This window comes from Melanerpes formicivorus, unplaced genomic scaffold, assembly GCF_026170545.1.
Source record: "Melanerpes formicivorus ecotype bairdi unplaced genomic scaffold, bMelFor1.0.p_v2 SCAF_20, whole genome shotgun sequence".
Lineage (NCBI taxonomy): Eukaryota > Metazoa > Chordata > Aves > Piciformes > Picidae > Melanerpes > Melanerpes formicivorus.
In genome coordinates this window covers 9,900,532-10,039,242 of record NW_027142372.1, presented here as the reverse complement: position 1 = coordinate 10,039,242, position 138,711 = coordinate 9,900,532, and the positions used below count along the sequence as shown (strand labels likewise).

Below are 138,711 nucleotides of genomic sequence, written 5' to 3'. Positions count from 1 at the left end.
CACAGCTGACACCACCTCCTGAGCCAGACTGGGTGGGTTGTAGGGTGGGCCGTGAAGGACATGCATGGAAAGGTGACTGTCTCTCTGGGTGGGGAAGTCCACCCAGGGACCACCATGCAGGTCTAGGGGAGCTTCTCCACTTGAAGTGCTGCTCTTGGAGGCTGGCAACAGCCCCAGGGAGCAGGCTCCTCCTCCTCTTCCTCCAGAACCCTGCCTGCCATCATGCAGGCTGGTTGGCCTCCTCCTTTTCCTCCCAGGGCCCTGTTGCCATCATGCAGGCCAGTTGGCCTCCTCCTCTTCCTCCTCCAGGATCCTGCTTGCTCTTGTGCAGGCCAGTTGGCCTTTGCTGCTGGCAGGAGGTAGCCCTGTTTCCAGGGAGGAGAGTTTTAACCCATCCCAAAAGATGGAGGGGGAATGCAGAGAGCTGGGGTGCAAGGCTGGGCTATCAGCCATGCTGCAGCGGGGGAGCTGGAGTTTGAGGGGAGCTCGAGTTCAAAAGGAGCTTAATTTGGGCAGTCTGGCAGGCACACTCATGCCTCAGGAGAGCTTGCAGCAAGCTTCTGTTTCTGCTGCTTGGGACAAAACCCAACCAAAACCTTCCTGCTGCCTGGAAGCCACCCCTCCAGAGCCTTGTCTCTACAAGCAAATTACATCAACAGTTGCTCAGCGAAGGCACCGTCCCCACGTTCCCTGATGTCACCCCTTGGCCCTGCAAGCAGCCAGCTCTGGCACTGGCAGGGCTAATGCTTCCACAGCTGCTTTCCACAGCTCTCTGGAGTGGAACAGATTTTATTTTTTTCCCTTCCTCTACCTCACAGCAGAGACCTTCTCGTGCCAAGAATGCGCTGAGGCGCTGCCTGCCTTGGCTGTGAAAAAGCAGTGCCCTGGGGTAAGGTGCTCCTGGGGGAATAGTGGCACTCAGCACAAAGTGAGCAGCCACCAAAGTGGCTTTTCAGGAAATGATGATAAAAAAAGAGCTGTAATGGCCCTTGAAAAAGGGGTAAAGCCAGGGTCTGTGACCTGAGCTCTGTGGAGGCTTGGTTTGTGCTCCCACCTGTGCTGGGCACTCCACTGCAACCCAGCAGCTCCAGTTAGGGTGCCCCCCTCAAGCTTGAGGTTGGGATCAGGCATGGAGAAAAGATACCTGAACTGTGCCATCCTGGCAAGATACTCCTTCCAAACATATGGGGTAGCAAGGTGGAGGGGCTCAAATCACAGCCTCAGCCTGCACTGAGAGCCTGGGTTTGGAGGAAAGCTTTCACAAGGGTCATGGGCAGCTTCAGCTCCTCCTGCAAGAACAGCTCGGAGACTGTTTAGGAAAAATAAAAAGAAGTCAAGATTTATTTTATCAGCAAGTTCAGCCCCTGCTGGGAGAAGGATACTGGCCCTGATGTTCTCAGGCATGTGGAAGCTTTGGCACATCAGGTTTTAACTACTCACAGAATCAGTTTGGTTGGGAATGACCTTTAAGATCATCCAGTCCAACCACCGTCTAACTCTGCCAAGCCTGGTACTAAACCCTGTCCCTCAGCACCAAAGCAAACCATGCTCCAAGGTTCCTTCCAACCCAAGGCATTCCATGATTCTGTGCTCTAGGGAACATCTTCAAGCCCTATCTCATCCAGCACACAACCTGAGTGAGCTCCCAGGAGCTCAGCTGCAAGCAGAACATCTGTTTCTTTCCTGACACCTTTCCTTTCCCTTACCTGACACCAAACCTACCAACGAAACCAGCCTCCAAGCTGGCATTGTCCATTCAATGCCCCAGGAAGAACCCAGCAGAGGGGTGCCAGCAGCATAAGGAATTGGATTGTGTAAGAGATGGAGAATTTGTGCTGAAGAAAAGCTGCCAGCACTGGCTGGAGCTGCAGGTGGTGGGAGCTGCCAGTGCTGCTGGGCAGAAGGCAGAACAGTCCTGAGCATGGTATGGCCTCCTTCTTCACTGCTTGTCACTCATGTTGTTGATTGCCTCTAGTGCTGCAAAATCTACTGCTAAGATCCATCCTGGACCAAGGGAAGACAGATGGTTTCCTACAAGAGACCTTCAGCCTCCTGCAGTCCCAAGGGAAGGAGACCACAAGCCAAGTTGACATGGTGCCTGAACTCATCAAGCAGCAATCCCTCTTGTGCTGGCAGCCTCCTCCTATTTCAGGTCATGGAGCTGGGAAGATGTTTAGCTCTCCTTAACGAGCACAACCTTAACAAAAGAACACTTACTCTGGTGTGAGTGACAGCAGAGAGCGGCCTGACCACCCTCTGAGGTCAAACACAGAGGAGTTTATCAACTGTCCCCCACAACCAAAGCTATTAGGCCTCTTCTGCCTCAGCATTTTCACAGACTGCACTGGATTGGAAGGGACCCTCCAAGGCCATCTCATCCAACCCCCTTTGGTCTCCTAAAAAAACCCCACTCAGTGAAGCTGCATCTTTGGTCTCCATCCCCAAACCCAGTCAGGTTCCTTCTTCCCAAAAGACAGACCTCAAAAAGGATCTTTAGATCCCCCACCCACCTTAATCTGTGGCTTGGGAAACAAAACAGAATTTACAGTTGTCCAGCATGGATCAAAATTGTAGGGTCCCCACCCCTGCCCAGCCCCTCATGACATCAGAAATCACTGAATAAAGCCCCAGATTAGTACATTTCCCCCCTTCTGGCTCCTTCTCAGTCGTACTGCAGCAGAGAGTAGAAAGGGATGGGCTTGAGCTTCTCTGAGCCTTTCAAGGATTTTAGCTCTATGACCACCAGGCACTCCAAAATTTCAGCCTTCAGCCTCTTCAGCAGCTCACAGGCTGCACACATGGTACCTGCATGACAGAGGTGGAGCAGAAACATCATCAGCTTCAACCCTCACAGCCACTCCTGCTGCTCCCCATACATGTGTAGGTGGCTCACACCACCTGCTTCTCTCACCTCCAGTTGCAAGCAAGTCATCTACAATAACTACTTTTTGTCCCTCTTCCACAGCATCACTCTGGATTTCAAGCTCAGCCTGCAAGGTGGAGAGAGGAGCTTGATTTTAGTCTTGCCTCAGAGAGAAACACATCAAGCACCAGGAAGATGTGGTGGAATGCAGGCAAGTCTCCAGCAAGATCAACACTCAGCACCTAAACCACAGACTCCAGCTCCAGGGGAATGCCATGGGAACATGAGCAGGTTAGGTGATTGCTGGGCCAACCCTCTGGCACATCAAGATCCTTAATGTCCAGTGTGGTCCCACCATGAAAACTTATCCCAGAGCACTTCTCCAGTCAGGAGAACCTGTAACGCAGCAGGGCTGGAGCGCGGCGCCGCCAAGGCACATCCCAACCATCACAAGGCAACAGCTTGTGTCAGATGGAGCTTGTCCCACAGAGGGGTTGGCCCAAACAACCCTGACAGCTACCCCCGAGGTCAGGTGGCTCTACAGTTGTTAGGTGCCAGCAGCAGCATGTTGTTAGCTCACCCCACAGGCCCTGTCAGGGGGAGGCTGTGGAGTCCCGAGGCGAGCTGAAGCCATGCAACAAAGGAGCGCTTGGAGCACTTACTGGAAGAGTGAGGAACACACTCCATGTTCATGCCCCTGAATTCAAGCCAGAGAAAGCTATTTAGCACCAAGTCTTATCATCCTCCAACCAATGCCCCCCACTCCAAAACAAAAAAAGTCACCATGCAGCTCACCAACACAAACCATGTGTCTGTGGCTTGGGGCAGGAGCTGCCATGCTTGGTGAAGCTCAGCACCGCTCCCAAAGCTTGTGCCCTGCCAGAATCCTCCTGGCTGCAAGACCCAGCTTGGGCACCACCCCCCCAAGCTGCTTTTATCACGCCAGTCCCTTGCTGACACCCCCTCAGCCCTGCCTCAACCATTCTGGAAACCTCCTCCTCCTCCTCCCCAGGCTTTACCTTGCCATACTCAAGGCTGTAGGAGACAGACTCGGTGGGGCCAGGAAGTTTCCCCTTCTTCCGTATGGGCACGAAGCCAATCCCCAGCCTCTGAGCAAGGGGAGGGCCTATGAGGAAGCCACGAGAGTCCAGGCCTGGGGGAGGAAGCAAAGCAGACAAAAACTCAGAACACAGAATCAACTTGGCTGGAAAAGACCTTTAAGATCATCAAGTCCAACCAGTGACCCAACACCACCGTGCCCACTAAACCATTTCCCCTTGTTCCAGGTCTGCACATTTTCTGAACCTCTCCAGGACGGTGACTCCACCACCTCCCTGCAGCCTGTTCCAATGCCTGACCACTCTTTCAGTAAAGAAATTGTTCCATATGTCCAACCTAAACCTCTCCTGGGGCAACTTGAGGCTGTTTATTTCCTTTTGTCCTGTTGCTTGTTCCCTGGGGAAGAGACCAACCCCCACCTGGCTCCAACCTCCTTTCAGGGAGTTGTAGAGAGCCAGAAGGTCTCCCCTCAGCAGCCTCCTTCTCTCCAGGCTGAACAACCCCAGTTCCCTCAGCTGCTCCTCACAAGATCTGTACTCTAGGCCCTTCATCAGCTTTGTTGCCTTTCTCTGGGCCTGCTCCAGCACCTCAATGTCCTTCTTCAAGTGAGGGACTCAAAACTGAACACAGGATTGGAGGTGTGGCCTCATCAGTGCTGAATACAGGAGGACAGTCACTTCCCTGGTCCTGCTGGCCACAATATTCCTGCAAGCCAGGATGCTGGTAGCCTTCTTGGCCACCTGGGCACACGCTGGCTCATCTTCAGCTGCTGTCAACCAACATCCACAGATCCTTTTCCACCGAGCAGCTTTCCAGCCGCCCTGCCCCAAGCCTGGAGCATTCATGGGGTTGTGACAGAACTGCAGGATCTGGCACTTGGCCTTATTGAACCTCATCCTTCTGACCTCAGCCCATCAGTCCAGCCTGGCCAGACCCCTCTGCAGAGCCTTCCTACCTCCAAGCAGATCAACAGAACCACTCAACTTTGGACAATGCCCCAGGCTGATCCTCCCATGGTCAGCGAGAAGTCTAGAAGCAATTTGCTCTTAGAGAGTCACTTCTGTGGGTTGCAATCACTAACAATGCTTCTGCACTGCCTGTGCTCACCAAGATGTGCTGCTGACAAGCTTTGGGGCACCCCTTGAGCCCCCCATCAGCCAGTTTTGCCTCTCCTTTAGCTCTCCTTCTTAGAGATAAGCTCAGCCGAGCCCCGCTATCAGTTTGGTCACACAGCCAAGGGACTTTGCACCAACTTCAGTTATCACAAGGCACTTGGACAAGATCTAGTCTGGACTCCTTGAACTCTGGGCTATGGCCCAGGCCAAGCAGCACCTTCCTAAGCACTCTCAGCCTCTTCCATAAGTGTGCTGCAATGTGCTGTCAGCACAAAGCCTGGTTCTGTTGGCTTGAAAAGGCCTCCTCAGAAGGATGACATGCTGGAACATGGTCTGCCTGCCCTGGGGACTCTGCAAGACCTTACAGGCTGGCTTGACATCAGGCTTTCACTCCTCCCTGCCTGCCTTTTTTAATGATGAAAGCAATGACTTAGGAAATTGGCAGCAAAGCATCATCAGATGGAATGTGCCACATCCAAACCCACGATTTCAGGAAGCTACAGGAGTAGGTTAAGGGTATAACTTGTCTTGGTGTTACCATATGGACAGAGGTCGACATTTGGGTGATTAGAATGTTCAAGGGCTACAGCATTTGCTGGCCCATTAGCAGAGGAACCTCCTCATGCCTCCTGTCCAGGCAGCCCAAGGACACGATGCTCTGTGCTGGCCCCAGAGAGGCTTCAACGCCACTCACCTGCAATAAAGTCAATTTTGGGGAAAGATGCCTTCAAATGGTCTTCCAGAAGATCAATCAAAGCCTTGAAAGCTACAGGGTCCTTCAGCAAAGGGCTGATATCACTGCAAAGAGAAAGCAGAGCAGTTAAAAGGAGTTAAAAGGAGAGCAGTGAGTTACCTCTAGGAGCTGCTCTGGCTCACAACCAAGCTCCTATACCCAGGGGCACCGGATTCAGGAGCAGGGATGCGGAAGGATGGGCAGCAGAAGAGGGGCTGGACAGCAAGGCTCCATTCCGGCTCCATCCTCCCCCATCCATGCTCCAGCCCGCTGCATCCCTGCTCCAGCCCCGTAGCCTGCTCCATGCCCAGCCCGCCCGTACCGGAACAGCACGCCGGGCTGCGGGAAGTCGGGGAAGGGCCGGACCCGGTCCTGGACCCGCTGCAGCCGTCCGTCGCTCATGGCGGCGCCGCTGTGCGCAGCCGCGGGGCGGGCGGGGTTTGGCTGCTGGGGGAGCGGCCCGGGGCCGCCCGCGCTACCGGCAGCGCTGCCCGTGCCGGGAACGGGTAGCCCGGGGCAAGGAGCACCAGGCCCCCCCGGTACACGGAGCCCCCAGTGCACGAAGGTTTGGCAGCCCCGGAGCTCTGACCTCCCGGTGCACGGAGCTCTGGCGTCCCCGGTGCGTGGAATTCTGGCACCCTGAAGCACGGAGCCCCGAGTTCCCGGCGCATGGAGCTCTGGTACCCCGCGGTGGATGCAGCTCTGGTACCCCGAAGTCTCTTCCCCAAAGCGCTTGGAGCTTTGGTACCGCAGAGCATAGGGCCCTGACTGTGGTTCATGGAGCTCTGGTAACCTGGAGAACACAGCAGCAGCTGCCCCGGTGCATGGAGCTCTGATACCCCAGAGCTGCCACTCCTGCCAGTGCTTGGACAGCTGGTAACCTGAGCTATGGAGCATCAATCCCCCTGGTGCACGGAGCTCTGGCACCCCCATGAGCAGAGCTCTGATCCCCACAGTGCTTGGGAGCTCCAGTTCCCCAGTGCACAGAGCCCTGGGGCCCTAGAATCAGAGAGTCATAGAATCATTTTGGTTGGAAAAGATCATTAAGATCATTGAGTCCAACCTTTATCAAACACTACCAAGCCTGGTGCTAACTGTGGTGCAGTGGTTCCTCGGTGTCTTTCAAACAACCACAGGGATGGGGATTCAACCACCCCCCTCAGGAGCCTATTCCAGGGTTTGAGAACCCTTTCAGTGAAGAAATTGCTTCTAATATCCAACCTAAACCTTCCCTGGTGCAAGTTGAGGCCCTTTGGAGTACCCTGCCTTGCCCCAGCCACTTTTGGAAAAGGGATCTCGTGGCCAGGAGTTACACTTCCACCTCTTGCACCCCTTCCCAGCTTCTTGAAAATTCACTGGGACTAAACTGTCTCCCCCTTTTCTGTCCCCCCTCACCTCTTGTGAACCCCTGGAAGGGCATTTTGTGTTTCTTGAAGCCGTTGGTTTGGATCACACCCATGGGGGGGTGATAACAGACCTGCTCTGCTTGCCCTCATCTGCTTGCTCAGGAGCTCTTGGTGTCAGGGCACCCTCACACAGCTCCTATCTCCTGTCTACCAATGGGCCAACAGCCATTTGCCCATGCAAAATCCACTGTGGGCAGGAGATGTAGTGGTGGATTAGTGCAGATCTCCTCTTACATGAGCAAACATGGCTTGGAGCTGCCCCAAATGCAGCTGGGGACAAGCTGCTGCAGAAAGCAAAGGCAGTTCTGGCATGCAGCACCCCTGACCAAGCTTGGTGCTTGCTGCTGACAGCTGTGATGGAACCAGCTTCAGCTCCACACCCTCTGGACAGCCATTTGGGTCTTTGAGGTGTGTGACAATCAGCCAGCAGCTCTTCTACAGTGATTTGGTGTGGGCCTTGGGCTGGAGCTGCAGCACCTTGGTAATGAATGCTGAGCTGCTGCCTCCCCCTCTTCCTTTCTAGCTAGTCCTGGCTTCCAACAGCCCTGTGGGTCCTCTTGCACAGGAGTTGCAGTCTAGTCCAACTCAGCCAGGGCAGGCTCATGTGCACAGCATGACTTATGATCCACCTGACTCCACCCACACCCCAGCACCCAGTATGTCCTGGGTCATTGTGCAGCTCTCAGTGCTTGCTGCAAGCCCTCAGCAATTATTTTCTGCACCCTGAACCCCCACTGCTCCATTTCCTTCCAAATTCATCTAGAGACAGCAAAAGGCACCTGTTCAATCACACAGAATCCCCACATCCCAGCCTGGTGGGGATTGGAAGGGACCTCTGGGATCATCTAGTCCAATGCCCCTGCTAAAGCAGGGACACCCATAGCAGAGAAGGAGACTCCACAACCTCTCTGGGCAGCCTGCTAGCAGGCCTCCAGCACCCTCACAACAAAGAAGTTTCTCCTCCTGTTCATATGGAACCTTCTGGGTTCCAGGTTGTGCCTCTTGCCCCTTGTCCTGTCACTGAGCACCACTGACAACAGTCTGGCCCCATCCTCTTGTCCTCATCCTCTTGTCCCCACCTTTTAGCTCTTGCTGAGCAATGAGCAGATTCCCTCTCAGGCTGCTCTTCTCCAGGCTAAACAGCCCCAGGTCTCTCAGTTTTTCCTCCTCACAGAGATGCTCCAGGCCCCTCAGCATCTTTGTAGCCATCACTGGACTCTTTTTAGTAGTTCCCTGTTTCTCTTGAACTGGGGAGCCCAGAACTGGACCCAGTAGTCCAGATGTGGCCTTGACAGGATAGAGTAGAGGGGCAGGTTAACCTCCTTTAACCTGCTGGCCACCCTCTTCTTCAGGCACACAAATGGATGGCTGAAGTGTAAAGACAGGAGCTGCAGGCCAGGACAAAGGCTGCTCTTTTTCTCTTAGGCTCCATAGGGAGCCTCCTCCACATGCCTCCTCCTTTCACAACTGTTCCCTTACAGACTCAGATTTTCCCTGAGGTCAGATTATCTCTTTGGCAGCAGAAAAATTCCTCTCCAGGAGCTGTTCCAATGAAGCAAACAGAGGGGAAGCACAGAGCCTTCCACTGGAACAGGGGCTTCACACCACCACGCTCCCTGGGATGAGCTGGAAGGGTTTCTCCTGTAACCTTACCAACCACGAGACTGGACAATGAGCTTCTCCAGCAACTCCTCTTCTTCCTGGCAGAGGGAAGGGATGGAATTTATCTGCCTACGCATGGAAATCAGCACAAGCTGGGAAAGGGCTCTTTTGCAGCCTGCAGGACAAACACCAGGCACCCCTTGTGTCTTCTGAGCTCTCAGATGGGGGCTTCATCATGCTTTTCTTGTGGCCCTCCTACACAACCACCACTATTACTAGCAGAGGACACCACCACATTTTTCTTGAGGTTCCTAGGTCCCTCATGGCAACCTATCCCAGCACCAACCTGTGGCTCTCACCAGAAGAAGGTGCCAAAGGCTTTCACAGGTGCCTTCATGTCCAGCAGCCAGGTGGAGCAGCAGCTGTCCTCCTCTCTTGTGGGATCAGGCCTCTGTGACACCATCGGTTTGGCCAGGAGAAGCATAAAGGTTACACCAAATCAGACCTTCAGTGATTCATGCCCTGTGCTAGCTCAGGCTTAAAACCCAACACCTCTCAGGTCTCTGAGCTTCAGAACTTCACCTCATTAATCTTCCGTGGCACCAGAGGAGGTTTAGGGTGGACATCAGAAGAAACTTCTTCACTGAGGCGGTTCTCAACCTCTGGAATAGGGCTGCCCAGTGAGGTGGCTGAATCTCCATCCCCGAGCTGTTTAAATGACACAGAGATGTGGTGCTGAGGGACCACCACATTTAGCCCCAGACTTGGTAGTTAGATCAGGGTTGGCCTCAATAATCTTAAAAGGTCTTTTCCAACCAAAATGATTCCATGATTCCCTGATTTCAAAGGACATGAATTGCACCTATCAGCACGGACTAGTTCTGAATGCCCAAAGTAAATTACTTTTCCCTGTCCCTGTTCAAGCTTCCCCACAACAGTGCTGACTGCAATTTCCATCCCCTAAGAACTTTCCTAGGGCCATCTTCCAAATGTGATGTCAAAGGGCTCTGAATATCACCGTGGAAGTGTCTCCACATCCACTCGTGGCTTGGAGAGGTTTAGGGCTGCTCTGTGCCTGGCTGAGGAACCACCACCTCAGATCTGGACCCCCCCCCAGTGGATGCTGTGGCAGGGGGACACTGACTTTGCCTCTCTTTTGGACACAGGGGTTTAAAAATCATGTTTTAAGTCATGGTTTAGCAGTGGGCTTGGGTTAATGCTTGGACTCGATGCTCTTAAAGGCCTTTTCCAGCCTAAATGATTCTGTGATTCTATGCTTTGAGGTCCTGAGAAGAGAGATGTTACCAGATGGTGAACACAGAGATTGGGGTATAAAAAGCTTGAGAGCCAGCCTGTGATCAGCCTCATCAGGCAATTAGAAGAGCTCTACTGAGGATGGAAGTTTCTGTTCCTCTTAAGGACTTTAAAGCTTCACTATGAAGCGGAATAAAATGCCCCAAATTTCAACAGGCCCCACAAGGGAAAAGACTGAAAATTTCCTTTCAAATCTGCTGGAACATTTCAATTCCAGCTTGACAAACAGTTGCTCTTTAAACCTTTTTTCTTTTTTTTTTAACAGATTTGCAATCTCTTATTTCAGCAGAAGAATGCAGCTCCCCAGCCAGCTCCCCAGGCTCGGGACTGAAGCGTCCTCACTGAACAACAAGCAAGTTTTCTCTGCCCCCTCGAACTGGGGAAAGCCTTGTGAACCCACTCTGCCCTTCCACAACATCCTTGTTGGGCCACAGCCCAGCCCAGCACCTCCTGCCTGCTGCAGGAGAAGACACAACCCCTCTTTTTGCCTCCTCTGGTTGAGCCAAGAAGGGATTTTGAGCCTGATCCAGAGCTAATGGATTTGGCATACATTCCTTGCTGCTGGTGAGGGGGCCAATGGGCTTTTCATCCCTGACCCCTTTCAGATGGGAATCATGCTACCAACCTACATGTCACCCAGGAGGGTATTAAGTGACTCCAGGAGGGACAGAGGCAGAATGAGCTGCCAGACTGGCTCTCAGGAAAAGTTGGATGGTGGCAGAGGGTTTTTCACACTCCTAAGTGACCCCAGGCTTTTGGCTCGGGATCCACCTTTGGGATTTATACCACCCCAGTTAGACTCTGAGTGACAGCTAAACATTAACCAGTGGAAGGGGATGCAAAGGCAACAGGCCCATGGAGTCATTCCTTCAACCAGCCAGGTTCTAAAGGCAAAAAGAACCTAAAATGGGACTTTAGTTCTTCCCTTACTCTTAAAAACTAACAGTTTCCTTCAGGAGGCACCACCAATGTCCCCTCCTGGTGACACACCACCAATGTCCCCTCCTGGTAACACACCACCAATGTCCCCTCCTGGTAACACACCAAGGACTCACATCACATACTATCAGAAAACAAACCCAAAAGTCCACTTCCAAGTGTTGGAACTGTTAAGAGAAGTGGACCCCAAGCCACCGTAGCTGCAAAAGAGTTATTTGGAGAGCAAATAGCTCTTAGGAGTGTAAAGGCACTTGTAGCTTGTAAAGTTTCCCAGTGCTGAGGACAACAGCAAGATCCCTGGGGAGAGATATCTCCTCTAGCCATGAAGAGGCTGCTGGCAACCCTGCAGACAAAGAGCTGCCTCCCAGCACTGCCTTCCCCCTGACCCCCACCCATAGTTCAAACCATTCTTACCTTCAAAATGCCTTTCTCCAGCTGAAATGATTTTCTGTGGTGTGAAGGTGTCCTCATGGAACAAAGAGTTTTCTCCAACTGTGGGGAGATCTCCATCTTGTCTGCTTGACTTTACACAACCCCAGGAAGCTGTTCATCACCTCTGGGAAAGGCTTAACTCTGACAGTACCAAGTTCTGCTTGTTTCCATGTAGCAATCAGTGTCCCAAGTTCAACAGCCTCTTCTCAGAGATAGCATTTCCAGGTCCTTTAGTAAGAGTCCACTGGGGAGGTTTAGGCTGGATATTAGGAAGAAGTTCTCCACAGAAAGAGTGATTGGCCATTGGAATGTGCTGCCCAGGGAGGTGGTGGAGTCACCATCACTGGAGGTGTTTAGGAAGAGACTGGCTGGGGTGCTTGGTGCCATGGTTTAGTTGATTAGATGGGGTTGGGTGATAGGTTGGACTCAATGATCTCAAAGGTCTTTTCCAACCTGGTTAATTCTATTCTATTCTAACCCCAAAGCTCACCCAGAATTCAGTCCCCAAACACCATGTGCCATTTTATTACAAAATGTGGATATCACTCACTCTGGTTTTGGTCTGAACCTCGCAGAATCACAGAACTTTAGGTGTTGGAAGGGCCCTCAAAAGATCATCCAGTCCAACTCCCCTGTCAGAGCAGAATCATCTAGGGTAGGTCACACAGGAACCTGCCCAGGCAGGTTTTGAATGTCTCCAGAGAAGGAGACTCCACAGCCTCTCTGGGCAGCCTGTTCCAGTGTTTTGTCACCCTCACAGTTCACAAGGAACCTCCTCTGCTCCAGCTTGCACCCACTGAACCTTGTCCTGTATCACTGAACCTGGCCTGTATCAGGAACAGTGTGGCCAGCAGGAGCAGGGAGGTCATTCTGCCCCTGTACACTGCACTGCTTAGGCCACACCTTGAGTCCTGTGTCCAGTTCTGGGCTCCTCAGTTTAGGAAGGAGGTTGACTTGCTGGAAGGTGTCCAGAGAAGGGCAACAAAGCTGGGGAGGGGTTTGGAACACAAGCCCTATGAGGAGAGACTGAGGGAGCTGGGGTTGCTTAGCCTGGAGAAGAGGAGGCTCAGGGGAGACCTTCTTGCTCTCTACAGCTACCTGAAGGGAGGTTGTGGCCAGGTGGGGGCTGGTCTCTTCTCCCAGGCAACCAGCACCAGAACAAGAGGACACAGTCTCAAGCTGCACCAGGGGAAGTTTAGGCTGGAGGTTAAGAAGAAACTCTATTCATAGAGAGAGTGATTGCCCATTGGAATGGGCTGCCCAGGGAGGTGGTGAAGTCACCATCCCTGGAGGTGTTCAGGAAGAGACTTGATGGGGTGCTTGGTGCCATGGTTTAGTTGATTAGGTGGTGTTGGATGATAGGTTGGACTCGATGATCTCGAAGTTCTCTTCCAACCTGGTTTATTCTATTCTATTCTTGGACATCACTGAGCAGAGCTTGGCTCTGTTCTCCTGACACTTGCCCTTCACCTATTTCTAAACATTAATAAAGTCACCTCTCAGTCTCCTCTTCTCCAAGCTATAGAGACCCAGCTGCCTCAGCCTCTCCTCATAAGGGAGATGTTCCACTCCTGCCCATTTCCACTTCTGACACTGCTGCTCAGCCTCCCCTTGCACGCGCAGAGGCGAGTTATCTGCCATCGCCGCACTCAGTAGGGTTTGTGGGGCATTAACCTCAGCTCTAAGTGTTTGGAATTGATCTTCTGGTTTCCAGTTCCAGTGTTCACATCCCCAGATTGCTCCTGGGTGGCAGAGACTCATTTTGTCACCGAAATAATCCATTTGTCACTGCGGGATTTTAAATCAAGGCTCCATTTTCACAGCCACTGACTGGAAACGCAGGAGACTCCTTTTTTTCCCCATGATTATTAGTTACATCAATTTCAGAAGCTTCTCTGCATGGAGGGTCAGATGATAACACAGCCCTGGGGGCAGAGCTGGGAACTGGAGAGGCTCAGCTAATTGGAAATTAAAGGCAAGGAAGAAATTGCTTGGTTCTCAGCCCAAGCAGATGCAAGGCTTCTAGCGTTCAGCAGATGGATTTAAATATCAAGGAAGGAGAAGTTCACCAAGGGCAAGTGTAGGGTCCTGCACCTGGGGAGGAATAACTCCCTGCACCAGTACAGGTGAGGGGCTGACCTGCTGGAAGGCAGCTCTGAGGAGAAGGAGCTGGTGGACAAGAAGTTGCCCATGAGACAGCAATGTGCCCTCGTGGCAAAGAAAGCCAACGGTCTCCTCGAGTGCACGTGGCCGGCAGGTCGAGGGGAGATTTCCTCACCCTCTGCTCTGCCCTGGAGAGTCACACCTGGAGGTTGCTGTCCAGTTCTGGGATCCCCAGCTCAAGAGAGACAGAGAACTACTGGATAGAGTCCAGTGGAGGCTACCGACATGCTGAGGGGCCTGGAGCATCTCTGTGAGGAGAAAAATCTGAGAGACCTGGGGCTGTTGAGCCTGGAGAAGAGCAGCCTGAGAGGGGATCTGCTCAATGCTCAGCAAGAGCTAAAGGGTAGGGGCAAGAGGCTGGGGCCAGACTCTTCTGAGTGGTGCAAACAAAAGGACAACAGGCACAAACTGTAACCTAGGAGGTTCCATCTGAAGAGGAGGAGGAACTTCTTTGCTGTGAGGGTGCTGGAGCCCTGGAGCAGGCTGCCCAGAGAGGTTGTGCAGTCTTCTTCTCTGGAGAGATTCCAAACCCAGCTGTGGACATTGTGATCCTGGACAACCTGCTGTGGGTGTTGGATTAGGTGATCTCCAAAGGTCCCTTCCAACCCCCACCAGTCTGGGATTCTGTGAACATCACATAAAAACAATCTTAGACACCATCTTTCCTTTACCTTTTATGCCTTGCAGCTGGAGAAGGCACCAACACCCCAGCTCCACTGCTGCAGGTCCCCAGTCAGCCAGCAAACCCCACCAGACCCACCCCTCTTGCACACACAACCCCAGGCAGGTCCCACAGGCAGCTCCATCACCTGCCCCAGTACATACAGCTCCCCAAACTGGGCAACTATCACATGGCATGACCTCAGAGCAGTGGCTGAGGATAGTTTTTGGGGCAGAGGCACCTGCTGGCAGCTTTGTGACCTGGGGTGTGTGCTTCTGAGCTGCCCCACACCAACTGTGCAGGTGAGCACCTTGAGCCTCTGTCCATGGACAGCCCTGCTTCCTGCAGCAGCCTCTGAACTGTGCTTGGGCAGCTGTGTGGGCTGGGACATTGATCCAGGCTGAAAATAATACAGGGAAACCAAAACAAGCTATTTTTACCCCAGGTCACTCCCGTCATCTGGAAGGCATCTCCATGAGCCTGAGGTGCATAAAAGCAAATCATAGGCTGCATTTCTGACAAGTTAGTTTGTTTTCATTCATTAGCTCCTCATCTCACACCTTTACAATGGGCACAGCTTTGGGAAAGGCACTGGTCTGCAATTCTCCCCAGCTCTCCAGATAGCAGACCAGGATTCCTAGCTACATTTAAAGCAGCAGCTTCTTCACCTCAAGCTTTGACCTTTGCCAACAGGCATGCCACAAAGCAGATCATAAGCAGCAATCAGCTTTCCAGTGCAAAGCCTGGAGAAGAGGAGGCTGAGGGGAGACCTGGCTCTCTACAACTCCCTGAAAGGACATTTGAGCCAGGTGGGGGTCAGCCTCTTCTCTCAAGGAACAAGCAACAGGAAAAGACAAGAGGAAATGGCCTCAAGCTGCACTAGTGGAGGTTTTGGTTGAACATGAGGAACAATTTCTTCTCTTTGAGGGCTGTCAAGGCCTAGCCTAGGCTGCCCAGGGCAGGAGGAGAGTCTCCATCCCTGGAGGGGTTTCAAAGGCATGAAGAGGTGGTGCTGAGTGACATAGTTTAGTGGTGACCTGGCAGTGCTGGGTTAATTTCTGATGAACTTTTATAGCTGCCTTCCAGTACCTGAAGGGATCCTACAGGAAGGCTGGAGAAGGGTGTCCAGCAACAGGACAAGGGGAATGGTTTTAAGCTGAGGGACAGTAGGTTCAAACTTGATCTTAGGAAGAAGTTCTTCAGTAGGAGGATGGTGAGACTCTGGAATGGGCTGCCCAGGGATGCTGTGGATGCCTCTTCCCTGAAGGTATCCAAGGCCAGGTTGGATGAGGCTTTGAGCAGCTGAGTCTAGAGCTGAGAGGCATCCCTGTCCATGGTGGGGAGTTTGAAGTACATGGTCTCTGAGGCCCCTTTCAACCTAAGCCATCCTGTGACTCCAACCAAACTGATTCCGTGCACTGAGAGATTATTTCAAGGAGGAATGAGGACTTTGTGTGAGGTAAGCAGACAAACACAGGGTGTGCTGAGAACAGGGTGGCTTGTCCAAGCAAGTTACACAGACATGGGAAATGCAGAGTTCCCTTCTGCAAGCTGGGAAAGGGCAAAGAGCGAAGCAGCAGCCGGGCAGGCAGGGGACAGGAGGTAGCAGGCATGCAGCACACTCACAGAGTGCATACTGCAAATGCTGAGAAAGGAGAAACATGCCTGGGCTGGTGCTGAGATGATGAGCTGTGATCCTGTGATGTGATCTCTTCATCAGCAGCATGAAGGAGGACAAAGCACTGTCACAGTTCACAGCAGATACCTTCAGAGCTATTCGCTTTTCAGGGAGTCGCAGTGACAGACTCCCTCCTCTGGTGGTATCTTAATCTGCTGATAACAACGAGCTGCAGGCTCCTCAACACTTCTGGCTGATGGAGGCACTAGAACTGAGGTGGACAGCACCCAGAAAATGGGAAGTTACTGGTTTTGTCTGGTCTCCTGTGCTGCTGGCTGCACACAAGTGCTGCAGGTTCTCCTCCCAGTCCTCACTCAGCGGCACTGGTGAACAGGCTGATTGGAGTCTCTCAAGGCTTGAGCTATCCCCAGGGTATCAAAACAAGGGAGAAATGTTATGGAGAAACTGGAAATGCTTTGATCTACTTGAAGAACAGTTAGGAAGCCCATAAGCAGCTAAGACATTTGGACTATAAACAAATGCCATTTGCAGCTGTGCAAAAGAAGACAATTCAGAGGCTCTGACAGCCACTGGAGGGTTGCCTGAGACTCCTCCTAGGTGGAAGAGTTAAGAGCTGCCTCAAGTGCTGTTCTTATGACAGTCTTAGAGGATAATTCAGCTTCATGAGATATCCAGCAGGAATCATCACAGAGGTGGGGGTTACAGGTAGCACAAACCATGGGAACAGAGAGAACAAGTCTTTGGGATCAGAGGCAGGGTGAGAACATGCAGCTGAGAAGCTTGTAGCAGGCACTAGAACTGAAGCAGAGTTCTCAATTCATCTCAAGCCATCCCCAAGCTTACTTGGGAAGGAAAGTGATTAGAGGGCTGAAGAAAACACTGAGGGGACTGGAGCATCTGTGAGGAGGAAAGGTTAAGAGGTCTGGGGCTATTGAGCCTGGAGAAGAGCAGCTTGAGGGGAGATTTTCTCAATACTCAGCAAGAGCTAAAGGGTTGGGGCAAGAAAATGGGAACAGACTCTCATCAGTGATGCCAAAGGTGGACAAGGGGCAATAGCAACAAACTGGAACCCAGGAGGCTGCCCAGAGAGGTTGTGGAGTTTCCTTTTCTGGAGAGATTCCAAACCCACCTGGACATTGTGATCCTGAGCAATCTGCTGTGGGTGGTCCTGCTTCAGCAGGGAGGTTGGACTGGATGATTCCCCAGAGGTCCCTTCCAACCAGCACTGTGCTGGGATTCTGGGACTGTGTGAAATGGGGCTGTTTGCAGGCACAGAATACCCTGATTTTCCCCAGGGCAGCATGAGACCATATGGGGAGGACATGGTGCTGCATAAAACCACTGAAGGTGTGACATGAAGCTGCTGGTGGTGCAACCAGCATGTTTGGGTTGCTTGTTCCCTTCTCCCCTCCTCCTTTTAGCTACTCCCCTGAAGCCCTAGAATAGCCTGGCTCAGTTTTGTTCAGGACACATTTACTAGCAACAGCAGAGGGTGTGAAGCAGGCTCCAAGTCAGCTGAGACACTGTGTGAAGGCTCAGCTTTTACCATGAACTCTGTTCAGAGAAGAACTACACCCAGGCTATGGAAAGCACAAAAATTCCTCAGAGAGGGCAGGCTGGAAACAGGGTCAAGAGTTAACAGCTGATGTAAATGGGCACTTCTGAGCCTGTAAGTTGCCTGGGTCCAGATCATGAGACCAGAAGGGTGCCTTAAACCATATTTGGACCCAGATTTTGGGAAACAAGGGAAACCTCTGAATGAAGAGCAGACCCTCCAGCTCCCCAGGAGCACCCTGTGCAGCATCAATAAGGCAATACTTACACAAATACCGTCTTCAAATGTCTTTATGTCATTCCATGAGGAATGTTTGCAGCTACAGATGGGGAGAAAAAAGGCAGGCAGACTGTTTTCCCCTCACTTGGGAACAGGAGGGAGCACTTTTGTGCAACCAGCAGCAGTCTGGTACCCAGCACTCACCAGTTTAGTAAGAAAGGAAAAACAAGTTGGTGTCCAAAGAGTTCACAATGGAAATTCCAAGGTTAAAACAACAAGTTACAGGCAAACCAAACAAGAGCAGCTTGGGCTGGGATCTCTGGCAGCTGTAAGCTTCCTGAGCCAGCCCCCCATGGCTGCTGCTCTTGGGGCGTCCGAGTGAGCAGTGGTTCGGGAGAGCAGGGTGGGTGGAAGGAGCAAGAGGAAAGGGGCATCCAAGGCTTTGCTGGGCTGATGGCAGGGTTGGGGCTGTCCAGAGAGCTCTCACAGCTGAAATGGTCTTCCCTGAGAAGTTACCATTTACGGGAACAACTGTACCACCAGCAGGGCACAGGCTAAACCCTGAGCTCCAGCAATATAAACACTGGCCCTTTTGGAAGAGCAAATGATGATATCATGCGTCCATCACACCCTTCCTGTGTAAACAGGAGTGCCAACATGAGAAGACATGCTTTGTAAACTCTCTGTCCAGCAGCTTGGAGGTTGGGTGTTTTTGTGTGCAGCTCTTGAGGGCTGCAGAGAAGATCAATGAGGCCAAAAGCACTTCTTAGGATCAGATTTGGGGGGTTTCAGGCATTTCCCCAGCTTCTCACAGCCTGGAGGAGACCAATTCTGTTAAAAACACACACAAAAAGATACAGAAAGGTGATTCATACCAAGTGTCTGCTAAGCCTTGTGCCCTAACCAAGCCCTTTTGATCCTCACAAAGACACTTTTATGTCCTGCTTGCAAAACTGAAACTTCTTTTGCTAGAGGAGTTTCATGGGCTCAACAAGTTCCCCACTCCAACCACTACCTAAAAAAAGCTTTAGGAAAGGCTGTGAATCCTTCTTGAGCAAATGATTCCCTCTGCTGGGATACAGTGGTCTCTACTGCACAGACAACAGCCTGCTGGCACTCTGGTGACCACCTTCTCTTCCTTGAAGCATGGCAGAGTAAGGTGACCATGAGGTGAAAACCTGATTTTCCATGAGAGAATTCTCATTCCTGGCACTAAGATATTCACACACTTCCTTGAGGAAGCATGCAAAAAAAGCAACAGGAGGCCAAAGGTATGGGAGAGAAAAGAAGGATGGGATTTTAATGAGCATTTTGATGGATGAAGTCAGGAACAGATGGAGCAGGAGGCATTTAGGAGACAACTACTCCAGTGTATGCAGACCCAAACTATTTGCCTCCCTCATTTCTGTGTTTCTGTAACTACCTTTTCTCCAGCTTATGTGCAAGGAAGCCCACTGCAAAGCTCAGCTTCCAAAGGGATCAAGGACAGAAGAAATTAGGACAAAGGAACCTTCCCAGCTTTCATTGGGGTTTTGTCATTTACCATTCAGGCTGCAGGTTACAGTTCCCATTCTGCATTCAGAAACCTTCAGGGTTCGTTTTTTATGTCCCTCACTCTCTCAAGGTCTGCCCATACATGGGAGATTCCTGCTGTTGCCTGCTAAAGGTCTGATCTCCTGCCTTTCATTTCACTTACTACTTCTTCACTGAATCACAGAATTATTTTTGTTGGAAAATACCTTCACAGACTCCAACCATTAACCAGGTCACCACTAAATCCTGTCCCTCAGCACCACATCTGTATGGCTTTGAAACCCTTCCAGGGATGGAGACTTCACCACTACCTTGGGCAACCTGGGCCAGGCCTTGACAACCCCCAAGAGGAAGAAATTGTTCCTCATGTGCAAGCTAAACCTAAAGTTGTAACTTGAGGCTGTTTCCTCTTGTTCCTTGGGAGAAAAGGCTGACCCCTGCCTGGCTCCAACCTCCTTTCAGGGAGTTGTAGAGAGCCAGAAGGTCTCCCCTCCAGGCTGAACAACCCCAGCTCCCTCAGCTGCTCCTGACATGACTTATGCTTTAGGCCCTTCACCAACTTCATTTCCCATCATTTATGTTTTCTTGTAATTAAAGCTTATCCCCAGAAAAAAAAAAAAGGAGCAGGTTTCTATTCCATCCAGCTGACAACAGATGGCAGTGAGACACCAGCTATGTCTGGAAGGAGGAGACCACAGAGGGGAGCTTTGGTGGGAGGCACCTCGCTGCAGGAAGGGTTTCGGAGCCATTAATGCTGGTTTCAAATCCCTTTCTCAGTTTTAAAGCCCACAGCCACCACTGCAGATTTGAGATGCTGGACCACTCTGCAGAAAACAACAGAAATGCAAGCAAAGTCTTTGTTTCTTTTGTCAAAACCCAAATCTTGTCAGCGTCAGCCTGGCAGCCCCAGTTGGCTTTCCTGGATCCGTGCTGGAAGCGCTGAGAACCCCGAGGACAGACACCATGTGTGCTGCAAGTCAAACCTGCAGCCAGCCAGCACGACTCCACTGCTCCAAGCAACTTCTCTTGCACTTCCAAAGGAGGAGAACGTGGCAGAACTGGCTCAGCAGGAGCTTCATCTGCACTGCTGGTGGAATACACCACAGATGGACCAGCAAACACCTCCCCGGCTCAGGAGGGCTGTGCTTACAGCAAGCCTGAGACTGCAGCAGCTACAAAATGATCCATCTGCTTTGCTTGTGGATAAGTAAAGACAATTCTCCTCCTCTGCCCCAGAAAGGATGTTAAAAGCTCCTCTCAAATAAATGGGTGACAGAATGTAGAAGACAGTGCTGGGGACAGTATTAGCAGGTGATATTTACCTCCCAAAGAGAGACTCGGGGCTCAATCAACCCCAGCTGTACCAACACCCCCAAAAGATTTGCTTATCTTCATTTCTGGCCTCAAAGGGCAAGAATTTGGTGCCTATTTATTTTAGTTTTGTGACTCTCTTCTCCCAAGGAAGAAGTGACAGAACAAGAAGAAACAGCCTCAAGCTGTACCAGGGGAGGTTGAGGTTGGACACGAGGAACCATTTTTTCCCCTCTTGAGGGTTGTCAAGACCTCAACCAGGCTGCCCAGGGCACTGGTCCCCATCCCTGGAAGGGTTTCAAAGCCATGCAGGTATGGTGCTAAGGGACATGTTTTAGTGGTGACCTGGCAGTGCTGGATTCATGACCTTAAAGGTCTTCTCCAGCCTAAACAGTTCTGTGATTTGATGATTCTGTGATCAGCTGCCTCTGCTTACAGACTAGAGAGGGGGTATAACTGGGCTTAGCCAAGCCATGGGCATTGCCACAGCCAAGGAGGAGTCTATGCTCTGCAAAACTTCTACCCAACTGAGAGAGAACAAGGTATGAGTGACTCAGTAGCCCCAAGGAGAGAGCTGGGATACAGCATGAAGTAGAGGGCCTCCAGGCCAGCATATTATGCAGCCCAAAGACACTGTCTGGTGCCAAACAGGGACACCAGATGTTTTCACAGCACCTAAACACCCTGCAGCAGGGTAGCTGCAGAGCAGTGGAGCATGCCTACCATGGATGAACCAGAAGAAATGCCTTCCCAGTGCAGGTCTCTCTGGAGAGAGTGCCTGACCCCAAACAGTCCCAGAGGAGGTCAGAACAGTGTTTACCAAGGGAAGGGTTGACTAACGAAAGAAAACAACCCAGAAACAATGGTCCTTCAAATCTTTTTCCTGCTTCACATCCAAAAATAAAGAGATGTGACAAAGCTAAAAAAGATCTTTGCCTCCTCACTAAGGAGAGACAGCTCCACATTTTATACTTCTCCTTCTGGCTGGAGACAAGCCACAAGTACTGACTGTTCGCTTCAGAGCATGATTTCAGCATCAGAAAGATTTTGCCTGTTACTATTTTGTGTCAGTCTACAGGCACAGCCCCTCAGACTACACACACTCCTGTCATCTGACAACTTTGCCTCCTACAATCCATCCAGTTTCTCTCCCAGGTTCTCACCAAACCCAGCAGCATTTGACAGGAAAGCCAAACTGTAACTTGCCAACGTGCAGCTCCAAGAAGAAAACAGAATGGGAAATGTTTGTCACGCTACAAGCCATAAAGACTTGGAGGAAGTCAGGCATGGGTGGAATTGGAGGAGACCAAGCAAGGGCAAAGGTGTTTACACACATCACTGAGGAAGTGCCACAGTCCCAGCCCCACCCCTTAAAACAGAAGACAGGATGAGAGGAAATGGCCTCAAGTTGCACCTGGGGAGGTTTAGGTTGGACATTAGGAGACACTTCTTCACTGAAAGGTTTCTGTAACTGTGGAAGAGGCTCCCCAAGGAGGTGGTTGAATCCTCATCCTTGGAGGTGTTTAAAGGAAGCAGAGATATGGTGCTGAGGGATGTGGTTTAGCACCAGCCTTGGTAGTGTTAGAGAATGGTTGGACTCGAATAGAATAGAATGGAATAGACTAGGAAAGGAATAGACTAGACTAGAATAGACTAGAAATAGAATAGAATAGGAATAGAATAGAAAAGGAATGGAATAGAAAATGAATAGAATAGAATATTGTGATCTTAAAGGGTCTTTTCCAACCAAATCAGTTCTATGATTCCATGCCTATGCAACATTTTACAAAGCCTTTACAAACTCTATTCTGAGCTAAGGATTCTCATATGCATTGATGCTTCAACCACTCACCATGACAGCCTTGTCACACACGTTCAGTTGTGGCACCCCTGGCAACATGGTGGCTTTGTGCTGCTGGACGACCCCAGATATCTGCTCCATAGCCTTCTGGTATTCATCACTGGCAAAACTAGAAGGTGGAAAAAAAACCACAGCTGTTGTTAGTGGGGCTTCATACAGGGCATCATGACAGCATCTGCATTGCTAAGAAATCTTTTCCTAGACCATAGCAAAGGAGAAGGACACAAAAACATGAAGTCAACACTATCAGTCCACAGGAACAGGCTGCTCAGGGCAGTGTTGGAGTCTTTATCCCTGGAGGGGTTCCAAAACTGTGGAGATGTGGGGCTGAGGGACATGGTTTAGTGGTCAGCTGGCAGTGTTGGGTTAACAGCTGGACTCCATGATCTTAAAGGTCTTTTCCAACCTAAATGATTCTGCGAGGTCCACATGGGAAGAAGACATGTGAGCTGAAGGAGTCCATCCAGCCTGGCTGGGCCTGGAGGTTGTGGTTCTCAGATACTCTATTTAGGGCAGCAGGGCAGCAGATGACCTGCTCTCCTCAGCAAGCCAGCACCTGGCTCCTGGCAGATCACCTCTCAGTGTGGGGTTTCAGCTTTCAAGTCTTGCTAGTGCCTGTGGCTCTAAACTTGATAGCTGAGCAGATATGCTGCCATCTCACGTTGATCCCCAAGGAGAAAGGTGGCATGAACAAAGAAAGGGGCTTGTGGGGTAGTCCTCAAGCTGGGCCTTGACTGACTATCATTGGAAGCTTCCTAGACACAGGACAAACACCTTGCCAGATGTGTTAGCACATAAACAAGTCTGCTGAGGTGATCTTGCCAATGTGTCACCCAAGAGGCCACCCAGCTCTCCGCACATTCACCCTCTACTCTCACAATTGCTTCTCCACACCATGTGCCTCATGCAGAGGCCTTTGTTTTAAGGGCAAAAAGGACAATATCAACATCTTGTTTTTCAAGAGTGTTTTTGAGCTGAGAGTTTCAAACACCACACCACTGCTGCCGGCCAGCAAAACTTCACCATCACCAAGACAGACGAACTAACATTATGCAAACAGGAAGATGGAGAAGAAGAATAGAAGTGACTTGGCCAAGACAAGAATACCTCCTCTGTTTTGTAACATCCACCCTGGGGTTCTACCCCATCTACATTCTTCCATTAGAGCTTTATTAGTCCAAGCTGGGTCCCATCAGTCACGCTCCAAGCCCTCCCACAGGGCTAGAAGTTCCCAGCTTTTCCTCCACCCGCTGACTCCAGCAGGTACTTGTTGAATACTCAGGGTGTGCTTCACTACTGCCTCAAGTGTTTCTAAAATGGAGGCCTGCTACTCAATGATCTCATTTTGTCCATCACGTTAAGAGTCACTTCACAAACAATCCACAGAGCAGCAAATTGCTTCTGAAGATAAAAGAAACAATGCGGCTCGGTCCTGACCTCGGGCTCCCTCTGCTTGCAGTCCAAGCTGGCCACCAGCCCCACACTCCAGCTAATTTCCTTCTCTGAAAAACAATCACATTTTGAAGCCCAGTAATGTGCCAACAGTTTCCAGTAAGCCCTATAAATAATCACATCTCGGCAGCCATCCAGAGAGAAGCTGATTGTGGGGATGGGCCTGAGCTGTGCTGATAGAGAACCGGAAGGCAGTGGGAAAGGACGAGACGCAGCGAACTCGGCTGATGCTCTCACACCCAGCAGGCTGCATCCCTGTGGAGAGGCTGCCACTGGGACTGGGATTCTCTATGGACCACCCCAAAATTCAGCCTGCTTCTTGTGTGCAGTTTTGGACCTGTGGCTCCCCAGGAAGGATACTGAGGTGCTGGAGTGGGTCCAGAGAAGGGCAGCAAAGCAGGTGAGGGGTCTAGAGCACAAGTGTTGTGAGGAGCAGCTGAGTGAACTGGGGTTGTTCAGTCTGGAGAAAAGAATGCTGAGGGAAGATCTCCTGACTCTCTACAGCTCCCTGAAAGGAGGTTGGAGCCAGGTGGGGGTCAGTCTCCTGCCCCTGGGAGCAAGTGATAGGAGGAGAGAAAATGGCTTGAAGTTGCAATAGGGAAGATTTAGGTTGGGCAGTAGAAGAAACTTCTCCCTGAAAGGAGGTTGGAGCCAGGAGGGAGTTGTCTCTTCTCTCAAAGAGCAAGTGACAGGACAAGAGGAAACAGCCTCAAGTTGCCTCCAGGGAGGTTTAGGTTGGATATAAGGAAGAATTTCCCCAAAAGCATTGTTAAGGCCTGGACCAGACTGCCCAGAGCAATGGTGAGTCCCCATCCCTGGAGGGATTTTAAAGTAGTAAAGATGTGGTGCTGAGGGACATGGTTTAGTGGTGCCCTGGCAGTGCTGGGTTAATGGTTGGACTCCGTGACCTTAAAGATCTTTTCTAACCCAAACAATTCTATGACAGCTCCCCAGCTTGCTTGCTCCTCTCCTCATGCATCCTGCCTTAGCTCTTACACAGCCACTGTCCCAAAGACTGCTGAAAACAGAAGGCCAGACAGAAGTTTGGAGCTGCCACAGGCCATCCACAACTCACTGCTGAGGACACTGAAGGCAGCCATCTCTTGGCTCAGCCACTCTCACACCCCAGTGACACAAAAGCCTTTCAGTTTGGTGCGAGCACTTCTGGCCATGTTTCAAGCCGTGCAGGATTGCCAGCCCGGCAGCATGCTTGAGAAAACCAAAGCAGGTTTCTAGAGGAGGCAGAGAGGGTTTAACAGTAACCTGTGCTGACAGGCAGAGGCTGAGAGAGCTACACATGGAGACAAAAGCTGCAGAGACAAACATCCAGGCTGCCTAAAACTGCCAGTGGGCAGCAGGGATGCACGCAGCATGCCACGGAACCACGGGATCGGCTAGACTGGAGAGGAGCTTTAAGATCATCAAGTTCAACCATTAACCCAACACCAGCATGACCACCAAACCATGTCCCTCAGCTCCACATCTGCATGGCTTTAAAAGCCCTCCAGGCATTAGGATGTCCACCAGCTCCCTAGGCAGCTTGGCCCAATGCCTGACCATGCTTTCAGTAAAGAAATTGTTCCTCATCTCCAACCTAAACCTTCCCTGGGGCAACTTGAGGCTGTTTCCTCTTGTCCTGTCACTTGTTCATTGGGAGGAGAGACCAGCCTGGACTTGCCTCCAATCTCCTTGCAGGGAGTTGTAGAGAGTCAGAAGGTCTTCCCTCAGCCTCCTCCTCTCCAGGGTGAACAATCTCAGGACCCTCAACTGCTCCTCACAAGACTTGTGCTCTAGACCCTTCACCAGCTTCACTGCCCTTCTCTCAACCTGCTCCAGCATCTCAATGTCCTTCTTGGAGTGAAGGCCCAAAACTGAATCCAGTGTTCAAGGTGTGGCCTCACCAATAATGACCAGAGCAGAACAACTTGTGTCCTGGTGGCCACACTATTGTTGATCCAAGCTATGATGCTCTTGGCCTTTGTGGCTACCTGGGCACACACTGGCTCATCTTCAGCCACTGCTGACCAACACCTGCAGGTCCTTTTCTACCAGACAGTTTTCAGCCACTCTGCCCCCAGCTTGAAGCACTCATGGGGTTGTCATGATGCAAGTGCAGGACCTGGCACTTAGGTCCACATTTTGGACAGGGGAGCTGGAAAGTGGATGATACAGTGGAGCCAGACACATTTTAAAGCCTCCATGCTCTGGGGGATGGAAATGGAGATGACCTGCAGCTCAGGGAGACACAAATGTTTCAGAGGTTTCTACTGCACCTATTGTGCCAGGATTAAAGCTCTTCCAAACTCGAGCTTAATCACACTTTATTAAGCTCCTCATATGAAGGATTAACATGAATTAATACACATTTTAATCAATGGTTGGGGGCTAGCAGATACTCCAATTTAATGCCTCCTCCTGCTGCTCTTGGAGCCATCTCCTGCATCTATTTCAGTCACACACTTGTGTCACCCCTCCAGCATGCAAGATCTCCTTTTTGGAAGTGGACTCCTTAAGATAAAACGTTGCTGCTCACTAATTAAGCTCCACAAATATTGAAGTGATAAAGAGACAGCCCAATTTCATCCAGCAAGATTGTTTTGCATGCAGAGGCTCCCAAATCAGCAAAAATCTGGACGGAGCAGTGGAAAACACAGCTGTGCTCTGGCTGAAAGAGAAACAATATGTTGTCACCACTGCTGCTTTTTGCTCCAAATCTGCCAGTCCTTGTAGAAGTGAGGGGAAAAAAAACCCCCACCCTTCTTTCCTCCCCCCACCCCCCTTCTTTTGCTCTAATCTTAACTGCTGCATTTATCCCCAGCCTTGTTGCTCATTAGCAACCTAAGACACGTGAATGCCGCAGTATAACAAAGTAGGCTCGAGTCATTTAAATCATCTTCTTGCCTTAATTCCCATGTTCAGGACACTCCTGGCTTTTTCAGTAGCTCAGCAGTGACAGGAAATCTTGGCCTAACCTCAGCTCCTGGTGTTTCTCAACTGCTCTCCCCTGCGGCGGCGACGCTTTTAGATTATTTCAGCTTTTAGCGGAGGCTGAATGACTTCCCCAAAGCATGAGAGGAACGGCTTGGCCCCCACAAAGGACTCACACTTCACACATAAAGCTGGCTCAAGCTGAAGAACACGTATAGATTAGGCTCCAAGTCATACTGCTAACCTCTAAACCTTGTCTCAGTAGGGCTTAGCATGCTCTTAAGCTGGCTAAACCTGTTGATGCTGGCTTAAAAAGTATCCGATGGCAGCTGTCTTCCTCTTGTTGACGTGCATGACAGTGATGCACCCCAAGCACTCTAAGGTGTCATTCAATACTGGAAGATCACCACAGATCTTCTTCAGATGCCTCAATTAAACACATGAACTGTCTTCCTCATTCAGGCATGTATCAAGTCTCCAAGCAGGGGGCTGCAGTGTGGCAGTGGTGACAGGTTCGACTTGATGATCTTTGAGGTCTCTTCCAACCTGGGTGATACTGTGATACCAGCCCTGGGACTGGACTTGGAGTCACACTGGTGTGGGGGTAGGTTTCCACAGAATCTCAGAATGGTGAGGCTTAGAAGAGGACCTCTGGAGATCATCTAGTCCAACCCCCCTGCTAGAGCAGGGTCACCCACAGCATATTGTCTAGGATCATGATAGTATCATAGTATCATTCAGGGTTGGAAGGGACCACAAGGATCATCTAGTTTGGAATCTCTCCAGAGAAGGAGATTCCACAACCTCTCCAGGCAGCCTGCTCCAGGGCTCCAGCACCCTCTTCTTTTCAGATGGAACCTCCTGGGTTCCAGTTTGTCCCTATTGCTCCTTGTCCACCTTTTGCATCACTGAGAAGAGTCTGGCCCCATCCTCTTGTCCCCACCCTTTAGCTCTTGCTGAGCATTGAGCAGATCCCTTCTCCAGACTAAACAGCCCCACTCTCTCAGCCTTTCCTCCTCTCAGCCTTGTTCCAGTCCCCTTAGCATCTTCACAGCTGTGCCTTGGCCCTATGGAAATCCACATTCCTCCCTTTGATCAGCTCAGGTTTTGCTCCCCAGCCCTGTTTAGCTGCACAAAGCTCACCAAGACCCAATATCCAGGCAGTGATCTGTAGAGCATTTACTGACTGCATACAGCGCAGGAGTTAAAACTCTCTCCAGCCCTATGCAAGACGTGCATTTGGAGACAAAATCTGCCTTTAACCCACATGTAAGATGGGGATAGTTACATCATGGTAATCAATCCCACTTGTCAGTGGAGCTGGGAACCTCTCTTACATGGAGTCCCCTCATTCCCCTGATTCAGGACTGGGCTGTGAGGGCAGCGTTCCCTGTTCCAAACCCGGCTGCTATGATCTGCACAGGTGTCTGGGCATTGTTGTCTGCAGGAAGATCCAGCCCTGGCTGCCTCCAGGGCATGCTGCATTTTGTATTCCAGTTCAACACTCCTGAAGGAGGAGAGCTGGGAATAGCTCTGGAAGAGGGAGGGGGTGAGCAGGTGGTGTTGTGAGGAGTCTGCAAGAAGAGATCCCCCAGCGCACCAGGAATTATTCGGCGCTGGGAATGAGCGGAGGGAGTGGACAAGGTCCAGGGTCGTTACACTAATTGACACTTTACCTCCGGGAAGTCCCTAGAGATCCAATCAGGGCTGGATTGTGAGCACAGGGTCCCAGGCACAGGTGTGGTCTGGGCTTCCTTCATTTAGTGTAATTGTGCCTTTGCAAGCTGTTCCCATCTCCTCCCTCACCAAACATCTCCAGCAGAACCTGCTCTGCTGTTAACCCCACAGTGCCCTGCGCTGAAATTCACGGCTGGAGGTGGCAGGGTTTATCTCTCAGTGCTGGAGCTTCAGTCATACAAAAACTAGAATCCAAGTGTGTATGGGGTTGGATGGGAGCGCTAGAGATCATCTAGTCCTGATCCCTGCTAAAGCAGGGTCACCCACAGCAGCTTGCCCAGGATTATAATGTCCAGGTGGGTTTGCAATCTTTCCAGAGAAGGAGACTCCACCATCTCTCTGGGAAACCTGCTTCAGGGCTCTGGCACTCTCACAGCAAAGAAGTTTCTGCTCCTGTTCAGATGGAACCTCCTGGGTTCCAGGTTGTCCTGTCCTGTTGCTGGGTACCACTGAAAAGAGTCTGGCCCCATCCTCTTGCCCCCTGCCCTTTAGCTCTTGCTGAGCTTTGATCAGATACCCTCTCAGGCTGCTCTTCTCCAGGCTAACCAGCCCCAGGTCTCTCAGCCTTTCCTCCTCAGAGATACTCCAGGCCCCTCAGCATCTTTGTAGCATCTGGACTGGACTCTTTCTAGTAGTTCCCTGTCTCTCTTGAACTGAGGAGCCCAGAACTGGCTACAATACTTCAGCTGTGGCCTCACTAGTGCAGGGCAGGTATTTTCTTAGCTGTACTTTAAACTGTGCCAGCTTTTGCCCTCTATAATCCCTTGTGTTCTTCCTGCCTAGCAACGAAGTCTTTCAGCAAAGGCCTTGCGTGAACTTCTCTGTGGCTCAGGTCATAAAAGATGTTACCAACAGATAATGTCACTGAATTTGCCACCTACAGTTTGAATGGAGAAACAAGTCAGTTGCCTGTGTGGTACTGAGCAGACAAATGTCACCCCCCACAGAAGAGACTCCAGTAAAGCAGCAGCCCTATCAGATCTTTTAGTTCTGCATTCGGATACATTTGGTACGAAGGGCACCCCACAGCCTGAGGAAGCAAACCCCTCTGCACCCAGTAACTGCATCTGGGCAGGAAATCGAGTACTAAAGACTCAGAACTGCTTCTGCTTTGTGCCTCTGCTGCTTAACACATCATCTTATTGGTATTTTAAAGCTGAGAGCTATAAAAAAAAGAGACATCTTCTATGCCACAGCCGACAGGGATCTGTAGACAATCTCCTGCATGACAAAAGACACCAACGGTTCACTCCACAAGGACCACATAAGAAGGTGACACTTCTCTAACTGCAGTTACACCACTGTTTTTGGCAAAGAGAAGAAAGATTATTTACCAGTAAGTACACTCCTCTGAAGCATTTTGTCCATCTATACCCTGGTATTGCAGGTCCACCCCTACAGATGCCAGTTTTGACTCATCGCTACCTACAGGCATGCTCGTGCCCCACCTCACCCTGCAGCCATGCAGGTGTTGAGCTGGTCCTGTGGTGCCAAGCTTCACTCAGAAGACCCTAGGGACCTGCAGTTCTCAGGAGGGTCCTCCTTCCAGGAGAGAAGGGATAAGAACTGGGTTGTAAATGTACCTGATGCCAGCACTGAGTACGTCCATCCTCAAGGGTCAGCTACAGGAGAGGGATCTTGCTCCCTCCAGGCTGTTGATGTCATGATGTAAGTAACATGGACTCACAGAATGGTTTGGGCTGGAAGGGACTCTTCAATGTCATCCAGTCCAAGCACCCTGCAGTCAGGGACATCTGCAACTGGAGCAGGTTGCTCAGAGCCCCAAACAACCTGACCTGCAATGGTTCCAAGGATGAGGCATCTCCCACCTCCATGGGCAACCTGGGCCAGGGTCTCACCACTTTCAGTGGAAAACATTTCCCACTTCTATCCAGTCCAAATCCTCCTCTTTTAGTTTAAACCCTCACCCCCTCTCCTGTCACAACAGGCCCAGCTCAAAAGCCTGTGCCCAGCTTTCTGATTGGCCCCTTGAAGCACTGAAAGGCCACCAGAAAGTGTCCTCAGAGCTCTCTCTCCTCCAGGTTAAACAACCCCAACTTTCTCAGCCTGTCCTTACAGCAGAGAGGTTCCAGCACTTGCAGCATTGTGACCTCCTCTGGACCTGTGGACTGCAAAGCTGGACCCAGCACTGCAGGTGAGGCCTCAGCAGAGCAGAGGGGCAGAATCCCCTCCCTCCACCTGCCCACACTGCTGGGGGGGCAGCAACGTGAGAACTCAACGTGCATTTGGCACTGCTATGAAAAATGCAAACAAAATGCAAAGTCTGTGGGGCTGTTGGATTGCTGTGGTGAAGTTCCAGCCCAGAAGTATCAATAATTATCTTTCAAAGCAAATTGGCAAACACAACTGTGTCCCTTGGCAGCAGCTGGGGTGCTGGAGGCAGTCCAGCCAAAACCAGAGGGGCAATAGCAGGAGGAAACAGTCACAACCCTGTGGGGAGGGTCTGTTCCACGAGTCAGACATGGGTAGGGATGCATGCACAGCCTTACATGAAGAGAACATAAGTGCAGGGTGCCATATGGCTCAGAACTGCCAGACTGTCCTCAACATGATGACAGGACCTGCCTGTAATTGCCTGACCAGTTTTTCCACTGCCTGAAAAGTGCTCCTGTGGGAAAGAGGCTTTTGCTGGTATTGTTTGCAGGCAAGCTCCAGGAAGTGCAGCGAGCTGTGACAGGAAGGGGAAGAACTTCTCCTGCTTCACCATGAAACCAATGGAACTGAACACTTTATGTGCTGCCTCTAGATCTTGAATGACTTGTATCTTCAGTGACCCCTTCAGCATCCAGCTGTCCAGTGCAGACTGAAAAGGCTAACCCCCATATTATGAGATGAACTGAAACCATGGCCTTGGAGAAGTCTCTTGGTGTCATGCAGGACCTTGTGTGCAGTGTCACAACCCAAAGACATTTCACATGAGGGTTAACCACCCTGCAAGTCAAGAGTGCTGCTGCTGCTGACTGAGCTGACTGATTTCTAGGATTCCCTGGCTCTGAGATCCCTTACCATAGAATCACAAAAATTGTTTTGGTTGGAAAAGAGCTCCAAGATCCTAGGCTCCAATCACCAACCCAGCACTGCCAGGTCACCACTAAGCCATGACCCTCAGCACCACATCTCCAGAGATTTGAAAACCCTCCTGGGATGGGGACTCCACCATTGCTCTGGGCAGTCTGGTTGAAGCCTTGCCAATCCTCAAGAGGGAAGAAATTGTTACTCATGTCCAATCTAAACTTTCCCTGGTGCACCTTGAGGCTGCTTCCTCTTGTCCCATTGCTTATTCCTTGGGAGAAGTGACCAACCCCCACCTGGTTCCAAGCTACTTTCAGGGAGCTGTAAAGAGCCAGAAGGTCTTCCCCAAGCTTCCCTTAGGATCCCAAAGGGAGGCCAACCATCTAAGCAGGAAATCCCTCTGGAGGTGTGTGTGTGATGCCTGACCCTCATAAAGCAATGAAGCCTCTTCCTGGTGATTTTGCAAATGACCTCACTCCAAACTAATGCAAATGAAGAGATATGACTGGTTATTAAAATCATGCCATGGAGAAGAACAGGCTGCATGGAATAAGGAATAAAGGAAGGAAAAGATGAGGGTGTGGGGGTGCCATGCTGCTCCTGCACAGCAGGAAAACCAGTAAAATCCAATCTAATTTAACAAAGCAAAGTGGTAAATGACACAAAAGATGGAAAAGTACCCATAAATCAGGGGTGCAACGTGCATTCCTCTAAGTGTTTTGGCAACATGATGATGAACCAGAGGAGCTGAGCTGGGGAAAGGGCTCCATGATACACCCTGATCCTCTCAGGCTGCAGGAGGGTGAAAGGAGGGGCATAGCCAGCATGGGCTGTGGACACACTCAGACCTTGAGGCTAGAAAAGAAGTGTTCTAGAGAGTAAGTCTTATGAGAAGCAGCTGAAGGAACTGGGGTTGTTCAGCCTGGAGAAGAGGAGGCTGAGGGGAGACCTTCTGGCGCTCCACAGCTCCCTGAAAGGAGGTTAGAGGCAGGTGGGGGTTGGTCCCCTTTCCCTATGAGCAAGTGATAGGATGAGAGGAAACAGCCTCAAGTTGCACTAAGGAAGATTTAGGCTGGACATTAGAAGAAACCTCTTCAGTGAAAGTGTTCTCAAACCCTGGAACAGGCTGCTCAGGGAGGTGGTTGAATGCCCATCCCTGAAGGTGTTTAAAAGATGTGGTGCTGAGGGCCACGTGATGATCTTGAAGGTCTCTTCCAACCTGGTCTATTCTATTCTATTCTGGTTTAGCAGCAGACTTGGTAGAGCTAGAGAACGGTTGGACTCCATGATCTTAAAGGTCTTTTCCAAGTGCAATGATTCTCTGCTTGCATACCACAAGCCCAGGCAGCGTGCATGGACAGACAGATGCATGCTTGGAGGAGGAGGAGAATGCTGGATTCCCTTCTGAGAAGCATTAGTGTCGGGACTCCCACCGGGCTGTCTGCCAAGGGGGATAATTAAGCTAAATAAAAATAGACAACACTAACAGCTCCACAAATGAGGATAATTTAATTACCTCACTCAATATAGGAGACCCACTTCCCCTGAGTCTTCCATTGTGACCAGGGAGGAGACAATAGCGGCAGAACATGCTGCAGAAAGGGAGATTTACTAAAAAGAGGCTCTTTTTTTTTCCCCCCTCCCTATCAGGGGCTGCATATTAAACAACATCACAGCTTTCCATAATCATGTCATAATCTTGCCATAAAATTCAATCAAAGCAACAGCTTGTGAACATCCAAAAATCAATGGGACCATATGAGAAACGACTGCAGATGTACCACTGGAATTCATTTCAGGGCTCGATCCATGGGGGTGGTAAGGAACAGCAGAGTAACAGGGAAAGTGGGGTGCTGCAAACAGGGACAGGGAAGAGCTGCTCTCCCTCAAATTCAGAGGGTAAACTACAGCTAATAGAACAGAACAGAACAGAATAGAATAGAATAGAATAGAACAGAACAGAACAGGGACCAGAACACACCAGGGACCAAACCACACCAGGGACCAAAACAGGTCATTTCATAGAATCACAGAATGCTTTAGGTTGCAAGGGACCTTTAAAGGCCATCTAGTCCAACCCCTCTGCAGTCAGCAGGGACATCTGCAACTAGCTCATACTGCTCACAGCCCCAAACAACCTGACCCAGAATGGTTCCAGTGTTGGGGCATCTACTACCTCTCTGGGAAACCTGGGGCAGGGTCTCACCACCCACAGTGGAAAACATTCCTTCCTTCTCTCCAGTCTAAATCTCCCTCCTTTTAGTTCAAACCGATCACTCCTTGTCCTGTCACAACAGGCTCTGCTAAATGCCTATCCCCAGCTTTCTTATAAGCCCTTTGATTCCTGCAAGGCCACAAGAAGGTCTCCCTGTAGCCTTCTCTTCTCCAGGCTGAACCACCCAAACCCCCTCAGCCATTTCTATCCAGCCACCTTCCTAAAATCAAGCCAGTTGTTAAACCAAACACGGCACAGTCTCGTCTGGAATCCCAGCTCAGCAGCCTGCCTTCGCTGAGCCAAATTTAAAACACAAGAGCTGCAGGTTTGCTGGATTCATTAGTGCTGAAATGTGAGAGAAAGCAAGAGCTGAAGAGCTTCCCACCCTGCATAACACACCTCTAGGGTCCTCAGCTGTTAAGTGAGAGAGAAGTGGAAATAGTTTCCCTCCCCTTCTCCCTCTAGTGAAAACACTTAGCGGACAGCAGAGGCTCAGTCCTTTTGTAAGTAATGGAGCGAGTGTAGCCACTCAATTATTTAAAACAGTTGAGTAATTGCAGTGCTGTCAGCTCAGGAAACATCCCTCTGGTAAAGCTGCTGCACAAACCCATTTCTGGGCTGCCAGCTACAGCAGCACTAAGTTTCCTCTTTATTTATTTCCACGTTTTCCAGGTTGAAGCCACCGCGCTGCCTGCCCCCATTTGCAGCTGGCTGTGCTGCAGGGTGAAACTCAGTCAGGAGAAGGGAAGAGGGAGGTGGGGACACCTTGGGAGCTTCTTTTGGAGGTGGGAAGTTGATAGGTGGGCTGTGCTGGCTGATGACTACATCAATCCTTACAGAAATCTCTCTGGGCATGGTGTGTACTGGAGATAACTGTTACAAGAGCAGGCTTATAGGAAAACGGATTCAGCCAGCCAGGAGAGTTCAAGGATGGAAGAGGATTGAGCAGAAAGTCCTCTTGCTACAGAGCCTTTGGAGAAGCCCCTTTAGCAGAGGGGAAGGGATGGGAAGGTTACCATGTTTGCTTTCCCCAGATTCCAGCACAAGGAGGAGAAGCTCTGCAAAGACCACATGATGTTTCTTCCCTGCCCCCAAGACACAGAGAGAGTCACAGCTCCACCACATACACTCACCAGCACCACTCTTTTGTTCCACAGTTGCCCTGCACTCTGTCCTGTCCTGCCTAAAAGCATTTTGCCTCCTTTGTCAGGGGTTGTAGGACACAGAACAAAGAGTCAAGCCATGGCCACCTGTACATTCATCTAATCCGACTATTTAAAAGGGAAGTTTGCTCCTTTCTTTTCGCTACTTTCACCACTAACGGCTTTCTGGCCTGGTTTGCAAGAAACAGGCCAAAGGATTCCACAAAGCTGAGAGGTAACTGGCTCACCCTAGTGGGTATTTCTCTCCAGGGTCCCTTCCCAGGTGGAAAAGCAGCGGCAGGGTTGTGTGCTCCTCCTTTGTGTGTGTTGTCACTCCAGAGACATTCTGGCCAGGACAGAAATTGATGCCCTGTAGTGAAGAGAAGAAAGGTCATTAAGGGGGAAGCAGGGAAGCAGCAACATTTCAGTTGATGGCACAAGCCCTATGAGGAGATGCTGAGGGAGCTGGGATTGTTCAGCCTGGAGAAGAGGAGGCTCAGGGGAGACCTTATTGCTCTCTACAACTACCTAAAGGGAGGTTGTAGCCAGGAGGGGGTTGGTCTCTTCTCCCAGGCAACCAGCACCAGAACAAGAGGACACAGTCTCAAGCTGCACCAGGGGAAGTTGAGGCTCAAGGTAGGGAGAAAGTTCTCCACAGAGAGAGTTGATAGCTGTTGGAATGTGCTGCCCAGGGAGGTGGTGGAGTCACCATCCCTGGAGGTGTTCAAGAGGGGATTGGACATGGCACTTGGTGCCATGGTTTAGGAGTCATGAGGTGTTGGGTGACAGGTTAGACTTGATGATCTTTGAGGTCTTTTCCAAGCTTATTGATTCTATGATTCATCTGCATCTTGTTCCACTGTAGCCACAAACCCCAGGACCATTTCAAACCAAGAGTCCACTTCAGTCTGCAAAATAGATTCTGATCTCAGGGGGTAAAATAAGGTGACAATGTTGGCAGTGCTCTGAAATCAGGCTGAAGCAGGCCTTACATTCCTGCCTTATAAAAAAGTAATCCCTATAAAATATTCATTCTAATGAAATAGCAAAACAAAAGACAAAGAGGTGAAACCATTTATTCAAAAAAACCCAACCAGCCATGTGGAAAGTATCTTCTCCTTTTAGTTTCTATGGCTCTGAAATACACAGAGAGGATCAGATAAGTTGGCAGTTCTGACTCAAAAAGCAACAGTTCCAAGGGGATGGTCTAGCCAAACCAGGAGGCACCACCCTGAAAGGCAAAGGGTACCTGGTAGCCTCCCTGAAAACTCAGCTTGGCAGCCCAACTCCAGGTCTGAAGGATGTTTCACTGAAGAATGAAGCAAACTTGGGGAAATTTGAAGAAGCCTGGTGAGTTGGGCAGATGGGAACCTCATGAACTTCAACAAGGGCAAGTGTAGAGCCCTGCACCTGAGGAGGAGTAACCCTGTGCAGCAGTACAGATGAAGGGCTGACCTGCTGGAAAGCAGCTCTCAGGAGAAAGACCTGGGACTGCTGGGGGACAAGCAGCTCTCTATAAGCCAGCAATGTGCCCTCATGGCCAAGAGTCTCCTGGGGTACATGAAGAAGAATGTGGCCAGCAGGTTGGGCTCTCCAGTTCAAGACAGAGAGGGAACTACTAGGAAGAGCCCAGTGGAGGCTACGAAGATGCTGAGGAGCCTGAATCATCTCTGTGAGGAGGAAAGGCTGAGAGACCTGGGGCTGTTAGGCCTAGAGAAGAGCAGCCTGAGAGGGAATCCTCTCAATGCTCAGCAAGAGACAAAGAATGGGGGGCAAGAGGATGGGGCCAGACTGTTACCAGTGGCGCCCAGCAACAGGACAAGAAGCACCAGGCACAAACTGGAAGCCAGGAGGTTCCACGTGAACAGAAGACGACAATTCTTTGGTGTGAGGGTGCTGGAGTCCTGGAGTAGGTTTCCCAGAGTGGTTGTAGAGTCTCCTTCTCTGGAGAGATTCCAAACCCACCTGGACATTGTGATCCTGGGCAACCTGCTGTGGGTGACCCTGCTTTAGTGGGGGAGAGTGCAACTAGAGGTCCCTTCCAGCCACCAGCATGCTGGGAGTCTGTGAAAGGAGTGCATTTCTTGACCTGATTCACAGCAAGCTAGTATTGGGGCATTCACTTGGGAATGGCAGGGGGGCTGAAAGGACTGAATTTAGTTTGGAGACATTCTTGTCACTAACAGCCAGGTCTGTGGGGTCAGAAACTGGGATCTTCCTAGCAGTGGACACTGGAACAAGCAGCTCAGGGGGGTTGTGGAGTCTCCTTCTCTGGAGATATTCAAAACTCACCTGGATGTATTCCTGTGTGATCTGTTCTAGATGACCCTACTCTGGCAGGGGGGTTGGACTAGATGAGGCTGAGGGAGCTGGGGTTGCTTAGCCTGAAGAAGAGGAGACTCAGGGGTGACCTTATTGCTCTCTACAACTACCTGAAGGGGGGTAGACAGTTGGTCTCTTCTCCCAGGCACCCAGCACCAGAACAAGAGGACACAGTCTCAGGCTGCACCAGGGGAGGTTCAGGCTGGAGGTCAGGAGGAAGTTTTACACAGAGAGAGTGACTGCCCATTGGAATGGGCTGCCTGGGGAGGTGGTGGAGTTGCCATCACTGGAGATGTTTAGGAGGAGGCTTGACAGGGTGCTTGGTTGCATAGTTTAGTTGATTAGGTGGTGTTGGCTGATAGGTTGGACACAATGATCCTGAAGGTCTCTTCCAACCTGGTCTGGTCTGGTCTATTCTATTCTATTCTATGATCCCTTCCAACCACTAATATTCTGTGTGATTCAGTGGTCATGAAGGGCACAAGCACTGGGACTCTCCCTGGCTAGCAGCAATGGGTTAATGAACTCATTGGCCACTGAGGGCCAGAGTGAGCTGCCTGCTCACAGGTCCAGAGCAGCAAGCTCTCTGCATCTGCCCTCGCACACTGTGCCAGGCTGCCGCTCCCAAAGCCCAGCCGATTATTAGCCAGGTCACCTAGAGCCTGGCCTGCCGACCTGAGGGCTGACAGAACCCATTTAAACCCTGGGAATAGCAAAACATGCAAAGCACCAAAAGGAGTGAGGAGCCAATAAAGCAGGGAGCCCCGCAGACTAGCCCCAAATGGACTTGTTAAAGCTGGGGTTTAGAATCCCAGCTCCCACGCTGCGCTCCTCACAATAGCTCCCGACGCCCCGAGACTCGGGCAGAGACATGGCGAGCAGGTAAATGGGAGCACTTCAATGGAGGTGGGAAAAGCAGCTTTTGGATTTGCTTATAAAGCAAGCTGAGTGAAAGGGCTCTCCCTACAGATGTTGGTAGGGCTTGATTGGCAAACAATTTGCTAAAAATATCCCCCTCGATTCTAATGGACAGCTGGTCAGTGGAGCAGTTAATATTCTGCTTTTCAATAAAGCCACAAGTTTAGAAGCCCATGAAATCCCATTTATCTGCACCCAGCTATGGATTCCCGAGTCACTGACTGGAAAAATAAGAGAGTGGCTTGATAGGTTGTAGTGACCTCCCAATAATGGCCTCTAAATGGATACAGAAACGATTGACCTTGCCGCCTTGGGATGCCAAAGGCCTCCCAAACACACGGTGGAACATAAAAACACAGAAAGAAAAGGAGGAAGAAAAAAAGCATTTGTCTTGGTTTTTCCTCACCCCCCCTTCCTCAAAAAGGACCAGCTAATGAAAAGGTATCAAAGCCAACATAACATCCAAATTAGAATTTGGATGCAAATCAAACAAGCAATTTAATTAAGAGCCTGCTAATTGCCACGACGCTCCTCAGTTGCAAGCGCTTCAGCGTGAGGGGAGATTTAAGGCTGGTGGGTATTTGTTCAGATGCTGCTCTGCTGACAGTCTAGCTTTTGTTTCTTGTAAAATCCTTGTAGCTGAGGCTTCAGCCCAGAGAATCCAAGGGGGGAAAAAAACCCAACAACAACAACAACACAAAACAAAGATGCTGGGACAACTTGCCTGATGCCACCAGCCACCAGCTGTCTGTCTAATCTAAGCACTCAAGGCCCTCTTCAGAAGTAGGCTGCTGGAGGAAGAATGAAATAAATATAAACATCCAGCATTGTGTTCAGTGACATTGATAAATAACTCTCTCCTAAAAACAGGGCTGAAACCACCCTGTCAGTTTCTAAGCCCTTTCAACTTTATCTCCACAAATAAACCCAGTATTATTTTTGTGACTGCACATATTCATCCTACAGGGAGAGCTTCAACTATTCGCTACCTGCTCATCCACAAAGGAGGTAAAATTCCCCACCCTCAGCCCCCTGACTGAGGCATTGTCCTGCACCAGGTGACAGACAGCTCGAGGAGATTTCTGTCCCTTTGCCAGAGAGGAATACTAGAATAGAACAGAATAGGGATAGGATAGGATAGGATAGGATAGGATAGGATAGGATAGGATAGGATAGGATAGGATAGGATAGGATAGGATAGGATAGGATAGGATAGGATAGGATAGGATAGGATAGGATAGGATAGGATAGACCAGGTTGGAAGAGACCTTCAAGATCATTCAGTCCAACCTATCAGCCAACACCATCTAATTACTAAACCATACAACCAAGCACCCTGTCAAGTCTCCTCCTGAACACCTCCAGTGATGGTGACTCCACCACCCCCCCAGGCAGCCCATTCCAATGGGCAATCAATCTCTCTGTGTAAAACTTCCTCCTGACCTCCAGCCTGAACCTCCCCTAGTGCAGCCTGAGACTGTGTCCTCTCGTTCTGGTGCTGGTTGCCTGGAAAAAGAGACCAACCTCTGCCTGTCTACAACCTCCCTTCAGGTAGTTGTAGAGAGCAATAAGGTCACCCCTGAGCCTCCTCTTCTCCAGGCTAAGCAACCCCAGCTCCCTCAGCCTCTCCTCATAGGGCTTGTGTTAGAATAGACCTTCAAGATCATCACGTCCAACACCATCTAATCAACTAAACCATGGCACCAAGCACCCCATCCAGTCTCCTCCTAAACACCTCCAGTGATGAGGACTCCACCACCTCCCCAGGCAGCCCATTCCAATGGCCAATCACTCTCTCTATTGAACTTACCCTCCACGACTCTGCTTCATTCTGCTCTGGAAGTTCAAACCATTTTAACTCCTCAGGATGAAAAAAAAGCCCAAAGAAAAGCCACTCAAATCAGCTCTGCCAGGGAACTGAAACTTTGGAATCTCCAAGTCTGGCTTGCTTTGCTTTGCTGGAGCAAACCCAGTGTTGATTACATCTGCTTGAGATTTGAGAGGTATTAAAGAAAAGACAAACCATACAGGTTGGAGCATCTGGATGATGCCTCTGGTGGCTTGGAAAAAGGGAAAATTTTGTCATGGGCAATACTGGAGCTGGGGCAGATGAATGTGCCAGAGCTCCTTGGGCAGGTCAGGGATAGGAGAGCAGAAGCTGCCCTCCAGTTCTGCTACCCAAGCAGAATCATCTTGAATCATGTCACCATTTTGGACCACTTCTTGCCCTTCATTAAACACAACTCCTTTTTTCTTGCAAAGGCTTCAGTTGAGTACATGTTCCACACACCCCATGGACACTTCAGGCTTTAATAAATTACCTGATGATCTGAAAGGTCTCTTCCAACTAAAACAGTCCTGGGATTCTAAATGCAGATGTGCCAGGTTCTCAGCTGGAGCAAAAGCCACATCATTCTGGGGGCTGTAGTGGAGCTTTCCCCAGTTCTGTTGCCAGGAACCAGCTTCAGCTCTCTGGCATTGCCAACAAGATGGCAACTTCACCCCAAAATACAGCTGTGCTATCACAGAATAGTAGGGGTTGGAAAGGGCCTCTAGAGACCCTTGCTGGACACCTACATCAGCTTGCACAGGTGGGTTTTGAAAGTCTCCAGAGAAAAGAGTCCACAATCTCTCTGGGCAGTTTGCTCCAGGGCTCTGGTACCCTTACATCAAAGAAGTTTCCTCTTAAGTTCAAGTGAAATCTCCTGTGCTCTGTACCCATTGCCCCTTGTTCTGTAATTGGACACCACTGAGCAAAATCACAGAAGGGTTTGGGTGGGAAAGGACCTTTCAAGGTCATCCAGTCCAACCCCACTGCAGCCAGCAGGGACATCTGCAACTAGAGCAGATTGTTTAGAACCCCAAACAACCTGACCTGCAATGGTTCCAGTGTTGGGGCATCTCCCACCTCTCTGGGCAACCTGGGCCAGGGTCTCACTACTCTCAGTGGAAAACATTTCTTCCTTCTACCCAGTCTAAATCTTCCTCTTTCAGTTCAAACTGTTACCCCTTGTCAGTCACAACAGGCCCTGCTCAAAAGCCTGTCCCCAGCTTTCTGATCACCCCCTGCAAGTACTGAAAGGCCACAAGGAGGTCTCCCTGCAGCTATCTCTTCCCCAGGCTGAACCACTCTCTCATCCTGTCCTCACAGCAGAGAGGTTCCAGCCCTTGGACCATTGCTGTGGCCTCCTCTGACTCCACTCCAACAGGTCCATGTCTCTCCTGTGCTGTGGATTCCAGAGCTGGACCCAGCACTGCAGGCAGGGAAGAGGAAAGAAGTAGTTCTGCCTGCTCCCTCTGCCAGGACAACAAACCCCAAATCAACTACCACTTCAACTGCCATTATTTCCTTTAAGCTATTTACTTGTCACACTGCTAATAACAATACTCAGGGGATCAATAGCCAGTTAAAGCATGTGCAGACTATTTGACCCTGTGCTGCTATCTGAGGGGATTTGCATGTTTAAAAGCAATCCTGATCAAAGTAGAAAGGTCACTCCCTGTGTTTAAGCAAATTCTGGGAGCTTTACCCCTCAGTTACAGAAGCATGAAAATCAGCTCTGTCCCTTCTAATGGAGCCCATCAAAGAGCATCAGATGGCAACCAGAGATAGCTCAGCTCCTGCACCCAGCCTCTTGCACCAGCTCAGCATTTGCAACACTGCACAGACCTGGCTACTGCATGAGAAATTCCTAGAACCATAGGATGGCTTGAGTTGGAAAGAAGCTTTACAGATGAAGTTCAACCCCCCCTGCCATAGGCAGAGACACCTCTCACTAGACCAGGTTGCTCAAAGCCTCATCTTGGTCTTAAGCACTTCTAGGGTTGAGGTGCCCACAACTTCTTTGGGCAACCCATTCCAGTGCCTCACTGTTCTCATAGTAAAGAGCTTCTTCCTAATGCCCAATCTGAATCTACCCTGCTCTAGGTTAAAACCATTGCTCCTTGTCCTGTCACCACATATGCTTATGAGAAGTCCCTCTCCAGCTCTCCTGGTGCCCCCTTCAGGTATGGAAAGCTGCTATAAGGTCTCCACACACCCTTCTCTTCTCCAGGCTGAACAGCCCAACTCCCTCAGCATGTCCTCATAGGAGAGGTGGCTCTGGCCCTCTGATCATATTGGTGGCCTTCCTCTGGACCCTCTCCAAGAGATCCATGTCCTTCTTGTGTTGAGGGCTCCAGAGCTGGATGCAGTACTCCAGGGGTATGTGTGTGTCATCTCTCTTGACCCATGCATCTTCTGATATAGTCCAGGACACAGTCATCCTCTGTTTTTCTTTCCAGCAATCCTTCTTTTTTTCCCTTCATAACCCCACTGAGGAAACCCTTCAAGCAAGCACATCTTTCTGCCCTGCTCCCCAGCAAGCGCGTAGCTTGGATTGTTTTTCCCTTCTGAAGAGCTGGTGGTTGTTGGTTGCACAGCTTATGCTTTAATTTCCAGAGCAAATGGACCACAGATGCTCTGTCAATAGAGACATGAGACAAATACAGTTGGTTGTCAGTTTGGGCTCTGTGCCAGGTGATGGAATCACCACTCGTGTTAACGTGAGCCCTCTGGCAATTCGTCACCCTGGCGCCAGCCCAGAGCCTTCCTTCCGCCCTGAACAACTGCCTGCAGATTTTGGTAGTGGTGCAGCAACTCTGGGCTCTGTCTCCTGCTCATGTCTCCTCCTTCCACTACACAAAAGCCAGAGAAGCAAAACTGGATTGATGTTGGAAGGAGAAAAAGAACAGCAGTTGGTTAAAGCCAGGAATGTTGCTCCTTGCTGCTTGCCACGGCACCAGTAAGTGGCCGTTCCTCATCTCCTGGCCAGCCAAAGCTTCCCAAACTGAAGCTCTGAGTCAGAGAATCATGGAATCCCAGACTGGTTTGGGTTGGAAGGGACCTTAAATATCTTGTAGTTCCAAGCCCTCTGCCACAGACAGCAACACCTTCTGCTAGACCAGGTTGCTCAAGGTCCCATCCAACCTGCCTTTGAATACTTCCAGGCTTGGAGCCTCCACAGCTTCTCTGGGGCAACCTGTTCCAGTGCCTCACCACCCTCATGGGGAAGAATTTCTTCCTAATGTCTAGTCTAAATCCAGCTGCTTCCAGTTCTTCACCCCTCATCCTGTTACTCCATGCCTTTGTAATGAGTGCTTCTCCAGCTCTCCTGGAGGCCCCTTCAAATACACTGGAAGGCTGCTCTGAGGTCTCCCTGGAGCCTTCTCCAGACTGAGCAAGCCCAAACTCTCTCAGCCTGTCCTCACAGCAGAGGACTTCCACCCCTTGGATCACCTTCATGGCCTTCCTCTGAATGGACAGACACCTGGAAGTGTGACTTTGCAAGCTTCAACCTCCCTGCACACCAAAATTGCTTCTAATGTGTTAACTGTCTGGAAGAGCCCCCAGAAGATGGGCAGAGCAGCCAGCCTCCAGCAGCTCTCAAGCAGAAGCGATCAATGGCTACCTCATATGCTCAGAGGACCACAATCAAATGCCATTATTTGCAAGGTTCTACTTGGCTTCACATCCCCCCTTCACAGCAGAGGCTTTATCGATCTCCTCCTGTGGAGGAGAAGGGCAATCAGACAGGAATAACCCCTTTGGCATTTCACACTAAAACAATAGGGGCTGCTGGCAGGCACCCACAGCAATCATTTAAAGACACAGGAGCTCTCAGGGAAAGCCACTGAAGACCACTCACAGGATACTCAGCTGACAGCAGCAAGGTTGATGTTATCAGCCCCTCTCCAACCAAAGGGTGCATTCCACATTTTCCTCCTAATTATTTTTCCCCTTCTTGCCTCACTGCTCTCAGAGGGCACAAGAACTATTCTCTGTGGCAGGCAAAGAGAAAGGAATGTAATTTCTCCTGCTAGCTCATACTCCTGCCTCCTCCACAAACCATTACATAAGCCAGCTCCTGAAGGATCAAGGCCAAGTGCAGGGTCCTGAACTTGGGTCACACCAACCCTAGGAATGCTGCAGGCTCGAGGCAGAGTGGCTGGAAACCACCTGCTGGAAAAGGACCTGGGGAAGTTCATCAACAGTCAGCGTGTGTCCAGGTGGACCTGAAGACCACCAGCTGATCCTGGCCTGGATCAGCAATTGTGTGACCAGCAGGACCAGGGCAGGGATCATTCCCCCCGCACCAGGCACTGGAGAGGCCACACCTCTAATACTGGGTATGGCTTTGGGCCCCTCACTCCAAGAAAGGTACTGAGGTGCTGGAGCAGGTCCAGAGAAGGGCAAGGAAGCTGGTGGTGGGTCCAGAGCACAAGTGTTGTGAGAAGCAGCTGAGGGAACTGGGGGTGCTCAGCCTGGAGTAAAGGAGGCTGAGGGGAGACCTTCTGGCTCTCCACAACTCCCTGAACAGAGGCTGAAGCCAGATGGATGTCAGTCTCTTCTCCCAAGGAACAAGCTATAAGACAAGAGGAAACAGCCTCAAATTGCCCCAGGAGAACATGAGGAACAATTTCTTCCCCTTGAGGGTTGTCAAGGCCTGGCCTGGGCTATCCAGGGCAGTGGTGGAGGTGCTATTCCCAGAGGGGTATCAAAGCCATGTAGAAGTGGTGCTGAGAAACATGGTTTAGAGGGGACCTGGCAGTGCTGGGTTAACAGTTGGATGAGTTGATCTTTTCCAGCCTAAAGAGTTCTGTGCTTCTATGTCCTGCTGGCTACTCAGATAAATCCACAGAGAGCAGCCATTCCCCGCCCCCCCCCCCCCCCTTTCAGTGCTCTCCTTTTGAACAAGGAAGATGAAATGTGGACAAAATCCAATGGTCAAACCAACTCCTAACACTGCAGACTCCAGGGGTTTGTACTTGAGGAATGAGAAGCAGCACATCCAGCACTGTGGCTGTGGGCAGCAGTAGGAATACAGCAGAAACATCCCATTTACCTCAGCTGTTTGCCATGCACTGTGCAACCAGCTCCAATTTGGTTAAAATCAGGTCAAATCTGGCAACATAAACACACAGCTTACAGGCTGAGAGTATGGTGAGAGCAACAAGAACAGCATTTTGCAAGAGACTTCCAGCAGAAGTCCTGCATGGTTTATGCTATACAGGACAGCTCCCCACTTCTTATCTGTGCTCCACCACACATGTGGCTGTTTTCATCACTGCTGATTTTCACAGCAGAGGAAAGGTGATGAGTGATGGTGGAAGAGCTTCAGTGCTGACACCCACCGGTCCCAGAGCAGCAGGGGCTCAGGTCTGGTGCAGGGTGGAGATTCCTCTCCCTCCACCAAACTGCTTTCAAATCTTTTAGCATGTAAAAAAAGTCTTTTTCTTCAGGTCAGGTTTCCTTTCACCTACCTCTGTCCCATTGAGCACCTCTAGAGATGAACAGATTTAGACTGGATGTTAGGAACAAGAGTGGTGCACCACTGGAACAGGCTGCCCATGAAGGTAGCTGAGGCCCCTTCCCTGGAGATACTCAAGGTGAGGCTCAACAGGGCTCTTGGCAACCTGATCTAGCAGAGGGTGTCCCTGCTGACTGCAGAGGGGGTTGGAGTGGATGACCCAAACCATTCTATGATTCTCTTGAATGCCAAACTACCTAAACATGAGCCACCTGTATGAAAGGAGATGGAAGCCAGGCAAACAGACCCAAATAGAGCAATCTGTATCATAGTATCAGTCAGGGTTGGAAGGGACCACAAGGATCATCTAGTTCCAACCCCCCTGCCATGGGCAGGGACACCCCACACTAGATCAACCTGGCCAGAGCCTCATCCAGCCTGGGCTTAAACACCTCCAGGGATGGGGCCCCAACCACCTCCCTGGACAACCCATTCCAGGGCTTCACCACTCTCATGGGGAAGAACTTCCTCCTCACCTCCAGCCTGAATCTCCCCACCTCCAGCTTCATTCCATTCCCCCTAGTCCTATCACTACCTGAGATCCTGAGCAGTCCCTCCCCAGCCTTCTTGTAGACCCCCTTCAGATACTGGAAGGCCACAATGAGGTCACCTGGGAGCCTTCTCTTCTGCAGACTGAACAGCCCCAACTCCTTCTGGAGGCAAAATATCCCACAGAAAGCTTCCTGCCACTTCAGTGAGCCTTCCCTTTATGTTTCCAAGAGACTAACCCTTCAAGAACGTGAGTTACCTCAGTAATCAAGTCAAGCCAGCAGAAAAAGGCAGCACCAAGGTATCCTCCAGCATTACAGGAGTTTATTGGAGGAGTCAGACTAGAAAAAAAATTGCTTGGGGGCTAAAAACCAAACAAAGAACCTGGAATAAAAAAAAAGAAAGGGCAGGAAGAAGAGAACAGCACACTTCATCTCTGTGAAAGATGACACATTTTAATCCCAGGCCATAAGGTGGGGGCTGCAAGCCAATAAGGGCATGCTAATGTCCTGGGAGCCTAAGATGACTGTAAACCTGTGTGCTGCCTGTGTGGGATCTTTCCAGGGTAAATATTCCAAGTGCCATATGGAGAGGAGCATTCAGATCCCTGCCCTGCTTTCCCAGGCTTTGCTTTCTGGAAGCTGCTTCTCTCAGGTACATTTTTATTTGTCTGTACACAGTTTCATTACTTAATGAACTTAGACCACATTCAAAGGCAGAACTTTGCAGGTTGGAGGCCCCAAATTGCCCACATTCTCCAAAGGTCATTTAGTCCAGCCCCCTCTGCAGTTAGCAGGGGCACCCTCAACTAGATTAGGTTGCCAAAAGCCCTGTTGAGCCTCACCTTGAATATCTCCAGCAGTGAGGCCCCAACCACCTCCCTGGGCAACTTGTTCCAGTTTTGCACCACCCTCATGCTAAAGAACTTGTCCCTGACATCCAGTCTAAATCTGCTCTTCTCTAGTTTGAAGCCATTGCCTCTCATCCTACCACTGCAGGCCTTTGTGAACAGTCCCTCTCCATCCTTCCTGTAGCCCCCTTCAGGTATGGGCAGGGCCACTAAAAGGTCTCCCCAGCCCCTTCTCTTCTCCAGGCTGAACAGCCCCAGCTCCCTCAGCCTGTCATTGTAGCAGAGGTGTTCCAACCCCCTGATCATTTTCATAGCCCTCCTCTGGACTGACTCCATCAGGTCCCTGTCCTTCCTGTATGGAGGGCTCCAGAGCTGGACACAGGACTCCAGATTCTCACCCTAAACAAAGCCAGGACATGCATCAGTCTCCCATTTTCCAGTATCAGCATGAAAACACAGGTCTGGCTGCTTTAGTGCAATAATCTCATCTAAAAGTCAAACAAAAAATGCAAAGCATGGATTAAAAGCAGAGCAAGTTTTCTGTATCAATGAGTTCCCATGCTGCTAATTAATGAGGGAATTCTGGAAGCAGGAGGAGATTTGGCTAAAATATGCCACAGATCTGTCAAAATCACACTCAGCTGCCCAGAAAACAAACCTCTTACAAATCTGCAGCCAGCTCTTTTGGCACACCAAGCCAAGTTCAGACCTCTTTCCAATGGGTGACATGCCAACCAGAGACATTTCTTCATTCCAGGTCTGTGTTTGGACCCCCAGAAAGAGACAGTTTTATATCTGAAGGTTTAATAAATCAGCACATTTGATTCACAAGGAGGTAAGGACCCAGAGAATAATGTAGGTCAGGAAAGACCTAAGTTCTAGAGGGTCTCCTCCCTCTCTGCTCTGTCCCAGGGAAGTCATATCTGGAGTACTCGATCCAGTTGTGGGCTCTCCAGTGCAAGAGAGACAAGGAACTACTAAAAAGAGTCCAGGGGAGGCTACAAAGATGTTGAGGGGCCTGGAGCATCTCTGTGATGAAGGAAAGGCTGAGAGACCTGGGGCTATTTAGCCTGCAGAAGAGCAGCCTGAGAGGGGATCTGCTCAATGCTCAGCAAGAGCTAAAGGGCTGGCAGCAGGAGTATGGATCCAGACTCTTCTCAGTGGTGCCCAGTGACAGAACAAGGAGGCACAAACTGGAACCCAGGAGGCTCCAGGTGGACAGGAGCAGAAGCTTCTTTGGTGTGAGGGTGCTGGAACCTTGGAACAGGCTGCCCAGAGAGGTTGTGCAGACTTCTTCTCTGGAGTGATTCCAAACCCACCTGGACATTGTGATCCTGGGCAAGCTGCTGTGGGTGACCCTGCTTTAGCAGAAGGATCATAGTATCATAGTATCAGTCAGGGTTGGAAGGGACCACAAGGATCATCTAGTTCCAACCCCCCTGCCATGGGCAGGGACACCCCAAACTAGATCAGCCTGGCCAGAGCCTCATCCAGCCTGGGCTTAAACACCTCCAGGGATAGCGCCCCAACCACCTCCCTGGACAACCCATTCCAGGGCTTCACCACTCTCATGGGGAAGAGCTTCCTCCTCACATCCAGCCTGAATCTCCCCACCTCCAGCTTCATTCCATTCCCCCTAATCCTATCACTACCTGAGATCCTGAGAAGTCTCTCCCCAGCCTTCCTGTAGGCCCCCTTCAGATACTGGAAGGCCACAATTAGGTCACCTCGGAGCCTTCTCTTCTGCAGACTGAACAGCCTCAACTCCTTCAGTCTGTCCTCATAGGAGAGGTGCTCCAGCCCTCTGCTCATCCTCCTGGCCCTTCTCTGGACACACTCCAGCACCTCCAGATCCCTCTTGTAATAGGGGCTCCAGAACTGGAGGCAGTACTCCAGGTGGGGTCTCACCAGAGCTGAAGATTGGACCTCATGATCGCCAGAGGTCCCTTCCACCCCTCACCATGCTGAGATTCTGTGATCTTTTAAGATCATCAAGTCCAATCCTGCTACAGGTCATACAATTAACAAGGCCCCATCAGCTGAAGTTCTAGCAGGAAGGCAAATCAAAGTTATTGAACAGCAAACCTGCCAGCAGCAGTCATAATTCCTAATACCACAGACCTGTGTCCCCTTCATTTTTCAAATGAGATTAGCAAACAAATTGGCCCTTTGGATTCCAATATCAACACAGCTGAGAACACCAGCCCCTGAAAGAGGTGACTGTATCACCAGCTGAGATTCCAGCACTCCTAAACCAAGCCTCACAGAGCAGTGGGACTGTCCTGCATTGATTTATTTCTTGTTTAAAACTAGCCAGGCTTGTCATTAAAGGCTTGAAGACATGAGGAGAATTGGAACAAGCCTCGGCCTCAGCTTCCTTGGCGTGCTGTTAATGGCTGCTGTGTCCACTACGGCGCTCCAGCTTTACCCACATCAACCAGATGGGATGTGTGTGGCAGGGAAGCCAGGGAATTTTTAATCACCCCTCTGATGTGCAGTGGAATTGCTGACTTTTATCAGCCAGTCCTTAAAGACACAGGGAGAAATAAATATGCCTTAATTGCAGCCCTGCCCTCGCTCACAGGAGGAGAGCCTTTGCCACAAGTATCTGGTGCCCATTATCGCTGCTACACACACACACTCAGACAGGTCCAAGTGACTTTAGATCAATGGTCAGCTTTACTTATTGCCCAGCTAGGTATTCAAGTGTGTGTCTCTGCCTGTGTGACAATGGTGTGGCAGGCTCTTCTATGTGCAGGCTGCTGAGCATGTTCCTGGAAGCCCATGTGTGTGTCCATGCCACATGCACCACGTGTCGTTCACACAGGGAAAATCTCCCTCACTGCAAGCCCAGGGCAGTGGTGGAGTCCCCCCTCCTGGAGAGGTTTCAAAGCCCATGTGGATGTGGTGCTGAGGGACATGGTTTTTAGTGGTGACCTGGCCATGGTTGGAGTCTATGATCTTGGGGGTCTTTTAGTGATAGTCTGACTCCATCTATGTGCACCTCTCAGGCTGAGAGAGCTGGGGCTGCAGCCTGGGGAAAACAAGGCTCTGTGGAGACCTTAGAGCAGCCTTCCAGTACCTGAAAAGGACCTAAGAGAAAGCTGGGGAGGGACTGTTTACAAGGGCATGTAGCAACAGGACAAGGGGCAATGGCTTTAAACTAGAGAAGGGTCGATTTAGATTGGACATTAGGAAGAAGCTCTTTACTATGAGGGTGGCAGAACACTAGAACAGGTTGCCCAGGGAGGTGGTGCAGGCTCCATCCCTGGAGACATTCAAGGTCAGGCTTGACTGCTGGGACTCTGAGCAGCCTCATCTAGTTGGAGATGTCCCTGCTTAACTGCAGGTGGGTTAGACTAGTTGATGTCTAGAGCTCCATTCCAACCCAGTGCATTCTACGAGACAGACCCATACTAACCTAGACAAATACAATGTCCCCTCTTAGCTGTGCAGAAGGAGCACTGAGACAGGGAGTGCACTTCCAGAGCTAACTTTCCTTTCCTTCTTCCTTGGTGCACAACAGAAACTTTGCCTCCTGGAGCGTTGCAGACTTCAAAAGCCGACTGCACACGTTCACAGCCCCGAATGCAAATGACTCCCTCGGAGCTGACGTTTCCCTTTCACCCCCCCAGGACATCCCAATGAAAGAAACTTAGGTACTTTTACATCCACAAATGTCACCAGCACTTACTTCTGCACCTGTGATGCCTTGAGGACCCACCATAAGTTAAAGAACAACAACAACAACAAAGGCATAATAAAAAATAGACTCATGCAAGCAATCCCTCCCCGCTGCCAGCCTGCTGTCACCACTGCTGAGAGCTGTGCCATAATGCATTTAGCTCCTGTCTGAAGGTATCATCAGCAAGGCACATGTGTGAACCTGCCATTCCAGGAAGGCCCCAGAGTCTAGTCCCCAAGTCTGAGGCAAGAAAGACACAAAAGAAGAAAAATAATAGTGCTTAACATCCAGTTGGGAGAAGACCAACCAGGAAATTACAACAGCTGTGCCTATTGGGCAAGTGGAATGTAAAATACAGAACCCCAGCAGGGTGGGGGTTGGAAGGGACTGCTAGAGATCATCCAGTCCAGCCCCCTCTGCTTTAGCAGGGTTACCCACAGGTTGCCCAGCAGCACAATAACCAGGTGGCTTTGAAATCTCTCCAGAGGAGATTCCACAGCCTCTGGGAGAAGGCTGCTTCAGGGCTCCAGCACCCTCATAGCAAAGAAGTTTCTCCTCCTGTTCAGATGGAACCTCCTGGCTTCCAGTTTGTGCCCACTTCCCTTTGTGCTATTGCTGGGCACCACTGAAAAATATCTCATAGTGCAATGCAGCCTCACAGAAGAGCTGACAGTAGATGAAACACACACACATGTCCCAGTGGAGGCCAGGGACAAGCGGAGTCCCTCAGGGATCAGTCCTGGGACCTGCCTTGTTCAACATCTTTGTGGGTGCCATGGACAGTGGCATTGAGTGCACCCTCAGCAAGTTTGCTGATGACACCAAGCTGTGTGGTGCAGCAGACAGCTGGAGGGAAGGGAGGCCATCCAGAGGGACCTTGACAGGCTGGAGAGGTGGGCACAGGCCAACCTCATAAGGTTCAACAAGAGCAAGTGCAGGGTCCTGCATCTGGGTAGAGGCAATCCCAGGCACAAATACAGGCTGGGCAGTGGGGAGATTCAGGCTGGAGGTGAGGAGGAAGTTCTTCCCCATGGGAGTGGTGAAGCCCTGGAATGGGTTGTCCAGGGAGGTGGTTGGGGCCCCGTCCCTGGAGGTGTTTAAGCCCAGGCTGGATGAGGCTCTGGCCAGGCTGATCTAGTTTGGGGTGTCCCTGCCCATGGCAGGGGGTAGGAACTAGATGATCCTTGTGGTCCCTTCCAACCCTGACTGATACTATGATACAGTCTACTGCTCCCAACAACTGTGCTATCCACTCTGAAGTTCCTATGGCTTTCCTTTTCCCTTTCAAGTTAAAAAGAAACCACAAGAGAACAACAAACCCATCCCTATTCCAGTGAAATCATTCAGGGCACTGTTTTGTTTTGGTTTTTACCAGAAATGGTGAGATCCGTGATCCATTTGACACCAGACTGCAAGCTTTGGAGGGGTACACATAAAAGCTCAGCACTCAGCAAGGAAATATAGTTAATATTAAAAGGCATTAAGTGCTGACTAAAGGGAGAAACCATCAGGACATCTGGAACTTTGCTCATTGTCCTCTGCTTGTCTCCAGATGGGGGTTGGAAGGGACCTTTAAAGGTCATCTAGTCAACCCCCCTACAGTCACAACAGGGCATCTGCAACCACAGCAGGTTGCTCAGAGCCCCAACCAACCTGATCTGGGAATGGTTCCAGAGATGAAGTATCTACCACCTCTCTGGGCAACCTGGGACAGAGTCTCAACTACCTCACTGGAAAACATTTCTTCCTTTTGTTTAGTCTAAATCTCCCTCTTTTAGCTTAGCCTCCAGCAGAGGGACACTGTGCCACCCCTTCCCTCACACTTTGCGGCAGACCTGGGAGCTCTGAAGCAGCAGTAACTAAGAGGCAGGCTTAGGAGGGCACAGTGACAGTCCCCAATGTCAAGCTCTCCTTAAAAGGGTTATTCTTCCCCAGAGGAATGAACAGGAGCAGGGGGCAGGCTGAGGTCCTGTTACCTTGCTGTACTCCTCCCAGGAGTTGCTCCAGGTCCAGTAGTGAGCCTTGTAAATGCCGACTCTCACTGCCATCATCTCGTTGCCACGATAATAGAATATGGGCCTGAGGAGAGCAAAGCCACATGAGTCTAGAGCACAAGTCTTGTGAGGAGTGGATGAGGGAACTGGGTTTCTTGAGCCTGGAGAAAAGAAAGCTCAGGGGAAACCTCCTGGCTCTCTACAACTCCCTGAAAAGAGGCTGGAGCCAGGTTAGGATCAGGCTCTTCTCCTAAAGAACAAGTGACAGGAGGAGAAGAAACAGCTTCAAATTACCTCAGGGGAGGTTTAGGTTGGACATGAGGAACAATTTCCCTCCCAAAAGGGCCGGCAAGGCTTGGATCAGACTGCCCAGGGGCAGTGGTGGAGTCCCCATCCCTGGAAGGGTTTCAAAGCCATGGAGATGTGGTGCTGAGGGATGTGGTTTAATGGTGACCTGACAGTGCTGGCTTAATGGTTGGACTTGATCTTGGAGGCCTTTTCCATCCTTAGTGATTCTCTGAGTGTATGAGACATGGCAGCATGCAGGGCTCAGGCAGCCACCACCAGAGCCACCTTGCTGATAAGGGAGACAAACACTTCAATGGCATCTGGCTTCCGATTGGGCTATCAGTCAGAAGCAGGCTGCCTCCTCGCAGCCTCCACTGCAAGGTTTTCAATTAACATTCTTTTCAAGTGTTCATCAAGTTGAGAGCTCACAGGGCACAAGAATGCAACATTATACAGCGTGGCTGCCAGTGATTGTTAATCCCTGAACTCGCAGCCCCTGTTATTTCCGAGGGAGCGTGCCGACTTAAACACCAAATGGCTCAGGAGGGTGTGAGCAGAGGGAGGGAAACAGGGATTCACAGACTCTCTGGTGCTTAACCTCCTCTCTAAGGCAGCACCAAGCTAAGTGCTGTTAGTGTCACAAGGACAGGGTGGCCAGGGAAGACACCAGCTGCTGGCCTGCTCTGGTTGACAGCTCAGAAAACCTCCATCTGGTAAAACCTGGCAGCCAGACAGGCTTTATTTTTAACTCTTGTCCATTTCATACTTGTTTTTGCCCAAATCTCCCTTTGCATCATGTAACATACCACTGAAAGCTGCAACATTTTCCCAGAGGTCTTCCTAATTAAAAACCCATTTGGGAAATGCCTTTTTTGTTGTTGTTTGCCATTGTGGGAGCATTTGTGACAGGATGAGGGGGGGGATGGCTTCAAACTGGAAGAAGCTGGAGTTAGATTAATCATTAGGAAGAAATTCTTCCCCATGAGGGGGGTGAGGCACTGGAACAGGTTGCCCCCAGAGAAGCTGTGGAGGCTTCCAAACCACCAAGTATTGAAAGCCAGGTTGGATGGGGCCTTGAGCAAGCTGGTCTAATAGGAGGTGTCGTTGTCTGTGGCAGGGGCTTGGAGCTAGATGATATTTTGACTTGCTGGAGCGTGTCCAGAGAAGGGCAACAAAGCTGGGGAGGGGTTTGGAACACAAGCCCTATGAGGAGAGGCTGAGGGAGCTGGGCTTTGCTTAGCCTGGAGAAGAGGAGACTCAGGGGTGACCTTATTGCTCTCTACAACTACCTGAAGGGAGGTTGTAGACAGGCAGAGGTTAGTCTCTTCTCCCAGGCAGCCAGCACCAGAACAAGAGGACACAGTCTCAGGCTGCACCAGGGGAGGTTCAGGCTGGAGGTCAGGAGGAAGTTTTACACAGAGAGAGTGATTGCCCATTGGAATGGGCTGCCTGGGGAGGTGGTGGAGTCACCATCATTGGAGGTGTTCAGGAGATGACTTGACAGGGTGCTTGGTTGCATGGTTTAGTTGATTAGGTGGGGTTGGATGATAGGCTGGACACGATGATCTTGAAGGTCTCTTCCAACCTGGTTTATTCTATTCTATTCTATTCAAGGTCCATTCTAACCCAAACCATCTTCTGACTCTGTGATTTGGACTGCCTCCATACACAGGCACAACCCTTTCCCTGGGCATCCCAGCAATGATCCTGCTCATTCTTCCAAGAGGACTCTCTTGGGTTCTGAGGGAGCAGGACAAAAGTTTACTGAAAGGGACAGTCTGCAGGGGGGAGGCTGGATTTGTTGGTGCAGCTCATGACACAAGACTTAGTCAGCTCTTCTCTCCAGTTGCTTCAAGTTGCTGACAGGGCAAGATGGTGAAGCTGTTTGTCACCCTCAGAAGAGTTCATACATCTTTGTCTTCTGCTCAGAGATGCCACTCAGCAAAACCTCCTCACTCTGGTGATGCCACCTTGAAAAAAACCCCAATCCCTAAATGCATGAAAAGATTAAAATAGCCATGGGGTGGCTTCAGATCTCTTCTGTTTTAAAATCATAGCCTTCACTGTGGTATCCTTGCACAAACAATGACTCTCTGTCCTTTTGTCACCAGGAACTGCCCTGAACAAAGGGGCAGAGCTGCTGCCAGCAGAGCCCCATCCTGCCCCTGAAACGCTGGTGAAATGAAAGTGGGTTGAGAGAGCTGCCGAAGGGCAGGATCTGATCCAAACCTGCCCCACTAACAACCCCTCAAACAAACATGTCACAAAGCACAGCAGTCACCTCTGTCCTTGCCATAAACTCTCATTATTTGATAAGGTCTCATGTGCCCCTTCGACTGAAGGTGTGGAAGGTAAATTCTTGCTTTTAAAAGAACAACCTTTTCCACATTTCAGGGAGGATTGCAGCTGTAAGTCACAGTGCTGCTGGCACCATTTTAAAAAGGGAAAAGGCAAAGGGGGAGAAAATCAAGTTTAAAAGAAGCCAATCACTGCATCTCCTGGAAAGCTTTTGGGAACTGTGGAATTTGGCCTGGTCAGGTCTAGGAAAAAAGAAGAAAAGGGGGGGGAAAGGAGAAGAAGAAAAGGGGGGGGGGGGAAAGGAGAAGAAGAAAAGGGGGGGGGGAAGGAGAAGAAGAAAAGGGGGGGAAAGGAGAAGAAGAAAAGGGGGGGGGAAAGGAGAAGAAGAAAAGGGGGGGAAGGAGAAGAAGAAAAGGGGGGGGGAAGGAGAAGAAGAAAAGGGGGGGGAAGGAGAAGAAGGAAAGGGGGGGGAAGGAGAAGAAGGAAAGGGGGGGGAAGGAGAAGAAGGAAAGGGGGGGGAAGGAGAAGAAGGAAAGGGGGGGGAAGGAGAAGAAGGAAAGGGGGGGGAAGGAGAAGAAGGAAAGGGGGGGGAAGGAGAAGAAGGAAAGGGGGGGGAAGGAGAAGAAGGAAAGGGGGGGGAAGGAGAAGAAGGAAAGGGGGGGGAAGGAGAAGAAGGAAAGGGGGGGGAAGGAGAAGAAGGAAAGGGGGGGGAAGGAGAAGAAGGAAAGGGGGGGGAAGGAGAAGAAGGAAAGGGGGGGGAAGGAGAAGAAGGAAAGGGGGGGGAAGGAGAAGAAGGAAAGGGGGGGGAAGGAGAAGAAGGAAAGGGGGGGGGAAGGAGAAGAAGGAAAGGGGGGGAGGAGAAGAAGAAAAGGGGGGGGGAAGGAGAAGAAGAAAAGGGGGGGAAGGAGAAGAAGAAAAGGGGGGGGAAGGAGAAGAAGGAAAGGGGGGGGAAGAAAAAAAGTTAAAAATAGAAAGTTAAAAAACATAAAAGAAGAAAAAAAAAAGAAAATAAAAAGGAGCCATAGAATCATTTTAGTTGGAAAAGGCTTTTAAGATCATCAAATCCAACTGTGAATCCAGCACTGCCAGGTCACCACTAAACCCTATCCCTCCTCACCATGGAGCATGGCAGCCAGCTCTGGAGCCCTCAGCACAGGAGAGGCTCAGACCTGTTGGGAGTGGAGCCAGAGGAGGGCGCAGCAATGATGTGAGGAAGCCCTCTGCTGTGAGGACAGGCTGAGAAAGTTTGGGTTGTTCAGCCTAGAAAAGAGAAGAGAGGCCACCAGGGAGACCTTCTGGTGGCCTTTCAGGACTTCTAGGGGCTGATCCAAGAGCTGGGGATGGACTTTTGAGCAGGGCCTGTTGTGACAGAACAAGGGGTGATGGTTTGAACTACAAGAGTGAGATTTTGACTGGATAGAAGGGAGAAATGTTTTCCACTGAGAATAGAGAGACCCTTGCCCATGTTGCCCACAGCAGCAGGAGATGCCCCATCCCTGGAACCATTCCAAGTCAGGCTGGGGCTCCAAGCAACCTGATGGAGTTGCAGATGTCCCTGTTGCCTGCAGGGGGTTGGACTAGATGTGCTTTACAGGTCTTTTGCATCCTAAAGCGTTCTGTGACTTCCATGAGGCACCCCAAGTGACTGCTGTGGGAAGACAAACAGCACCAGTCCCAAGTGGATGCTGACTGCCTTGAAACTCTCTTTTAAATCAACAAGGGATCATTATAAACTTTCCAAGATGAAGATGGGCCAGGCTTTGCATGAGGGACCTAAAGCTCTTTGTGTCAGCCACTGCCTGAGCTCTCAGGTAATCCTGTCCCCATGCTTCTTGCTTTAATGGGCACAATAGTAGTGTTACAGAACAAAGCTTTATGTCCAACACAGAACTCAAGCGTGTTTTCCATGTATATGTTTCCTCACTGTCTCACAGAGAAAGAATGTTTGCATTCAGATTTCCCAGGCTGCCAAGTTCCTCATCAAAATCACAACTACAAGACCTCCCTTGACCTCCCAATCCCTCCAACGAGGGCGCCAAGAGCGTTTGCTGCCAGATCTTGGCGCTTGTACCCACCAGCTGACAGCTCATAAAGATCCCAAGTGTTTAACCCACAAATCCACTCCTGCAACAGCAACCAAAGAATCAGGATGTGGGGAGGAGGTGGTCTCCCAGCTCGCTCACAGCAGCCCAGCCTCTGCCTTCAGCCTCTCTCAGGCTGGGGCTATCCAGACCCACCATGCTCTTGGGTGTTTTCCCACTCATAAATAATACATTCTTCCCTACCCAGGCTACAGTTCTCAGGCTTTTATCTCCTCTACTGCCATATGTTGTTGCAGGGATCCTTGCTAACCCCCTGACATTTTCCTCTGTCCCCAGACTCCACTGTATGGCAACATGCCACATATGTCAGGAAATCCCACCTCTGCTTGCTTCACCAGAAGATTAGCACAGAGAGCAAAGCGCTGGTGCTGCCTCACCTTGCTGAGCAGCAGCAAAGCAGCAGCAATTCAGTTAATAAAGTATTTCTGTAAACTTGATGGAAAAACTACAGCAGGATTTGGCATTGTTTCGCTTGGGAGGCAAGGGTGGGAGCACTGGGCTCATAACTAACCTGTCAATTAGCTTGCCCTGCAAGATGGCAGGTAAAAGGTCGATGCCATCAATCTGTCTGTCACTGGGAGGCTGCAGTCCCGCCAGGGAGAGGCTGGTGGTGAAGAGATCCATCACGTTCCCCAGCTGATGGCTGACCTGAAAAATCAACACAAATGCATTTGCAACAAGACCTTCAGTAAAAGCCCAAGCCTCTGTGTTTCCCCCAGAGCAGCAGGGTGGCTTCCTGACCCTCCTTCCCTGATAAGCAAACTGTGGTGGTGCTGGGCTGACGGTTGGACTCGATGATCTTTTCCAACTGAAACAATTCTGTGATGCTATGATATCTCTCTTCACAGTGCTGCAGTCCCAGAAAACCTCCTAACTAAATTAATAAGGGGAAGAGGATGATCCATATTGAGGGATGAACCATATTGGGTTCAGCTCTGGGCTCTCCAGTTCAAGAGAGACAGGGAGCTACTGGAGAGAGTCCAGTAAAGGCTACAAAGATGCTGAGGGGCCTGGAACATCTGTGTGAGGAGGAAAGGCTGAGAGACCTGGGGCTGTTGAGCCTGCAGAAGAGCAGCCTGAGAGGTGATCTGCTCAATGCTTAGCAACAGCTAAAGGGTGGGAAGCTGGGCTCTTCTCAGTGGTGCCCAGTTGACAGGAGGAAAGGCACCAGGCACAAACTGGAACCAGGAGGTTCCATCTGAACAGAAGGAGGACAACTTCTTTGCTGTGAGGGTGCTGGCATCCTGGAGCAGGCTGCCCAGAGAGGTTGTGGAGTCTCCTTCTCTGGAGAGATTCCAAGCCCACCTGGACATTGTGATCCTGGGCACCCTGCTGTGGGTGACTCTGCTTTAGGAGGGCAGGTTGGACTGGATGATCTCCAGATGTCCCTTCCAATCCCCACCACGCTGACATTCTCTGCTATTTCTTCACTTCCATGGAGCATTTGCATTTTGATTCTTCCATTGTCCTCTCTTTCTTCTCACTGCTCTATGCACTTACTTTACAGGAGCATGTTTTCAGAGAGTTCAACTTAATTTAGCAAATTCCAAGTAAAAAAACCCTAAAAATTCATCACTTAAACCAAGACAAAATAAAGTCCTTGATTTGTTCCCTCTCCAGGTCATTTCTGGAGTCCAGAATACCCTGAGAGAGTTCCCAGAAAGCACAGGGATGGATGGATAACAACAAAAAGAGCCTGATGACTTCATCTGCAAACCATTTCCAATGATTCAAGAACTGTAAAGCTGGAGTATTTTTAGTAGAAATTTTAATAAGGGAGAGAAACATCTGGGGCTGACTCCAATGGAGATGTGCAAGCTGCTTTTCCCCCCCTGCTCCCTCCTTGCCTCCCCCCCATCCCCCTTCCCTTAATTGGAAGCTATGGTTATCTCTCTGGTCTTAATTGTTTATATTTTAAACCCCTAAAAAAGTAGTCTCTGAGTCTTTGCTCCCCCCCTACCCTGCCTGTGGTGTGCTACAGTAGGATGCAGCCAGCAACACACTAAACTGAAGCAGATACATTCAAATCGAGAGCAAGACTGGTTTGCACCAAGATACCAGCACAAGAGGTGACATGAAAAGAGCCTTTCTAACTGCACCACTCATTTGGAGACAAGAAACCATCTGATCCAAGCCCACATCTATAAGTACAGCAGCATTTTCTGCCTGAAATCCCAGCCCCAGCAGCAGCCCTGTGAACATTACAATGCTGGGACTGTCAAAGACTTTCTCCTCTCTGAATCTTCTTTCTCCTCTCTGAATCTTCTTTCCCCTCACAAGCAGACCCTCAGCCCCTAAGCTGACACTAATTATTTAAGTGTGGCAGCAAATGATAACATGATAAATGAATTTGTGTGAGACTCTGGCTCCAGAGAAAACAGCTACAGGGGCAATGTTGGTTTTGCTGGGACCTGAAGCCTTTTATTAAGAGGCTGGGTTGAAAAAGTGAACACAAAAGAAGAATTAACAAGTTCTTGTTAGGGAAAAAAAAAGGGACTGCAGAAAACAACATGCAGGGGGACTCATGACAAGTTCAACATTACACTATCACACTGCTTGCTTGCAGTAACCACAGATTTTAATGCCTTGCATTCAACAAAAGGGGTTGGTGGGAAGACATAATAATAGAGCTGCACACAAAAACACTTCCACTACTCTGAGGAAGAATAGAATAGACTGGAATTAACCTGGTTGGAAGAAAGTCAAGTGCAAAGCTCTAAGCAAAAGAGAAAGGCTGAGCACAGAAGCCCTTGCCCAGGAAAGTTGTGGGATGGCTTGACCAAAATCAACAGGTCTTGCAGGAGGCCCTGGGTGTTTGAGGTTAAGCCTCTAAAGGTCCCTTCCAACACAAAATATTCTGGGATACTGAGACTCCTGGATGTTGCTGCTGCAGAGGTTGTGCTCAGCCTGTCCTTGCAAGCAGTTACAAATAGAGGTGAGCCCACAAACCCCTCACAGAAAGCAGATGTACACATAAAGTCCTCTCTCTGCATGGAGAAAAGGATGAGGATCTTCTGAGACAGAGCTGTGGAGCAGGAACAGCTGAGCCCTCAGATGGGTAACACTGCTTTTTGCTCTCCCTGGGGCCATCTGGGGAGAATTAAAGCTCTGTGGGATGGTGCTGCATGCTCATTGGGCTGTCCCCTTGCACAGGGTTTTTTTCTGGTCTTGGGGGTGCACTCAGAAAGGATCAACACATCAAAAAACAAACCTCCAAACCATCAGCTCCTCCCAGAGCTGGAGAGCTTGATGAGCTACCAGTGCTGGGAACACTGCGCTCTCTCTGAAGTCAAAGGAGGTTACAAGTGCTCAGCACCTCACCAGAGACGCTCAGTCCCTCATAGGCTCATCTGCCAGCTAATTTACCCCACACATGCCTTAGGAGAGCTGCAGGGTTAGCAGAGCACCATATGCAGAGCCCAGAATCTAATAAAGAGGAGATCTGGCCCACGCCTGCTCCCTGAGCGCTGCTATGACAGGAGCAGGTGGGCAGACTGGGTCTGAGCCCTTTTGTCATTGGACCTCTCACTATTTGCACAGCAAACCCAAAAAGCCACTTTTCTTCTCGTTGCTCTGCCGCCTCACCTCAATTCTTTTGATAACAGGCAGCAAGAGGCAGGCACTGACCTGAGCCTCGTGCCTCTCGCATCCTCTAATTTATACGCTGCCTTGCGACAATCCTGTGGGGCCACCATGGTTCTCCTTGTACTGGCCCTTATTAACCATAACCAGATGTAGATGACTCTCTTTAATCATCCAATTACATTTCTGCTCTCAGACAACATGGTTGGTTGTTGGGTTTTTTTTTTTTTACCTCCTCCACGAAGCAGAGAAAACTTCTTAAGGAAATTAAATGCCCGAGCCACAGCCACTTGGATTTATCTGTGCTCTGCAGCACCACATTGAAAGAGAGGGGAGGGGGAGGGAAAGGGTGGGGGTGGGGGGGGAAATAGAAAAGGTTAGTATTTATATAAAACTTTGAAGTATTTTCAGAGGAAAAGAGGGAAATTACCATTTTTCTCCTGTCCACAGCGCTCTTTCATTCTGGGGTTGCCTTTCCCACTTATTTTACTGGGGGGGGGGGCGGGGAAGGCATTGAAAAAAACCCCAGAAGGGGGAAGGGGAAGGAAAAAAAGAATTAAAAAAGAAAAAAAATCCAGAGAGGGGGCACCAGCCCAGAGAAAAATAAATAATATATAGAAAAAGAGTCAGATCAGATATTGCTGCTATCAGCCAGAAGCAGCCGGTATTACGCACGTTAAGAAGGGATTTTTTTCCACCCCCACCCCCTCCTCTCCTCCCCCTCCTCCTCCTCCTCCTCTCCCCTCTTTTCTTCCTTTTTTTTTTTTCTTTCCCTCCCTCCCTCCCCTCCTTTTTAATAAACTCTCAGTATACACATAATGTCTTTAAGAAAATGAAATCCTTTAGCTGTGGGCCCCGGCGCTGGCAGAGCTCGGCGGCGGCGGCGCCGTTATCAGCGCTCGCAAGCTCCGGCCGGGAATCAAAGGCGACAATTAATAAAGTCGTTCCCCCCCCCCTGCCAGGAGGAATGGGAAAGGAGGGAAGCTAAATATTTGAAACTGTTGGGGGGGGGGGGGGAAACAAATGTCAGGGTGGGTTTTGTTGTGTGGGGTTTCTGTTTTTTTAACTAGAAATCCTTTTACAGTTATCACAGCCAGCAGACCTGATATCCCTGTCTAATTCAATTTCAATTTGCGCCCCGTGGGAGATAGCGAAGAAAAGGTTGCAGCGCTGTCTTTGGGTTGATATGTTCTTTTCTCCTTCAGGAAGCAGGCACGAGAGAGGAAGGGGGAGGAGGGGTGAGGGAAGGAGAGGAGGAGGAGGAGGATTCAAATACCAACAGAATATGCTGCTTAGTGGCTGGGTTTGGCTTTTGATGGTTGTTTTTTGGTTGGGTTTGTTGTTTCCCCCCCCCCCCCCATTCCCCCCTCCCCCTTTTTCCTTTTTACCAGCTGGATCCTTCCAGAAGGCAGCTGCCTTGTGGGGGGATGTTGAAATGCTGATTTGTTGTGAATTCACCTGGAAAACCTAGCTGAGGAGGAAGCTGCAGAAAAGCTGTTTGTGTGTGAATAAATATTCCTGATGGGAGAGGGAGAATTAAGTGGATGTTGATGCCAAGAGCAACACACGCTCCTGAGGCATCCCTCTCCCCCAAAAATAACTTGCAAATCAGCCAACTGCACCAATTATCCTAACCTCCATCAACAGCCTGTCAAGCAGTCACCATCCTGTCCCCTAACTTCTCCTGCTGAAATACAAAGGTTCCCCTTTACTTCAGCAAAGCCATGCACCCATAATAGAAATGCCACCCCACAACCACCCCATCCATCAGCGAGACTGACGCGTCTCCAGCAGGGCCAGGCTGGAGAATCAGGCGCAGAACTACCTCACAAAGGGCAAGTGTAGGGTCCTGCACATGGGGAGGAATCACTCCCTGCACTGGTACAGCTCAGGGGTTGATGTGCTGCTGGAAAACAGCTCTGAGGAGAAGGACTTGGGAATGCTGGTAGACAGCAAGTTCCCTGTGAGCCAGCCGTGTGTCCTCATGGCCAAGAAGGCCGAAGGTCACCTGGGGTGCATTCAGAAGGTCAAAGGAGGTTATCCTCCCACTCTGCCCTAGTGAGGCAGCTGGGCAACTATGCTTGAGCTCTGGGCTCCCCAGTTCAAGAGGGGCAGGGAACTAGTGGAGAGAGTCCAGGAAAGGCTACAAAGATGTTGAGGGGCCTGGAGCATCTCTGTGAGGAGGAAAGGCTGAGAGACCTGGGGCCGGTTACCCTGCAGAAGAGCAGCCTGAGAGGGGATCTGATTAATGCTCAGCAAGAGCTAAAGGGCAGGGGGCAAGAGGATGGGGCCAGTTTCTTCTCAATGGAGCCTAGTGACAAAACAAGGGGCAACAGGCACAAAATGGAACCCAGGAAGCTCCATCTGAACAGAGAAAGAGAAAATTCTTTACTGTGAGGGTGCTGGAGTCCTGGAGCAGGCTGCCCAGTGAGATTGTGGAGTCTCCTTCTCTGGAGCGATTCTAAACCTGCCTGGACATTGTGATCCTGTGCACCCTGCTGTGGGTGACCCTGTTTTAGCAGGAGGGTTGGACATGATGATCCCCAGAGGTCCCTTCCAACCCCTCACCATGCTGGGATTCTGGGATTAATAAACTGCCAGATCCCTTCAGCAGAACGAGCCTCCCACCCAGTCACTGCATTTCATTGTCCACAGACACAAGCCTTGTTTCTCTGTCTGCATTTGGGTTTTGGCCCTTTGCCTGCCCCTCAAAACATCTTCAGCTGCAAAGGAACAATCACTGCAGCTGGAGCAAGCCCAGCACAGAAAGGAGGAGCTGACCCTTCAGCTTTGTGCTTGGCACTCCTGAGAAGCTCCTTGCTCCCCCCCTGGTTTGGGGCTCCCAAGCCTTTGTTTCCTTCAACTCTTTTGAACAGAAAGAGGGCTGAGAAGCTTTGAAGCAGTTTTCCAGCATCTTACAGATTCTTGGACTTCAGAGGACTTGGGCTGACTCATGTGAGCTCACAGTCCAGAAGATGTTGGAGCAACAGAGACTGTATCAGACAGAAACGCAGCCAAAAAATGCACCAGCAAACACATGTCTCTTCACTTGCTATGGCAATGAGGAAGCAACAACTACCTAGAGGGTGCCCTAGCCTGAGCTGTGTCACACAGAAGTGATGCCAAAGCTCTCACCTGCGGCCAGTGCTGCTGTGGGTACCAGTGCTGGAGCCTCGATGGCAGGAACACAAGCAGAAAAGACACATCAGTAGCTAGCACATGTTCAGAGATCATCATGCAGGGGGCTAATACAGGGCAAAGCAGCACATCCTGGGGACAGAACAGGCTATTCCAGCTGTCCAAGTGCAGTCCAGAGGACATCTGGAGTGTAACACCTGCCCATGCAGACATTTGGCCAGCACCATCAGGAACTGGAGCCCAGGATAGGATGGATATAAGGTTAAGCATGAGCTTAAGTGCCAAGGATGATACCAGCAGCAGTGGAGGAGGGGACTTTGGGGCACACACATGCCTCAGTAAGCCTTAAGCAGCTCACTGAGCATGCCTAGGTTCATGAGAGCACGGTGCTGGTCAGACCACCCATCTCTGCAAATAGGGTTCTGCACAGAAACCACTGCTCACAGGGATCCAAACAGCAGCTCCAGCTGCAGCCTCAAGCAGGAAGCCATGCATCACAGCAGGCTACCAAGAACACTGTGCACCACAAAGCTTCACCACTGCTCTACATGCAAAAGGCTACCTGTGAGAGAGGCAGCAGCCTGTCCCAGCTAGGAAAAAGCAGCACCATGATTTCTCTAGTCATGGTCTTAATTATCCTCAGAGTTACTACAATGGAAAGAATGTTTAGATTTGGTATTGACTTGTCCCCATTTTAAATGCATGTTTGCTTTTAGCACATTATTTAGCTTGGACACAGGAAACAAAACAGCTTCAGTTCCATGTTCCCCTATGCTAGCCCAGGGCTGTTTTACTTGGCTTGTGAAGGCTGCATGGAAAGGTTTAAATTTAAACTAAACAACAACAACAACAACAAACCCAAACCCCACACTGTTTTCACTTCAGACTAAAGAAATCATAAACCACCCCTCAAAGGTTTTGTGAAAAGATGAAGAAACTAAACTCTCTGCCCTGCCCTCGGCGAGCTGGTGGCTACCTCCCTCAGTGGGAATGATAAATTATCATTATCCTGACTCAATTAGAGCACCAAAAGGGATGCAACTTGGAGAAATGTTTTATTTATGAAGGGTTTCCTCTCTTAAGCACAGTGCCCAGTTAATGAAGTATTGCTTTCTTCAGGGATGAGAGATGCTCACAGAGGAGAGGGAGCTGGTATTATTTACTGTGAACCCTGCCTGCAGAAGAATTGATTGCATCCTCCGTTAATGAGGGCTGGGACAAGAGAGGCTGGGAGTGCCACTGGAGGATTATTTTGAAGTGATCCTATCTTGGGTTTGTGTAGAGGCAGGGAAGAGCACTAGGCTGGTATCTAGACCCCCTTGAGTGGAACTTTCATCAAACACCGAGGTGAGAGCTGTGAGGGTCAAATCACTCGATGCTTCAGGGCACAAAGAGGCTGTGAGGGCAACACACTCCTGCTCTCAAGTGGGACACACATTAGTGATGTGCCTTTATGCTTCCTTTTAAACACATAACCCACAAAGACACTGTGATTCAAGAGAGCTGAGGGTTTAAACAGAGCGGGAAGACAAAGCAGACTGCTTGGTGCTCACACAGACACTCTAGAATGCAAATCTGCAGTGACAAACAGGAATAGCTTCGTTCTCCAAGGACAGAATCCAGCTCCTTACCCAGACAAGCATCTGGGCTGATACACTGGGCATGTTGAAAGTCTCCTCTAAAGCCTACTGAACAAAGCAAGAACTACTCCATTCACTTCAGCCCACTTCAGTTATCAGAACTGTTCAAAGGAGCTACTCACCGCTCCTGCAGGTATATGTCCAGGCCACCAAGCAATAGCTGGCTCTCTCATGCCACCCTCAAAGGTGGTTTGTTTGCCACACAGAAAAGGACCATTGCTTCCTCCTAGAGAGAGAAAAGAAACCATGAAAGACATCCTAGAATCACAGAATGAGCTTGGTTAGAAGGCACCTTAAAAATCATCTAGTTCCAATGCCCTGCCACGGGCAGGGACACCACCTGCTAGAGCAGCTTGCTCAAGGTCTCATTCAGCCTGGCTTTGAACACTGCCAGGCTTGGAGCCTCCACAGCTTCTCAGGGCAACCTGTTCCAGTGCCTCACCACCCTTGAAGGGAAGAATTTCTTCCTCCTTCTATTTCAAAGGGATGCTGTCAACTAGGGCATTTTTAGGCTGGTTGTAAATGATCTTTCATTTCTGCATGGATGCTTCTTCAAATGACACATTCAGAGTAGCTTTGTTTAAGGGGGTTTGTGTTTGTTTGTTGTGTGTTGGACTCTCTTTTTCACTACAAGGAGCAAGTGACAGACACAACTTGCTGTCAACCAACCAAAGTGGGGAAAAAAACAAACCAACCCCCCCAAACAAACAGAAAATACTTCACTGGCATTTCCCTTCCCTCTAAGGATGTTAACTGCCGTTTGAAACTGAAGGAAATCTGATGCTTTCAGGCAGAAATAGTAATGTTTTCTCCTAATCCTTTTAAAGTACCAGAGCAGTGTCAGATGCAGATACAACAGTGAGAGACACCATCATGAATTCCCTGAACATTCACTCTGAGACAGCAAGCACTGTGCAGGAACGTCTCAGGGTTTTTAAGCCAGCCTTGTAGCTAAGTTTGCTGGAAGAACAAACAGGAAGGTCTTGTGACTGCTCCCAGGTCACAAAGTCAAACACAGTGGTTCAGCTGAAATCACAGCTCAGGATACTCCCTGCTCTGTGGTCCACTAACCACGAGACAGCCTGCCTCCAAACAGCAGAGAGTGGGTTAGAAAAATCAATCTGCAGTGACTCTGGTTGGAGAGAAATGATCATTTCAACAAAAGAAAAGCTGTGAAGTAACAAAAATGCTTTTTCTTCTTGTTATTTTTCATGAGAACTGAAGAAGGAGGGACTCAAACCCTCTGTGATTACTCAGAAAGCTCAAATATTTGGCAGATGGAGAGTAAACACCCTGCTAAGTTACTGTGCTTGGTCTTAATTTAAGATATTCACCCTGACAACAGAGCACAAAGTGGAAACACAAGCAGGTGAACAGCCACACTGGGTCAGGCCAAAAAAGACCCTTTAACCAAGACCACCACCTCCAACAGTGGCCAGAAGTGATGAGAAGAAGCAAACTCCAAACAGAAACACACTCTGCATGGAGGCTTCTCCTAACTGCAAGCAAGGAAACTCCAGGTAGAGGTTTCCTTCCCCTTCAGGCATAGAGATTTAAGCCTGGATTTCACAACCCCAGCTCAGGTTTGTCCACCTGGGACTCACCTTGGTTTGGAGCTGAAATGAGGGCAGCCCCATTGTCAGAGGTGAAGAACACAAAAGTGTTCTCACTGATGCCCAGCTTCTGAAGGTGCTTCAGGATCTTCCCAACGCTGTCGTCGATTTCTCGCACGGCGTCCCCATAGCTGAGGCAAAAGCAGATGAAAAACACTTAAAAAGCAGCCAAAAAAAACCCCAACTAAAGGCAAAGTGGCACAGAGCAGAATGCCCTGCAACCAGCCACAAAGCTTTTAGTGGGTGAATTTTATACCTGTGCAGCAGCAATACTTCTCTTCTGCATCAGGTAATAAAGCTTTCCGCTGTCACTGCCAAACCCACGTCTCCTACCTGCAGAGAGCAGCTTCCCTTGGGGGTTGAGTCAGAATTTGTTCAGACTGAGGCACTCTTGGCCAGGGACCAGCCACTAACACTAAGTTAGCCATAAAGTCCTCAAATGTAGGCAAAGCCCCTAGGCCACAGACTTGAAGCTAATAACCTGGTTGTGCTCATGGGTGCTGGTTTGAAGCTGCGCTCTCTGAAGCGAGGCTCCCAGCATCCACAGAGCTCTTTGCATCCTGTAAGTTGTGGGTTTCACTTGCTTGTCTACTTGCTGGTCTGATTTATTGGCTTTTGAAACAGGAACAAATCATACAAAAGGCTTCCAAAAAGTCATCTGTGCCACATACTCATTACTCACACAACTGGCAAAGGAGCTTAGACTCTCCCTTCTCCCCCATTTTAGTCACATGAGCTTCATTTCAGATTACAGCAAAAGTACTGAAGAATGACACAAACAGATTCCTCACTAACTAATGCACTTCAGCACAGAATCCCAGCATGGTGGGGGCTGGAAGGGTCCTCTGGGAATCATCTTGTCCAACCTCCTTGCTAAAGCAGGGTCACCCACAGCAGGCTCCCAGGATCACATCATCCAGGTGGGTTTGGAATCTCTCCAGAGAAGAAGACTCCACAACCTCTCTGGGCTGCCTGCTCCAGGGCTCCAGCACCAAACAGCAAAGAAGTTTTTCCTCCTGCTCAGGGAGAACCTCCTGGGTTCCAGTTTGTGCCCACTGCCCCTTCTCCTGTCAACTGGGCATCTCTGAAGAGTTTGGCCACATCATCTTGTTCCCCATACTTTATCTCTTGCTGAGCATTGAGCAGATCCCCTCTCAGGCTGCTCTAAACAGCCCCAGGTCTCTCAGCCTTTCCTCCTCACAGAGATGCAAAGATGCACTCAAGGCTTCCATTGGACTCTTTCCAGTAGTTCCCTGTCTCTCCTGAACTGGGGACCCAGAACTGGATCCAGTACTCCAACTGGGACCTCCCTAGGGCAGACTAGAGAGGGAGGGGAACCTCCCTCAACCTGCTGTTAACACTCTTCTTCATGCATCCCAAAAGACCACTGGCCTTCTTAGCCACAAGGGCACACTGCTGGCTCATGGACAATTTGTTGTTCCCCAGCACTCCCAGGTCCTGCTTCTCAGAGCTGCTTTCCAGCAGATCAGCCCTGTACCGGTACAGGGGAGTTTTCCTCCCCAGGTGCAGGACCCTAGACTTCCTCTTGCTGAACTTCATGAGGTTATCCTCTACCCAACTTTCTGTCCAGGTCTCACTGCATGACAGCACAGCCTGGTGGGGTGTCAGCCCCTCCTCCTAGATCTGTATCAGCAGTAGGCTAGCACACACACATACACCTTGGAGAACAGGTCTATATTCTTGGATCTATACAGAGTGCTTAGCTTTCCTGTTTCTGCAGCATGAAGTATTAATTAAAAGAAGAGAATAAAAGCAATGCCAGAATCCCAAGACTTACAGCCCTCTCTGACTGGTGCCCAGGAACTGTTTGGAGGCATAAACAGGAGCGTGGGTAGCATCAATTGCCCAGTATAAGAAGAAAGGCTTCTGGCTGGCCTGCTGCTTGCTAATGAAATCGAGAGCTTCCTGTAAACAACAAGGGGGGGAAAAAAGAAAAGGAATGTAATAGAATCATCCTCTGCCATCTGAAGCTCTCCAAATACAAAGCAGCACCAAGTCACTGTGGTTTTGAAACTGGTTTTAATAGAGACAGTACCTGCAGGTAGATCTGAGTCAAGTTGGCTTCACCTGTCTTCAGATCAATCCTGAAGTCTTCATAGTATCTGAAGATGAAGTGGAGAGAAACAAATCAATCCTTAAAAAAATGCACAACATTCAAAGGTCCCTCCCCTTCTTCACTGTGCAAGGAGGTGACAAACAGGTTGCAGCTGTCTCTCAGCAAATTCTTTTCAGATACTAAGAAGATATCACCATTTCCCCACCCCTCCCCCCTCCCCTGATTGGAAAAAAGCAGTGGAACAACAAGATCCAAATGAATGATGACTGAGTTTTGGAGAAAACTAAGCCCTGGACTTTTCACTGCTAAGCTATCAGAATAGGGGAAGAATAGGGGAAGAATAGGGGAAGAATAGGGGAAGAATAGGGGAAGAATAGGGGAAGAATAGGGGAAGAATAGGGGAAGAATAGGGGAAGAATAGGGGAAGAATAGGGGAAGAATAGGGGAAGAATAGGGGAAGAATAGGGGAAGAATAGGGGAAGAATAGGGGAAGAATAGGGGAAGAATAGGGGAAGAATAGGGGAAGAATAGGGGAAGAATAGGGGAAGAATAGGGGAAGAATAGGGGAAGAATAGGGGAAGAATAGGGGAAGAATAGGGGAAGAATAGGGGAAACCAGGTTGGAAGTGACCTTCAAGATCATTGAGTCCAACCTATCATCCAACACCACCTAATCAACTAAACCATGCAACCAAGCACCCCATCAAGTCTCCTCCTAAACACCTCCAATGATGCTTAAAGATCTCACATCCCTACCCTTCCAGAGAATCATTAAGAGACCTCTCAGTTTATGGAGCCCAATTGTTACCCAGCACCGCCAGGTCACCATTAATCCATGTCCCTCAGCACCACACCTACATAACTGAAACACCTCCAGGGTTAGGGATTCCACCACTGCCCTGACCCAGGCCTTGGGGAAAAACAACGTTCCTCAGGTCCAACCTAAACCTCCCCTGCTGCAACTTGAAGCTCTTTCCTCTTGTCCTGTTGCTTGTTCCTTAGGAGAAGAGACTCCCACCCAACCCCAACCTCCTTTCGGGGAGTTGCAGAGAGCCAGAAGGTCTCCCCTCAGCAGCCTCCTTTTCTCCAGGCTGAACAACCCCAGTTCCCTCAGATGTTCCTCACAAGACTTATGCTCTGCACTTTGTTGGCCTTCTCCAGACATGCTCCAGCACACCTCAGTATCTTTCTGGGAGTGAAGTGAAATAAGATAGATGAGGTAGCTCTCAAGAGAGCTGTTTGAAATGTGGGTAACACTGTCACAAGTACACCACAACATCCAGGGAGACAGAGCAATCCTGGAACCAAACCAGGATGCTTTGGAAACTTCACGTCAGAAGGATCTTTAGCCACCAATCAAGTAAAGGAGGACAAAGAGCAGTCCTCAGGAGAAGGAGTTAAAGAAGATATCAGACTCAAAAGTGAATGGAAAAGAATGGCAGAGACTGACTGTAGGCTTGGAGCATGGAACAGTGTTATGCAAACAGACAAAAGGTTATTCCAAACAGGAAGAAAAGGGATAAAAAAAGTCTTTCAGTAGAGAATGGAAGCAGCTTCCAAGAGAAGTAGCAGAGTGAAATCATCACAGGAAGCCTTTAGGATGGAATGGGAAAAGCAAATATCTCTGGGAGGGAGGCAGGTACAGATTCCATAAGTCCCAGCATGGTGGGGGTTGGAAGGGGCCTCTGGGGAATCATCTAGCTTAACCCCACTGCTAAAGCAGAGTCACCCACAGCAGCCTGCCCAGGATCACAATGCCCAGGTGGCAGCCTGCTTCAGGGCACTCTGTAGTCACTCCTCATGAGGAGCAGCTGAGGGAACTGGGGTTGTTCATCCTGAAGAAAAGGAGGCTGAGGAAAGGCCTTCTGGTTCTCTACAACTCCCTAAAAGGATACTGAAGCCAGGTGGGGGTCAGTCTCCTCTCCCAAGAAACAAGTGATAGGAACAAGAGGAAATTGCCTCAAGTTGCACCAGGGGAGGTTTAGGTTGGATATTAAGGAAAATTTCTTTACTGATAGAGTGGTCAGACATTGGAACAGGCTGCCCAGGGAGGTGGCAGAGTTGTCATCCCTGAAAGGGTTTCAAAGCCATGTAGATGTGGTGCTGAGGGACATGGTGGTGTTGGTTGACAGTTGGACTTGAAGATCTTGGAAGCCTTTTCCAACCTCAATGATTCCATTCTATGATTCTAGTCAGCCTTTCAGGTCACACATCAGGCAAGATAGCCCCAGTCCTTGACTGGCTGTAAAGGTCCTTTCCATGGGGTGAAGTATCTGCAGATCTGTGCAGATCTGCCCATCCAGCCAAGACTAACTCTGATTCTGCAGCTGAATTTGCCAACCCCTTCTCACTGAAATGGGTCTGCTATGCTGACACATCTTCCAGCACTGGAACATCAGAGGGACAGCAGAGAAAAGAACATTACCAAGCAAGCAGCTGAGTTACCTGCCAATCATCTCCCAGTCCCTATACACAGGGATATTGGGGAGCTCTCTGTTATCATAAGGTCCAAAATGGCAGTTTGGGGATCCAAACCATTCATCAAACCCATGCTTCAAGGGGTGGAATTGGGGCCTGTGACCCAGATGCCTAGGGAGAGAAGAAACAGAGGAGTTAACATTCTACTGCAAAGAAGCAAATAATCATCTCATCAGAATGGCATGTGAGCAAACAAGCTTTGCCTAAGAAGAAAGACTTCAAGCATTTTAATCAAATAAAGCCTGCAGAGCCTTGACTCCATGTTCTCAGGCTTGTGGCAAAGGCAGCCATGCAGCCTCATTCTAGCTCTCACATACATCCCAACTCACTGTCCAACCTTTGGTTTCCATTCTTTCCTTCTAATGGTGTCCTCTCCATCTGCACTGAGGGACTCCCCTGCCCAGAGGCACTGTGAAGATGCACACGAGCCTGGAATCATTAAGGTTGGAAGAGACCTTTAAGATCATCAAGTCCAACCTTTCACCCAGAACTGCCAGGTCACCACTAAACCATGTCCCTCTGCACCACATCTCCAGGGCTCTGATACCCCTCCAGGGATAAGGATTTTACCACTGCCCAGGACAGCCTGGTCCATGCCTTGACAACCCTCAAAAGGCAGAAACTGTTCTTCATGTCCAATCTAAACCTTCCCTGGCACAACTTGAGGCCATTTCCTCTTGTCCTGTCACTTGTTCCTTGGGAAAAGAGACCATTACCTATGTGGCTCCAGCTTCCTTTCAGGGAGGTGTTGAGTGCCAGAAGGTCTCCCCTCAGCCTCCATTTCTCCAGGCTGAACAACCCCAGTTCCCTCACCTGCTCCTCACAAGACTTGTTCTCCAGACCCTTCACCAATTTCGTTCCCCTTTTCCGGACATGCTCCAGCACCTCCATGCCCCTCCTGGACTGAGTGGCCCCAAACTGAACCCAGTATTGGAGATGTGGCCTTGCCAGTGGCCAGCACAGGGGGACAATCACTTCCTAAAACACAATGATGTTCTATTTAAGGATTCTGGTGTGTGACAAGTCACTTTTATACCCCTAAACTGCAAAGAGACAGGGTAAAGCTCATGAAATGTACCATTTTATCTGCATCCCCTTTATGGAGCATTCAAGCTGCTAGAATGGGAGAGAGAGAGCTGAATGTAAATGAGCTCTTCACATGCACACATGAACATAAACCATGTTTAGCTACTTCCAGTGACAACTCCATTCTGCTAAGCAGCTTGAAAATCCTCCATCCTTAACTTCAAGATGAAGCTCCTCTCCCATCTCCCAACTTCTCTACTGCAAACCCTACATGTCCTTCATTTATACTCTCTTGAAGATGCAGAAGCTCAGTCTCTAAAGGAGATCTTTGTAGCTAAATGCAGGTTTAATCACTCCAGCTTCCACTCACCAGCCTGCATCTGCAACCTGTCCAGTTGTGCCATCACCCTCTGCACAGTTGCTGAACATAAGGGGCATAAAAGGCAGGATGGGAGGTAAAATGATCCACAAGGTTATGCTGAGCTCTTCCAAAAGGAGTTTTAACAGAAAACAATCATCATGCCTGCTCTGATCACAAACTGGTGGTGTAACTACAACTGCAAGTCTGACCTGCAAAGTCTGATTCTATCCCTCCCTTTTCTACCCCCCAAACTTAATTCTGGCTGTTTCTACAACAGGGAACATGAAAAACAAATACATGAATCTTTAATTCTAAGAAAGTCCTAAGAGAACTTACAGAGAAAGAGGCTTGAGAATAGTATCAAATAATTACTGAGATGCAGATTATTCTCTCCATCTTATCAAATAATTATTGAGATGCAGATTAATCTCTCCCTCTCACAACACACACACAAAAAATGGGAGCTCGAGTGAGAGGCAGGAGATTCTTACATGGTCTGACCAGAACAGAGTAGGGTGGAGGATCAGAGAATCATTCTGCTTGAAAAAGACCTTTAAAATCATGCCCAACCATTCTCTAACTCTACCAAGTCTGGTGCTAAACCATGTCCCTCAGCACCACACCTCTCTACCCTCCAGCAGATCAACTCCTGCCCCAAGCTTGCGGGCGACAGGCTGGACAGATGGGCAGAGTCCAAGGGCAGGAGATTGAACACATCCAAGTGCTGGGTTCTGCACATTGGCCACAACAACCCCATGCAGTGCTACAGGCTGGGGTCAGAGTGGCTGGAGAGCAGCCAGGCAGAGGGACCTGAGGGTGCTGGTCAATGGTAGGCTGAACATGAGCCTGCAGTGTGCCCAGGCAGCCAGGAGGGCCAATGGCATCCTGGCCTGCATCAGGAACAGTGTGGCCAGCAGGAGCAGGGAGGTCATCCTGCCCCTCTACACTGCACTGGTTAGGCCACACCTCGAGTCCTGTGTCCAGTTCTGGGTCCCTCAGTTTAGGAAGGAGGTTGACTTGCTGGAACAAGTCCAGAGAAGGGCAACAAAGCTGGGGAGGGGTTGGGAGCACAGCCCTGTGAGGAGAGGCTGAGGGAGCTGGGGTTGCTTATCCTGGAGAAGAGGAGACTCAGGGGTGACCTTATTGCTCTCTACAACTACCTGAAGGGTGGTTGCAGACAGGCAGAGGTTGGTCTCTTCTCCCAGGCAGCCAGTACCAGAACAAGAGGACACAGTCTCAGGCTGCACCAGGGGAGGTTCAGGCTGGAGGTCAGGAGGAAGTTTACACAGAGAGAGTGATTGCCCATTGGAATGGGCTGCCCATGGAGATGGTGGACTCACCATCACTGGAGGTGTTCAGGAGGAGACTTGATAGGGTGCTTGGTTTCACAGTTTAGTTGGTTGGGTGGTGTTGGATAATAGGTTGGACGCGATGATCTTGAAGGTCTCTTCCAACCTGGTCTATTCTACTCTATTCTATCTCTCCTCCTACCCTGTGCATTTCTTTACACCTTGCCAGGAAGCAGGAGGTCTGCACAAATGCCAGAGGCTGCTGCTGTACAACATCACTCCCTGGTCCTGCCTGGGATAACCTTCTTGGGTGCACAACAGTGCTCTGCACATTCAGATTGACTCTGCCTTTTGCCAGCACCTGCAGGTCCTTCCAGCTCTGCTGGTTTCCACACAACTGCCTGGAACCAATCTGTGTTTGCCTTATTCCTTTTCCCTGGGTGTATGAATTTACATTTATTAGCACTGAACTGCATCTTATTGCCTTCAGCCCACTGAGCTGATTCTTCACAGGCACTCTGCTGCTGGGATTGGAGGGAATAAATAATTCCCTGTCTCAGGGTAGTCTGTTTGCTTTCCAATTTCAGCAGCACCAGTGAAGCTGACTACAAGTCAAACTCACTCCTAGCTCATTAACAGACCTGCTAAATCAATTGTATCCCAGCACTTTCCTAAACAGCACACCCCCCCAACCCCCCCAAGCACTACTCCTGTCTGAAGTCTCTTCATTAACATGGACTCTGTGAATCAAGCAGTGCTCCTCTGGCCTCTCTATAGTTTTGAAGTTGTTATTCACACATTTATTTATTACAGCTCCATTGCAAACTAGGAGTCCTCTCTTCAGTCTGCTCACAGTGCATAAGTGGCCAAGAAGGCAAATGTTCTCATGGGGTGCACGAAGAAGAGTGTGGCCAGCAGGTCATGGGAGGTTCTCCTGCCCCTCTGCTCCATCCTAGGGAAGACAACACGGAGTGTTGTGTCCAGTTCTGGGCTCCTCAGCTCAAGGGAGACAGGGAACTACTGGAGAGAGTCCAGGAGAGGATACAAGGACACTAAGGGATATGGAGCATCTCTGTGAGGAGGAAAGGCACAGGGGACACAGTCTCAAGCTGCACCAGGGGAAGTTTAGACTCGAGGTGAGGAAAAAGTTCTTCACAGAGTGTCATTAGTCATTGGAATGTGCTGCCCAGGGAGGTGGTGGAGTCACCATCCCTGGAGGTGTTCAAGAGGGGATTGGACGTGGCACTTGGTGCCATGGTCTAGTCATGAGGTCTGTGGTGACAGGTTGGACTCGATGATCTTTGAGGTCTCTTCCAGCCTTGGTGATACTGTGAAGGCTGAGAGACCTGGGGCTCCTTAGCCTGGAGAAGAGCAGCCTGAGAGGGAAACTACTCAGTGCTCAGCAAGAGCTAAAGGGCAAGGGGCAAAAGGATGGGGCCAGACTCTTCTCAGTAGTGCCCAGCAACCAGGCAAGGAGCAATGGGCACAAACTGGAACCCAGGAGTGTCCATCAGAACAGGAGGGAAAGCTTCCTAATGTCTGGTTCTTGAGGCTGCTTCCTCTCCTCCAATCACTTGCTCCTTGGGAAAGGAGACCAATACTCACCTGGCTCCAACCTCCTCTCAGGGAGTTGTAAAGAGCCAGAAGGTCTCCCCTAAGTCTCCTTTTCTCCAGGCTGAACAACCCCAGTTCCCTCAGCTGCTCCTCCCAACACTTGTGCTCTAGACCCTTCACCAGCATTGCTTTCCTGCTCTGGGCACACAAAACCTCCTTCAGCTCTTTGTATGCAGATAGATGTTTGTACTTGCAATGGCAACACTCCGTTCAGAAACTGATCACAGCAGGGGGGTGGGGGGGAAAAGATCCATCACAGATTTCACAAGTCAGACATCTGAGCTTCAAAACACGGTGTGATTTCCATCCCCACCTTGCAGTTCTGGCTGTTCTGCTGCTCCTCCACAACAAACACTCACAGACAGGCTGGAATCTCTGAGCAAGAGATCTGAAAATAAGTTTACCATTTGCCAACGATCTTATTGACGTAGCCAGCTTTCTTCAGCAGCTCTGGAAGCAGCAGTTCAGAATCTGGGATTCCTCCTACTATATCCTGTGGTGTGTATGCTGCATAAAACAAACAGAAAGGCCTTCCTGACTCTCACAAATACTAAAGGCAACAGCCCATGGCTACTCAGCAGTAGTAACCCAACTGTTACTGGCTCAGAAACAGCAGTCAGCTGCAAGTTCCAGCAACCTCACTCCTTGGAAGCCCTCCCAGGCCACAAGATGAGAACAAGTTGATTCATAGAGGTCAAAGGGAGATATCAAGCCCCTTGCACAGCAGTAATAAAGAGGCTGCCATCACAGATTAAAGGTGAGACCCTTGAAGAGGTGGAGGAGGTCATAAAGAAAGCAAGTGCTTTAGGAGTGCACAGAAGTTGGTTTTGCTCTCCAAAATTTGCTTTACATTTCCTAAAATATAGGCTTTATCCCCCCCTACAATCAAATGATTGATCAACTTCCTCAGACTGCAAGAGCTGAAAGAAATTTTCTCTCTCTGTGAAGCTGAGAGACCTGGGGCTGTTAGCCTGCAGAAGAGCAGCCTGAGAGGGGATCTGCTCATAACTCAGCAAGAGCTAAAGGGTGGGGAGCTGGGCTCTTCTCAGTGGTGCCCAGCAACAGGATAATGGACAGAGGGCACAAACTGGAACCCAGGAGGTTCCACCTGAGCAGAAGGAGAAGCCTCTTTGGTGTGAGGGTGCTGGAGCCCTGGAGCAGGCTGCCCAGAGAGGTTGTGGAGTCTCCTTCCTGGAGAGATTCCAAACCCACCTGGACATTGTGATCCTGGGCAAGCTGCTGTGGGTGACCCTGCAGGGAAGTGGGACTGGGCAACCTCCAGAGGTCCCTTCCAGTCCCCACCATGCTACAGCTCTGGGATATGTCTCCTACAGCTCACAGCTCTGTAGCCCTTGAGAATCTGAGGTGTGCCTTTGGTGAGGGTGGAGGTAGCCACAGGCTTGCTGACACACAGAATGAATCAGGATGGAACTGCTGCTTGCTTGCCAAGCACGTGGCATGCGTCACACTGGAAGTGATCATGGGAACAGAAACCAACCCAAGGATGTTATGAGTTGATAATCTTCCCTGGAAGCACCACAGGCACAACAGTGCTATCAAACAGCCAAGGCTGAGATGGTTGGGAAACTGGCTGCTGAATCATACCCTGAGCAGCTTGTTCTTTGCTCAGGGTGTTAACACAGACCCCCACGTGACTTTCTTTCACCAGACACCAATTAGCCTGCCCAGAGGAAACACTTCTCAGCCAGCAGAAGCAAATGGCTCCACCAGCCTTGTTTGGGTCTTTTAACCCGAGGAGGTTTTCCGCTCGATGAGGAGGAAGCAATAAATTTCACGCTCATTACCAGCGGGTAACGTGGTAATCTTTGTGTGCCACTCTGCGAGACCCATAGGGAAAGACCACTGAGCCAAACCTTTGTTCCAAGCAAAGCTTCCTACAAAGCCCAGAGGGGAGGGAGGAGAGGCAGGCGAGTCAGGATGCGGCCCGTACCGTTCCTGGCGTGCGCGTTGGTGGTGTAAAATCCGTTCCTGACGGGGAGGCGGCCGCTCAGCAGCGCTGCCCTCGCTGCAAGGCACAAAGAAGGGGTTACTGGGCAGCCACTCTCTGCTGAAACACTCATAAATCTATTACTATTAGTGCACTGAGTCTGAGGACAGTGCATGGACCGAAGCATGTTATACCCTTCTGACACAGCCAGCTGCTACGATCACCCACATCAGGGCAAGCAGCAAGTGCCCTCTCGGCAGCAAGCCACAGAGACATCCAGGCTCTAATTCACAGTATCACACAGTATCACTAAGGTTGGAAGAGACCTCGAGGATCATTGAGTCCAACCTATAAACACAGGCCCCATGACTAGACCATGGCACCAAGTGCCACATCCAATCTCCTCTTGAACACCTCCAGGGACGGAGACTCCACCACCTCCCTGGGCAACCTGTTCCAATGACGAATGACTCGCTCGGTGAAGAACTTTCTCCTCACCTTGAGTCTAAACCTCCCCTGGTGCAGCTTGAGACTCTGTCCTCTTGTTCTGGTACTGGTTGCCTGGGAGAAGAGACCAAACCCCTCCCAGCTACAACCACCTTTCAGGTAGTTGTAGAGGGCAATGAGGTCTCCCCTGAGCCTCCTCTTCTCCAGGCTAAGCAACCCCAGCTCCCTCAGCCTCTCCTCACAGGGCTGTGCTCAAGGCCTCTCCCCAGCCTCATTGTCCTTCTCTGGACACGTTCAAGTGTTTCAATGTCCTTCTTAAACTGAGGGGCCCAGAACACCACTTAAGCTATTTGAGGACAAACCCCAGTGAAGTTTGGTCCCCTCTGCTAAATTACTCACTGATGAAATCAATTGCTCTTCACTACCCAGTGTGGCAGCCCTCCTAGCTTCCTTCTCAAAGCAATACTTGGTACCACAGAATGGGTTGGAAGAGATCTTAAAGATCACAGTCTCAGGTTGCACCAGGGGAGTCTTAGGTTGGAGGTTAGGAAGAAGTTCTATGCAGAGAGAGTGATTGCCCATTGGAATGGGCTGCCTGGGGAGGTGGTGGAGTCACCATCATTGGATGTGTTCAGGAGGAGGCTTGATGGGGTGCTTGGTGCCATGGTTTAGTTGTTTAGGTGGGTGGGATTGGTCGATGGGCTGGACACGATGATCTTGAAGGTCTCTTCCAATCTGGTTCATTCTTGTCTGTTCTCGGAATGTAATGAAGCTGGAGGTGGGGAGATTCAGGCTGGATGTGAGGAGGAAGTTCTTCACCATGAGAGTGGTGAAGCCCTGGAATGGGTTGTCCAGGGAGGTGGTTGAGGCCCCGTCCCTGGAGGTGTTTAAGCCCAGGCTGGATGAGGCTCTGTCCAGCCTGATCTAGTGTGGGGTGTCCCTGCCCATGGCAGGGGGGTTGGAACTGGATGATCCTTGTGGTCTCTTCCAACCCTGACTGATACTATGCTACTATGATACTTCCAACCTCCCTGCCACAGGCAGGGATACATCCTCCTAGACCAGGTCGCTCAAGGTCCTATCCAACCTGCCCTTAAATATTTCCTTCCAAACTTGGAGCCTGCACATGTGTAAGAGGAGATGAAAAGACAGATTTCAATGCTTAAGGCTAAGTTTTCATTGAACCATTTAGGTTGGCAAAGACCTTTAAAAATCTCCAAGCCCAGCCATAAAGCTTGCCTGAAGAAAAGTCAGGTAGTAGAGAAGAGCAAGCTGTCCAGCTTTGCCACTAAAAGTCAGGTCCTGGCCACAGGGAACGTTTAAACAGATGTTTAAGGTGAAGCATGTGCAGTACCACCACTGGCCAGCGTATCTGAAATGCCTCCTCTGAGCAAGGACATCGTCGGTGCCCGGCCAAACAAGTGACAGCCCAAACAAAAAGCCCTTGATCCTCATTTTTGTTTCAGTTCTTGGCTACCAGTGAGGTTTGAGGGGGGAAAAAAAAAGAAAGATAAACTCCCCCCCACAAAGATAAAAGCAAGGAGGATAAAACTATCAGCCTCTCCCAGACCCAAAGCACTTCTTTTATCTCTCCTACCCTCCCCCAAGAGTCTTGCAAGCCACCAAGGGTCAAAAGCAGGACACACTCTGGCTGTCATCCCTCACATGAAAGTCTCACCAAAGCCAATGGAATTAGACAAATCATGTACAGGCTGGTTTTGTGCAGCAACAATTTGGCTGTTTATGCCAAAGGAAGATGAAAACCCCCTCATGGCTGAGGCTGTCATGTTGTACAACAAAATCCTTCAGCTGGACTGATTTGATCACTGACCCAGGGCTTTGCATGAACTGCAGATTGCAGGGTGGGTTTCTTCCCCCCCTTCCCAATCAAAACAAATTAAAAGGGAGGAAAAATGCAAGATCAAAGCATCAAATCCAAGCTCTGCCCCGAGGGTAATCACTGGTTTGGTTGCTAGGTCACGTCAGATGCTGGCCACCATCCCAATCTCCCCAGAAGGTGGCATGTTTATGTGCGAGCTTCACTCTCAGGTTTACTTACATGGAGAACAGAGGGGGTTGGCAGTATAAAAATCCAAGAACAGCATCCCTTCTGAAGCCATCTGGTCTAGGTTAGGAGTTTCCTTAGAAGGCTCCCCAAAAGCACCTACATCACCCCAACCCATCTGCAGAAAGAACACACCACAAGATGCACGTTTACTCTTCCACAAGGAGATCGCCGCTGGGTCCGCAGAGCTTTTAAGGCATCCCTTCATCTCTACATCTTCATGGTGTTTGCCTTCCTCCTTGGGGATGGAAAGCTGGACATGAGCTGGCAAGGGGCACCCCCAGCCCAGAAGCCAGCTGGTCTTGGGCTGCATCCCCAGCAGTTTGGGCAGCAGGTGGAAGGAGGGGATTCTGCCCCTCCGCTCCACTCTGCTGAGGCTCCACCTGCAGTGCTGGGTCCAGCTCCAGACTCCTCAGCACAGGAGGGACATGGACTTGCTGGAGCAGGGCCAGAGGAGGCCACAGCAATGATGGAAGGGATGGAAGCCTGCTCTGAGACCACAGAGTTGGGGTTGTTCAGCCTGGAGAAGAGAAGGCTCCAGGGAGACCTTCTTATGGTATTTCAGTACTTAAAGGGGTCAAACAGAAAGCTGGGAATAGGCTTTGTGCAGGGCCTGCTCTGACAGGACAAGAGGTGATGGTTTTGAACTAAAAGAGGGAGATTTAGACTGGATAAAAGGAAGATATTTTTTCTGCTGAGGGTGATGAGACCCTGCCCAGAGAGGTGGGAGATGCCCCATCCCTGGAACCACTGCAGGTCAGGTCGTGTGGGGCTCTGAGCAACCTGCTCTAGTCGCAGATGTCCCTGCTGACTGCAGGGGGCTGGACTGGATGACCTTGAAAGGTCCCTTCCAACCCAACCACTCTGTGATTCTATGATCCTCCTGGGCCAGACTGGCACACCAGCCACATGGTTCTGCTTAGGGAGTACTTCACAAACATGATAAAAATTATCTCCCCTAACCCTGTGAACCCATCACACTTTTCACTGGTGAACAGGAAACCGAGGCACCCATGAGATTAAGCAGCTTGCTGGCAGCATTAAGGCACTTGCATGAGAGCTGGCTACAAACCCTGACACCTTCACTCCTACTGAAGTGCCCAAATACCAGGCAGCCCACACCAACCAAGGAAACAGTTACACATGGCATGCTCAGGGCTGTGCAGCTGCAAATCTGACCCTGCAGCCCCTGGCTACTTGGCTTTGTGTCGGACCACTGACCCCAGGACTCCACCTCAGCCTGCTGCACCTGTCTGTGTCCACAGAGCTAGAAATGCAAGGGAAAAGGTCTGAACTCAACAGCAGTGCAGCAGGAAAAGAGAGAAAGGGTTTGTTTTAAAAGCCAGCTGTGGAGAGAAACCTGCCAGAGGCCTCACTTGTCACTTGGCTCATTTGCATCACAGTGGTTTCACCTTGTGTCTTCCTCCTAATTCAAAGGGGTCACACCCCAGGAGAAGCATAAAAGTCCCATCACCTTGTCTGCCTTCATTGCTGAGCACCATTACTGGTAATAATACAAATAAAATGAAGTGACTTTAAAGCAGAAGGTTCTAGAAGGCAACAACTTAATGAGCAATTAGGCAGTGTGGTTGCTAGAGATTCTATGATGCTTTTACAAAAAGGCAATGACTTCCTTTAATACAGATGCTTATCAGGTGAGCAACTGATACAGAGGGGGGAATGTATCAAGATCTCTAGAAAGCCATCTGTCTGGTCCCATCTGAGGCTCACATCTACTCTGCAGCTGTCTAGCTTGGGGAAGAAAATCGTTGCAGAGCTGCAGAGCTGGGTGTTGAGGTTTGGCCAAGGAGCAGTACCACCTAACACTAGGCTGTGAATTAAATGAGTTCAGCAGGAGCCCCCCTGAGCTCTTCATTCCTCAGTGTCTCTGTCACCAAGAAAGACTAAAACCCAGGACACTGTGCTGCTCTAACTGACATGCAGCAGCAGAGTCACAGAAGAATGGTTTGGGTTGTGAGGGACCTTAGAGATCATCGAGCCCCAAGGCTCCTGCCACAGACAGTGACACCTCCTGCTAGGTTGCTCAAGGCCCTATGCAACCTGGCTTTGAACACTGCCAGGCTTGGAGCCTCCACAGCTTCTCTGGGTAACCTGTTCCAGTGCCTCACCACTCTCATGGGGAAGAACATCTAATGTCTAATCTGAATCCAGCTTCTGGCAGTTTGAAGCCATTACTCCTCATCCTGTCACTCCATCTCTTTGTAACAAGTCCTTCTCCAGCTCTCTTGCAGCCCCCTTCAAATACTGGAAGGCTGCTCTAAGGTCTCTCTGAAGCCTTCTCTTCCCCAGGCTGGCCCACCCCAACTCAGCCTGGCCTCACAGCAGAGAGCTTCCAGGTGGGGTCTCAGCAGAAGAGAGCAGAGGGGCAGAATCCTCTCCCCCCACCTACTAGGCTGCATAGCCAGGATTCAGTGGCTCCTGGGCTGATGGACTGCCCAAGGCTCAACTGGCCTGAAAAACCAGGCTTACAAGGTGATTATCTCATCTAGGAGTGTAGGAACACTCTGAAAACAACAGTCCTGATGAGTTGGCTGAACAGGAGATAAGAGCTTGCCTACCCTTTGAGCCACACACCCACTCTCACCAGCTTTTCCAGCAGCTTAAAAGGGCACAGAACAGATTTCAACTACAAACACACCTGAGAGATGATCAGACTCCTACATAAGGTATACAACCCTAAAATCATTAAGGTTGGAAAGACCTTTAGAGTCATGGAGTCCATTAAGCCAGCACTGCCAGGTCACCATTAGACCATGTCCCTCAGCACCATATCTACATGACTTTGAAAGCCCTCAAGGTGTGGGGACTCCACCACTGCCCTGAGCAGCCTGAGCCAGGCCTTGGCAGCCCTCCCCTTTTTGAGGAAGAAATTGTTCCTCATGTCCAATCTAAACATCCCTGCTGTAACTTGAGACCATTTGCTCTTGTCCTGTCACTTGCTCCTTGGGAGAAGAGACCAACCCACATCTGCCTCCAACCTCCCTTCAGGGAGTTGTAGAGAGCCAGAAGCTCTCCCCTCAGTCTCCTTTCCTCCAGGCTGAACAACCCCAGTTCCCTCAGCTGCTCCTCACAAGACTTGTGCTCCAGCTTTGTTGCACTTCTCTAGTCCCACTCCAGCACATCAATGTCCTTCTTGAAGTGAGGAGCCCAAAACTGAACCCACTATTTAAGGTGCAGCCCCACCAGTGCTGAGTATGTAAGTGCCCATTCCACCTTCACCAATTCTTAACACAAAACCTGGAAAGGACTCAAGAACAAAAGCAACTGAGCACAATATAGAATCAATAAGGTTGGAAAAGACCTCAGAGATCAAGTCCAACCTGTCACCCCAGACCTCATGACTAGACCATGGCACCAAGTGCCACATCCAATCCCCTCTTGAACACCTCCAGGGATGGTGACTCCACCACCTCCCTGGGCAGCACATTCCAATGGCTAACAACTCTCTCTGTGAAGAACTTTCTCCTCACCTCCAGCCTAAACTTGCCCTGGTGCAGTTTGAGACTGTGTCCTCTTGTTCTGGTGCTGGTTGCCTGGGAGAAGAGACCAACCCCCTCCTGGCTACAACCATGTTTCAGGTAGTTGTAGAGAGCAATAAGGTCTCCTCTGAGCCTCCTCTTCTCCAGGCTAAACAACCCCAGCTCCCTCAGCCTCTCCTCACAGGGCTGTGCTCAAGGCCTCTCCCCAGCCTCGTTGCCCTTCTCTGAACACGTTCAAGAGTCTCAATGTCCTTCTTAAATTGAGGGACCCAGAACTGGACACAGGACTCAAGCTGTGGTTTAACCAGTGCTGAGTGCAGGGGCACATCTTTCAGTGTAAGCTCTTACAAACTCACTCAAATATTCCTGTTTATTTCAAACTTTTCCAGATCATCACATCAGCTTTTGAGCTGTGCCTGAATCACCCAGCCTGAGATGTCTGATCATGAATCACGGCACAGAGCCCAACATTCTATTCCACAGACACTGGGAATGGATGCAGCACTCAGCTGAACGTGGAGGCCACGATGGTAGCATCCTGCCCATCAAGGAATCTCTGTTCTGCAGAAGGCAGTGAGACAGACTTCTGGGGAGCACAAATAAATGCTCCAGACATGTTCTCAAAACACAAACCTTGTCAAGCCCCCAAATAGCTCTTTATGTGCACTTAGGATGTCCAGAAAACTTTGCAGGACAAGGGTCATAGGGAATCAACACAATGAAACCTCTGCCTCAACAGCAGCACAGCCTTGGACCCAGCTCACACCACAACACAACGCTGGTGTGAGCTCCAGGACCACACCACAGCATCCCTGATGTGCTGCACACACACCAAGAACAGATCACAGAATCACCAAGGTTGGAAGAGACCTCAGAGACCATCAAGTCCAACCTGTCACCACAGACCTCACAACTAAACCATGGCACCAAGTGCCACGTTCAATCCCCTCTTGAACCCTTCCAGGGACGGTGACTCCACCACCTCCCTGGGCAGCACATTCCAATGGCTACCAACTCTCTCTGGGAAGAACTTTCTCCTCACCTCGAGCCTAAACTTCCCCTGGCACAGCTTGAGACTGTGTCCTCTTGTTCTGGCGCTGGTTGCCTGGGAGAAGAGACCAACCCCCTCCTGCCAACCAACCAGCCCCCTCCTCCCAGACAGCAGCAGAAGGCTTTTGACAGTGGCCCTACCAAGCACCCATTCCACTCCTGGGGTCTAGGAGAAGGTGGGCCAGCACAGGACCACACTCCTACCCCAGTGACAAGCTCCCTATGGAGCCGAGTCCCTGACCCCTGTCAGCCGCAATGACTCCTTCCCGGAACTCAAGCTCCCACCTGGGAACAGCCTCCCCCCCCCCCCAATACCTGCTCAGCATCACCCTCCCTCTCCAAGTGTCTTCCTCGCAGTGACACTGGCCCCTGTCTCCCCCTGCGAGAAGTGTTCCCCGCGCCCCCCGGCCCGACTCACATCGTCCATGAGCAGGAGGAGGATGTTGGGGGCGGCCGCGGCGGGGCGCAGGGCCCAGCAGAGGCAGAGGGGCACGAGCAGCGCCCTCGCCATGGCAACACCGCCCCGCCTCACGTGAGCGCCGCCCGTCACGTGAGCGACGTCCGTCACGTGAGCGACGTGGGGGCTCGGCCGGCGCGCGGAGGCGGGGCCAAGATGGCGGTGTGCATCGCCGTGATCGCCAAGGAGGTGGGGCGGGGGGAGCGCTGCGGGGGCCCAGGAGGGACAGAGCGGAGGGCTGGTGAAGCTGGAGGGCACTGAAGAGGCAGGGGCTGGGCCGCAGGATGTGGGCTTGACGAGGGCAGGGGGCCAGGTGTGATCATGGGGCCCGAGGGAAGAGGGGCTGGGCCTCGGGGAAGGGGGGGAGCGAGGTGGAGCTATGGAGCCTAAGGGGGCACAGAGAGGTCAGGTTGAGATGTGGGGCCTGGGGGAGAGGGGCGAACGAGTGGAGCTGGGGGACAGGGTGGGGAAGAGGGGCCTTGCCCTCAGGATATGGGGCATGAGGGGGACATTGCGGCCAGGTGTGGTCATGGGGCATGAGGAAGCGTGAGTGGTGAGGGGCTGGGCCTCGGAGGAGGATAGGGGAGTCAGGTGGTGCTGTGTGACCCAAGCAGGACTGAGCCTCAGGTTCTGGGGCCAGAGTGGGGCCAGGTGGAGCTGTGGGTCCTGAGTGCAGCAGTTGGGCCAGGTGGGGTCATGCAGTTTAAGGAGGGGTAAGGGGAATGGGAATGGGGCTGGGTCTCAGTTTGTGAAGCATGAGGGGAGCAGTACTGGAACTGTCAGGCCAGGTGAGATTGTGGGGTAGGTGTGAGGGGACATGCAAGGTGTCAAGTTGTGGGGATCAACACAGAGCCTTGGCAGACAGTGGAGGTTGAAGTAGTCTGGGCAGGAAGAGGCTGGGAGAGCTGGGCAGTGCGAGATTGCCCTTTGGTGTCCTGCTGACCCGTTTCCAGGGGAAGAGAGGGGTTTTGCTCACAAACTGCATGAGGACAAGCTCTCCTGGGACAAGGGGACCCTGGTCAAGCAGTGGAAAGACAAGCCTTATACAGTGTCTGTGCAAATGATTCTCCTGTTACTAGTGTAGGATGACAGATCTGCCTCACAACTGCTGCAGGCTGTAAACAGGGGCTGTGCTATGGCAGCTGTGAATGTAAAAGGGTTAAAATAGCTTACCTCTGGCAGCAGAAGTGGGTGAGAGCACCATTGTGGCATCAGCTGTCACACAGAAGAGTGGCTGAGTCCTACTCAGTGTCATTTGTTCTCCTCCTCAGAACTATCCCCTCTACATCCGGAGCGTTCCAACTGAGAACGAGCTGAAGTTCCACTACACTGTGCACACCTCTCTTGATGTCGTGGATGAGAAGATCTCTGCCATGGGCAAAGCTCTGGTAGATCAGAGGGAACTCTACCTGGGGCTCCTCTACCCCACTGAAGATTACAAGGTGTATCTTTTGCCACACCACTCTGTGTTTATAGGCTGCTGGGAGGGGCTCCATATGGGGAACCTCTCTTCATTCTTGGTGCCAGGTTGAAGGCAGCAGCATAAAATACACAGGCTTGGTCCCTGACCTGTTTGTTGCAGCAAGGTTCCAAGTTTGGTGCCTTGGTCAGTTCAGCAGCTGCTTCAGTGCTCAGGCAGGTGGTGGAAACTTCAGCTTTAGCCTAAATGTGGGAGAGCAACACATGGAGAGTGTGTGGTGCAGCCAGACTTAGAATCAGAGAATGGTTTGGGGTGCAAGGGACCTTTAAAAGTCATCTAGTCCAACACCCTGTAGTCAGCAGGGACATCTGCAGCTAGAGCAGGTTGCTGAAAGCTCCAGATAACCTGACCCTGGTTCCCAGGACAGGGCATCTCCCACCTCTCTGGGTAACCTGGGCCAGGGTCTGACCACCCTCAGCTGAAAGAATTCTTCCCTGCTACCCAGTCTAAATCTCCCTCTTTTAGTTTAAGCCATCACCTCTTGTCCTGTAACAACAGGTCTTGCTAAAAAGTCTGTCCCCAGCTTTCTAATTGGCTTATTGAAGTACTGAAAGGCCACAAGAAGGTCTCCCTGGAGCCTTCTGCAGGCTGGACAACCCCAGCTTTCTCAGCCTGTCCTCACAGCAGAGGGCTTCCAGCCACTGCTGTGACCTCACCTGGCTCTGTTCCAAGAGGTCCATGTTTTCTTTCTGGATTTTCACAAACTGGTGGTTAATTGTCAAAAGTCTCAGGTCAGGTCACACTGGCTGATAGTAGATCTCCAGATTTCTGCTTCAGTCTCCCAAAGAATACTTAAAATAAGGTGGCTTTGCCATTAAAAGGGTTCAGAGAGAAACCCTTACTGAGAGAGCTAGTTGAAAGCTGGCTCTGAAACTGACTGAGTGAGCCTGAGCTGGAGTCAAAGGTGGCAGAAATCAGGTAGAAACAGGATAAGTCTATTAAGCATGAGGTCTTGGGTGACAGGTTGGACTTGATGATCTTTGAGGTCTTTTCCAACCTTGTTGATTCTGTGATTCCAAGTTATGCAGTCTGCTTTTGCTTGCCTCAGTGAGTCCTAGTTGTGTGCTGGCCACGGCAGGAACGTGGCATTTCCTCTCAGCTTGTTTCTCTGAGCCCACCCCAGGCACATTTCCTGGCTGTGCCAGGCCCTGGTGTGCCAGGAGCAGGTTACCTTGACAGCTGCACAGATATGGCTACGTGACAAACTCCAAGGTGAAGTTTGTTATGGTGGTGGATTCCTCCAACACGGCGCTCCGAGACAATGAGATCCGCAGCGTAAGTGCAGGAAGCCGGAGCACAGCTTGCCACGGCAGTGGTTTTGTTGCTTCCCCTGATTCATAAAGTGCTGAGATGCCAAAAAGGAAAAAACACAATCCTCATCATGAAACCACATTCCCTTTTCAGATGTTCAGAAAGCTGCACAATTCATACACAGACATCATGTGTAACCCTTTCTACAACCCTGGGGACCGCATCCAGTCCAGGTGAGTGGGTGCATCGTGCCTGATCCTTCTGAGCCTTCTCATCTTTTTGGTCTTTGTCATCTCTCTGGACCTACCTGTGATGTAGTAGGACCCAAGGGAAGAATGCTTGTGGTTGACCCTTCAGCTGTGCCTGCTCTGACTTGCTGAGTGGAGAGCAGCTCTGCTGTCTTCAGGCTGTTGCTGGACAACAGAGAGCTGATAAGTCTCAGGAGGAGTTACACTGAACTCTGCTTCCCACCTCAGAACTGGTGTTAGAAACATGGATTCAAAGAAGTTAGTAACTGGGGAGAAAAAGCTGCCTGGGTTATAGGTAAATGTGAAAATAGAGGTAAGGAGAGGAGGTTCAAAAGTGAACAGCTGCACTCCACAACCTCTCTGGGCAGCCTGATCCAGTGCTGTGGCACCCTCACAACAAACAAATGTTTCCATATGGATCTTAAAGGTCTTTCCCAACCTGAACAATTCTGTAAGTTATTTTGTACATTGCTGAGGCACTTCTACAGCCAGGATAAAACCTGTGCTTCAACTTAGAATCATTTAAGCTGGAAAAGGCCTTTAAGATCTAGTGTAGTTTCAAATCTGAGCTTAAGTCATTAGCTCAGCAGATCTTGCTGTAGTTAAAGCCACATGTTCAGCTGAGGGAAAGCCAGCTTGTTAACCAGTTAGAGCTTTCATTAGCCATTGGTTTTGCCACCAGAGATCTGCTGCACAGAACTATCTGCTTCCTTCAATCCACTGTGTGTGTTTCCTTCTCCAGGGCTTTTGATAGCATGGTGAACTCCATGATGATGCAGGTGTGCTGAAGCTCTGCCTCTTCCCTTCTGAGCCCTGAGAACATCCCCTCTGTACAGGAGCCTGCCTACCAAGTGATGTAAATATTGTCTGCAGTCTGTGTAATATTTTATATGTATTCTATGTAAAATAAACCTGACACCTGCAAGGTTTGCCTGCATTTTGTCTCCTGGAAACACGAGTTGCTGTTGAGCTTTTATGCCTTCAGGTAACATGAGAGACAGCTCTTCAGGAAGGTCAGCCATGTCAGAAGACAGTGTGCATTTATCCCAGCTGCACTGAGAGACCATAGAATCATTTTGGTTAGGAACAACCTTCAAGATCATCAAGTCCAGCCCTTAACCCAGCACTGCCAGGGCACCACTAAACTGTGGTCCTCAGCACTACATCTACACTGCTTTGAAATCCCTCCAGGGATGGGGAATCCATCACTGCCCTGGGCAGCCTCATCTAGGCTTTGGCAATTCTGGGGAAGAAATTGTTCCTTATGTCCAAACTAAACCCACCCTGAGGCAGATTCCTTTGGTCCTATCACTTGTTCCTGGGGAGAAGAAACCAAGTCCCACCTGGCTCCACCCTCCTCTCAGAGAGTTGTAGAGAGACATAAGGTCTGCCCTCAGCCTCCTTTTCTGCAAGCTGAACAACCCCAGTTCCCTCAGCTGCTCCTTATAAGCTATCAGGCTTGCCCAGCTGCTTGGCTCAGCCCAAACTGACCTCTGTCAGCATCTCCTCCCCTTGCAGCTCCTCCTACTTCTAATTAAACCCAATCTAATTAATAGCAGGTACTTAGAAGAAATAAAGCCATCCTAGATAAGCATCCCCAGCTTCTGGATCACTTCTGCTCACACTACACAAGGCTGTGCAGCCAATACAGGCATTGAGCAGCTACTCGGGGCTTTTCACATCCCTTTCCTCCTGTCCCACAGGCATCAGCCTATGTTTCAAGTGCCTAATCAGTTAAAAACAACACATAAAGATGGATAAAATACAAACATCAGGTGGCTGCCCAGCTCCAAGAGACACAAAGAGCCTGGGGACAGCCCAGCCAGCAGCGGGGTGTGGGTTCACAGCGGCCTCACTGCAGATGAAGTTTAACACAACAGGATTCATTTATTTTAAAAATAAGTGACACTTACAACACCTCCTCAAACAGAATTTAAATACAGTTAACAACAACGAGCTGCCAAACAAGGGGAGATGAAAGCCCTCAGCCTCTCCCACCATCCAAACAAGGCACAGCTGCGCGCTCTCCCGAAACATCTCCGCATAAAACAGTCTGCGCCCTTCGCTCTCCCGAGACACGAGCTCAGCCTCTCCTCTTCCAAGAGAGTCCTAACACCCCAGAGTCAGGTTGGTTAAAAGAAAATGAAGTCTCCAGAACCTACAAAGCTACTAAAGGAAACATTTCATGCCCTAGGAAAAGCCAGTTTAATACTCCAAGCCTAAGGGTAGCTCAGTTTTAAGGCGGGGCTCGGCAGCACGCTGGGCAAAAGGCAAAAGCAGCACAGGACAAAAGAGTTAAGGCCCCAAGCTTTAAAAAAATTCATAATAGCCTAAGGGGGAGGGAAGGAAAAAAAAATATTGTTGGGATTTTTAGCCTGACAGTGCCCCCTGAGCTGTGAAAAGCTGCTTTAGGAGTCAGTCACATCTGCTACAGCTGAGTTAGAGGAATCCTGGCCAAGGATCCCAAAAGATTAGCGTGAGAATTACATAACAAAACTGGTTCCAAAGCAGAACTTCACAGTGACACTGCCTGCTGGTGTCCCCTCTTCATCACCAAGCTTTTCCTTTAAAAGTGAGCATTTTGAGGGCTCAAACAGCAGAAAGGGGCACTGCCTTGCAGCACCTGCTTCCTAGCACCCAGCCCTTGAGGTGCACCTTACTCTGGACCCTCTAGTTCAGCTGGGCTCACCCCATCCCCAAATAGAAGACCCAGAGTGGGAATGGTGATGGGAGGAAAGAGGAAGATCAAACCAAATTTGCAGCAGTGGAGATGATTTCATAATGCTGCTAGAAATTAACCAAGTTGGCAGCACTCCCTGATCCCTGTAGCTTTGGGATAAAACCAGGAGGGGGTACAAGGGGGTGGGTTTGGCTTCTGAAATAAAGGGAAAGGGTTTTGTGGCACCAAGATAGAGAAGCTCCCAGAGAAACAGCAACAGATGCTTTCCCTTTCCCTTAGATGTATAACAGCAGTGAGCTAAGCCAGACCCAAAACATCATTAGGTTCCACCCTCTTCCCAAGAGCAAGGTCAGAAACACTCAAAGCTGCTGAAGAAGCAACTCCCCAGCAGGCAGATCTAGAGCTGCAAACCCAAGAATTTGTTTTGAAGAAGAAAAATGTCTTTGGAAAGGTCTTTAGGATCTTCCTACAAACGAGAGAAAGAAGCATCCAGCTCTTGTTGAAACATCTACCAAAGCTGAGGGTGCTCCGCAGGCTTCGGCAGGACAGGTCCAGCTTTGTGGTGGGGTGGTGGAGGACACTCCGACACCTCCAAGCCAAACCACATCCTCCGGCACAGCTCTTTTCTATGGGATGAGGATGAGACTGATGGTCTTGGAGAGTTCTCCCCTTCTTGAAGGAAGCTCAATCCCCTGAGGTGAGCTCCTCCTGGGGTGCTGGCAGGGATCTGGCCGACAGGCAGGTGAGTTGGCTCCAGGCCTCCCTCCCGCAGCCCAGCGTGCAGCTGCCTCACCAGGAATCCTCATGGCCAGGCAGATGGCATTTAAAAAAAAAAAAATCAAATCTTTTTTTGGCTTGGATTGGTATGTTTTTAACTCTTCAGTCCTGTCTCCTTTGCAGTCGTGTTGGCATCATTGGGGCAGTCCAGTCCTTCCTAGTATGGAAAATACCAAGGCAGCAGCCTTGCCCGACCCCTAAACAAGAACAAAACCAACATCCTAAACCAGTGGGAAACAGCTGCCTGCTCCTCCCCTCCAAGAGCTAGGACCTTCCCTCCTGCCCCAGGTACACTGAACCCCTAGAGGTGGGGAAGCCCCAAAATCAGGCACAGCTCTGGGACCAGTCAGACTGGAAACACAATGACCACCCACTCCATTCCCAAGTCCCTGTGCAGACAAGAGGACAGCATCAGATTTCCAGGTGTTTCTTCCAGCCCCAGAGCTGCTCTTCACTTCCTCCTGCATCGCCAAAAGGACCAGGGCATCGCTGAAGCTAATCCACAGTGAGCTCCCAGACAGGAGCAGCAGGAAGTGTGCTGGAGAATAGCTCCAGGCCTGCATTGTGGATGGAAGGAACGCCAGGATGGCAACAAGGATGGCTTTGTTGTGCCCTCACCGGTTGCTAATTGCAGTCCTTCCCCCACCTAGCTGCCCACAGTCCCCCTGCAGTGCTTGTGTCCTAGTTGGAGTGGCCACCTAGCTCCTGTTGACCTCACAGACACTGGGGTGATGCTAACAGCATGTGATAGGCAGGAGGCATTTCTAGCACAGGCTTCCAGGAGGATATCTCCTGCCAGAACCCTTCTCCACACTCCCCTCCACACCAGGGTGAGAAGTGCAAAGCTGAGAAGATGAGCACAGCCAGAGTAGGAGATGGCCATCCCCATGCAGGGACACCCTGCTCCACAGAGGACACAAGGAACCTCCCCAGCTCAGCTGCTCACCTGTACGTCCTCCCTCGCACCCTTGGGTGCTGCCCTCCATAGTAGCCTCCCCGCTGGGCCAACCCTCCCCGGAGATGGAAGCGACCCCGGTAGCCCCCGCGGTCGGTGGTGCTGATGCCTGGCATGTTGGTCCTCTTGGGGAGCACCTGGAAGGCAGGAGGTGGCTCAGCTGGTGCTGCAGCACCAGGGTTTGGCACAGCCCCACACACATGGGGGATGGGTAGATGCAGCACCCCAGGGCCTGATCCAGCTCCTACCTTGATGACACGGCCTCTGAACACACTTTCGTCCAGCTCCACCGCAGCCTTCACTGAGCTCTTCTCCTCAAACTCGATGTAGGCATACCTGCAAGAGGATGGGGTGAGCAAAGCCCCAGGCACACCTCACTGCCCCCAAAGGCTGAGGAGCACAGAGCAGCACCCTCCAAGACCACTCCCTCAGCCCCTGCAGGCACACTGACCCTTTGGGATGCCCTGAGAACCTGTCGCAGAGGATGGTCACTCGGTTGATCTGCCCACAGCTGTTGAAGTGGGACTCCAGCTCTTCTGCTGTGCCTCCATAATCCACCTGCAATGACAGTCCCAGCACCTCCAGCATCACCAGACAGCCCAACCTGGCTTGCAGGTCTGCATTCACACACTATCTTATGAGGCAAAGAGCCTGGCTGACCACGTTCACACCTTGCTGCCACGGCCTCACCATACCCTGAGGTTCAGGAGACCCTTTCAGATGGACACTCCAGCCTGGAAACCTAAATCCAAGAGACAGCTCTCCCCTCTCTTTGGGAGAGCAAGCAACATCACATGACCTGCAGCTTCCTGGGGGATATTTTGGGGAGCTGACACTTATCTGCAAGTGGCTGAGGATCATGGGCAGATGCTGAGCCACATTCCTAGTCTGGGCTGGGCAGAGGAGAAGCATTTGGGATGAGACCAGTCAGCATTTGGTGGGGGGTGGATGGGCCCCTGTAGTAGGGATCTTAGCCATAAGTCTAGCTGGGCCAGGAGCAGCAAGGTGGGCTCTGTCCCAGGGTTTCCCCACTTACATTGCCCACGTAGATGGATCGCTGGTCAACCTCCATCTTCTCTTCGGTTGTCTTTGGGAAGAGAGCTGCAAAGACAAAGGGTTGTGCTGGGATGTGCTCTGCCAGACAGACATCTGTCCTTGCAGAGTTGTTCCCAGCATGGACAACGCCAAGGTGACCCACTGCAAAGCTCCTCAGGTCCCTGGTCACATCTATGCATGCCCAAATCCCCACACTGCTGCCTTCTCCATCTCCTTGGCTCATCTCCACCAAAAAAACTCCCACAACACAACAACCCACCAGCTAACTGCTCTACTGAGGCTGTTGGTGCTAAACTCCAAAACTCAATTACTTAATTCAATTAAGTTTAATTAAATTAATTTACTGCATCTGGCTCTGCACAGGTAAGAGCTAAGAGTGGCTATAACCTGCACTTTGACTGTGCCATGCTTGGGACTCCATCCTTCACCCGCCTTGCGTGTGCAGTCTCTGGCTACCCAGAGAGGCAGAGCCACATGCTCTGGCTCCCTTTGCCACCTTGTGTCCCAAAGGTATCCCTGAGGGGGTGACAGCAGCATCCAGGAACAGCACACACCTGCTTCTGAGCTCATGATGAGGTGGTTCTCAGCTTCCAGCTGCAACTCCTTCAGCCTCTCATCCTCCTTCTCCATCTCCCTCACTTTGGCTTTGATAGCCTCCAACTCCTGAAAGCCAAAGCAAGACTCATGTGAGCAGCACACAGAGCAGGGATACCTCCACCCTGGACTGGGACCTATTCGTGCTGCACTCCCACCAGTAGTGCCCTTAGGCTGGGGACAAGGGTGAGTTGGATCCTGGGGACATCAGCATGTCCCACAAAAGGGAAGCTCAACTCCCAGCTCACTGGAGTACAAAACCAGGTAAGTATTTCCTTTCCAGTGCCTGCTGGTAAAGGAGAGGTGCCCCAGCAGCACCAGAGCTGCTGGAGGGTACTGGAGATTTAAGCTGGTGACAGACTGGAGCTAGGCTCAGCTAGGCACAAATCCTGAAGAGCAGGAGAGTGACTATTCCATCTCCAGCTTCTCAGCTCAGGGATTTTAACATGAGGGGCCTCAAGATCAGTTTACTCTTGACTTTTGGAAGTACTTGAAGTGTAGAAAATCCCCCCCTTTCCTTAGGGAAACAAGAAGAACTGATTGCAAACTGAGCCAGACACTCACTGGGTCAGGCACAGCCAGCTCCTCTGCACTGTCCCCTTCTGGGTGGCTCAGGTCTGAGTCCTCATCCATGGCCTTCCGCAGAGCTGCCATCTCTGCCACATCCCAGGGCGTCTCCTCCCCTGCCATGGATGATGGGTCCTGCCACCAGATCTCTGAAGTGTCCAGGAAGAGAGAACTGGCCAAGAGCAGGGGTAAAAAGCCATTTGATAAGCACCATTTCATAGCTAAGCAGTCATTCAACAGAACCTCAAGCAGAATGCTGGCCAGGCTGAGGATTTAAGGGTGCTTCCTGCAGAAGGATGCCACCAAAGCAGTTTTGGGGCAAGACCCCAGACACGTAGGAGTTAAAGCTCCTAAAGCTCTCTCCACACTGAGCCATCTCCCAGCTCAGGAGAGCTGCAGAGAGAACATGAAGGCAGCTCCCTCTGGGTGGGGAAAAAACCAACAGGTGCAAGTACTACAGTGAGCTGATTGGGAAGGGGAAGATGAGGCAGGGGTTGAGCTCCTGGGCTGCACAGAGGGAGCATCATTGAAAAAAGAGGCAAACCCACACCCTTCCAGGCTTGGGCTTTTGGTTTGAGCCCACAGACGGACAAACACTCCTATCCTTGAGCAAGAATGATAGTGTTGTTTTGGCTGGAAAAGACCTTTAAACTCACAGAGTTCAACCATTATCTAACTCTACCAAGTCTAAACCATGTCCCTTAGCAACACATCTCTTCAACTCTGAGACTACCTCCCTGGGCAGCCTGTTCCAGTGTCTGAGAACACTTTCAGACAAAAAAAAAAGCATTCTTCCAATGTCCAAACTAAAGCTCCCCTGGTGCAACTTGGAGCTGTTTCCTCATTCTATTGCTTGTTACTTGGGAGAAGAGGCTGATCCCCACGGGGCTCCAAACTCCTTCCAGGCAGTTGTAGGGAGCCAGAAAGTCTCCCTTCAGCTTCCTTTTCTCCCGGCTGAACAACCACAGGTCCCTCAGCTGCTCTTCGTGGGAGCTGTTCTCTAGACCCCTCACCAGCTCCGTCGAACCCTCAGGGCCGGTCCCAGTCCTTCCCTACCGCGCCCCCAGCCCCGTACGCACCTCGCCCGACCCGCGAACATCCTGCGCGGAGCGACGCCACGTGCGAATTTCCCGCCAGCACATTGCGCTTGTCCCGCCCCCGCGCCGCTTTCATAGATCACCAACCAATGAGGGGCGAGGGGCGGAGCCGGGATACGCCCCCATGCCGGCAGGGCAGGGGAGGCGGTGGGGTTCGAGCCGCGGGGGAGGCAGTGGGGACGCAAATCTGCACCGGGGGATGCCTCCGTGTTTGGGGACTCTCACGACCTTCCTTGTCTGCGGACTCTACTTTTGGTGCTGGGGAGCGCAGCCAGCTCCCCGCCACGGGGAGAGCACGGGGCCACCCCGGGAGGGTGCAGCATCTGCGGCAGGGAAGGGACATCAGGAAGAAATTTTTCCCCGTGGGGGTGATGAAGCACTCGAACAGGTTGCTCAGAGAAACTGTGGAGGTTCCAAGCCTGGAAGCGTTCAAAGCTAGGTTGGATGGGGCATTGAGCAAGCTGCTCTACGGGTACCCCTGCCCATTTGAGGGGGTTGGAACTAGATGATCTTTGAGGTCCCTTCTAACCCAAACTGTTCTCTGTTTCCATGGGGACAAACCTGAATGTCTCCTGCTGTGGACACTCCGTCTTAGAGCTGCCCAACCCCAGGGCTAGAATGACCCCTAGAGACTTTCAAGACCTATGGGGGTGCATTCCTGTGTGAGCTGCCCTAGGTGATCCTGCTTTGGCAGAGGAGTTGGACTCCATGGTTTCTGGAGGTCCCTTCCAATCCCTGCCATTCTATGGTTCTATGATTCCGAGGTTGAGGACTTAGGGTGCAGGGTGCTGTCAGGGGAGGGGGATGAGAGGGATGAGGACACCCAGGCTATGGAGCCTCCAATTGATATTAAATTGTCTTTATTACACAGATACAGAGTTAAGAACAGACATAACCTGAATCATAAAGTTTACATCTTTCACAGGTCAAACATACAGTACACGTAGAGAAAGCAGGGAACAGCAAGGGGAGGGGGGACAGCATGCCGAAGGAAAGTCCTACCACGTCATCTCTGGGCTGACCTCCCCCCAAAACCCACATGGAGGGCCAGGGCAGGCTGCCACTGTGCCCAACTGGCACTGGTGAGGAGCTCTGGTTTATCACCCCCATGCCCACTCAGCACTGGTGAGGGGCTCTGGTTTCCAGCCCTTCCATCGAGTCCTGTGCCACCCCAGTGTCTCCATTCTCAAAGCTGCCATGGTAACACTGGGACCAGGGTACTGGTGCTGCCTGTGCAGCCATGAGCAAGATGAGGACAGTGGCACAACACCTCTCTCCCAGGCCTGTGGCATTTGCTGGCATTGGAGGAACCACCTGGAGCTGCCACTGTGGTGGGAACACCCCAGAACAGTGTCTGTGAACCTGGGAACAAGATGACATCTTGTCCCCAGACTCAGACCTACCAGAATCCATGAGGATCCCCCTAGGAGAAGGGGAATCTGATGGAGGAGGGCAAGGAGAGGCTGCAGGGGGCTGTGAGGGGCTTGGGCAGTGATGGAGCAGAGCCCAGGCAGGTGTGGGACCCCTGTGCCAGGGCGTCCAGCCCCGCTGGTGGTTGGTACTTTGGTTTCATCTGGGATTTCAGATTGGGAACATGAGGAGGGAACTGGAGAGACCCTCACCCACCAGGGATTAGGCCCTAGCACCATGCTTGGCACTAGAGGGGAGCCACATCTCTCCTGCCACCTCCTCCAGTCTGGTGCAGCAACCGGCACCCAGGGTTCTACCTCCCTGCAGGGTCTTGGACCTTGGCAGCCTGTCCCTAGGCCACCAGCACCAGCACCAGCCACAATGGTGGGGATGAAACCCACAAAGAGGAGCTGTGGGCGGCCACAGGGATCTGATCTGTCAGAGGACCATGCCTGGTGACCCTGGCACCCCATGTCCCCAAGCTGCCCTACAGCCACCGCCACATCCTTATGCCACCAGCACCTCATGGCTCATCCACCAACCATCTCCCAGATGCCGCCAAGCCACCAAAAGACACATCATGGGCCATGTGTCCCCTGGCTTCTGGTGTCCCCTGGCTTCTGATATTCCAAACACCATTTTGGAGAGAAACCCAGTTGAAGCACCACTCCCTGGCCACCACGGTCCCCTCCATGTCCAACTGGCTCTAGCCCCACGGCCACCATTTCATTTTTTTCCCCCCCTTTTTTCTTTTTTCTTCCTTTTTTTTGGGAAACATTACACTTTAAAGCTGTCATTCTGGTTTGCATGACTGCTAAAGCTGTGCCACCTGTCCCCTCCCTCCCTTCCTTGGCTTTTGGTTTCAATGCAAGGTTGGGGATATGTTTTAGTAGTTAAAAAAAACAACCAACCAACCAACCAAAAAAACCCAACAACAACCAAAAAACCCCAACCAAACCCAAACACCACAAAACAAACAAAAAAAGAGAAAGGAATAAAAATAAGAATAAGAATTAAAAATAAAAGCAAACCAGAAGGGAGGGGAAACGAGAGCAGATGCTGTGGGGCTGCCCTCGTGCACGATTTCCTGATGAGGTGGAGGTAGAGAGGCAGAGCCCTGGTGCAGAGAGGGGCCAGGGACAGGTGGGGACACGCAGGGACCCGTGTGGTGGGAAGGGCAGGGAGGGGGTGGGCACCCCCCAGCAGGTGCATCTGCAATACTCTTATATATTACCTCTTCTCAGGAAATGTAAGAAAAATAGACAATATTACATATGTCACACCATAAATAAAGTGAATGGTCACGCAAGGGGCACCTGGGAAAGCTCCCAGTCTCGGGGGGCACCGAAATCCCCCCTGGAGGGGATGCACCAAGATCTTGGGGTGCACAAAACCCCACCAAGAGGATGCACCAAGACATTGGGGTGCACAGAACCTGCCTCAGGGCATGCAACAATGTCTCGGGTTGCACAGAATCCCCCTGGTAGGAATACATTGAGGTTTTGAGGCGCACAGAACCTCTCTTGGGAGATGCACTAAGGTCCCAGGGTGCACAGGATCCCCTCGGGGGAATGCAGTAAGACCTTAAGGTGCACAGAAGCCTCCTGAGAGGGTCCACCAAGACCTTGGGATGCACAGAACCCCCTGGGAAGGATGCACCAGGGTCTTGGGGTGCACAGAAACCTGCAGTGGGACTTGCTGCCGGCGGCACGGGGCTGGTACCATTACCTTGGGGGTGTCCCATGCACCAAGCCCCATGCTGTGGCACAGCATGGCACAGCCATCACAGAAGACAAGCACAACTGGTCCTCAGTGTGACTGGCACCACCACGGCCTTTGCCCAAGCCCTTCCTTCCTCCTCCTCCCCTATGGAAAACGGACAGGATGGATTTTTGCCAACACAAATGCTACGGCTCCTCTGAGCACTCGCCTTCTGCTCACCTCCAGCCTCCCTACCCCACACCACAGCCACCAGCGCCTCCTCATCACCTTTTTATTTGGCAAATGTCTCTTATTATTATCATCACTATCATCATCATCATCACCATTATTATTAATAATAATTATTAAATTTTTTGGACCTCTGCAGAACACTATTTACATTCACATTAATGGACAGCACTCCTGCCCCAAGCGGGGCTTCCCTCCTCCTCCTCCTCCTCCTCCTCCTCCTCCTCGGAGCCGAGGGACTTTCCGTATTGCACTCCTGTCCTCTGGGCTTGGTACAGTGAGGTGACAACCACAACACCATCAGCATCAGCCTCGGCTGCCTCCTTGGCCAGGGGGGAGCTGGAGCTCCCTTTCCTTTTTTGTTTTTCCTTTTTCCATTTTCCTTTTTGTTTTTCTCTTTAGTTTTTCCTCTTTAAAATCCTTGCAAAATAAATCCAGCGTGGGATAAATCCAAGAGCAGCCCAGCAGTGAGGGGCTTGGGGGAGATGGGGGGGAGTCAGGCAGAGAGGGGTTGGGAATGTCCAGCCACGGGCAGCCCCCTGACGGCTTCAAGAAGGGAGAAACCCCAAAATCTGTCTTTTTATCTCTTTTATTATCCTCTTTTTCCATTCTCTTTTCCCTGGGTGGCGGCGGGTAGAGGTAGAGAGGTGCCGGCTCCAGCTGCGCCCGGCCAGGGCGATTCTCAGACACCATCTCCCCTCCCTCCACACACACCTTGTGGGGAGCTTCATTTTAAACCTCACCCCCTCCCACCCTCCTCCCGACCCCCCCCCCCCCCCCCCCCCCAAAAAAAAAAAACCCTCTTTATTTCTTTCTTTTTTGCTTTATTTGAATAAAAACTCTTTAAAGCCCCTGGGGGCGCATCCGTCCAGCCTTGCAGGGAGGGGAAGGAAACGACAACAGAACGAAACGAACTTTGGCAGTGGAGAGACGTTTGGATCTTCCTTGGTTTTGGATTTCCTTTGGAGCAGAGGTGAGTCTGGTCTGTTCTTGGCTAGCTAGCAAAGGTAGTTACAGGTGAGGAGCGTCCGTCACGCGGCTCGACTTGGCGGCGTCGGCTTTTTGGATTCTTCTTTTCTTTCCTTTCCTTTTCTTTTATTTTCTTTTCTTCTTCTTTTTTTTTTCCTGTTTTTTTTTTCTTCTTTTTTTTTTAAATCCTTTTTTTTAATCCTTTTTTTTTCTCTTTTTTTTTTCTTTTTACAATTTCTTACTTAAAGCCAGAGTCCGACGTTTTCTTTTTTTATTTTCTTTATTATATTTTTTAACAAAAAAAAGCCAAAAAAAGTCCAAAAACTAAACAAAAATTAAAAAAAAACACACCAAAAAACCCTAAAAAAATAAAAGGGAAAAAAAATAGAAGGCTGAGATTAAAAACAACAACAAAAAAAACAAACAACGAGCCCCACGGCAGGTCAGGACCTGGCTTGGTATCTCCCCCACGTCGTCGTTGTGCGGTGAAGCTGCAGCCAAATAAAGACGAAAAGGTGGTGGTGGGGGAAGGGGGAAAAAAAAATCCAACCAAAAAAAACCCACCACAAAAAAAAAAAAAAAAAGAGAGCAAACAACAAACCCTGAACCACAATTCCCCAATCCGTTAAAAAAAAAATGAGAAAGCCAAAAGAAAGACCGAAGAGAGAACAGAGAAGACCGGTATTTGCCTGAACTCCACTTAAAGCCCAGTTTGAGGATCCGTTGAGGATTATTTGTGAGAGCTAGAGAGGTCGTTTCGGAGGTCACATGAGTCAGGTAGCTGAGGAAGTTGCACCCAGTGCAGTCTGTGTCTCTTGGAGAGCGGCGGTAGCAGCGGTGGTGGCAGCGGCCGGGCTCAGCGGGACGCGCTCTCCAGGGGAGCCGGAGTTGCTGGCGTGCCGGCGCGGGATGCGGCCGCCGAGCCTGCCTCGCTGGGGCTGCTGGCCATGCCGGCCATGCCGTCGGGCTGGCACGGGCCTGGCGGTAGCCCCACGCCGGCGGTGGGGGCGGTGGGGGCCGGCAGCCCCTGCAGAGTCTGCCCGCAGACGTGGTGGTGCTTCTCCCAATCCTTGTGCTGGCAGAAGGAGCCGCAGTAGCGAGCGGTGTTGCAGCCGCTGCAGGTCTCGCTTGCTTTGCGCCCACAGTTCCAGCAGCTCTGAGGAGAGGTGAAGGCAAACCTCAGCCCTGGGTTGTCCGTCCCAGTTCTGGACCGTGCACCCCATCCTGAACCACTCGCTCCTACCCTGGGCCACACACCCCTGCATTGGAACATGCATTCTCATCCCTGGACCATACATCCTCAGTCTGGACCATGCATGTCATCCCAGATCATGCGCCCCCATCCCAGACCTGCACCTGCATGCCAGACCATACACATCATCCTTAACCATGCACCTGCCTGTCAAACCATGCACTCACATCCCATGCCATGCACATCATCCCAGGCCATGCACCTGTGTCTTGGATCATACACATCATTCCAGACCATGCATACACACCACAGAACATGCATCTTCACCCTAGACCATGCACCCACATCTCAGACCCTGCACCTGCATCCTGGATCATGCCCCTAGACCATTCATCTGCATCCTGGACCACACATATCATCACAGACCACACATCCCTATCCATGCACCACCATCCCAGACTGTGCTTTTCCACCCTGGATTATGTACTCCTCTCCTAGACTGTGGTCCTCCATCCTGGACCATACTTCACAGAATCACACAGAATCACAGAATCAGCCAGGTTGGAAGAGACCTCCAAGATGATCAAGTCCATCCGATCACCCAACCCTATCTAATCAACTAGACCATGGCACCAAGTGCCTCATCCAGGCTTTTCTCAAACACCTCCAGTGATGGTAACTCCACCACCTCCCTGGGCAGCCCATTCCAATGGCCAATCACTCTTTCTGCGAAGAACTTCTTTCTAAGATCAAGCCTAAACTTCCCCCTGCACAGCTTGAGACTGTGTCCTCTTGTTCTGTTGCTGGTTGCCTGGGAGAAGATACCAGCCCCCACCTGGCTAAAACCACTTCATCCCAGGCCATGTATCGCCATCCTGGACCATACACATCATTTCAGACCATGCACATCATCTCAGACCACGCTTCCACATCCTGGGCTATCCCCAGCTTGGAGCAGGAAACCCCCTCTTCTACCCACCCCAGGGTGTTGCTGCAGCTCCCCCCTCACCCCCCATACCCATGCCCACAAGCGCATGCTGCAAACTCCACTGCAAAAGAAGCAGATCCCAAACCCACTGTGGTCACCAACCCTGTTCCCTACCTCGCTGGAGTCCTCCTGCTGATTGATGACAGTGAGGGCATCCTCAGAAGCCTGGCGCTTGGCCTCAGCCAGGGCTCTCTCCATCTTGGCTCTCTCCGTGGTGATCAGCTCGTGGGCTTTGCGCTCGGCGTCCGACACGGCCTTCTGCAGCTCAGACATGGCCTGGCGCTTCACCTCGTTCACAGCTTCTTCTGGAAGGAAGGTGGCCAAGCATAGTGTGTTGACACCTCCACCTTGGCTCCTCAGCCACAAGTCCACCCTGACCCCTCTCCCCTCCCTTCAGTCTCACCAGCACTCTGACAGAGAGCTGGGAGGGCATGTGGCACACCGATGGGTGCCCATCACACACTCACCAGCCTTCCTCCAGATCTCCTCTGGCATGTACCCGGAGAGGGGCCGTGGTGTGAACTCCCGGTGAGCATCTATGAAGGAGGCAGGGAGATGATGCTGTTAGGAGATGCCATCCCCTTGGAACCCACCCCACCGGCAGCACCGGACCCCCGGGGAACCGGCACGAGCACCCCGGGCGGCCCCGGGGGTCAATACCTAACTGGGGAGCCTCGGAGGCGGAGGAGCTGTTGTGGGGGCGGGCCGAGGGGGGGCTGCCTTTCTTCATGTCCTCGGCGTCACTGTAGCGCCGGATCCAGTGGTTGAGCTCCTCCCGGTCGGCCTCCTGGCACCGCCGCAGCACTGTCAGCGACCGCCGCGTCTTCTCCACCATGTCCATGATGCAGTTCAGCAGCTGGAGGGGTGGGGGCAATGTCAGGGTTACAGCGGGTTCTGCAGCAAGTAGCTGGGGGCCCGTGGTGACGGGGGGAGGGATTTGGGCTGTGCCAGAGCTGGTATACCAGTCTGGCTGAAGAGGTTGTGGAATCATGGGCTGGTTTGGTGGGAAGGGACCTTTAAAGGTCATCTAATCCAACCCCCTGCATTCAGCTGAGACACCTGCAACTACAGCCTGACCTGGAATGTTTCCAGAGATAGGCATGGGGCATCCTATACCTTTCTGGGCAACTTGATCCAGTATGTCACCATCCTCATAGTCAAAAATTTCTTCCTTTGGTCCTATCCAACTCCAACCTCTTCCAGTTTAAACCATTGCCCATTGTCTAACAAGTCTTGGTTGAAAATTTCTCTCCTTCTCTTTTATATATGATAAAGCTTCAAGAAGGCATCTTTGAGCCTCCTCCAGGCTGAACAACCCCAACTCTCTCAGCCCATCCTCACAGCAGGGAGGGTTCCAGCCCTCGTTATTGCTGTGGCCTCCTCTCCTTTGTGGTTCACCTCTCTTCTGTGCTGAGGAATCCAGAGCTGGACCCAGCACTGCAGGTGTGAGTCTCAGCAGAGCAGAGAGGCAGAATCCCCTTCCTCCACCTGCTGCCCACACTGCTGAAGATCAGCCCAGGACATAGCTGGTTCTGCGCTGTGGGCACTTGGTGCCCACTCGTGTCCAGCTTTTCACCCCCCCAGCACCCTCAAGTCCCTCTCCATAGCCTCTAAACACTCTGAAGATAAGTCCTGAGAAAGACATCATGGGGCAGGAGGGCAAAGCAGGGTGTGGTCAAAGATGAGATGGCCTTGGGGGGACACTACATACATTGTTGAGGTGTTTCCACTCCTCTGCCCACTCCCGGTCAGTGAGCCGGTGGTCAATCACCTCCTCCTGCCGTGCCCCGTGCACTGCTGCAAAGAAAACACGTGTTGGGGGTCACTCCTCTCCTCTGGAGGAGGGTTCCCCAAAGCCCTGCCCACCTCCTCTGCCCACAGGAGACCCCCCCAACTGACCAGCTGGCCGCTGGCGCTCGCGGAGCTCCCGGGGGTCAGGGTGCCGGTAGGTGTCACGGTAGTGGTGTGCCATGGCCATGTCCTCCAGCCGGTAGTGCTGGGGCAAAGGGGGAGCACTGGGGGGGTGCCCCAGCCCGTTATTGGGGGTGTGGCTCAGCCCATTGCTGGGGCTGTAGCGTTGAGCTGGGCTCATGGTGCACGGCCGCTTGCTGAGGTGCTCGGGGTGCAGAGGGTCTCGGTCCAAACCGTTCTCTTTGGTCCTAGGTGGAGGAGAGGAGGTTGGTCTGTGCATCCACCACCCCAGGATGGGGTGGCAGGGATGTATTCTCCACAAAAATACCCCCACATGCATCCCTCCTGGTTCTCACCTGTCTGGTGTCCTCCTCTTGCCGCTCTCGCCCACCTCCAGGAGCAGCTCGGAGGAGTCGATGGGGGAGGAGGTGTTGGCGTCCAGCAGCAGCTGCTCGTGCTGGGCCAGGTACTGGGCTGGGGTCTGCTTGGCCATGCGGGCGCAGTGCAGCAGCTCCCGCTGCAGCAGGGGCAGGTTGGCCTGTGAGAGGGGAGAGAGTCCAGTCCACAGCCCCAACGACCATCCCCCAAGCCCAGGACTCCAGCTTCACCCACAGCCCCAAACCCTTCCCTTTGAAGTCCTACTCATCACCCCAAGGGGACAACCTTGGGACCCCATTTGCCCAGGTCGGCTTGGGGACACACATGTGTCACCCTGCACGGTTCAGCCACGTGCTGACATGGACATAGCTTTCACTGAGCCCTCCTGTGTCGTGGTGGGGCTTGCAGAGCCTTCCTGGCTTGGATCAGCCAGTGTGGCCAGCAGCACAAGGACAGGAATTGTCCTCCTGTATTTGGCACTGGTGAGGCACAACTCAAATATTTGATACAGTTTTGGGCCCCCTGTTGCAAGAAGGACTTTGAGGTGCTGGAGCATGTCCAGAGGAGGGCAATGAAGCTCAAGATCAAGTCTTGTGAGGATCAGCTGAGGGAACTGGGGTTGTTCAGCCTGGAGAAAAGGAGACTGAAGGGAGATCTGCCTCTCTGCAAATTCCTGAAAGGAGGTTGGAGCCAGGGGGGGCCCTATTTTCTTCTCCCAAGTAACAAGCCATAGGGCAAGATGAAATGGTCTCAGGTTGCCCCAGGGGAGGTTTGGGCTGGATACAAGGAATAATTTCTTCCTCTTGAGGGTAGGACCAAGCTGTCCAGGGCAGTGGTGGAGTCCCCATCCCTGGAGGAGGGGTTTCAAAGCTGTGGAGATGTGGCACCGAGGGACATAATTTAGTGGTGACCTGGCAGTGCTGGATTTATGGCTGGACTCAATGATTTTAAAGGTCTTTTCCAATCAAAACAATTCCACAATTCCATCCCCCAGCCAGCTTGGCCACTGGCGGAGCTGGAGCTGCACGCTGCTGCGAGCAGGGCCGGACCCTCCCCTTCCCCAGCCAAGATGGAACAAGCCCACAAACCCAGCAAGCCCTGAGCCTGGGAAGCATGCCGAGCCCGGCTGGCTGCACTTGGGATAATGAGAAACATCTGGAGCCTGTGGTGGGAACAGCTGGAAGCAGGGTGCCAGAGCGTCCGGCTGGGCCGCCATGCACTTGGCAGTGGGACGGCAGGGATGGCTCCCAGCCCACCCTGAGTTATCAGGACCTCATGATGCAGGGATCTTCTGAGGAAAGGTGGGAAAGGAGCTATTTTTGCACGGGTTTTGTAATTTCTATGCTAACGAGGGGCAAGAGACTCCGGGCTGGAACATCTGCCAGCAGCACTGGTGCCAGCACTCGGTGAATCCAGAGTGGGGTGACAGTGCTGAGTCAACATGAAATTAAAAGGCAAATTAAAAAGTAAAACTGAAAAAAAAAAGGGAAGGGGGGGGGGGGGAACAACTTTTAAAGAATTCCTAATGGCTAAGAGCTGGGCTGAGCCCCTTGAGATATGGCAAACAGCCCTGGCCTCATGTGACTCCACACGTGTGAGGGGGCACGTGTGATCAGGGGCATGTGGGCAGCCCCACAGGCAGCTGTCAGCCCTGGCTCTCTCAAAACCACCTCCCAAATCTCCCTTTCCAGGTGGAGTGGATGCTACTCCTGATGTTCCCATGGCACCCACCTTGAGGAAGGGGATGACAAAGGGTCGCAGCGGGAAGTTGGTGGCCTCCTGAAGCTTGGCATGGAACTCCTCGATGGTGAGCGTGGAGTTCTGTGGGGAGAGGTTGGGTTGGGCATTAGGACAAATTTCTTTACTGAAAGAGTGGTCAGGCTCTGGAATAGGCTGCCCAGGGAGGTGGTGGGGTCAGCATCCCTGGAGGTGTTCAAGAAACATGTAGACAGGGCACTTAGGGCTTAATGGGCACAGTGGTGTTGGTTGCTGGCTGGACTTCATGATCTTTTGAGGTCTTTTTCAACCTCTTCTATGATTGTGGCCTTCCAGAGTCTAAAGGGGGCTACAAGAGAGCTGGTGAGGGACTTTTTAAGGTGTCAGGTAATGATAGGACTAGGGGGAATGGAACAAAAATAGAAATGGGTAGATTCAGATTATATGTTAGGAAGGAATTTTTCACCAGGAGGGTGGTGAGACAATGACACAGGTTGCCCGGGGGGGGGTGGAAGCCTCATCCCTGAAGGTTTTTAAGGCCAGGCTGGATGTGGCTGTGAGCAGCCTGATCTAGTGTGAGGTGTCCCTGCTCATGGCAGGGGGATTGGAACTAGACGATCCTTGAGGTCCCTTCCAGCCCTGACAATTCTATGACTCTGTGATCTGCAGCCCAAAAGGTGAAGGCAGGATCCCAGCCACAGCATCGCCCCCCAGCCCCCCAGGCCCCTCACACATACCACGAGGCCCAGGACGAGGGTCCGCACCCGCTCCCCGATCTCAGGAGAGATGTCATTGCCAAACTGCTGCAGTGTGGTGAGGAAACGCTTCAGCTTGGAGAGCTGGCGGGCACCACAGGCCGGGGGCAGCTGGTGGGTGGACAGGGAGGCGGTGGAGGAGGTGGCCGGCCCGTTGCTGAACCCATTGGGAGTGGATGGGGCCCCGTTGATGGCAGTTGGCGAGTGGCTGCTGCCGTTCATCACTGTGAAGAGAGACAAGACAGGAGGTCAGAGCGGGTGGCTGTGCCCTGGCACTGCAGGCACAAGGCTAGGATGGGGGGCATGAAGCATCCTGATGGGTACTGTTGGGCTGGCACTACCTGGGAGGCTTAGGGATGCTGCTGCATCCTTAAGGTCACATCCTTGCCCAGCCCTTGGTGCTGTTCAGGGCTGTAGGGAGGGATGGGATCCAATGCACACCCCAGCACAGCAAGGGCCTGATCCTGCTGCTCAGCATTCAAGGTAGCCAAGAGAAGGGGCTCCATCCTGTCCAACAGGAAGCTGCCCAGCACCCCCTGGGAGCAGCCATTTCCCACAGAGCCCATCCTTGCAGCGTGCTGACACCTCCAGCCCTGCTGCCCAGGCAGCGAGGACAGAATCTTCCTGAACTACCCCACACCAGGGGACCACGGAGGGGACATCTGGGGGGGTTAGGGGGGTTGCCATCCCTCTCACACAGACCACACGAGCTCAGGGACCTTTCCATGGCCAGCAGGGGTGGCAGCACACATCACCCCATCGCCCGACCGCATGGCACCCAGGCATGCACCGCGCCCTTCCCCACGGCACCGCCGGGCACCCGGGACCGCACTAACCTTGCCTGTGCCTGCCCTGCCTGCTTTGGTGCTCCTCCAGCCGGGCAGGGTCAGCCGCCCGCTAAAGAGGTGCCCAAAATAACCCCAGGCCACAACTGCTTTTATTCCCGTGACAGGTGCGGCACTAAGTTAGCCCTCAGACAGATCCCTTGGCCGGGATGGGGACGGGGGGTCCTATCCCCGTGACCCACCGGGGCAGGGCAAGGGGCTGACGTTGGGGGCGGGGAGGGAGCAAGCCCTGCCTGAGCCCCCCCTGCAGGCCCTGCAGCTGCGGCTCGGGTCTCTCATGAGAGCCGGTGCTTCATTTTACTTACAAAGACAGACCATCGACCATTTCAAGCAACCATGAAAACGGCCGCGGGGCAGAAACGTCGGAGGGCCAGCGTCTCGATCTGCAAGCAAAATAAAACACGCTATGATGAGAGAGCAGAGCGGGCAGCTCTCGCCCAGGGGTCCCAGCTAGGGCATCACCCCTTCCTCCTGCGGGCAACGCTCCTCAAGGGTGGGCACAGCACAGCAACGCCTGCCGCGGGACGGAGCCGGCTCCCTGCAGCCCACTGTGGCCAGAGGGAGGGTTCAAGGGATGCTCATCTAATGCTCTCCCTGCGTCTCAGGACCTGCAGTACAGCCCTGCAACAACTCCTTGAGACCAAGAACAACCAAAAGATGCTGACCAGCTACTACCTGCACCTGCAGTCCCTGCCCTGCACCACGTCTGCCACGGGGCTGGGAGTAAAACCCAACCCCCTGAGAGCACAGCAAGCACAAGCTGATCTCCAATTCAAGAGGCAGAGTCACCATGGGGAGCACTGCTGGGGTGACTGTTAGGGGGCTGTAGCTCAAGGGGATGGTTTGGGGGCGTTTCTTCCCCTTTGGGGTTTCTAAGGGTGAAGCAGCTACAAGCAAAACCCCTACATGCACTCGAGCCCAGGATGCATCCTGGAGGGACTGGAGCATCTGTCACTGTGGCCACCACTGTTCTTGCCGAGGGGACCAGCCTCAGCCACTGCCCACCTGGATCCCTGGACATTGGGAGGAAGTTCTTCACAACGAGGGTAGTGAAATACTGGAACAGGCTGCCTAGAGAGGTGGGGGGGGCCACATCCTGGGAGATGTTCACAGTCAAACTTGATGTGTACCTGAGCAACCTGATCTTGGTAAAGATGCTCATTGCAGGGGGGCTGCACTAGATGACCTTTGAGAGTCCCTTATGACCCAATGCATTCTGTGATCCTGTCCCACATGTGCCTTGTCCAGCCTTGTGCCAAGGCAGTCACACCCACACAGGGACCAATCCTCAGTGTGCAACAAGCCCATGTGTCACCAGTGCAACCAGCATGTCAGGCCTCACCCAGTTCATTGATGCTGCAGAGACTGAAGACTCGGGGGTCAAGTCCTCATCAAGTCCCCTGATGCCACCACACCAAGGCCTGAGCAGGGCAAGAAGGGCCCTGCCACTGCAGCCAGCCATGGTGCCACCCTGCCACTGCCAGGTGTCACACATGGATGGGCAGGCAGGCCTCCACATGCCCAGGACCCCCAAAAGGGCCCCCTCCAACCTGTGGGGACTGCCCCAGCCCACAGCATCCACCAGCTGCCTCCCAGCAGGAGACAGCACCCAGAGGCACACACTGCTCTGTGCCACCATTTGGTGACTGTGTGGCAGGGCACCAAGATGTCCCCATTGCCCAGCACCTCACTGAGCACTGCTGGCGATGGGCAGTGCCTTGGTGCTCCCCACAGGTACATGCATGAGCCAAGGCTTGGAGAGTGATGCCCAAAGACCTTCTGCAGCGCAAGGGCAACAATGCCCCCCCACGTCATAGCCAGCACCACTCAGGAGGCTGAGGATGCCCTGGGTCCTCAGTGCAGTGTGTGAGCTGGAAGCAAAGGGAGCCTGGTGGCCTCCCAGCCTGGCATCTTGTCCCCATGCACGCTGGCAGCCCGGTACTCACTGGTGCTTGGCGTGAAGGAGGGGTGACGCGTGGCTCCCTGCGTGACAGCGGGCGGCGGCGGAGGCATGCTGGGCGGCGTGGACCTGGGCTGTGTCTTCACGTCAGCTGGTGAGTCGGGCATGGTGGCAGCCTGCGTCTCCGCCCTGTCTGTGGGGAGAGGGCACAGGGCAGTCAGCAAGGTGTGCCAGGAGGTGCCGTGCTTTCCCTCCGAACAGGAGGCAGGGGCAGAAGGAATCCTTGGGGACCTCAAGAGGGCCTGGGCAGCTCTGCTCCCCAGTGCAGCATGGCAGCAGCCTTCACCCTGAGCAGAACTTGGGCGGTGGAGAGGGTGCCCAGTGCTCTGCGTGCCTGCAGGAGGGTGGGGATGGTGCCCTATGCCCAGCATGGATGCAGGGTGGTGGGGAGAGTGTAGGGCACCACTCTGCCCCAGCAGCACCAACTCTGCCCCGCACAGAGGGCACAGCCTAGCGCAGCCCACAAACAGCCAGTGCCTGCAAAGCCATCACCCTCACATCCTGACACCTTCCTGCCCATGTCTTGGGTATCCCTGGCTGCCTCCTGACCCCACACCGTCCCCAGCAGCCATGCAGAGATTACATCCATTCAGGAAATCCTGAGTTCCCTATGGATGCTGCCTGGTGGCAGTGGTGATGGCACAACACATCAGTGACTGTCCCCTGTCAGCCCTGGGGAGCCCCACAAGGCACAAGGCAAACCAGGGAGCACAGGGCTCCCACTACCACCAAACTGGGCTCCCCTCCCACATCACTGCCTCCTTCCACCACCATGTGTCTGCCACCCCAAATAACACCCGGCAGTGGCATTCCCATGGGAACCATGCCAGCACCATCCCCTGGGGATGGCAGCAGCATGGCTGCATTGCAGGGGTTTGGTCCTCTAGCTGCTGTGATGTGTGGCCACAAGTGTGGGCAGCTGTGGTGATCTGGCAGGGTGCCCAAGCCTGTGTCACTGCTGCCACCAAGCCCAGCCAAAGAAGGAAGTGGCCACCATGACCACCCCCAGCCCTGGGGTCCCCGCTGTGCCCCTGCACACTCCCCTCCTGGCAAGGCTGCTGAACTCTCAGCTAATATTTGTTCTTAATCCACTGCAACTGGTGTGAGATTAATTGGATTAATTTAGCCAGGGCACATGGTCCTGGCTAAATAAATCTAGGGCCACAGCCCCAGCAAGATGCTATCAGGGCTCATGAAGCAGCCAGGACCGTGCTTGGAGGACCAGGTGATGGGAGAGATGCTGGCAAGGCCCAGAAGCTCAGGTAGTCACCACTGTGGTCCCACAGCATCCTTCCTGATGGCTGCAGCACATTGGGAGCATCCCACCATGCCCATGGCACACAGTAATCCTGCAGATGCCTGGAGTTTGGAGAGCATGTCTCATGAGGAGAGATGGGATAGTTTAACCTCCAGAGGAGGAGACCACATTGCTCTCTACAGCTCCCTGCAAGGAGGTTGTAGTGAGGCTGGTACTGACCTCCTCTCCCAGGTTACCAGCAACAGGGCAAAAGGAAATGGCTTCAAGCTGCACCAGGGGAGGTTTAGGTTGGATATCAGGAAAAATGTCTTTACTGAAAGAGTGGTCAGGCCTTGGAACAGGCTGCCTGGGGAAGTGGTGGAGACCCCATCCCTGGAGGTGTGGGAAAAAAATGTGTACCTGTGGCAGTTTGGGACTAGGACTGGTGGTCATGGAGATGCTGGGTACAAGGTTGGACTTAATGATCTTAGAGGTCTTTTCCAACCTTAATGACTCGATGTGCATGTTCCAACTTCTCTTTTCTTGCTCCCTTCTCCTACTCCAGCCTCAGGAGAAACCTCAAGACTAAGCAGCACCCTGTAAAGCAGCAGCTTCTTTACAGGGCATCCCAAACTAAAAGGTGTGTGCCCATCTCTGGGCAAGGCTTCTCCAGCCTTCCAGGCCTCCCCCAGTAATCACCAGAGCAGGATTCAGCCCCAACAGCAAAAGATGAGCCACGAGCACACACAGAGCATGTCCCAGACTGAGTGGCTGCCTCTGCCAGGTGCCCTACATAATCTCTTCTGGGCTTGGCATCTCCTGGGCATTACCTGCTGCCCAGCTTGACAAAGCACAACTAGCATCTCCTCTGCCTGCAGCAGGCAGAACCAACACCTTCTCATGTCACAGGGCTCTGCATGGGCACCATTGTCATCATCCTCACCTCTGCCAAGGCACTGGGGGGCATTGCACACCAAACATGATGCACTGAGGCTTTGTGTATACCCTTCATGTCACCAGTGCTGTAACCACCCATGTGCTCAGCCCAAGGCCCCAGCTTGCCATGTAACAGCTGCTGGGCACAGGGACAAGCCACAGCAGCTTGGGGACAGTGTGGCAGCTCAGGGACAGCATGGCAGCTGCACTACAGAGGGGCTGTGCCAGTGGGCTTGGTTCTGCCACTTCTTAGAGGGAGTGAGGCAGCTGCAGGTGTGAGGTGTTTGCCTCTGTCTGCATCTGCATCCTTGCCTGCATGCCTGGCACAGTCCCTGCCTGCATCCCTGGCACTGTCTCTGTGGGCCATTCATGTTCTCATCTGCAACCCCAGAACTGCTGCCACCTGCATCCCTGCTCCCATCTGCATCCCTGGCATTATCCCTCTCTGCATCCCTGTTCCTCATCCCTGAATCCTCAGCACTGTCCCCACCTGCATTCCTCTTCAAGCTTTCAATCCCTGGCAGCATCTTTGCCTGCACCTTCAGCACAGTCCCTGCCTGCATCCCCATCCCTGCCTGCAGCCCCAGCACCATCCTTGTTCCCATCTGCATCCCTGGCAGCATCCCTGTCTGCACCCTCAGCATGGTTCCTGCCTCGTCTCCCTATCCCTGCCTGCATCCCTGGCACTGTTTCCACTTTCATCCCCCTTCCCATCTGCATCCCTGGCAGCAACCCTGCCTGCATCCCCATATCTGTCTACACCCCTGTCCCTGCCTGTACTCCCATCCCTGTCCCCCTCACTGTCCTGACTCCGTAGGCCTGCCCACGCTGAGGGAAAACCATGGCTACACTCCTGGCACCGACAGCTTTCCCACAGCTTCCCATCAGCAGGAAAGTTCACGCAGCTGATCGAGCACCCAGGGAAACAGGGCCTGCCTGTGCTTTTTTCTCTTTGCCCAGTTGTGTTTCTCTCCTTCCCCAAGTCATACACTTCCCCAAGGTGTTTGCAGACCACTGGGTGGGCATGGGGGACAAGGACACCCCCCAAATCCAACGGGATTTCTGTGCCCAAGCCCAGAACCGCCTAAAGCAAACAGATCTTGGGCTGCCTGCCAGGATGGAGGACGAGACGAGCTCTGTGATGGGTGAAGGGGACATTTTTTTGGTAGGGGGGGAAGGGCACCCAAAACCCCAGACCCCTCCAAACAACCACCCCCTGACATGCCTCAAAGGGTTGGAATTTTTGGGGTTTTTTTTTCCCTTTCCCTTGTTTTGTTTTGTTTTTTTTTTTCTTCCCCCCCTTTCTTTGGGGTAATTTGTCCCAGCCGCTCGAGGCTGTGTCTGTTTTCCTCCATCTGGTTTCCATTAGGGCTTCTGCAGCCCAGATGAAGAAGTAATAATATAAAAATAAAAGGATTAGTATTTTCTCCTTGGCTGGCGGCAGCGGGTGGCCCCCGCCCTGCCTCCTGGGGCCAGCGGATGCCGGACCCCAGACCCCGCACACCCCCGCCTGACCCCCATTTGTCACACCCAAGGGTTTAACCCCCAGCACACTGGCCTGGGCACGGTGCCCACAAGGGGGGGCTGATGGAGACAGCCTGGCTTGACCCCGCTCTGCCCGTGAGCTGGGGTTTGTGAGCCTGCTGCGCCCACCCCCAGCAGCGCCGGGTGTTGGCGCCGTGCATGCCAGGGCGCACTAGTTCATGGGATACTCCAGCCAACGCATGACACCCTGCCGCCCAGCACACCAGCAGGCATCAACACATGGCACCCTGCAGCCCAGTGCCAAGGGCTGGGGCCTGGCATCTGACCCAGCCTGGCACTTCTGTTTCCCACATCCCCAAAGAGCCTCTCCCTATGCCCCATCCTGGAGTATGAGCTGCAGCGAGTGGCTTTTGCTCTCTGCAGCCTTAGACAGTGCCAGGGAGCAGCTGGGGATGGAAATAGGGATGTGCCAGCCTTGGGTGGGGAACCCAGGAATGTGCCAGGACCAGAGATGGCAATAGGGATGTGCCAGCCCCAGGATGCAGCACCCATTGATGTGCCAGCACCAGGAATGGGGATGGAGGTGGAGGGGGCAGGGAGTTGCCTGGTCAGAAAGCAATGGCTCACCACAGCCCTCCCTCCCCAGGCTGGGCAAGACAACATGGGTGAGGAAGGGGTTAAAAGGGAATGAGAAGCCCAGCATCCTTCATGCTCTCCAAATGGCCACAAATGAAATCCAGATGCTGGAGGCGACGTCTCCCACCAGTCTCCCTCCCAGGCCAGGCTGCCTCCCGAAACAAAGGCAAAGCATTCCTGCTCCTCAGCTGCTGCTGCGCCGGGCCAAGAACAACTCCCTGAGAAGATGGCCAGGGACCAGGCTGGCCCAGCTGGAGCATGTTTGGGAAGTGTGCAGTGCCGGCAGGCAGGCAGCACAGCTGGGTGCATGTGCCAGCCTGGCAGAGATGGTGGGAGCTGCAGGGAACCATCCTCTTCCTCCTGCCCTGCACTCATCCTGATTCTCTCCCCAGGGATGTGGGGATGATGGGGACAGCAGGCAGCTTGGAGGTGGCTCATCTCCAGTTGCATGTTGAGGGGGAGAGAGTAGGATGGTGGCTGAGAGGTGCTGGAGGAATGCAGAGGGATGCCAAAGGGATGGTGGAAGTATGCTGGAGAGATGGAGGAGGGATTCTGGAGAGATGGAAGAGGGATCCCTGCCCATGGCAGGGGGGTTGGAACTAGATGATCCTTGTGGTCCCTTCCAACCCTGACTGATACTATGATACTATGATACTATGCTGGAGGGATGGAAGAGGGATACTGGAAGGATGGTGGAGGGATGTCATGGGGATCCAGAGGGATGATGAAGAGATGGTGAAGGGGAAGCTGGAAGGATGGTGGATGGATCCAGAGGGATGATGGAGAGATGCTGAAGAAATGTTGGAAGGATGCTGGAGATAAGCTGGAGGGATGCAGAGGGGTACTGGAGGGCTGCTGCCCACCCCTAGTTGTTATCCCATTGTCAACATGGCCTATGTGCACATTTTGGGGAGCCAGGCTAGGGGGACATGATCCAAACCCCAGCACTCACCACCACAAAGAAAGCCTTTTGCAATCAAAGCCAATTAATTAAACCCTCTGCACAAGATGCAAACAAACCCAGCCTTGGCCAGCTCCAGTCTTGGGGACACATTTCACAGGGAGCTCTCAACACAGGCAGTGGCAGTTGTGAGGACAATGGGACACAGGTGAGTCCAGCAGTGCCAGGGGAGCATTGGCAGTGGGCTCCACCCCTGCCACATACCTGGGCCCTGCCTGCGCTCCTGCCTTCAGGCAGGGCTCCTTGCCAGGATGCTCATGCCCTGGGTGGCACAAGTCTTGCTCCTCCAGCCAAGAGAAGGGTGCCAGGCTGGCCCAAGGTAGGCAACCATGCCATGCCAAGCAGCCTATGAATTTGGGCATTGCCCCCATGGTTTAATTCAGCTGCTCAGCTGAGCAGGACCTGCCATCCTTGCACCGGCCTGCAAGCCAGCTTTCATCTCTGCCATCCTCACTGTGCCCACAGTTGTCCTGGGACAGGTCCCATGATACAGGGATGCTCCCCACCCACCCAACACTGGGAGGGAAGTGGGTTTCACCATGAGACACATCTTGATTTGTTTTGCCCCCATCCCCTGGCGATGTCCTGTGCACCAGCAGTGCCAGCATCCTGGTGACATCTGGCATTGCCAGAGGGATGTGCCGTGGGCAACGCTTAGCTCCAGGACAGCAGCAGGGACCTCGATGCTTTGTCCCCTTCCACACACAGCACCACTGTGGCTTGATGCAGGACATCAGCACCCCAAACTCCATTTCCTGAGCCACAAGCAGCCACCCAGGGACCCAAGCCTGCTGCCCCGGCTCACTGTGCGCAGGCAGTGCCAGCCAGCCCTCGCTCCTAGCGCGCCGGCGTGTCCAGGCAGGAGGGTGATGGGTGGGATGCTCCTCCAAACAACAACAGGAGAGCCCCCCCAAACCCAGCACCCTCACTGCTTTACAAGCCTTCATTTGCTATTGTTTATGTAAACAGGTAAATTGTTTCGTATCTCAATTAAAAACATCTGCCACATAAATGAATACCAATTAACTCATCCTGTTTTTAATTACTCTGTTAATTACACACAGGCAGCAAAAAGGATGGCAGGGGAATAGGGAAAGCATGCTTACAACCACCCCCTATTCCCCCCCCCCCCCAATCCCTCCCGCCCCCCTCCTTCCCACCTTGCTCTTGGCAAGGATCCGAACTGCGCCCAGATAATGATGGATTAAGGTGGATGGTGAAAACCGTGGCTTGTGGCCAGCTCCGGCACGGCGATTCCCTCTCGGCACAGCCGGCTGCTGCCGGGATGCCTGCTGGGGTATTTCCCAGCACCATCCCACACCACCTTGTTTCGGAAACCCCGGGTCCCACGGGACACGCCAGCACCGCCTGCATCATCCCCTGTGGTGCCCATGGCGCAGCCCAGCCGGTTTTCCTGGTACCATATTTGCTCTCAGAACATATCCTAAGGGAGAGAAACCTTAGGAAGCTGAAGGAGGATGGAGGAGGCTTCCCGTGGGCAGCATCCTCCTGGACCGCGCACGTCCCTCCAGGTGCCTGTGCCGCCTCCAGCAGCCCTCCTGCTGCTGCTAAGAGGTAACACCTCAGTCTGGGCACGGTGACATGGCATGGATGCCACCCTCAAACCAAGCTGGTGATGAGTGCCGAGGGACCCCGTGTGCCGGCAGCCCCCTCCCACCCCCCACTCCCCTCAGGCTGTGGGAAGCTTTCCAAGCGAGCAGATGGGGCAGGGGAGCGGCGGCAGCGAGGAGGAGAGCAGAAAAGGCTATTTTCTCACGCTACATATTTTACAAGTCGAACATTTTGTGCATTTCAGCCTCGCCTGGAAAAGCATCTCGGGCTCAGCCCTGCGACTCCACGTCGCAGCCTGTGAGTCAACAGCGGCTGGCGGCAACGTGGCCAAGCCAGCGTGGAGAGGAGCTGGGAAGTGGGGTCCCCACCATGCAATGGATCAAGGTTGGAGGGGGGGTGGGGGGGTGGTGTTTCCTTGAGCCACTGCTGCTGGAGGAGTGGCAGGAGACGGCCAATGAATCCTGCTGAACCCCTCAGACAAGGCACAGCATCTGCTGCGGTTGCTGCCCGTAGCGTGCCAGCCTGGTGCCACCCATCCTGCCAGCAGCAGGAGGTGGGCACACATACACACACCCTCACTGCTCCCCAGCTGCCTTATGTCCCTGGAAATTAAATATACTGGCTAAACACTGGGGGTAAACAGCATGCCACGGCCAGCCTGGGCACACCTGAAGGCACGTGGGAACCAGCAACACTGGCTGGAGCTGCCCCCCACCCAGGAAACACCCACACCTTGGCTGCAAACAACCTCCTGGGTGCAAGAGTTTTGGGTTCATCATCACAGCAGATTCACCAACACATTGCCAAAGGGGTACCCCGAAGCCAGACCCCCAAGCCCAATCTCCTAAAAGCAGACACCCAAACCCAGACTCCCCACGGCAGTACAATGCCCTGGCTGCAGAGCTGAAAGCTGCCATTTGCACAAGGGTGCCCGTGCCTGAAGGTGGCCTTGAAGGCTGGAGTGGCACAAGCAGACTTTGGGGGTATTTTGGGGGGTGATCAGGGAAGGGAAAACATCTCCCTCCCCACACATGCACTGGGACAGGGAGCTCCCTGTGAGGTCCCTGCAGCCAGAACCACCCTCACCCAGCAAACACTCACATAGCATCATAGAATTGTCAGGATTGGAAGGGACCTCAAGGATCATCTAGTTCCAAGCCCCCTCCCACGGGCAGGGACACCTCACACTAGATCAGATTGCCAACCGCCTCCAAGTGGCAAAGGTTTGTGGGCACCTCACCATGGCAGATCCACCACCATGCTGCCAAAGGGGCATCCCAAAAATGGTTCCCCCAAAAATGCCCCATAAACCCAACCCCCAAAACCAGCCCCCCAAAATCAGCCCCCCTCACCCTCCCCCCCCCAACCCAGCCCGATGCCCCAGCTGCAGAGCTGGATGTTCTCTGTGCCCAAAGGCATGCTTGATGGCTAGAGTGGGGACAAGTGGCAGAAGCAGACTTTGGGGTATTTTGAGGGTGGCTGGGGAAGAGAAGAACATTCCCTGCCCCACACCAGCACCAGGGAGGCAGGTGGGGGTGGGGGGAAGCTCCCTGCAGCGTGGGAATGTCAAGGCACCACCAGCTCCCCAGGGACCCTGGGCCAGATCCTGCTCCACAGACGCCAGGATAGTGACATCTCCAGGGGGTGCTGGATCCAACCCTGCGTCCCTGTAGCCACCAGGCTGCTGCCTTTCTGGTTCTTTGTCTGGTTTGGAGCCATGGGCTCCATTTCGAGGTGATTTTGCCCATGTGAGATCGAATCAAAGAAGGGGGGGGGGGGGGGGCGGGGGATAAATAAAATATACAAATCAGAATTTTGCAAAATAAACAGGAAATCCTTTGGATGTTTTCTGGAAGTGTTGGTCAGCATCTTGCCAAGGAAAGCTGTGGGCTTGTCAAGGTGGGGTTGCCCCTGGGGAGCCTGAGCGCCCTGGGAAGGAGGGCAGAAAACAAGCTTCAGGAAACCTAAAAATAACCCCTGAAGCAGGCAATGGCACCAATGGCAGCAGTGCCCTAGCAGGGAGGGTTCCCTCCGTGCCACCAGCTTGGTGTCATCCCGTGCTGGCCATCAGGAAGGCCGCAGGGACCAGCCCCAGCTTGAGGACTCCTTGTCCCCAGCCTGGTGGGGCAGCTACCCAGCTCCCACCCACGGTTCAGCTTGGGAAGGACAAGCTGGGGTTGCAGCGTCCAGCCCACATCCCCTTGAACCAGGAGCTGCCTTTAAGCCCAGTTTGCCCCCAAGCTCAGCGGTGTAACCCATGGGCTGCCCCTCTTCCCTCCTTCCCGAGGCCCCAGACAGCCCTGTTTGCAGGACCGGGTCCCGCTCTGACCAAACCCTTGTGCTGGTCTGGCCAGGGGGAGAAGCAGCGTTGGTGTCAGTCATAGGGAGTGGTGTGTGTCCTCCAGGAGGGCTCAGCTCCCTGCTCCACCGACAGCCTTCACCAGCAGCTCACCAGCAACCCGCCGACTCCCGTTAAGTGATGCAAATAGCACACATTTATGGGGTGCTTCCCTTCTCTGGGGATCCTGCAGCAACCCACAGCACCCCACATCCCTTCTCTGTGTGACCCTGGAGCAGAGCTGCACCACTTCTAGACTACACGAGGCATGTAAATCTGCTGCTGGCAGTGAGCAGAGCTGAAACCCCGTTGCCACGGCAGAGCCGGACACCACGCAGCCCAGCTCCTTCCCGGGGTTTTCCATGCTGGCAAAAGACTGTGGCTCAGAAGGAAAAAGAAACACAGGGAAGGGATGTGGGGGATATCAGCAGAGACTCACCAGTCCCAGGTCCCCTGTGGGACACGCCAGAACGCCCTCCCCAGCACACTGGCTGTGGGCAGCCCACCCTGGCAGTGCCCACAGGGGATTTTTCCATCCTGCACGCTGGAAGTTCCCAATGTTAGAGGCAAATCCTGCACCCACACGGGGCCTCGCTGCTTCCCTGCCCAAACCTGGCACCCGGCCCGTGCCAGCACCATGGGAGAGCAGCCTCTCCACCCCACCCCCCATCTCAGCTTTCCTTCCCTACAAGCCAACATCTGCAGCCACACGTTTCACAAACAAAACACGCCCGACATCTGGCTGTCCCTGGGTAAATCCCTACCTGCCGGCATGGATGCTGGGAGGCAGCAGGCAGGGAAAAATCCCTTTGCACAGCCAAGTTCACGTCCGCTTTGCCTCCCAGCCTCAGCAAAAAAAAAGACCCGTGCTCCAAACTTCCCTGGGAAAACAAAACCGAAACACCAAAACAACCCAACAATCCGACCTGCCTGGGAACACGACGCCTGGGGACAAGCCTTATCCGGAGATCCGAGCGCCTGCCCCGGGTGGCAGCTCATCACCACGGGGCTGCTCACCCAAGGAGCACGGGTAGCGGGGCTCTCGGCATCCTCCCCGTGGATTTGGGACGATTCCCCGATATTTCCATGCCCCGTACCATAGCAGAGCTCACCCCACCGCGGTGCCGAGCTGATGGATGTTTACGGAGCGTCTTCGAGGAGAAAGAGTGGAGAATGAATATTCCTTTTTTTAATTAAAGGCGGGTGGGGGGCGGAGGGGGGGGGGGAAATCTCTTTGTTCCTGAGCAGAGGGAAAACACCAGAGGGAAGAGCTCAAAAGCTCCTTCTGAGCTGGGAGACGGGACCATCGCTTGGATTCAAAGCTGCTGTCAACGTGCACGTGACCCCCAGGGAACAAAACAAAATGAAACCCGGCGCTGGTGGCAGCTCCTCGCCCAAAGCCGGGCAAAGTTGTAAAGTTTTCCTGGGCTAAGAGAGGGGGAAAATCCCAAAATCCGACAAAAAAGGTGCGGTTAAGCAGAGACACGCTCCGCAGCATCCGAAAGCGGCATCCAGCAGTGGGGGACGAGGGCAGGAGTGGTGGGGGAGGATTGAGGAGCCACAGTGGAGTGTGGTGCCAGCCGTGGTGTCAGCCACAGTGCCAGCCAAGCTGCCAGCCTCACACCATCGCTCTGCCAGAAGCATCCTCCTGGCAAAGCCAAGCCACTGCCAAAGGGAGTTGGATTAATGGTGGTGAGGAGCAGAAGCAGTGTGGAGGCAGAGCTGGAGGCTCCCCAAGCCAGACTTCCTTCCCAAATCCCCACTCCACAGAGCCGTTCCTGGCACACGCAAGGACTCAGCACATGTCCCTGTCATGGACTTGCGTCCCCATCACAGACCCGTGTCCACATCACAGTCCTGTGTCCCCACCGTGGACCCACGCTCCCACCACGGACCTGTGACCCCATCACAGACCCATGTCTCACCACAGACTCATATCCCATCACGGATCCATGTCTCCATCACAGAGCCATGTCCACGCATGCTGCTGTGGCTCTAACTTCCCAAACCAGCCCTGGATTTCCTCCCACACTGATCCCGAGTGGTTCACCTCCTCCTCGCCAAGAAATGTCTCCACATGGAAATAAGTGGTGGCTGGCGCAGGCCGTGGGGCTCGATAGGGATGTGGAGCAGGAGCAGGCTGTGGGGCCAGACTGAGACGTGGAGGAGCCAGAGCGGGATGTGGAGCCAGGGCGGGATGGGATGTCGGATCAGAGAGGGATGTGGGGCCAGCAGGCTGGCTCGAGGAGAAGGAGGGATTGAGGGATGAAAAGCATTTCTCCCATTGAGCAGATATGGGGAGCCACGACCAGGGAGGATACCGGGACACACACACACAAACTAGCGTGGGTTCGCGGACGGGGACCGTGAAGGAAGCGCAGGCAAAGCCCCAGGAAACGGTAGCGACAGACGGCTCCTACCCTGCCCCCACCGGAGGGAAGGCTCCGAGCACTGCCCGCGGCATGGACGGCGGCTCCGGTGTCCGCTCGTCCCGGCTGCGCCCCAGCTCTCCCTGTCCCGATCCGCCGTAACAATGGGTCCCGGGAGCGACCGGACCCGGGGACCGCACTGGCTCGGCCACCCGCCGCATCCCCTTTCCCTGCGCACCGGCAGCTTCCCCGATACCCGGAGATCCCCCAGTCACCGGCAGCGTCCTTGTTACTTGTGCACTGGGAACATTCCCAAGCACCGGGAGCCTCCCTGACTCTTGCCCACCGGGAGCATCCCCCGGGCACCGGTAACATCCCCAGCCCTTCTCCCTGGGAGCCTCCCCGTGCACCGAGAGTCTCCCGAACTCCTGCTCACCGAGAAGCATCCTCCGGGCAGCAGGCTCCTGCGACTTGCCTGCTCACTAGGCGCATTTCCCGGGCACCCAGAGCATCCGCCGGGCACTGGAAGCTTCTCTGACTCCAGGGCACCAGGAGCATCCCCTAGGCTCCGGGACCTTCTGACTCCCCTTGTCACCAGGAGCATCCTTTGCTCACCGGGACCCTCACGGACTCTTGCCCACCGGGAGCATCCTCCTGCACCGGGGGGCTCCCCGTCCCCGTTCCAGGTCGCGGCTGGCACTTACCGTCCTGAGGTGTGGCGGAAGCGTGAGTTAAGTCCCAAGGTAGTGACCGGTGGGAGCGGGCAGAACCGGCAGCGGCCCCCGGCGGCGGCGGTCCCGGTGGCCCCGTTAGGGGCGGCGCGGTCGGAACGGGGCCCCGCGGAGGCAGCTGCCTCCGGCACCTGTCCGCCGCCTCTCGCCGTTCCCGGGGCCACCGGGGGCCGCCAGCCCCGGGAGGGGGGGTCGAAACGTCTTTTCCCCCCCTCCCTCCCCTCAACCGGTAGAAGCGGTGAAGGGCTGGTGTGGAGATGGCGGTAAATCCGCGGGGCCGGTTCACCCCCTCCTCGTTGCCCGGCGGCGCATCCTCCGGCCCCGCGTCGCGGCCATGGGGAGACCCGCGGCCGCGTTCCGTGCCGGGCCGGGCCGCCCGCAGCGCCCGTCGCTGCCGCCGCCGCTGCCGCCGCCGCCGCCGCCCGCCCCGGAGTGAGCAACGCCCGCCCGCGCCGCTGCCTTAGACGGGGCTCTACCGGGCCCAGCAGGGGGCGCCCCGCCGCCGCCGCCATCGGAGCGGGGACCCCCCGGGGGATGGGGGAGACTGGGGAAGGTGGGGGACACACATACACAGAGATGTACGGGGACCCCGGGGGGTGTGTAGCAACGGGGGACTGAAAGGAACGGGGTGGGTATACGGGGACATAGGGGGCTGAACGGCACCGGGGGGTGTACGGAGACGTGGGACTACACGACTCCGGGGGGGCTACACGGCACCGGGGGTGTATGTGGACACAGGGAAGGACACAGCATCGGGAGGCTGGCACGGGAACACGGGGCTGGACGGCACCGGGGGTGTTGCACGGCACTAGGGATGCTGAACAGTACCGGGGATCTGTGTACGAGGACAACGAACTGAATGACACCGAGAGCACACGGCACCCGACATTCAGGGACATGGGGGCTTCACGGCATCCTGGGGGGCACAGGGACACGAGCCTTCATGGGGACCGGGATTGCCCGGGGGAGGCGGCGAGAGGCGGGGGGCGCTGTAGAGGGTGCATGGGACTTGGGGGGTGAAGCGGCCTGGGGTTTGCAGACGTCTCAGGGTACACAAGGGGCTGGAGATGCTGAAGACTGAGGGTTGCAGAGTTGGGGTGGTTGTTGCTGTGTTTCAGGGGGGATGCAAGGGGCTGGGAGATGTTTGGGTGAGGTGGGGTCAGGGCTGGGAACAAGCAGGGGCTGGGGCTGAAGCAGAGTGGGAGTGTTTGCAAAGAGCTGGGGTGAGGACTGACATTGTGGCACCCCAGAGTCCATGTGCCCATCCCAGCCTGGCTTTGTGGTGCCCTCCACTCCACTTGGCCCTCGGTAGGGGTCTCTAAAGTGACTGCAGGGCACACCAGCACCGTGGGAATGCCAGCAGGGCCATTCCTCTACATTGGTGCATGGGAGTGGTACACACATTTGGGGCCTGTGCCAGCTGTGAGGGAAGCATTAAATATTCCTCCCCCCAGGTCATACTATGATGTGTGTCAGGGAACACAAGCCCTGCTAATTTCCCTGCTAGCCAAAGCCCAGCCTCTCCTCGCGTCATTACTCTGCTTGGCAGCTGCCTTCCTTCTGCCAGGCTTTGCCACCCGTGTGGTTGTTGTCTTACTCATCTTCACCTCCCTTGGCCACTGGGGACACCACTGTATGGCTGTGGCACAGCTGCTGACAGGGTGTTGGGTGGCATCGCTGCTGTGGGACAGCTGCATGGCCACCATACAGGCAGTGTGTGGCCACAGTGTGACCAAAGCACCAACACTTGTGTGGCCATGGCATTGGCACTGTGAGGATTTGTGTGGCCACTGCACCACTACTGCATGGCCACTGCATGACCATTGTGTGGCCAGTGAATGACCATCACACGGCCACTCTGCAGCCATCTCATGGCTGCTGTGTGACAACCTCACGGCCAGTAAATTATCATCTCATGGCCACTGTATGACCACAACCTGACCACTGCATGAGCCACTAAATGACCCTCACATGGCTGAGGTGTGACCATCACATATCTATTGTGTGACCACTGCATGGACAGCACATGTTCATCTCATGACCACAGCATGGTCATCACATGACTAGCGGTGGGGTCTCCTTCATTTCCATTCCACACATGCAGCCCTTAAATTGGGTCTGTTGAAGTTCAAGTTCACTATGGTGCCAGCTTGCTTTATTTGGCTGGTCTCTTCTGAAAGAGAATTCCCTGCCAGCATGCCTGCAGGTGGCCTTGGCCTCCAGGACAAAGCCAGGGCACCCATGGCCATGCCCACGGTGGTAGCTGTGACCATGGCCATCTCCTTGCGTGCCTTGGGTGGGATAGAACTGGAGAGTCAAAGAACTATGGAATTGTTTTGGTTGGAAGACACCTTTTAAGATCAAGTCCAACCATTAACTCAGCACTGCCAGGTCACCACTAAACTACAGCCCTCAGCATCACATCTTCATGGCTTTCAAACCTCTTCAGGGATGGGAATTCCACCACTGCCCCGGGCAGCCTGGCTTTGGCTTTCCCTTTCGGGGGAGAAATTATTCCTCATGTTCAACCTAAAACTTCCCTGGCACAACTTGAGGCCATTTCCTCTTGTCTCACAATCCTTCTCACACAGTTTCTGGGGATCCCTAGATCCTGACAGAGAGGGCATGGGGGCAGAAGTTCTACTTAATGCTGAACTGGGGATAATGAGGAAGCTGCCACAAGACAAAATAAAAAGAGTAATATTTAGAGTAGAGCAGATTGAGTCCAACACTTGCTCTGGACCCTGCACTGCCCTGGTTTTGTGCCTTGTGCTGTTCTGCTGGTGCTCCCTCTGCGGAGGGGATACCCCAGCATCTACCTTGCGCCTTAACCAAGCTGGGACATGCGGGAGGAGACCTGGATCACGCTCTGATGGTCTCCAGGGCTGTTCTCATCCCAGTCTCAGGTCTGTCCGCACCACCCAGGCAGAGCTGACCCCAGGCTTCCCGGGTCTCTCCCCGCTGGCTGCAGGGGTCTGGTGCTTACCCCTCGGCATTTGCATCTCCCCAGCCTTTATCTCTCGCAGTCTCTGTATCGCTGCAATTACAGACACTTTAAAGCACAATGATCTGGCTGTTAGCGTGATGGATGACAGAACCTTTCTGTCTGCTTCAAATCATTGCCCAGAGTCAGCAAACTTCCCCGGCTTAACCCCTTCATGCCCCCTCCCAGCCCACTCCCTGCCCACCCCTGGCTGGTGGCTGCTGGCTGGGTGCCGCATGGCCACGCATCCACCACACGCGTGGGACCCAGGAATGGAAATGGGTTGGGGATGGCCTCTCTGGGGTCAGTGCTGGTGGGGAAGCAACAGTTCCCCAGGACGTGGAGTGGATGTGAAGCAGTGGAAAAGATGATGACCAAGCTCACTCGGGCAGAGCTTGTGGCAGTGGGAAAGCAATGGTTGGAGTGAGAGATAAGGTCCTGCCAGGATCTGACAGCCTTCTTGGATGCACCCTAGCCTGGGGCTTGGAAAGCCTCCTGCAAATCTTGAGCAGGGGCAGGATGAGGTGTCCTGGTCCTGTAGGAGAGTGTTGGAACCTTCACCCATTTTTCCTGCTCATCAGCACGGATGTCCTCCATGCCTGCTGTTTGTGTACTGGGAGAGGCTGTAATGCAGTGGCTCTAAGAGCTGCCAAGGACCTGCCCCATGCAAAGGAGGTCCCCAAGGCATGGCCTAGGTGAGAAGAGGAGCCATGGGGCCTGGTATGGCATGTGCCAGCAGATAAAGTACTCACTGAGGGCAGATGAGGGCAACTGGCACCAACCCTGGAAGGAAATGGTCACCACCATGTGCCATCCGGGCCCCCTATCTTCCCGTGCACATGACCCCCACCCTCTATCAGGGCCATGCACATGGGCTGGGGGCAATGCAGTGGGTGCCACCAGCTCATGCTGCCACCAGACTAGACTCAGCCCCATGCCCTACTCATGCCTTTGCAGCCATCACAATGTTGGGGTCCGTTTTCACACCCCATGGGTGTGAAAGTCCAAAGTCCTGGGTTATCTCCCCCCACTGAGCCCTGGGTCATCCCCTCACTGGCATATAGGACCATGGAACCATTAAGGATCACCAAGTCCAACTGTCAAACCAACACCACCATGCCCACTGAACCATGTCCCTCAGCACCATATCTACACATTTTCTGAACCCCTCCAGGGATGGTGACTCCACCACTGCCCTGGGCAGCCTGTTCTAATGCCTGACCATTCTTTCAGTAAAGATATTTTCCCCTGATATCCAAAATAAACCACCCCTGGTGCAACTTGAGGCCATTTCTTCTTGTTCTATGGCTTGTTCTTTGGGAGAAGAGACTGTCAGGAGGTGTAGGGAGCCAGAAGGTCTCCCCTCAGCCTCCTTTTCCCCAGGCTCAGCAACCCCAGTTCCTCCAGCTGCTCCTCAAAAGGCTTGTGCTCTGGACCTTCACTATCTTCATTGACCTTCACTATCTTCATTGCCTTTCCCTAGACCTGCTTCAACCAGGACCCTTGCAGACTTCCCCCACCACAGGCAGGTGGGTGCCCACATCCCCTCTGCCACGCTGTGCTGGGGGTCCTGCCATGGTTTGGTTCTCAAAGGAGGCTTGTCTGGGGGCAGAGGCACTGAGCCATGCCACAGGTTTCCTGTGTCACCCCCTGTCTGTCCATCTGGGTTTCTCAATTTCTATCTGGTCCCTCAGGAAGCAGAGCATCCCTGGGTGCCTCTCTGTGGTCCTCTCTAGCTGTGCCAGTGGTGCCAGCCTGGCACCGTGCTAAGCAGAGCCTGGGGACAGTGTGGGGACAGGTGCTCCTGAGCAGCTGCAGTGATGAAAGCACCATGCTGCTGGTGGCATCTCCATTTTGCTTGGGCACCAGTTTGCTTGGAACACCCCTGTGGTGATACCATGCCTGGCAAAGGGACGTGCCAGCCTGGGAAGGGTCAGCATGACCACGGATGGCCCCGTTGCCCTGGCTGTGCCCATGGAGGTGGTGTCCTGAATCTCAGCTCCTAAATCCAGCCTAGACCAAACACCGGGATCCAGACTGGATGCCCCAATGCTCATCCCTTGGCATTTGCTTGTGGCAAAGGCTGGCATTGGCTTTCCCTGCGTGTTAGCTCGCAGGGGAATGCAGGAGGAAGATAAGAGGCTGGTGAGGAGCCAGGGGCCGCGGCCACGGCTCGCCCGCCCGCGGCTATCGCCCGCCGCAGCTGCATCCGCCACAGGGACATCTGCTTGGCAGGAAGTGCTGCTCTCCAGCCTCTCTGAAGAAAGGGGGGGTGGGGGTGTTGAAGCCTGCCTTCCCTCTGTGCCCACTCATGGGGGTCCCCAGGCTCAAGGCCATCTACTCCAGAGCCACCCTGACCCCTGTGCTGGGAGCTGTCAGGAGCAGACCTCGGCCAAGTCCATCGCCACTGGGAAGCAGACCCAGGGTTTTTGTGGCTTTCCCACAACTTCCATTAAGAAAAGAGGAAAAAGAAAAACCCAACAAAACACCACATTTTCCATTAAAAGACAAAGAAGAAATCCTGTTCTCCTGGCTGACAGATTCATTCCTGCTTCGTGGCATTCAGAGGGGAACTGCTCCCTGCTGCTTATCAGCCTCACCCTGCACCGCAGGCTCTGAAAATCACCGGCTTGGCTCAAACACTGGGAGGCACTGGGATGTGGTACCATTCCTCTGGGTGCTTTAAGGTTTGGGGGCTGCTGGGGGACAAGTTTCCAGCTTTTCCAGCTTTTCTTTGCTGCAAGGAATCAGCAAAGTTTAAAATTCCAAGTGGAAATGGCCATGTGCTGCCCTGGCTCTGGGAGCTGCTGCTATGGGGTGCAAGGAGAGGCTGCTGGCACCCCACGGAAGCAGCACCTGGTGGCAGCACCGGTGGAAAGTCCTGCCAGCCTCATCCCTTGCAAGCAGGAATTTGGTGTGAGGTGCCAAGCAAAATCACCTGAGCTGCCCTGGTGAGCACAGCACACTGGGAGAGTCACCCAACGCACTGATCCCTCACTGGGGGAGCTTCCTTCTCCCTGGCACTGCTGCCCTTGGCAGGACTGGCCAAGGGGAATGGTGGTACTGAGCCTCCATGAATGCTTCTCAGAGCCTGCTCCCTAACACTGCCTGGGATGTGTGAGACCTTCATGCAGTCATAGAGTCACAGAATGCTTTTGATTAGAAGAGACCTTTAAGATCATCGAGTCCAACCCTTAACCCAGCACTGCCAGGTCACCACTAGACCATGTCCCTCAGCACCACACCTACATGGCTTTGAAAACCCTTCAGGTGTGGTGACTCTACCACATCCCTGGGCAGCCTGGTCCAGGCCTTGACAAACCTCAAGGGGAAGAAATTGTTCCTCATGTCCAATCTAAACCTCCTCTGGGGCAACTTGAGGCTTTTTTCTCTTATCCCATTGCTTGTTCCTTGGGAGGAGAGACCAGCTCCCATCTGGATGCAGCCTCCTTTCAGGGAGTTGTAGAGAACTGGAAGGTCTCCCTTCAGTCTCTTTTTCACCAGGCTGAACAACCCCAGTTCCCTCAGCTGCTCCTCACAGCACTTGTGCTCTAGACCTTTCACTGGCTTCACTGCCTTTCTCTGGACTCACTCCAGCACTTCAGTGTCCTTCCTGAAGTGATGGGCTCAAAACTGAATCCAGTATTGGAGGTGTAGTCTCACCAGTGCCCAGTACAGGAGTACAATCCCTGTCCTTGTCCTGCTGGCCACACTGTTGATGACTGAAGCCAGAACGCCAAGGTCTGGGGAGATGTGAGCAGCTCTCAAGTACACCATGGAACCTTGGCCACCCAAGTAGATAGCCCCAGTGGGGCTAACAGTGGGTTCACACTCCCCATCTCACTCCCAAATCGTGGTATCAGCTGCTTTCCAGCCTTTCTTATCCCACCAGCTGCAGCTGCCAACACAGGGCTCTGACGATGGGAATTTAATTAGCTCACGTTGCACTCCCAACACCTCACCTCCCTGCAGAAAATCAATGGGAGCCAGCAGAGCCTCCCTTTGCTCCAGCACACAGCTCAGCCCCGGAGCAGAACCTGGGGGCAGCTTCCAGAACCTCTCCAGGGGCCAGAATTCTCTGGCACCAGGCTCTGGCCAGGCAGAGGTCAGTGCTGATCCACGGGGAGCTGCGACCTGACAGGGAGGAGGTCTGGGATTCATTACGAGGTGCAGCTGCGGCGTGGCAGCCGGAGGGGGGCACGCGTTGTGGCCGTCTCTGGACACCTGCATCATTTCCAAGTTCCCAGGCTAAAAGCACGGCTTGTTATCAAGAGCAAAAAATGTGCCACTTCTGTTGTATTTCATTTCCCTTTCTCCACCTCTTCCCTGCCCGCTGCGCATCCGAGATAAGAGCTCGGCGCTCCCAAGCCGGAGCGCGGGGCGGGCAACGGCCTCGCCAGCCCTATCGCTGCCGCGCCGGCCGCCAGGAAATCAGGAAGCTCGCAGAGATATTCCACCAGCAAAACAAACACTTCTCCTGCCAAACTCCCAACCGGCGGCTGGGCCAGCCCGCAGCAATCTGCACCGCTCCTCTCCCTGCAGCATTCCGGGCACCGGCGCCCTCCCTGTGCCCGCCCAGTCCCTGGCACCTTATCAGAGCATGCCCCTACCCTGGGATGCACCGAACGTTGCCGTGGGTGGGAGGTGTGGGAGCGTGGACTGCTGGGGTATGATGGGTGCAGCCCACAGGGTGCGCCCCAAATTGTGTCCTCACACTTGTCCTTGCAGCTTTGTGTCCTCACACTTGTCCCTGCAGCTTTCTGGTCACTGGTGCCTGCACTGCCCCTGCCCGGTCCCTGGCACCTTATCAGAGCATGCCCCTACCCTGGGATGCACCGAACACTGCTGTGGGTGGGAGGTGTGGGAGCATGGACTGCTGGGGTATGATGGGTGCAGCCCACAGGGTGCACCCCAAATCGTGTCCTCATACCTGTCCTTGCAGCTTTCTGTTCACCAGTGCCTGTGCTGCCCCTGCCCAGTCCCCTGGCACCTTGTTGGTGTGTGCCCCTCACCTGGGATGTGCCACACGTTGCTGGGGATGGGAGGTGTGGGAGCAGGGGCTGGCATGGAATGAAGGGTGCAGCCAGCACTCGAGGTCCACCCCAAATCATGCCCTCAAGCCTGTTCTTGCCACATCCCCAGCTCAGAGGGTGGGTGCCAGGAGCGGGCAGTGGGGCAGCAGGGCAGTGGGGCAGGGGCTGCAGCTGGAGCAGAGCGCTGGTGTGCAGAGGGGGTGTGAGGGGAAGCGAGGCAGAGGGCCAGCATTGTTCACTCAGGGCAGACAAACGCCGGTGACTCAACCGGCAGCCACTTTCCTGCCCGTGCTGGGCACAGGCCCAGCAGGAACCCCCCAGGTTGCCCCAGAGCTGCTGCAGCTCCTCCACCAAGGTTGGCCTGCGGGGTGCCCCTTGGTCCGTGCACACTGTGCTGGTGCCAGGGGATGCTCCAGCACAGGGCCATGAGACGCCCAGCCCCATGGAGTCTTGATACTGCCACACTGCAGCAGCTGGAGGGCCTGTGGGGTTGGATCCTGGGCCCGTGGGGTTGGATCCTGAGCCCATGGAGTTGGATCCTGGGCCTGTGGGCTCAAATCCTGACCCTGGTAGCACAAACCTGCTTCAGGCAGGATGCAGCTGCTGCCAGGGAGCAAGCATGGGAGCACACAGCCGAGCTGCATGAGAGCTGCATGAATGAGCCAAAACCCCCAAGGTGCAGAGGGTTGAAACCCTGTACATGAAATCTTAGAACTCTGGAACTCATTTTGGACTTGTGGAGAGATAATTGCAGAGCAGGCTCTAAACAGGTCCCTGTGATAATGAGCCCACCATGCCCCATGGTGCTGGCGCCATAAGCTTGGCCATGCCCTCTCTCCCCAGTCCCTCCGGCCAGTCCCTAAAAGGATTCACCAATGGGCATCATCCATGTGCCACCCTCAGGGAGCACCTGCCCAAGGTCTGGAGCAAGTCTGACACTGGGATGAGTCACCTTTGCCACCACATGGCATGTGGCACAGCCACGACCACCCATCACCTTCCTCCCTCCACCATCTCAGCCTTACCTTGGCCAATTCTGCCCACTGCCCTGGCACAGGAGGGGTGGTCGTCTGGCTTGGGGGGTTCCCCGGGCATCCAGGGGGGTGGGCGTCAGCACCCCAATGCTGCAAGCCTCACAGGGGCTGGCAGAGGCAGCCCACTCCCACGTGTGGGTGCAGGAGCTGGGGTGGGAGGGTGATGCTGAGCATCAGCAGCATGTCCTGCCCCCTGCCTGCCCGCCCTGCCCCCTGCCTGCCCGCCCTGCCCGTTCATGTGACGGCCGGGGTCGAGGTGGCAGCAAAGCCGTGTCCCATGGCGAGGGGGAAGGTGAACAGCTGCCGGGCAGTGATAATGCGGCGGGTGGGGGGAGGCTGGGCAGCTGCACCCGTGTCCTTCCCCAACAGGAACCATCTGTGACCAAGCCCAGCTCTGCCTTCCCCATCAGCCATTCCGGGCTGGCTTCCCAACAACTTCCCCTTCGCACCGGCTTCACTTCCTCACTGCCAGGGGCCGAGCAAGCAGCTCAGCGTGGCAGGGCCAGCACGCTGCAGCATGGCATGGCACCACTGTCAGGGGACAGACTGGCATGGCAGGGCCAGCACGCTGCAGCATGGCATGGCACCACTGTCAGGGGACAGACTGGCATGGCAGGGCCAGCACGCTGCAGCATGGCATGGCACCACTGTCAGGGGACAGATTGGCATGGCAGGGCCAGCACGCTGCAGCATGGCATGGCACCACTATCAGGGGGCAGATTGGCATGGCAGGACTAGCACGCTGCAGCATGGCATGGCACCACTGTCAGGGGACAGATTGGCATGGCAGGGCCAGCACGCTGCAGCATGGCATGGCACCACTGTCAGGGGACAGATTGGCATGGCAGGGCCAGCACGCTGCAGCATGGCATGGCACCACTATCAGGGGGCAGATTGGCATGGCAGGACTAGCACGCTGCAGCATGGCATGGCACCACTGTCAGGGGACAGATTGGCATGGCAGGGCCAGCACGCTGCAGCATGGCATGGCACCACTGTCAGGGGGCAGATTGGCATGGCAGGGCCAGCACGCTGCAGCATGGCATGGCACCACTGTCAGGGGGCAGATTGGCATGGCAGGGCCAGCACGCTGCAGCATGGCATGGCACCACTATCAGGGGGCAGTTTGGCATGGCAGGACTAGCATGGGGCAGCATGGCATGGCACCACTATCAGGGGGCAGCTTGGCATGGCAGGACTAGTGTGGTGCAGCATGGCATGGCACCACTGTCAGGGGACAGATTGGCATGGCAGGGCCAGCATGGTGCAGCATGGCATGGGGTGGTGCAGCTTGGTGCAGCATGGCATGAGAGAAGCAGCATGGTGCAGCATTACATGGGATGAGCGTCAGGGTGCAGCATTTGCATGGGCAGCATGGCACATCATGGCACAGCAGGACCAGTACAGTGCAGCTTGGCATGGCATGGATGTCAGGGTGCAGTTTGGCATGGCACAGATGTCATGGTGCACCTTGGCGTGAGCGGCACGGTGCAGCGCGGCACAGCAGGACCAGCATGGCATGGCACAGCTGTCATGGTCAGGCAGTGGTGGAGTCCCCATCCATGGGGGGTTTCAAAGCCTTGGGAGATGTGGTGCCGAGGGACCTGGTTTCGTGGTGACCTGGCAGTGCTGGGTTGATGGCTGGGCTGGATGCTTGGAGTGCTCTTCCAACCAAACCAATTCTCTTAATGTCCCCCTTGCTACCCCAGCCCAGGCTGGGCTCTGGGCTCCGGGCTCCCTAACAGCCAGCAGGAAGAGAAACAACTTGTTAGAAAACCGAAAGGCGGCTCCGGGCTGCAGGTGGGAGGGAGGAAACGTGTCCTAAAAATACAGCAGCGCCGGCACTGTCCCCGAAGGTGGCTGAGCAGATGGCGCGTCTCGGCGGCCACCTGCGCTCCCGCAGATGGTACCCGGGGCTCCCAGCTTCGTGCCCCCAGCCCTGTGTCTCCCAGGGGGTGGACAGGGAAGGGTTGTTGGGGAGGAAGGACCCAGAGCATGGGGGTGCAGGGGTGCTGTGCTGCAGGGGCATAGGCTGTGGGACAGAGCCGGCTGAATTGGCGTCAGGAGGGTTTGCAGCACCTCCAGGTGCAGCCCGAGGTCCCGAGGGGTGGTGAGCCCGGTGTGGGTGCTGCAGAGAGATGAGGGGAAGCCCCAGCACAGCGTTGATGTGCCGGGGCAGAGGGCCACACAACTGCAAACTACAGCCCCAACCCGACCAAGGCTGTGTGCTTGAGGTGGGACAACACAGCTACCCCCAGCAAGCCTCTGCTCCAGACCCACATCCTGCATCCTGGTGATGCTGGGGGGTCCCAGCTCCATCCTACCCTTCCTGGAGGTGCCTGTGCCCCAGCAGCAAGGGCAGAGCAGCCTGGGTGTGGGGACCAAGGGTTTGCAGAGGTTTCAGCTGTGTGTGATCATGGCTCCAAGGTGCCCATCTCACCAAGCAGGAAGAGTTTCCATCCATGTTTCATGCTCTTGCCTCTTCTCCTTTCATTTGTAAGAGGATGGGTGGCCACAGCCCCAGGTGGGCTCAGCATCATCTTCTTGGGTTGCTGCCAGGCTGCCCTGTGGTGAGCATCAGGGTCATCTGCAATGAGGCACCGAAAGTGCATGTGGCATTAAGTGGCAGTGGCAGCTCCTTGGGGAGTGTCCTGGGGCAGTGAGTCAAAACCAGAGGGTTTCAGGGCTCACAGGAAAATACTGCCCAGCTGTGTCCCTGTGCCCCCAGTGCCACCTGTGGCAGGAGAGCTTTCTCCACAGGCAAGCATCTACCTGGGCAGCTGCAGGCACTGGGGGCCTGAAAATATCTCCATGTGGGGGGAACCCTGGGGGTCCTGGGGTCTACTGTGGTGTGGGAAGAATCCATGGGGTCTAACTCAATGTGGAAGGAACCACTGAGGCTCTGGGGTCTACTCCAACATGGGGGAAAACCTGGGGTCCAAAGGTCACCCTGACATGGGGGGAAACCTTGAGGTCCCAAAATGTAGAGGGAACCCCTGGGATCCTGGGTTCTACTCCAGCATGGGGGAACCCCTGGTGGCCTGGGTTCTGGCATGGTGTGGGGGGGAACCCTTGGGGTCAGTCCTTCAATGGGAGGAGCTCCTGTGGTCATAGCATCTTCCCCACCATGGGGGGGAACCCCTGGGATGCCAGGGTCTGGCTCTTTGTGAAGGGAACCCCTGGGTTCCCAGGGTCTGGCCCAGCTTGGGGGAACCCCGAGGGTCCAGAGTCTGGCTCAGCACAGGGAGAACCCCTGCTCACCCCCGGGGAGCCCATGGGTGCTCCCAGCTAGTTTCTTTCTGAGTCAGAACTGCTGCTTGCAGCCAAGCAGAAACTTCCCCCCAGTAAAGGAGAAGCAGGTTGGGCTCCCGCCACCCCCACACTCAGAAGGCAGAAACTCCCTGGGGGAGCAGTCAGGGCCCCACTGGGGCACCCACAACCCATCTTCACATTCACTGGGGCTATTCCAGCCCCAGCATATGTCTTTGGTGCTTGGGAAAGTACCAGCGGGTGCCCGCTGGGCCCTATGTGCTGCATGTACCCACCTGTCTCTCTCCCTTCAGCCTGCCACCAGCCTCAGAACCCCACTGCCCACAGCACCCTACTGCCCTCAGCACCCCACTGTCCTCAGCACCCTGCTGCTCCCAGTACCCCAATCCTTTCCCTTCCCATCTGGGAGTGACATGACTGCCCCAGAATGGGCAAACCCAAGATGAGAGGAAGCAGCAGCACCAACCGTGAGCAAAACACCCGAAGAACCCAAACAGAGCCCCTCACCCCCCAAGGTGGGCACTGCTTTTTGGAGAGGGCATAGCCTTGGCTGCCTGCAGCCCCTCAAATCTGCCTCTTCCATCCTGAGGAAACGTGGATGTGGGAGCACCGGCAGGAGCTGGGGATGGGAACGAGAGCAGCGGCCCCCGCGAGTTCACATGGAACACAAAGACACATTCTTTAAGGCAAAAGGGAAATAAATAAATAAAGAAAAGAAATCATAAAAAAAAAAAAAAAGAAAGAGAAGAAATCAAAGGGATGTGGAGAGGGAGATAAGAAGGAAGGCAGAGCAGGGAGACGAAGGGAGCGGAGAGGACGTGGGCAGAGGGAGGCAGGAGGCGCGAAGCTGGGGGATGTCTGGCGCGGTCGCTATCGGCTCCCCATCGCCGGAGCCCAACCTCAAGTAGTTTTTCACCGAGATTGGAGTGATCAGGTAGGGGCTGCCCTGGCAGGCAGCTGCGGGGCTCTGAATAAGCACCTGCTTATCTCTGCCCAACGGCTGTGCGAGGCTGCAGATTGCGGGGGGACGAGGAGCTGCTGCCGGCTGCGATTTCCATATCAGCTCCCTGCAGCCGCCCGTGCCAAATCAACACAACAGCCCCCGACAAAAGGTTAATTATCAATTTTCAGCAAGGGAGAGAGAGGGGAGGCGGGGAGAGCAGCAGAATGGCCGTCACCAGCCGGCCCCCCCAGGCAGGGTGCTGGGCTCTGCGCCCCAGGCACGGCGTCACGGAGCGGCACCGGGGCTGTGCTGGCATCTCTGGGGCTGCTTGGGGGAGGGGATGAGGGGTGGGTAAGGGGCTGGAGGTGGGGCTGGGCTGAGGGTGGAATTTGGCATGATGATGGAAATGGGGACGAAAATGGTAATAGGGCTGGAGATGGAGATGAGGATGGTGACAAGGATAGGGATGGGGATGAGGAGGAGGATGGGACCACAGTACCACAGTATGCTAGAGGTTGGAAGGGACCTCCAGAGATCAAGTCCAACCCCCCTGCCAAAGCAGGATCACCCAGGGTAGTCTGCACAGGAATGCATCCAGGTGGGTTTTGAAAGTCTCCAGAGAAGGAAAGGATGAGGATGAGGATGAGGATGATGGAGATGGGATGAGGATGAGATAGAGATGGAGATGGGGGTGGAGATGGGATTTGAGATGAGGATGGAAATGGAGATGGGATGGGTTTGAGGATGGAGATGGAATGGGGATGGGAAGGGGATGGATACAGGGAAGGAGATGTGGATGGGAATGGGGGTGAGGATGAGGATGGAAAGGGAGATGTAAATGAGGATGAGGATGGTGACAGGAACAGGGATGGAGATGGGGATGGTTCTGTGTGTGCACAAGGGTAGCAGGATTCAGGGGAGATGCAGGGGAAAAGGTGCCCTTGCAGCCACCCAGCTCAGCCCTGGCTGGGTAGAGACAGGGGTAGAAGGCATTCTCCTTCTTGTCATGGACATGCAAGTCCCTGCCAGCTCCACTTCCCACAGCTGTATTCCACAACTTTAACCAAACACCTATGAGAGAGACAGTGAGCTCTCAGCTTGGCCAGGCCACAGAGGGGGAGGAGGTACCCTGACCACTCCAGCCCTGCAGGAAGGGAGAGGTGGGCAGTGGCATCCTCTGCTTGTAAGTTAAACTGTTTGAAGCCATCAGGGACCCTCATGGGCTGCCAGTCCCTGTGCTTGGGGTCAGGGCTTGCCCCTCACTCCTGCTACTTGGGACAAGGCTATCAAAGGGGGCTGAGGGCGCTGGTGCTGCGCTGCTGTCACTCACCCTGCACCCTACACTTGCTCAGGCAGGGGTTGGTGCCATGGGGCTGGGAAACTTCTCTCCCACCACAGCCATTCCTACACTAGGATGTTTCACCCACCCTGTAGAGTGGTTCTACTGCAAACACTCCCCCCTCCAGCCAGGGATTATGGCCCCATGTATGCCCATGATGTTCCCAGCTCACAGAGAGAGGCATGAAACCAAACAGCATGGCACAAGGTGGCAGCCACCACACTGACAGGAAGCCTGAAGCCTACATGGAGCCAGATTTAGTCACCAACATGCTCCCAAAAATAGCCAGGAACCAGGAGTTTGGAGAACTGCATCTGCTGCCATGGGGAGTGGGCAGAGAGCTCAGGCACTCGTCCCATGGGGATGGGGTCTATGGGGCTGCCCCAGCACACTTTGGCTGCAGGCATCCTTGGAGCAGCCAGTGTGGGAGGATGCCAGCTCAGAGATGGGGATAGGAGGACTCTGGGATGGAGGTGAGGTGCTCATGGCATTGAGATGGTCCACCTGGGAATGGGCTGCACAGCCTCATCTAAAAATACTGGGAGGTTTAACACAAGTCCTATGAGGAGCAGCTGAAGGAGCTGGGATTGTTCAGCCTGGAGAACAGGAGGCTGAGGGGAGACCTTCTGGCTCTCTACAGCTCCCTGAAAGGAGGTTTGATCCAGGAGGAGGTTGGTCTCTTCTCCCAAGGAACAAATGTTTGGACAAGAGGAAATGACCTCAAGGTGCAAGAGGGAAAGTGTTTAAAAGAGTTTGGGTAAGGGGTTCAGGGACATGGTGTAACAGTTCTGTGCAGGGAGATGTTAGGCTGTGGATGGACTCAATAATCTTCAGGTTTTTCCCAGCCAGGCAGAGCTTTTGTACACACAGGGCTCTGTACCTCTCTCCTGAGGGATGATCACAGCAACCCCAGAGGGCTGAGGAGCTGGGATTCACAAGGGCATTTGGGGTGAGAAGCTGGGGGCAGAGGTGGGGCTGGGAGAGCTGTGGTGCCTGGCAGGGATCTCTGTGGTCTCTGCTGTAGCCCCAACCTACCCCACACCCCAAGAGGGGTCTAACCTACATGGTAAAAACCTGTGCTAAGGAGAGGGGAAAGACAGGTGGGCTGTGAGTATCCCGAGCTGGAGCAGCCAGCAACCACCTTAGCTTCTCCTCAGCAAACACCACCACCCCACCCTCCCCAAGCTAACCCCAGCCCAAAATACTAACCCAGGGCCCATCTGCTGTCCAAGAGAGGAGCACAGATGTGGCTGGGATTTCCGAGCCGGCTGGCAGCCGTTCAGACCTGTCGCAAGCTGCACCTGCTGCAGGATATTTTCCCTTCTGGATTTAATCCCCCACTCCAGCCCAGCAGCCCCAGGCACACAGGGGGCTGGGCAGGCAGCGAGAGCCCCTCACTAAGTGATGACCTTCCTGCCCCATGCCCATCCCTGCCATAAATATGGATGTGGAAGCAGGAGAGGGATGAATTAAACATGCAAAGGCGGGAGGCTGGCATAGGGAGAGGAGCTGTGCGTTGTCCAAATCTCACACCACCACCACCACCACCACCCCCCCTCTAACAAGAAAATACC

General features: G+C 52.8%; 5 protein-coding genes across 10 annotated transcripts; 1 reads left to right on the top strand and 4 right to left on the bottom strand.

Moving 5' to 3' along the window:
* Positions 1 to 1,312: 1,312 nt before the first annotated feature.
* Positions 1,313 to 6,207, bottom strand: APRT (adenine phosphoribosyltransferase). Its single transcript, XM_068150796.1, has 5 exons — positions 6,093 to 6,207; positions 5,732 to 5,835; positions 3,883 to 4,016; positions 2,912 to 2,990; positions 1,313 to 2,805 (listed from the first exon to the last, which is right to left on the bottom strand). The coding sequence occupies exons 1-5, from the start codon at positions 6,170 to 6,172 to the stop codon at positions 2,663 to 2,665; spliced, it is 540 nt and encodes a 179-aa protein (XP_068006897.1). The 5' UTR covers positions 6,173 to 6,207; the 3' UTR covers positions 1,313 to 2,662.
* An 11,466-nt stretch (positions 6,208 to 17,673) lies between these two features.
* On the bottom strand, positions 17,674 to 85,565 carry GALNS (galactosamine (N-acetyl)-6-sulfatase). 3 transcript variants are annotated; one of them, XM_068150771.1, is made up of 15 exons: positions 85,453 to 85,565; positions 80,479 to 80,602; positions 77,976 to 78,050; positions 76,429 to 76,531; positions 71,702 to 71,845; positions 69,237 to 69,303; positions 68,979 to 69,106; positions 67,172 to 67,311; positions 65,690 to 65,793; positions 63,925 to 63,954; positions 57,719 to 57,855; positions 52,502 to 52,604; positions 35,161 to 35,282; positions 22,397 to 22,514; positions 17,674 to 18,531 (listed from the first exon to the last, which is right to left on the bottom strand). In XM_068150771.1, exons 1-15 carry the CDS (start codon positions 85,543 to 85,545, stop codon positions 18,445 to 18,447), a joined length of 1,575 nt encoding a protein of 524 aa, XP_068006872.1. In that variant the 5' UTR covers positions 85,546 to 85,565; the 3' UTR covers positions 17,674 to 18,444. The 3 variants fall into 3 exon arrangements, with proteins under 3 accessions (XP_068006872.1, XP_068006873.1, XP_068006874.1); XM_068150772.1 differs by lacking the exon at positions 63,925 to 63,954 and having other exon boundaries at positions 17,676 to 18,531; XM_068150773.1 differs by lacking the exons at positions 17,674 to 18,531; positions 22,397 to 22,514; positions 35,161 to 35,282 and adding an exon at positions 38,876 to 38,943.
* A 33-nt stretch (positions 85,566 to 85,598) lies between these two features.
* TRAPPC2L (trafficking protein particle complex subunit 2L) lies at positions 85,599 to 89,407 on the top strand. Its single transcript, XM_068150770.1, has 5 exons — positions 85,599 to 85,680; positions 86,763 to 86,935; positions 88,159 to 88,246; positions 88,376 to 88,455; positions 89,213 to 89,407. The coding sequence occupies exons 1-5, from the start codon at positions 85,648 to 85,650 to the stop codon at positions 89,256 to 89,258; spliced, it is 420 nt and encodes a 139-aa protein (XP_068006871.1). The 5' UTR covers positions 85,599 to 85,647; the 3' UTR covers positions 89,259 to 89,407.
* Positions 89,408 to 90,352: 945 nt separating this feature from the next.
* PABPN1L (PABPN1 like, cytoplasmic) lies at positions 90,353 to 96,226 on the bottom strand. Its single transcript, XM_068150897.1, has 8 exons — positions 96,179 to 96,226; positions 95,097 to 95,271; positions 94,493 to 94,601; positions 93,919 to 93,983; positions 93,334 to 93,440; positions 93,131 to 93,218; positions 92,874 to 93,019; positions 90,353 to 92,124 (listed from the first exon to the last, which is right to left on the bottom strand). Exons 1-8 carry the CDS (start codon positions 96,196 to 96,198, stop codon positions 92,085 to 92,087), a joined length of 750 nt encoding a protein of 249 aa, XP_068006998.1. The 5' UTR covers positions 96,199 to 96,226; the 3' UTR covers positions 90,353 to 92,084.
* Positions 96,227 to 100,457: 4,231 nt separating this feature from the next.
* Positions 100,458 to 131,624, bottom strand: CBFA2T3 (CBFA2/RUNX1 partner transcriptional co-repressor 3). 4 transcript variants are annotated; one of them, XM_068150766.1, is made up of 12 exons: positions 131,577 to 131,624; positions 110,257 to 110,403; positions 108,616 to 108,693; positions 107,448 to 107,689; positions 106,726 to 106,815; positions 104,973 to 105,154; positions 104,605 to 104,864; positions 104,417 to 104,502; positions 103,366 to 103,561; positions 103,173 to 103,241; positions 102,820 to 103,010; positions 100,458 to 101,681 (listed from the first exon to the last, which is right to left on the bottom strand). In XM_068150766.1, exons 2-12 carry the CDS (start codon positions 110,375 to 110,377, stop codon positions 101,382 to 101,384), a joined length of 1,815 nt encoding a protein of 604 aa, XP_068006867.1. In that variant the 5' UTR covers positions 110,378 to 110,403; positions 131,577 to 131,624; the 3' UTR covers positions 100,458 to 101,381. The 4 variants fall into 4 exon arrangements, with proteins under 4 accessions (XP_068006867.1, XP_068006869.1, XP_068006868.1 ...); XM_068150768.1 differs by lacking the exon at positions 131,577 to 131,624 and adding an exon at positions 122,509 to 122,954; XM_068150767.1 differs by lacking the exon at positions 131,577 to 131,624 and adding an exon at positions 122,509 to 122,591 and having other exon boundaries at positions 102,820 to 103,007.
* Positions 131,625 to 138,711: the final 7,087 nt, after the last annotated feature.

Bases quoted from the DNA above. Each gene is read 5' to 3' on its own strand.
- APRT (XM_068150796.1), bottom strand. From the start codon at position 6,172: ATGAGCGACGGACGGCTGCAGCGGGTCCAGGACCGGGTCCGGCCCTTC. The intron at 5,836-6,092 runs GTACGGGCGGGC...TTCTCTTTGCAG, and splicing joins CAGCCCGGCGTGCTGTTCCG to TGATATCAGCCCTTTGCTGA. The intron at 2,991-3,882 runs GTAAAGCCTGGG...TCCACCTTGCAG, and splicing joins ACAGCCTTGAGTATGGCAAG to GCTGAGCTTGAAATCCAGAG.
- GALNS (XM_068150771.1), bottom strand. From the start codon at position 85,545: ATGGCGAGGGCGCTGCTCGTGCCCCTCTGCCTCTGCTGGGCCCTGCGC. The intron at 78,051-80,478 runs GTAAGTAAACCT...TGTGCCTTGCAG, and splicing joins CAACCCCCTCTGTTCTCCAT to CGAGGGCAGCGCTGCTGAGC. The intron at 69,304-71,701 runs GTAACTCAGCTG...CTTCATCTTCAG, and splicing joins GACTGGGAGATGATTGGCAG to ATACTATGAAGACTTCAGGA.
- TRAPPC2L (XM_068150770.1), top strand. From the start codon at position 85,648: ATGGCGGTGTGCATCGCCGTGATCGCCAAGGAG. The intron at 85,681-86,762 runs GTGGGGCGGGGG...TCTCCTCCTCAG, and splicing joins TCGCCGTGATCGCCAAGGAG to AACTATCCCCTCTACATCCG. The intron at 88,247-88,375 runs GTAAGTGCAGGA...TTCCCTTTTCAG, and splicing joins GAGACAATGAGATCCGCAGC to ATGTTCAGAAAGCTGCACAA.
- PABPN1L (XM_068150897.1), bottom strand. From the start codon at position 96,198: ATGTTCGCGGGTCGGGCGAG. The intron at 95,272-96,178 runs GTGCGTACGGGG...GCTCTTGGCCAG, and splicing joins ATGTTCGCGGGTCGGGCGAG to TTCTCTCTTCCTGGACACTT. The intron at 93,020-93,130 runs GTAGGAGCTGGA...CCTGCCTTCCAG, and splicing joins TCAGAGGCCGTGTCATCAAG to GTGCTCCCCAAGAGGACCAA.
- CBFA2T3 (XM_068150766.1), bottom strand. From the start codon at position 110,377: ATGCCCGACTCACCAGCTGACGTGAAGACACAGCCCAGGTCCACGCCG. The intron at 105,155-106,725 runs GTGGGTGCCATG...CCCCTCTCACAG, and splicing joins TTGTCATCCCCTTCCTCAAG to GCCAACCTGCCCCTGCTGCA. The intron at 103,242-103,365 runs GTATTGACCCCC...CCTCCTTCATAG, and splicing joins CTCCGAGGCTCCCCAGTTAG to ATGCTCACCGGGAGTTCACA.